Below are 144,179 nucleotides of genomic sequence, written 5' to 3'. Positions count from 1 at the left end.
AAGGAAGGAAGGATGGAAGGAAGGAAGGAAGGAAGGAATGGAAGAAAATAAAGTTATTAAAATAAAAAAATATTATTAAAAATAAAAAAATTAAAAAGTAATTAAAAAAAAGAAAGACGGAAAGAAGAGAACAACCAAACCAAAAAAGAAATCCAGCAATGATAACAAGTGCTAAAAACTATACTAAAAAAAATACAGAAACAAAAAACGGACAGACAGAACCCTAGGACAAATGGTAAAAGCAAAGCTTTTGGGAAGTCTGAGGTCTTCTGCCAGCATTCAGTAGGTGTCCTGTAGGAGCTGTTCCTCATGTAGATGTATTTTTGATGTATTTGTGGGGAGGAAGGTGATCTCCATGTCTTACTCCTCCACCATCTTGAAGCTATCTGTGTCCTTCGTTTTTAAGGCTGAATAATATTTCATTGTCTGTATACACCACCTTTTGTTTATCCATTAATCTACTGGATTTATCCTGTATGGGACTCTCTGTGCTTCCTGGACTCGATTGAGTATTGACTGTCAATCTAGAGCATCTATTGATGGACACCTGGGTGGCTTCCACCTCTTGGCTATTGTGAATAGTGCTGCTGTGAACACTGGTGTGCAAATATCTCTTTGAGACCCTGTTTTCAATTCTTCTGGCTATATATGCACAAGTGGGGATTGCTGGATCACATGGTAGTTCTATTTTTAATTTTTTGAGAACCTCCATATTGTTTTCCATAGAAGCGGCACCATTTTACATTCCCACAAACAGTGCATAAACTTTCCAATTTTTCCACATCCATGCCAACTCTTGTTATTTTCTGGAGTGTGTGTGTGTGTGTGAGTGTGTGTGTTACCATCCTGTTGGGTGTGAGGTGTGGAGCCTTAACTCTTGAGCATGGAGTCCTGCACACCTGACTGAGGCTTGGGTCTCCCAGTGACAGGACTGAGACTCACACGTGAGAACAAGAGCTCCTTTTACATTTTCCTCATGACCAAAGAAGTCAAGTGATTCTTGCAGACTTGCTGAAAAGCCTTTTTTGGGCATTACAGCTTCATCTTAGAGAATCCCTGAGGAACTGCTATGGTTCAGTAAACTTTCCTGGGTGAGCAGTGTTTTCAGTGGGTGTTGGGTAGACATTAATGATCATAGAATGTAAGCTCCATGCAGCCAGAGACATGCGTCTTGGTCATCTCTGCATCCCCAGCACTTGGCACATAGTATGCGCTCAAAAATATTTGTTGAATAAACAAAGAAATGGGTAGCTTTTGAAGACTGTGGAAAGCAGTCCCTCTGAGCTAACGTGGTCCACAATGGGGGCCTTTTGCAGCCTACCTTTGGCCGGCTTGCAGACCGTTTTTCATGATAGCCCTGGATGTCCCTCCCTCATTGCTCTAAAGCATTATGCACCTGGCTTCCAGCTACCAGCTCGTTCCCGTCACCCGCTTCTCCTGAGAATGACTCTGGACTGTGTTGTTCTGACGAGGCCGACAGGGAGAGAGTTTTTAAAGTTTGAGAAGGGATGCCTTAGAGAGAGCTTTTGGCAGGCAGTGATAAATTGTCAGCTTTGCTTCTAGAAAAACAAAGTATATCTGTCCTCACTCCTTGCAGGGAATGTTTTTAAGGATCTCAGCACTTTTTTGTGCAAACAGTGAGATCTAGCAGTCCACCAACCCCACTGCCAGACACAAAGACACTTTAGTGGGGAATGAGAATGAGGGGGTTTCAAGCTAATACAGACACAACAAAATTTGTTTCCTCCAGGGTAGTATGAGGAAAGGGCAACAACTGTGAGGAGAATTTATGCCAGGCCCGATGTCACAGTCTAAGGAATTCAGTGAGAGAATCCTTATTGTGGGCTTGGCATTGTTCTCAGTGCTTTACACGTACTAACTCATTTAATCCTCCCATCAGTCTTGAGGGATGTATATTAATGTCATGCCCATCGTACAGATGGGAAAACCAAGCCACTGAGAAATTAGGCCACCTGCCCATGGTCACACAGCTGGCTTGATTTGGATCCACATGTGTACTTCCAGAGTCTGGGCTCTTAACTGAACTATGCTGGTTCTCTTTAGTCTGTTACCAATTCATTTGTTAATTCAACAACCACTTAGAGAGAGCCTACTACCTGGCAGGGACCACGCCCAGCAGTGAACAAAACACAAGCCTCAGCCTCCAACGTTTTCTGTGTAACAAGGAGGTCTGCTCCAAAGGCGTCTGGTATGAGAAAGGAGACCAGGGTTAGTGGGAATCCAGACCCCCAATTGCCAAACCAAATTCAAATTCATTGAGCGATCAAGAGAGTCCTGACAAACTACTTCTTAGGAGCCAAAATGTAATCTTCTTTGAAGAAAACAGCAGTAAGTATAGGTGTGTTTTAAATGGTGACTCTGGCCTCGGGAACAGACTTTGGAACATACCAACCGATACGGGGCGCTGTTGACACCACTGCCACACCCTTCACACCAGCCCCACCTGCCCACCCAAGAACCAAGGAATGCCAAGGCTTCCTCATAAATATGCCCAACGAAGCCATGAGAACTATCACCTGAGAGTAACTTCCGCCGAATCCCTGCACTGGAGTAGGATGAAAGGAGCTTCTGGGGCTGCCCTTCGCTTCTCTGGGGAGACCAGCCAAGTAGCACTTTCTCTCAACTCAAATAAACCATGGGTTGTGTGTGTGTGCAAACTTAAAAACCAGAAAGGCAAATACCCTGCATTCCACAGACATGCTGGGGAGAGAGGAACATTTGTGTCTCTGCTTGCGGGGCAGCGGGCAGTTTGGAGCGCACACCTGGGTTTCATCCCCGCCCCACGGCTCACTCAGGCAAATCCCCGTCTCTCCTTCAGTCTCCACATCCGTAAAATTGGACGAATTTCTAATCCTATACCTTCTGCATGGGGTGGATGTAAGGAGGAAAGGAGAGAATCTTATTGAGTACTTAGTACAGTGCATGGCCACAGAAAGGCACCAGAAGTGTTAGCTATTGTTATTATATTATCTGCAAATAATTTCACCGGCTTTGAAATTCACTACATTTAAATAAATATGCTGCGAACACCTTATGAGAGCATTTGTTCTATGTTGTTCGAAGTTAAAGCATCATCCCCATCAGAAACATGGTAAAGCTGAGGCCCATTTCTTTCCATTTTCAATCAGGTGGCCATAGGAGCAGGACCCTCAACTTCCTGTTCAAGCTTCTATCCAGTACCTTTCAACCTGGCTTCAGTCCATTTCATATATTCAAAATCAGAGCGCTTTGCCCACCCCACTCATCCTGACTTCCAGGTCCCTCTTAGGTTGGCTTCCCCAGAAAGCAGGCTTTTTTGGGTGCAAGTAATTTATCAAGGAGATTCTCCTAGAGGAAACCAGTAAGGGGAGCAGAGCAGGGGAGGAGAGAAGGCCCAACCATGGTGAGGTCTCAACAGAGCCCCACAGAGGGCGGCTTTAGACTGACCCTGCAGGGGACCTGGGCATGCACCTGAGTCTTCCCTGCCCGAGAGGACAGAGCCTGAAATGCACACAAGGAAGGGCAGGTGGTGGAAGTGGGAGTGGCCCTGTTCACCATCTTTCCCAGTGACCTATTTGGAGGAAGTTGTGTTTCCCATTGTCACAACTTTAGGTTCTGTGGGTCCAGAGAGCCTAATTTCCAGAAAGGAGACACAGAAAGGGTCTACTCAACCTAAATCTATGGCAACCACTTGGTCGTTTGGGGGCTTCTCATACTGTAGAGCATCAGGCAAAGAAAGAAGGTGCTGTCCTGGCTGGGATAATTAACCCTGATTGTTAAGAGGAGGCTATGTCCCTGCTACCACGGGCCAGGCGGGAGTATGTGCAGAACTCAGGGCAACTGGAGGTTAGTCCTATGCCCAGTGTTAACTGTGACCCAGCAGTTACAGCCAGCGTGGCCATGGTCACCGGGCTCAGCCTCCTCACAGATGAAGGGCTGAGACACCCCGTCAAGGGAGCAACCAGCAGAAGCGCCAGCCGGCCGAGGCTGAAGGTTCGAGGAGGGTTATGTAAATTTCATCAGCCTCCGGTCCAGCTGTAGCAGGTGAGGACTGTGAGTTGTCCAACTAACTCACCTCTTGTAAGTTTTCCTATAAATTGTGGCCTGTCTCCATCGTGAGGGCTCCGTGGGAAGGTGGAGCGGAACTGAATGCGGGATGCAAGTGAGCAATGTCTGTGCTCCACCAGGTACTCTCAGATCCCTTTTTGTGGCTTATGCCCACCTGGACTCAGTGCGCTTAGCTCCCCAGCCCCACTTTGAAGCCAACTGTCATAGGTTGGGCTCCCCAAAGCAGGCCCCAGGTGAGGATTTGTGTGCCTGTGACGTGAGGACACTGGGAAGGAGTGGAGGGCGAAGGACAGGACTGGGGAGGAGCGCAGGCCAGAGCTCACAGAGGGCCGCTGGGCCTGACCCTGTCAGTCGTGCTCCAGGCTCTCTGTCTGTGTAGCCAAGGCAGCTCCAGAGCCCCCAGGGGCCATCTGCCAAACTCATCACAGAGCTGGCTTTGGAACCAAGGCCTGGGGTGCGCAAGAAATGGTAGAACGGGACTGAGGGGAGTATGGGCGGAGCACCGGTGTTTTCTGTTACCAGCTTTACTACATAAATGCTTTTCAAGTTGCTTTACTACGGGTAAGAATGAAGTCGGGTCAAAGAAAAACAAACGGAACCAAGGGAACAGTCAGCCTGTTCCAACAGGACGGGAAGACCACGTGTACCCAGCCTTGCCTCTAAGGTCCAGGGGTACAAGGCAAGGCGGATACACAGTCCTGCCCTCCGGAAAGTCCCCTCCGGCTGCAGAGAGGAGAAGCCACCTGTGGACTTCTTAAACCACAGCCCAGCAAGCCCCCCAGGCAGCCTATTATTACAGGGCAGAAGGGAAGTGCGTGCCCCAGGAGATTAGAGACTGGTGAGGTCGCTCTGAACCCAAGAGGTGAAAAAACAAGTCAAAATAGACAGAGAATTGGCATTGACAAATTCAAGACACAATTTGTTTCTTCAAATTACACTTCCTTAAGTTTTGCTTGGACTTGGAGTTATTTTCAAGCCAGGCAGGTTTCCAAGAGTCAAAAGCTGTTTTGCGAGCAAGCATATTCATTGGTTCATTCACTGCGCCTTTCTTTCAGTACACATTTACGGAACACCTGCTCTGTAAACAAGCACAGGGACGGGCACGCAGCTGGTGAAGAAGGAGACACTGGCCCTGCCCTCATGGAGTTTATGGTTTACTAGGGAGACATTTGCTACATAAATAAATAACTCATAGGTATGGAAGTACAAGTTGTGATGGGCATCTTAGAGGAAAAGTGTAGAATATCACGAGAAACAATAGCAGGGTGAACTCAATCAACTTAATCTGTCAGGAAAGATCCCTCTGAAGAAGTGGCCTGCTGTAGATTGAGGCCTGAGGATGAGTAGGAGTTAAATTATGGAGGGGAAGGAGGTTGGGCTTTGGTGGACTGGCCTTCCTGGGCAGAAAGAACAGCCTGGAGTTGGGTAAGATAGGGGTTGAGCTGAGGATCAAACAAACCAGAGCAAGCAAGCAAGCAGAGCAGTGCATCCAAGTCCCCCGAAAGATCCAGGCAAAAGCTTGAGCATCTTTCTGTGCATGTGCAGTGGGAGTGGGGTTTCGGGAGCAGTAGGGGGCCTGGAGTAGTGATAAACATTAGCCCAGAAACCTGCCCTGGGTCAGATGCTTACATCAGACCAAAACAATAAACCTTTTGATAAAAGACAAGGCAGTGTGTTCTCAGCTTATAGTACCGCACAACTCCAGGGGGCGCCATACACGCTGTAATCTGTGAAGACGGCCTCCAGGTGTGAGCAGTGTGCAGCCTGTACAGCTGTCATGTGAGTTTAAAACCAGAGCTAGTGGGAAAGAAGGTCTCTGGAGAAGTCAGTAAAATGGTTTCATCACTGGGGAGAAAAGAAGAGGTTAGCTTAAGTGATGAGATTTTTATTTTGTGCAGAAGCTGCAGAAACAGTGAGGCGAAACAACAGAAATGGAAGTGTAATTTGTATTGAGAAGAAGAGATTTTTTTTCCTACAACAAAAAAAGATTTGTGGAGCTTTCGGCTAGACAGATAAGACTGAGGAAAATAGACAAGTTCCTACCCTCATAAAGCTTACAATCCAGTGGGGAAGGAAAGGCATTAATATAAATAATATAAAAACAGATTGGTCCTTGTACGTTGAGAAGATGCATGCAGGGGAGGCCTGCAGGAGTGTGGTGGTCAGGGGTGTGTGCGGGGGTCCTAAGTCTGGAGTGTGTCAGGACACCTTCCTTGAGGAAGCAGTATTTTAGCTGTGATCAAAAGGATGAATGAAGGTTAATCCAGCAAAGGAGGTGCAGATTCAGAGATTCCTAAACTTTTTTGACAACAGAATCGTTCTATCTCAGGGCATCTTACTGCACCAGAAAAATCTTTCTGGCAGTAAACTAAGGTAACCAGGGCACTATGTTTTTTTTTTCCTTTGAGGACAAAACCAATAGCCTTACCTTACGTTAGAACAGTGCCTCACACTTGACTGAGTGCTTTTGTATCACTTCTTTTTTTTGGCGGTACACGGGCCTCTCACTGTTGTGGCCTCTCCCGTTGCGGAGCACAGGCTCCGGACGCGCAGGCTCAGCGGCCATGGCTCACGGACCCAGCCGCTCTGTGGCATGTGGGATCTTCCCAGACCGGGGCACAAACCCGTGTCCCCTGCATCGGCAGGCGGACTCTCAACCACTGCGCCACCAGGGAATCCCTGTATCACTTCTTATTCAGCTTCCCAGACAACCCTGTGTGGGTGGTAGCAGTATCCCCATGCACAGACAAAGCTCAGATGCGTTGAGTGGCACGCCCAACGCCCGTTGTCTCGCCGCTGGTGAGGGGCAGACCTGCAACTAAAGTTAGGGACTACCAGGTCACCAGCTCCCAGATCATGTTAAGTTTTATGACCTTGACTGCTCCCACATGCAAACACAGTGTTATTAATTGAATAGTTATGAGGCTGATGCTTGGATCCTCAGAGCCTTCAACTGGTAGCTGAAAAGCCTATGCTTCTGAACCAGACCTGCTGCCTTTTAATAACCTAAAAATGGCGACACTGAGTCAGACCCAAGGTCCACCGCAGTGGAAGCACATGGCTGTCCTCACAGAGGTCAGCTTTAAAGGCCAGAGCCATACTCCAAGCGTCCTGCTTCTCTTTAATAGCCAATTATGGATCTAACACCTTCAAATTTATCTAAAACTTAAAAAGAAAATGATTTATTGGGCTTCCCTGGTGGCGCAGTGGTTGAGAGTCCACCTGCCGATGCAGGGGACACGGGTTCGTGCCCCAGTCCGGGAAGATCCCACATGCCGCGGAGCGGCTGGGCCCGTGAGCCATGGCCGCTGAGCCTGCGCGTCCGGAGCCTGTGCTTCGCAACGGGAGAGGCCACAACAGTGAGGGGCCCACCGTACTGCAAAAAAACCAAACAAACAAAAAACAAGGTAGTAACCATTCCTTCTTTATTCTCTAGGAGAGTTTATGGTTTATGTAAGATTGCTACTATTTCTTCCCAAAATACTTGAAGAATTCACTGATGAAGCCATCTGGGCCTGGAGTTTTCCCTGAGGGCAGGTTTTAAATTATAGATTCAATATACATAGGACTATTTAGATTTCTGTTTTTCCTTGTCTCAGCTTTAGTACAGTGTCTTTCTGAAGAATTTATCCATTTCACATTTTCTAATTTTTTGGCAGAAACTTATTTATCACCTCCTCATATTCTCTTTTAAATATCTGTAGGATCTGTGCTGAGGTGCTCTTTTTTATTCCTGATATTAATACTTTGTTTGCTCTCTTTTTTCTAGATTATTCTTGCCAGAGGTTTATCAACATTATTGATCTTTTTGTATTATAGAACAAACCTTTGGCTTTGTTGACTCTCTCACTATACATTTGTTTACTATTTTATTAATTTTTGGCTTTTATCTTTATTATGTTCTTCTACCTTCTTGGGTTTAATCTGCTGAGTTTTTCCCCCCTAATTTCTTGGGATAGATTCCTACATAACTGATCTTCAGCCTTTCTTCTTTTTTAACATATCTTTTCATGATATAAATTGCTGCCCCCAACTCCCAAGCACAGCTTCAATGGAATCCCTTATGTTTTGATTATATACATGTTTTGATTATATATAATACATGTTATATTGTATTATCATTTAGTTAAAATACTTTCTTTTTTTCTTTGATCCACAGATTATTTACAAGTGTATCACTTAATGGTGCTGGGAAAACTGGACAGCTACATGTAAAAGAATGAAATCAGAACATTCTCTAACACCATATACAAAAATAAACTCAAAATGGATTAAGACCTAAATGTAAGATTGGATACTAAAAAACTCCTAGAGGAAAACATAGGCAGGACACTCTTTGACATAAATTGCTGCAATATTTTTTTGGACCCATATCCTAGAGTAATGGAAACAAAAACAAAAGTAAACAAATGGTACCTAATTAAACTTAAAAGCTTTTGTGCAGCAAAGGAGACCATAAACAAAACAAAAAGACAACCTATGGAATGGGAGAAAATATTTGCAAACAGTGCACTGACAAGGGATTAATTTCCAAAATATACAAACAGTTCATACAGCTCAATATAAAAAAAAAAAAACCAAATAACCCAACCAAAAAATGGGCAGAAGACTTAAATAGACATTTCTCCAAAGAAGACATACAGATGGCCAACAGGTTCATGAAAAGATGTTCAACATCGTTAACTTAGAAAAAGGCAAATCAAAACCACATTGATGTATCACCTCACACCAGTAAGAATGGCCATTATTAAAAAGTCAACAAATAGTAAGTGCTGAATAGGGTGTGGAGAAAAGGGAACCCTCCTGCATTGTTGGTAGAAATGTAAATTGGTGCAGCCATTAGGAGAACAGTATGGAGGTTTCTTAAAAAACTACTGAAAAAAACAGAGTTACCATATGACCCAGCAATCCCACTCCTGGGCATATATCCAGAGAAAACTCTAATTCGCACCTCAATATTCATAGCAGCACTATATACAATGCCAAGACATGGAAATAACCTAAATGTCCACTAACAGATAAATGTATAAAGAAGATGTGGTATATATATATATATACACACACATATAAAATGCAATATTCCTTTTTGCATTTTCTTGATTCCTTCTGGGATTCTTTTCCTTCTACCTAAAAAACTCTGCTTAGTTTTTCCTTTGGTGTCTGTCAGCTAGCTAGAAACCATCTCAGTTTTTGTTTGGCTGAAAATGTCTTTATTTCACTTTGTTTTTGAATGATACTTTCTCTGGTTATAGAATTCTGGGTTAGCAGGGGTTTTTATAGCCTTTTAAAAATGTCATTTTATTATTTTTTTAGCTTCCATTGTTTTTGTTGAAAATTGGCTATCTTCTTATTGTGTCTCTAAGCAAAGTGTAGCTTTCTTGTTGTTTGTTTGTTTTTTAACATAGGCTGCTTTTACAGTTTTTTCTTTGGTTGTTTTCAGTTACTATAACGTGCCTAGTTATCACTTTCTTTGTATTTGCCTGCTTGGGGTTTGTAGCACCTTTTGAATCTGTGGCGTTATGTTTTTTGTCAGTTTTTAAATTCTCAGATAATTTTCTCTTAAAATCTTATTTATGCTACATTATCTCTCTCCTTTCCTTCCAGGACTCTAATTATACAAAGTTTACGCTGGGTTCCATATATATCGTAGGCTCTTGTCTATATTTCATAAACTTTTTATCTTGTAATTAGAGAGAGGTCTGCATATTTTCTTCTGGCTTATATTCAAGTTCATGAATTATCTCTTCAGTTGTGTGTAATCTGCTTTTAAACCCTTCCATAAGTTTTAATTTCAGTCCTAGAATTCTTATTTGATTCTTTTTAAAAGAAATTCAACATATATGTTTAAATTATATCATTTTTTTCTCTTAGTTTTCAGTTATTTGGTCCTATCTTCTTGTATGCCTGGTATTTTTTAAAGCACATACTGTGCATGAAAAATTGTAGTGATAATTTGAGGCTCTGGATGATGTTAGCTTCCTCCAAAGAGGACTTACTTGGTTTCTGGCAGGCAGTTAGCTAGGAGAATATCTCCTTAATCTATTCTGAGATTGAATTGATTCAGATCTGAGTTTTAGTCTCTGTGAGTGCTAGTCTATTTTCAGGCTAGCTTTACTACCAGGATATATAGCCTTCAAGGTTTCCAGCTAAAAGACTGGGATGTTTACTAGAACCCCTCCTTTTGGAAAGACTTAAATCCCAATCTTTGTTTCCTTAGCCCTGTGAAATTGCCAACAACCCTGTTCAGCTGCTCAGCATCTCTGTACTCACTCAGAACTGCAAATGCTTTGTGGAGAAAGCAGCAGTATGTTGAGCCACTCACCTCTCTGTTTCCTTTTTCGCTACCATCTTAGACCCTGTCTTTGTAGCTCTCCAATGCTTCCAAATAGATATTTTACAGTTTTTTTTAAATCTAGGTCTTTCTAATTGTTCTCGTAGGGAGGATTGGTCTGCTACAAGCTAGTCCATCATGTCTAGAAGCAGAAGTCACCCCCTAAGGAGTTTATAACTAGTACTGCTCTATTTCATCATCCTTGGTTCCTGCCCTTGAGGAACCTTTGCTTTAAAACTCAATCTCAAAAACAAAATAATGATAATAAAACTCAATCTCAGTTGCTATAGTAAAAATCTTAGGATAACAAAAATAATTGATGCCTTGGATGTTGAGTATTATTTTTCAAACAATATGTTATAATGTCAACGATAATTATAACCAACAATTATTGAGGGTTTACTCTGGGTGAGGAAATGTCCTAGGACCTTACATGCATTCATTCATTAAATGAGAGGCAGTGAAAACCTAGTGCTGTCCATATTCCTCAATCACAGAATTTGACCAAGGGTGGGTCATGGGTGAAAGATGACAGATAATTCAAGAAACACAGCCAAGGCCCAACTAAGAAAAAAGTTTAGACATTAACTAGGCTATCAGATTACAGGGAATGCACAGGCAAAAGTGTAAGCTACAAGCCTCAGACTTCTTCCCCACTAGTCTTTTTCTAGTGGTAACTACTAACTAAGAGTTAGTTGACAACAAAAGACTAACAATGAGCATGCTTTCCTTCCACTTGTGTGCTTCCTGGTGGAGGTGATAAAATTTCTAAAGTAAGTAGCAGAAAAGAAGTAACAGAAGGAGAAGAGGGAATAACTAAGAGCCTAAATCAACTGCCACTGGGTATCAAGAATCAGCTTCATTTGCATTCAGCAGACACCAAATAATTGCAGGTTTAGGCCATGGAAATGAGCTGGGTGACAGATATGAGACAAAAATGGAGTGGAGGTGATATGGTACTGATGGCTCAAGACTCCACCAAAGAGAAGTGAAGGAGTTATTTAGGCTCTTTGCCCAGAAAAGCAGAAATGTACACCAAACACCAGGCATAGGGCGTAGAACATGGCAATCCCAGCCTAACTTCTGCTCTCAGCCAGATGCTCTCCAGGGCCTGACACTCCTCACCATTTGGTATCCTCTAGCCTGGGTAATAAACAGTGTGGGCCTCATTCTTGTTATTGGATAAAATTCTACTTACCTCCCTCTATATGCCAAAAAATTTTGTTTCTACCAGTGGAAGCAGTCTGGGGTAGTTGAAACATAGGCTGCAGAATAAGTCTGCCTTGGATCAAGTCTTGGCCCTACCTGGGTTACTTTGGGCAAATTACTTAACTTCTCTGAGCTTCAATATCCTCATCGTGAAATGGGGATGATGACAATAGTAGTTAGCAAGATGACATGAGGTAATGCTAGTGAAGCACTTGGCCAAAACATAAATAAATGTTGGCTATGGCTATTATTTAACTTAATTTAGGGTCCTGTAGTGCGTAGCAAGAGCTTATACTATTCTCATCTGTTGGATTCCTCATTTGAGAGGCAGTCTCAGGAGTGTTGTGGGCGGGGAAGGAACAGGTGGAAAACATAGGCGTTTCTGTGAGTTCATGGGTGAGCATAAGTTTAATCCAACAGTAATTGTACTTCTAAGGCTGGTATCTAGATCTTTTTAGAGAAATGTTGCCAAATTTATGAATATGGGTGGTCATTAGCTAGATTTCCTGTTATCATTCCTCCCTGGGAGGAAACTGATTCTATTTCAGAGACATCACAGGTCCCAGCTTCCTCCCACCTATGCACTCCAGAAACACAAAGTCTGGAATGGCCTTAAATTGATCACGAACAGATCGAGACAGGCTGGGACCTGGGATCTGGGACCCTTTGCTGCAGCACTTGCACCTGGACACACGTCTCCTCAAGCAACAAAATACAAAGAAACTATATGGGACTAAAAACAGCTGGAGCAAATTATGGACAAGATAATACAAAAAGACCAAGAACCCAACTGCCACTTTGAAAAGCGGGGAGCAAAAGCAGGGTACCATGCCTGCCCCATGCACACACCACCACCAAACGGGTAGGCAAGTCACCTAAGCCACCCCTCTGGTCCAACCCCTGGAACCCCCGTATAAGGAACCAGCTGGTCCCCCCTCAGGGAGCTAGCAAGGGAACCTGTTACCTGTTTTCGCTCCCTCCTGCTACAGCAGGAACCCCGAGGAATCCTTGCCTGAATATCTTGTCTGGTCTCTTATCAATTTCTATTGATTTGGGAAGGCCAAGAACCCTGGTCAGCAGCAAGACGATGCCTCCCCACCGTGATGGTCAGAAGTGCTCCACCATGGAGCTCGGGGGCCTCCTCATCAAAATCTCTCCTCAGTAAAGTATTAAACATCAATTATTTACCTCTTAATGTGAATTGAATTAATGTGTCATTTCACCCAAATGCATTTGTACATTCTGCCTTACCTTCACTCTGCTGTGTCTCCGCAAAAGCCAAGGAACAGCACCAAGAAGGGGAGCTAGTGGACAGCCAACTTAGGAGTCAGAAGACCCCTGGCACCACTTCCAGGTCTCATTAGCTGTGTGGCTTCAGGTAATTTATTTCTCCTCTGTTGCCCTCAACATCCGCCTTAAAGGGTCTCTAAAACCCCTTCCAGCTCTAAACCTCTACAAAAGCAGGTTTAGGTGGAGGACCTGAAGGGCCCCCAGAAACCCTCGGGCACAAACAGCCCTCCCCCTCCGACCTGACCCAGGAAGCTTTCCACGCCCCCGCGGCGCCCTCGTGCCGGCCCCTCCCCTCCCCCAGCGTCCTCCTCCGCGTGCGTCTGCTCCCCCGCGGGCGGGGCCCCTCCTGAGCCAGGCGCCCAGGGCGCTGGTAACGTGGCCCCGCTCCGGCCTCGCTGGCTACCCCCACGTCGCCCCTCCCCTCCAGATCCCCGTTTCCTGTCTGGCAGATTTACTATGCGGTTCAAAGAAGGAAGGATGATATAACGCTTTCCTGCTCCCTCCCTCTCCCAACCGACTTAGGCTAACTGGCTGGGGGCCAAGCGGTTTTGTTCTCCGCAGCCTCGCATTTGTAAAAATACTCCAGGTCCCAACCTCCCGCCTGTGACATGGCGTCAGCTCCCAAACCCACTGGTCAGGCCTTCGCTCGTGGGCGGGAACGAGGCAGCCTTGCGCCGCGCTGGAGTCTAATTAAGTGCTGAGCAAATAAACCATGGGCTTCAATTTTAGCCCTGAAAATAGCTGGGGCCCAGGATTCCTCTCTCTGGCCTGAGCTGTGAGACTGCCCACCCCGCTTCCCTGCAGCGACCTCCGGGCCAGGACTGTGGGGTTTGTGGGAGGGCGAGCACAGGGGTACCAGGAGCCGGGAGCGCACGGAGGCGCAGGGGTGCAGAAGCCAGTGGGCGAAGCAGGAGAGGGAGACTGGAGCCTGGGGGACAGGCTATCCTGGACCCTCCATCTCAACTTGGCATCCTGGCCACTGCCTCTAGACTGTGCTGACTGCCGGCCTGCAGGACATCCAGGAGTTCTGGGTCCCACTGAACGCATCTCTGAGCCCTGTGTGGCTAAGAATGCTGAGCTCTGGCCAACGCTGAGGTGATTCTCTAGGCAGATCGTAGTACGCACATCACGGTTTCATGCATAATCAGTCCTCTTGGGCAATGAGGAAAAACATCAACAAGTGAACACATGGAAATAAAAACTTATACGAGTCAACCGAATGTATTACTGGCTCAGTTAGACTGGGTCCTGAGCATCTACCTGCCCACGCCTGCCTGGAAGTCTCAAGAGAGACCAGCCTGCTGAGGGAGACAGGCAGGGGACAACTAACCACACCAGTCAAGGTGAACAAGAGGGGCGGGCTGTGTGAACTAGGGCATGTCCAGAGGGTCATCAGCGTCACCATCTGGGCAACTCCTCCGTACTTCATCCCGTCCCAGCTCTTCTCACACTGTACCCTTGTCGGCTGTCTCCTGATTACACCACGGACATGGACGGAAGCTCTGTATTATTTCCTCCCCTCCCCCACTACCCAACGCATACGAGGCTCCTGGCTTAAGTGCTTTTGTTCCTTTTCAACCTCCCCTCTGTAACAGCCAGGACTGAATTTGATTTGTATGGTCATCAGCACTCTTACCTCAGCATCAGAGAGGCAGGGCGTGAAGCCATGACCAAGGACAAGCTAAATGAGTTCAGGGAACAAGCTTATTTGGTGCCATCTGCACACCTGGACGACCCAGAGGGACAGGAGACCTGGGGCGAGGCCTCTTGTGCCAATGGTGGCCGTGAAGACAAACATTACATGTGCCTAAAACTAAGCCAGTACTGCTGCTCCTGGCTTAGCTTTGGAATGCTCCTGTGGAATGGTTGGAATAAAATGGAAGGCGCAACTAAAAGGAAATCAGACTCAAAGGGCAGGAGTGAGGGCTCTTACCTGCCACTCCTTGGCGAGAGCTTTTCCAGCAGGACAAAAATGCCGAGCGGGCGAATCCCTGGACACAAGCCCCTTCAGCTCACTCCTGGAGATGTCTTCAGAGTTCCTTCTTCTCTTCAAGTGCATTGGGTCACTCCATGAGGGTGTTCAGAGCAGCTACCACAGCTGCACGTGGCCCGTACAGTGAGGACACAGCCAGTCACACGAGTAATTACAACACACTGTGACAATTACAATGTAGCGTGATGAGGAGGGGATGGGGGCTGAGGGGGGACACGGCAAAGGCGCCTACGGCTGCCTAGCAGTCCTGGAAGGCTTCCCGGAGAGGGTGAGGGTCCCTGGGCCTTCTCCAGGCCGCTGCCCCTCCGCTGCTCTCTCCCCACTTCTCCAACGCCGCAGCACCAAGGGTCTAGGAAGGGAGTCCTGCGCCATGGGAGACAGATGGGCAGTCAGAGGACACATTTCATCCTCCAGAGACCCGCTGGTGCCCCCGTCTCCTACTTTCCTGCTCTCAGGGGGCTCTTCTGGGGCCCGCTTGTTCCTAACGCAGCCCCTCCTCTTGGTGGCGCCTGAGGCCACAATATGGGCAACGCTGGGGCAACAACAATAATAATAATGCCGAGAGAAGCGGGCAGAGACTGGAGTGGCGGAGGAGAAACGCCACTTCACCCTCAGACCCCACCCTGCGGGTAACTGTCTCAACCCCCAACTGCGCTTGTGGAGAAGGCAGCTCCGTGTGGCCAAACCACAAAGTCCCCATTTGGAAGATCCCGTTTCCTAACCACCTTGGCCCAACATCAATAGCAATATTGCCCCACAAGGAGCGGCAAGCCATTTACTGCAAAAACCACCAGCGCCAGGGCTCAAAACCCAAGTTCAGACACGAAGAACTCCCCTCTGGAGTGTAAAACCGAGTTCAGAATGAAGAAAAACAATTTTCAGCCCAAGTTGCCTCCACGGAGGCACCCTCAGCGCCCCTTTTCACCGCTGCGAGGCCTCCTTCCCCAGGCTGGGCCCTCATTAGGAGCTAATGGGCCCCAGCTGTGCCAGCTTCCAGGCCTCCTCCTTAACCCCTTGGTTTCCTCCATCGTTTCCAGAAAAAATTGAGGCCTCAGAAATCCCGTGCAGGGCTCAGGGCAGAGGGTACCCACTGCACGGAGTCCATGGTGTGCATGAGCTATGGTTTCTCCTGATAAACCAAATAATTAATCATTGCTACCAGTTGTGGGGTGCCTGTATGCCTTACCCACTTGCATTATTAGCCCCTCTGAGACCTCTCATCTTTGCAAACACAGTAGGAGGTAGGAATTGTTTCACCCATCTTATGGATGAGAACATCAAGGCCAGCAAGGAGACGTGATATAAACTTGCTCTGTTCTCTTGCTGCTTGCTACCCACCCTATCACTTACTCTGAGCAAGAGTTGATTCTTCACTGTGTGGATTAAAGAGATAATCACCACTCTTACATTGTCCATCTGTAGAGGTTGTAAAACTTTAAAACCAGAAAACACCGGGTTGAGAATCAGAACAACTGGGTTTTCTCCCCAACCAAGGGCCCTTGTTGACTTTGGACAAACACCATCTTCCTTTAGTTCTCACAACCTTACCTTCAAAATAATGCAAGTAGGGCTTCCCTGGTGGCGCAGTGGTTGAGAGTCCGCCTGCCGATGCAGGGAACATGGGTTCATGCCCCGGTCTGGGAAGATCCCACATGCCGCGGAGCGGCTAGGCCCGTGAACCATGGCCGCTGAGCCTGCGCGTCTGGAACCTGTGCTCCACGATGGGAGAGGCCACAACAGTGAGAGGCCTGCGTACCGCAAAAAAACAAATAATAATGCAAGTAAAAACACCTGCCTTTCTTCCTCTTGGGCTTGTTGGAAGATCAAATAGATTCAGTTGGGCAAAAGCATCATAAACTGTAGGGAAGAAGGACTATGACACTCGAGGACTCCTCCCCACCTCCCCACGTGACATAACACATTCTAAGAGAAGAGAGGTTCACCCCAATGGTTTCAGAGTGAATTTGGGGGCCTGATGTTCCAAGGCTTTTTCATTTCATTTGTGAGAAACAGACTCTGAGGCACTCTGTCAGACCCTGTTATTTTTATGATTTTGGAGGACCAGAGGTTTATTATGATGACAAACTTTAAGTCCTCCCTGGCTGAACCTAGCCTGTTAAAAAGGTGACCCACTGGCAGGAACCACGTGTAAACCACTGTCTTTAATTCACCACCTACCCCCTCTTACCACACTGGCGCTATGTCAGATTTTTCCTCCTCCATGGAAAATAATTTACATCATTAACATCATTAGGTTTATCACCAAAACCCAGAAACCACCCAAATGTCCTTCAGTTGACCCTGAATGACTCTGGTACCTTCATAAAAACAACAAAAGGAGTGAAATACCGTTACCTGTCACAAATGCTTTATGCCAAGTGAAAGAGGCCAGACTCCAAAGGGTGTGTATTATATGACTGTATGGTTAAGTGACATTCTGGGAGAGGCAGAACTACAGGGATGGGACCAGATCAGTGGTCACCAGGGGTAAGTGTTCAGGAAGGGTTTGACTAGAAGGGGGTTGGTAGCACAGAGGAGTTCCTGCCAGATGGTGGAACTGTTCTGTATCTTGATTATAGTGGTGGTTACAGGACTCAAAACATTTGTTAAAACTGTATAAAAGGGCTTCCCTGGTGGCACAGTGGTTGGGAGTCCGCCTGCCGATGCAGAGGACACGGGTTCGTGCCCCGGTCTGGGAGGATCCCGCATACTGCGGAGCAGTTGGGCCCATGGGTCATGGCCGCTGGGCCTGCGCGTCCGGAGCCTGTGCTCCGCGGCGGGAGAGGCCACAACGGTGAGAGGCCTGTGTACCACAAAAAAAAAAAAAGCAGTGAGTTTTACTGTAGGTAAATTCAGACAAATTCTTAAAGATTAAAAAATAAACTACTCCGAGATTTTTTTACAAAAGGATCATTGAGAAAGTAGAGCAATTTAACAGGGAGTCCAGCGGTAGCGTGTAGTGTAGCACAATGTCACGTAGTGTACAGCGAGGGGTAGGGTAGTGTCTAGGAATCTGGCCACTGGTTCTCTACCTTGAGTTGGCAGTGATGGCCTGGGGAAGGGGTTAAGAGTCCAGGACCCCCACCCCTCGATGATCCGATTCCCTGGATCCAGGGTAAACTTGGGAGTTTGCATTCTAAACAAGCTTCCCAGGTTGTTTTGGTTCAGGTGGTTTACAGCCCATACTTGGAGGCCCACTATTAGACCTTTCTTCATTATTTGGGAATTCAATTCTTTTGTGAGCAGGTCCCTTTTATGCCTTGGTGTTTCCACCAGTAAAATGGGGACAATTCACCAGTCTCCTGCTTTATAGCGATCTGAGATGGCAGGTCACTGAGGTACGTGCTGGGGGTGCTCCAACACTGTTACCTGCATTCAGTGGCAGTAGGCTTGGCCTCTGGGGCCTGTACCTCGAACATCTTTTCCTGTAACCTGGTGTCTTGGAATTTACCTCTTGGGAAGTGGTAGCTTTGACCTTAAGGGGATACTGTTAAGATGAAATTTTGTTTCTCTGAAATGCTTTGAGTTTTCTCACAGAAAGAAATCCAAAGTCAGAGGCACGTCCTCCTGGGATGACTATAATTCTGAGCTCTAGAACCATTCAAATAGAAGACAGGATGTGAACCTGAGGTCAAGTCCCTGTTCCACCACTGACCATCTGTGTGATTCTGGGCAAGTAATTTCATTCTTTGAATCTCAAATTCTTACATTCGAATCTTTCAGGTGTAAAGTGGGGCTGATAACTGTACTTTGCAGGGATCCTAATGGGGTTTGGAAGATGCATGCTGAGGTATTTCGAGGGGACGAGCTGTGATGGCTGAACTTTCAAAAGATTTGGCAAAACAAAAACATATATATGTATACACACACGCACACACACATATACACCTACTATAGAAATATATAAAGCAAGTATGGCAAATGTTAGGAATTGTTGAATCTAAGTGACAGGCATGTGGGTAATCATTTTTTCAACTTTTCTATATGTTTCTAAATTTTCAGAATGAAATCAGGAAGAAGAGATGGTATGTGTCAGACCAGCACAGTGCCTATTACTCAGCAGGTCTCAGTAGGTTGGAGAGCAGGGGAGGCGAGGATGGCAGGGCAGGGAATGGGCGAGAGAAAGGCCTAAGGTTCGTCCAGTGCAGGAAGAACTCAGGGAGAGAATGAAGCCAGGCAATGCCCACCCTCGGGGAAGGTGTGGGTGTGAGAACTGCCCTTGTGTTTCCATCTCCAGAGAATCTGGGTATGGGGGAGGGGCACCCCACTCCAGTCGGGAGGCTCTGCCATGTTTCCTCCCCTTTCCCTGGGGATCTGAGAAGAACCAACTGCACTGTTTCCAGGTGCTTCCAGCCCTCTTGGCTGGGGTGGGAAACACGATAGATTCTTTGGGCCTCTGGATTGTTTGCAATTTATAGACTCTCTGAGCCCCCGTGATGTACAAGCATCTTGCTCAACAGCTGTTCTGAGCACCAGAGTGGAAATGAACAAGGTACAAATGGCAGAGGAGGGTCAGCAAAGCCGTGAGGACAGCCTGTGAATGCGGCAGCTGGTCCCCTTCCCTTGTAGCTCCCCGCAGCCAAGGGCTCCCACCCTAGCCCATGGCTGCCCCTCTCGGGTCTTCCAGATCCAGTGGCATGAATCCAACCCGGTTGAAAAGGACATATTTGTTTCCTGTTGCTGCTGTGACACGTCACCATAAACTTAGTGGCTGAAAATAACACCATTTTATTATCTTGATGATTCTGGAGGTTAGAGGTCCAGGTTGGGTTTCATGGGCTAAAATCAAGCAGGGATGCGTTCCTTCTAGAGGCTCTTGCCTTTTTCAGCTTCTAGAGGCTGCCCTCATTCCTTGACTGGTGGCCCTTCCTCCATCTCCAGGGCCAGTCGAGTATTCCTCACAATGCCATCTTTCTGGTTCCGACTCTTCTGTCTCCCTCTACTCCATGTAAGGACCATTGTGATTACATTGGGCAGATAATCTTCTTCTTTTGAAATTCTTAATTAGCAACGTAGATTCCCCCTTGCCATATAACCTAAGGCATTCACAGGCTCCAGAGAGTGGGACATGGACACCTATGGGGGCCATTATTCTGCCTACTACAGAGGATGCCCCAAATGGATGAGCATTCTTACCTTCTACCCTCAGGAATTTTCAAACTTTAGTGTACTTTAGAATCGTGGAAAATACTTGAAAAGCCAGAATTTTAGGCCCCGCTGGATTCTGATTTGGCACTTTGGGAATGGGTCCAAGGAATCTGAATTTTTCGTAAGCTCCCTAATGCCTTCCTGATAGACATGATCCAAGGAGCACATTCTGAAGATTTGCTGTCTTTTGTCTTTGGACAGAGTATAGTGGCTACATTTTAGCAACTGAATGACAAAATCTATGATCTGTGATTTATTGAGCAATTCCAATGTACCAATAAACATAGCTAAGTGTAGCAAGCACTTAGTATGTGCCAGGTCCATTCTAAGAGGTGTCCATGCACGATCTCCTTTAATCCTCACAATAACATGACAAGCTATGATTATTATTATCATCTCTATTTTGCAGAGGAGAACATGAAGACACAGGGGTTTAAGTTCCTCACCTAAGGCAAATCACTTACAAAGGCAAAACCAGATGCCTATCCATCCCGCTCCTTTCTTTTCTAAAGCCTGAGGGGCAGCTCCACCTCCAGGGGTGGAGTGACCCCTGTGTATAGCCAAGGGGTGGGAGTCGGGGGGCCTGAACTTTTACACTCAGGGACGTACAAACACAGCAGGTAGAAGCCTCAAACTACCTGGTTAGCTTCTCTTTAATCCTCCAAACACCCAACAGAGCCACAGCAATGCCGGTGGGCAGGAAGGGGTCTGTTGAGGAAAGGCCATCCTGGCCCATCCTGGAGACAGCAACATCAGAGGGCCTCTCTCTCTCTCTCTCACACACACACACACACACACACACACACTTGCCAGGAGACAGTTTCCCTTTATTACAAGGGCAGGTTCCAGCCTGCTGCCATTCCCTGCACTGTTCAAATTAGCAGCGGGTCACCCTGGCCTCCTGTCTGTGTCTGAGAGACCTTCCAGCTGGGCCCTTGTGGGCCCCTGTATCATCTCACTTCTTTAGGACAGAAACTGGAGAGACTCATGTAACACCAGATGGGTTACAGGGCTGACATCTCCATAGGGTGCACCACCTCCTCTGAAATAGACACCACAGGGCAAGCCACCCTCCCCCCACACCCTACCTCCCCCTTCCACCTCCTCCATCTCCAGTTCCCATTTCCTCTTCCATCCTTTCCTCTTTCTCCATCTCTTTCCCTATTTCTTTAGGATGCACTCTCTCCCCTCTCTCCCCAGGGTCTCACTGCCTTAAGCATGTGACTTTGGAGACAGAGGAACAGAGGGGTTGGTTACAACCAGAAACCATGAACCTTTAAGCCCACTTTGGACTCTGCCTCAGTTTCCCTTCTGGAAAATGAATGTATGAACATTTGCCAATTTCCTAACTCAAAACAGTGTCTGTGGTTCTGATACCTGCTTTGTGGTTTGTAAAGCACGTGCTCCATTTCCAGGCTGGTCCTGATGCCTTATGAAGTCCGGTGGGTTCGTGAAGTGGATGTTGCAGATGGGGAAACTGATGCCTAGAGAGGGAAATGATTCACTCAAGGCCACACAGCGTTTAGTGGCCGAGCCAGGGCCAGAAACAAGTCTTGCAATCCTGTCTTGCCATGACATTTGAGTTCTTCGTGATGATGATGATTCTATGGTACACAGCACAGAGGACATGGACCACGAGCGTGGCTGCTGCCAACAGGTCCTGAAGAAGATGAGAGCAGAAAAATCTTACAGGTCGGTTACCTTACTTGCTGTGCAATCTAATTATACTGACAGGGTTCATTACCATGTCGAATTTTGTTTTATGTCATGAGAAGCCATCAAAGAATAGAGACGCAGACATAGAGAATGGACCTGAGGACACGGGGAGGGGGAAGGGTAAGCTGGGATGAAGTGAGAGAGTGGCATGGACATATACACTACCAAGTGTAAAACAGATAGCTAGTGGGAAGCAGCCGCATAGCACAGGGAGATCAGCTCGGTGCTTTGTGACCACGTAGAGGGGTGGGATAGGGAGGGGGGGAGGGAGACGCAAGAGGGAGGGGATATGGGGATATATGTATATGTATAACTGATTCACTTTGTTATAAGGCAGAAACTAACACACCATTGTAAAGCAATTATACTCCAATAAAGATGTTAAAAAAGAAAAGCAGACAGCACCCCACGGGGTGTGGAGCCAGTGGGCTGTGTGTAAAGAGAGGACTTCTGACGAAGGGCTTGCTGCTGACTTGCTGAAAGCGCTGCAGTACTTCCCACGTGCCCTCTCAGGTCATCCTCACGACCCGAGACACAGGCAGCCTTGTCCCATTTGACAAACGAGAAAACAGAAGCCCAGAGAAATGAAGGGACTCGCCTATCACCATTCAGCTAGTGAAGGGCAGGGCTGGCTCCAGTCAAGGCCTGTCCCTTCCAAAGTTGTTTCCCTCCTCTACTCCGTGACACCGTCTCCCCACAGAGACGGAAAGGGCTTCTTCGTAAAATGACTCCGCTTCCTCTTTGTAAAATCCTGCCTCCCGGCTTCTGCGTTCCCTAAGCAGAGCCCCCTCTCACCCCACGTGCCAACCTGCACAGCAGGGCAGGAGGAGGGCTGGCGGGGCACCAGCCCGCGGGACAGTGTCAGCGCTTCTCCTTTGGAGGAGCGTGTTCCCCCCACTTGTGAGGAGGAGCCGCTGAGACCCTTGAGGTCCCCAGCCCCACCCCCCCACCGCCCCTCCTGGGGACAGCCCTGCTCTGAGAGCTGGAAGCCTTGCCCAGGGGCACCAGTGGGCCAGGGCCCGGCTAAGGAGTAGCACCGTTCTCCCTGTGCCCTGCCAGGCTGTTCTCCAGCCGGTTGTGCAATCTTGCTATGAATAGGTCTAGGTGTGTGGTTTGGTGCCAAGGAGACCAGACTTGATTCCTTCGGGTGACAGCTCCCCTGTGGAATTCTGGGAGGTGAGGGAGCACAGCTGCGAGGTCAGGCTGATGACCCTGAGCTGGGCGGCTCCGAGCTGGTGGCGTGAGGGGAGGGGCCCGTGGCCAGACTGGATGGGCAGGCTGGCAGCACGACACCGGGAGCTCTTCTTCCTCCCTGGAAGTCACCAGGCCACCCTGGGTCTGCCTCCCAAGCCCCTCCCATCTTCCACCCCTCACTCTCACCAGGCCCTCATGGCCTTAGGTACAGACTTAAAACAAAGAAGCTAAGAGGGGCAAAGGCAAAGACAGACCTGCAAGTTAATTTTTTAAACTTTAAAAACACGAGGCTGTGGGAAACCAGGGATTCGCATATATTTTGGTGTTGTGAATTGGTACGTTCGAGGGCAGTTTGATCCACCTTTCAAAATTGCAAATGTATATGTACCTCTTGCCCCAGTAATTCCACGTTTGGGCATTAATCCTACAAAGATTCTGACCTGTGTACGTAATACATGTATAAGGTTATTCGCTGCAGTGTTGCTGATAATAACAAATGTTCAGTAACAATGTCCAATGTCTATCAATAGGGGACTCCTGGTTAAATGAACTGGGATACAATGAACAGTGGAATACTATGCAACTCTAAAAATGAGGAGGCTTTCTACGTCCTGATATTTCCTCCATGTGTGAGAAAATCATTAACAAAGCAAGATATCTGACAGTCTGTATAATGTACTTTTTGTGTAATAAAAAGGGGAAAGTAATAATTTGTGCTTTTATTCCTTGTAGGTGCACCAGAGATTCTGGAAGGATACCCAAGAAACTTTAGGGTGAGAGGAACTAGTCAAGAGAACTAGACAGCGGTGGGAGGAAAACTCTCCCTTTGTGTGTATCGCGATATGCTTTCTAGCATTTTAATCATGGGAATGCATTACCTTTCAAAAATACAGTGCAACTAATGAAGATAATTTTGACAGAAAATTCCATAACCAGTTGCCAGCTACAATGGACATTTGTCTTTTGGGGACAAGTCCTGGGATGAGGACACCCTTCTACCTGGGGATTTACCCAATGGTCGCATCTTGGTGGGAAGAAGAACCCCTTCTCCCCCACTGGAGCGGGACTCGGAGTGGCCAAGGAACAGCGTTAGCTTATTCACAGTAGCAACAGTTGAGGTCCTGAGTCCAGTTTTAGGCCAGAAGTGTCCAGGACACAAGAATTATTTCAATTTTAGCATTTTACCTTTTAGGACCTCTCCTCAGCCACAGTTTACACTGGCATATACTATTTCTATTCTGCTTTTTATTTTTCTTATATTAATATAAAAGTTACAAGAGCAATAGATAATTACGTTTCTAAGAGTGCATCCAATATAAGCATATAGTTTTTATAATTAACAGGTGCATAAAATTCCTTTGTTCTGATTAGGTGACTCCTATACTGATATTCAAGGTGTTAATAGGAGGAAATTATGGAAACCCAAAGTTATGAAGACACAACTTTGCAATGATATCATTCATTTATCAGTCAGATTCCTTTCAAACAGTATAGTTATCTCACTATCTCCACTTTTATTCCCTAACCCCCTTCTCCCACCTTATTCCTTCCAGTCTCAGAAGCGGAGTCAATGCCAGCCTCTCCACCATGGCTCTTCAGAAGCCATATTTATCTTTATACTAGTAACACTCTCCCATTTTGATAACTTAAAATAGTACATAAGGAGAAGAGTTGAAAGCCAAAGTCCCTTGCATCCGTCCCTGGACTGAACCATTACCAAGTTTTCTGTGATTTCTTCTAGATCAGGGCTTTCAGTTCGGTTGGGAAGTTACAGGGGTGCTGAGCTATTGACCCCCTCAGCCTTTGGGGCAGCCTCTCTGGCCAGCGGCTATGAGAAGCCTGAGATGGGAGCAGTTTTCTCTGCCATCCCGGTGCCTGGCACATCCTGGTGCTGGTGGGATGGATGAATGTAGGACTCACGGAGGTGGGCCTGTGCTAAGACAAGAAGAGCATCGAGACTTTTCTTCCCCGCGTGGGAGTGGAGATGTTTGTAGTGTGTCTAGTAAGTCCTCTGAGAAAGAAGGCAAAAACGAAGTTTTGAGCCATTACTATGTGATGGACACTAGGCAGAACTACAGACACACACACACACACAATCTAATTTTCTTCAGGTCTTAAATATTGCTGAGACTCCTCCTCTTTTAATGTTCAAATAAAGAAAATTCAAGGGGAAGGACCCCTCTTCCTTCAGCTCCAAAGGTGTCCTCAGGGCCCAGAACCAAAGCTTCTCCCTGACGGCAATGGAGCAGAGGGAGGGTGGGTCCCCTTCTAGATGCTCCTCTCTTCACCTCCACCCTCCAAACACACTCCCCTGCACATGCCCACCATGGGCTGAGCTGAGGGCACCACAGCCATCACCCTTTTTCCCCATGTCCCAGGGAAGTGGTCATGGGGACGGGGGTGGAGTGTCTGCCAGATCGACTAGAGTGGCTGTGAACTCTACCTTCCTCCACCTTTGACCTCTGTATTCCAGCTGTGATGTGCGTGGCTAGGCTGATACACGTCACGTGTGCTGTATTAAAGCTTTGCCCTCACTACTCAAACATTTGCGAAATCAATTCCCTAAAGTGTTAGCAAGATTAACCAGTTCAGATTCTTCCTCTTTTAAACAAGAAGCTGAAGCAGGGAGAGCCGGCAACAATGAACTCTTTACTCCTCAAGGTGGAGCAGACAGATGATATCTTGAGTATAAACTCATGGAGGGCAGGGTCTAGCTCGACTGGTGCCCATCACAGCCTCTGGCCCACTGCCACACTTGAAATTGACTTAGTAATTGTTGTTCATTAACTTCAATTAATTTTAGTTGAATTTTTACCTGGTTTGGGAAAACTCTCAGTTACTGAGAATCTTGTGAAGCTGGTTTTGGATTTCCATCTTTAACCTTTTGGGAGACAGAATCAAAACTTGAAAGCAATCGCAAACGAAATACCTTCTCCTAGTTGGCTCTGGTATTAGAAGATGAAGTTTTACCTGTACAGGAAATTAAAACAATGATAAGGACAGACTTATGAAAGCATGACCCTTCACCAATGTAGAATTTATCCCAAAGGGCAAACTTTAAAATCTTTTTTACCTACCTGATCTGAAGTAAGAGTCCATCGTGCTGCTTAGGACTTTGAACCCAAAAGCTGAATGATTTTTATAATGTCTATTAATAGGAAAACCACAACCCAGGCTACTAAGTATAGTTTTACAGTAGGGCGGAGTTCCCCCTAACTTAGCTAAGAGGAAATATTTATGCTATTGCCACCAGCAGCCTTAGGCGTTATGTTTGACTTTGATGTGAAGGAGGGCACCGTGATGACCGACATTCATCTGCTGGACTCCCGTGAGCAGGACTTCCTTAGGGCCAAAACTGTGACAGGTCAAAACCTCTGACACCCAAGGAAGACAGAGTTTAAATTCCGCCTCCCTATGTAGAAGCTCCTCCGGGGCAACCTGACGCAGGGCAGGCCGAAAGAGGCTATCAGCCACCATGAACAATGCCATAAATCTGCTTTATTAAATTGTACGGGTGCCTGTGAAGGTCAAAAGTGGGTCAGAGGAAAAGTCTGCAGGATTCATTGAGTTTAGAGATCTCAGGATAGAGTCTTCCAGCTTTGTGCCTCTTCCACAGGAAGACCTTGAGATAAACTCAGCTATTTCACTCCTCGGGTTAAAGAAAGGGGGAAGGAGAACAAAAAACTGCTCGGAGTAAGATAGTGTCATTGATGCTTTATTTACATGCGTCACCATCTCTTTTACAAACTAGATTACGGTTTTAAATGGAATACACAAGGCAATATCTACAAACACCAAGGAAAGTTAAGTACTGCATCTCTATTTCATTTGGAAAGGAGAAGATTCCCAAATCAAACTGGTTTTGATTCTTGAGAGGAAAGGTGGTAGAGATAATTCATGGCAACATATGGATAGACAAAATCCTCAGTAAGAATGCAATATGATAGTGTTCGCTTTGAAAGAAAGGATGAGGTGCTTCAAACCAAAGTATCAACTGCGTGACTCTTAGGTGTTTGAATATGGCCAGGCACCACAATGAGTTCTAGTTTGCATGGGTTATGAGCAAGAAATTGAAACAGATAAGACAGTTTTACAGATACTGTATACAGATTTTTTTTCCATTCATGCAGCTTTTTTTCTTAAAAAAAAAAGTTAAACATGTGAAGCCAAAATGTACATTTTTTTAATATTAACTAATTTTTCTGGTCCTCCTTCACATCTGTTTACATTTTGCATGTACATAATGTACTAGGACAAGTGTATTGAGAGAAGATTGATTGCCAGGCAATGAGATAATTTTAGAGAAATAAGTGACCAGACATGTAGTTGTTTTTTTTTTTTTAAAGCAGCCGCACAAATATTTCTGGAGTGTGGCAGAGGCCTCGGAACCAATCATTCAACAAAGAAAAATACATACAAATAAAACTAAACAAGAGGAAAATATTTCATTCATTCGAACTGCATAAAATGTTACCTACTAAAGATCTAGATCAAATATAATACACAGTCACCCCTTGGTATCCGTGGGGGTTTGGTTGCAGGACCTCCACAGACACCAAAATCTGTGGATGCCCAAGTCCCTTATATAAAATGGTGTAGTACAGTCGGCCCTACGGATCCGTGGTTGGTTGAATCCGAGGATGCTGAGCCCGTGTGTGCGGAGGGCCGACTGTACTCTTCAGTTACTTGAGCATCTGCGTTAAGATCTTGTCTGACAGACATGATTTCACAAGGACTTCACTCTCCCCTCGCTGTGCCCTGCCGCCCCTGGTCTCCAGGAGAGGCTGGCTTTTTCATACCTCTTTGCCAGTGATTGTATTTCTACAAAATTTTTTGCTTTTCTTAATTAAAAAAGAATACATTATACCTAATCGTACAGTGTTCCCCAAATACACCGAGAAAGAAGAAATCAGAGTTTGGAGCTGTCAGTATTTTATTTCTGCTTTCAGAGAGAAAGGGTAACTTTTTAATTTCCCCTCACCAGCCCTTGGAATCAGCATGAAAAATGGGCCTGGGTGTTTGACTGCTTTCCTCTTGACGGCCTTTCCAAGAGATTCAAATATTCCTTATTCTTTAAGTGGGGTTCATTAGATAGACTCCCTACCATCTTTAACAATTTCAGAAGCCGCCTGAAATGACACCCTGAGACTGGGCATACCTGTCCTGACCAGTGAGCCAAGAGGTCTTCTCCTCAGGGTGGGGGAGCAACACACACAGGGCAAAACTCACCACCACACACACACACACACACACACACACACACACACAGTCCACCATTACTACACGTGTGTGCACGCTCTTCCCGTTAACAGGAGAGACAAACTTCTGAAATTTAAAAAAATATGTTTCGGCAGTCATTACATTGCAGGGGATGCAATAAAGGATAAAGGAAATCGACCTCAGATTCATTCACAGTTAACGGGATACTCTGAACCTGGCGGTCAGGCCTCACTCACGCCAGGACAGTGAAGGCTTGTGATAAAGCTCTTTTCTAACTTTGGTAAAATGTATCTGGTTCTGGAGCCCTGAAGAGAACAACAGAACCCCGGAGTTCGGGTCATGTTTTCAACATTGTTACTCTTCTTTCTAAATTTCCCATCAAAAAGTGGAAGGCTCCCTAGCTTATTTAGAGGCTGAGTGTAGACTCCGAAAGTTCTTATCAGGACGCAAACATTACAACCGCCAGACTCCCGGAGACTACCAAGTATTCCACTGAGATACTCCAGGTCAGAAGACTTCCTGTGAGGGCCCCTGGCACTCAGAACTCCACATGGTGGCCATCGGTAGGCCCCTCCTGAAAGCAGGGTCTTCAAATACAAGAGGGAGAGGGCTTAGGTGGCACCTCTGCCCTGTCTGACTGCCTTCGGACTCAGTTAGCCTAAGGGATCCTGGCCTCTGGGTGGGCGGCCAAGGGTGAGAGTGGGCCTGCTGTGATCCTGGACAGGCTTAACTATCCCATTCTTGCCTGACGCTGGCGCTACACTTTGCCCTGATCTCAGCTGTCCGCGACACTCTACATGTAGATGCTGACTTACTTCAAAAAAAAAAAAAAAAAAAAAAGGAAAAGAAAAAAATTCCAAGCACCCCTCCCTCTCCGTTTTCCTGATCTGCTCTGTGGCTATCCTGCTCTCATACCTCTCTGTCCCTCCCTCAGCTGTTTTAGATTAAATTAGAATCTGGTTCTAGGACATTTTGTAAAACATTCTGCCTGAAATCTAACAAACATTGGGGGGAAGAAAAAAGAATAAATGAGATGCCACATGTCTGAAAGGAATTCAACACTTTAAAAGTCAAAACACATTTGAGGGTTGTCTTTCTTACTCCCAAAGTATTTCCCACGGTGTATAAAACTGCAAAGGCAAGTAGCTATTTTGTTAGTTTTCTTGTTTCTTTGAGCTCAGGAGAGAAGTTCTCAGGGCCCTCGTGTTGGAAGCACTCGGATTCTCCCCTATATCCAACACCCCTCTGCCACTCCCCGCCGTCCCTGAGCTGCTGCCACTGTCTCTGAACTATGTCTCCACCCAGGGGGCTGCACCACTTAGGGACCCAGAGAGGCAGTCCTCTCTTGCTGACACTTGACAGTTCTTGTGTACAGCAGACTACCAAAGAAATCAAGGAAGTGGCTAGCTTTATTACAAAAGAACACAGTAAGCAAAAGTCTGTCTCACTGACAAGCAGACCACGTGAATAGAATACATATTTTTAAAAATTATACGTACTTTCAAAATGAAGATTATAAACTTGTAGCAGTTTAGAAAAGGTGATATGCTACAGGTCTACTATAACCACAAATTGCACAACAATTTACAGATTCAGTAGGGGGCAGGGTGAAATCAACAGGGCCATCGCTCAAACATGACAGCCCAAGCGAGGCGGGAGAGACAAGTGGCAACACCAAATGGAACGTTCATTATGCTAGGAGCTGTTATCACCACCAATATCACCCCCAGAGGAATCAGGAAGCAAAGGTGCACAGAGGGGCCCCTGGTGGCTGGTGATGGGTGCAGGGGGTCGGGTGGCACGTCTGTGTTGGTGGAAGGGAATCAGTGCCCACTGCACGGTGCAAGCATCAGCGAGAACTCATGCAGGGAGGTCTGTGCTGAAATACTAGCCTGTATCCCTAACATCCATGCAGACTGTTCCATTTTTGTACTGTACATGATAAAATATATTTATACATTTCTATGCCTAATGCTTTTTATGCAACGAAAAGAGTCTTCATATATCACTTTGGAGAAGTATGCATATGCTGTGCTAATCAGAGCATCATTACACCAGTTTCATATGTACCAAAGGTGTTCTCAACTATTCTGCCTACCAAAGAGGGTAACTAATATACTCACACTTCTCAGGTTAAACAGAAAGCACCTATACAGCACCATAACTTTTTGAAAAGAAAAAAATGAAATCCATAGAAGCAGGAAAAGTGTGTGGGGGGAGGTCAAAACTGCCCTATCTTGTACTTCCATTGTGACACTTGTACAATTACAATCTAAGCTTATTTATATTAAAAAGAAATCAGTTTGTATGCTATTGCTTGTCACTCATACGCGTCTACTAGATCAGATTATACAGAGCAAGACTGAGAATCATCAAGGGTGCACACTTAGAAAAACAGTGACTCGGGTTTGTACTTTCCACACATTTCTCACTGTGGGCTTAATGTTCACCTGTAAGTTCACTTCTTCTGCAAAGAAAAACACGACTACTTTTTTTTTTTTTTCTTTTCTTTTCTCCTTAAAACTAAACCTGTTAGTGGCATTTGGCAATGAGCGGACAGCTGAGCTGATTTCTTCCTTGAAAAATTCTAACTTCTAACCAACATACCATCACTGTGGACTGTGTTAGCTGAGGATACTGACAGGAGACCACAGGCCCTACTGATCTGGTAACTGCAGACCAGGTGCCGGGGTCTCATCCCCCGACCACCCTGACTCAGAGCCAAGCACGTGGTTTGGTTCTGAGTCAGGTTTGCCGATGCGGGGCTCTGTCCTGGACCGGTGCACACAGAAAACACTTGTGCCACTGTTCAGTTTTTAGAAAAGGATAGTCTTCTACCAAACGAAAGAAGAAAGAAACCCCCCCTCTAGTTTACGTAATGTGTTAGTTTGGGGAGTTCTATGGGCTCGAATGCTTGTGACACCCAAAGCCAGCATAGCAGCTGGTACAACATTTTCCTTCTGTGTTTAAATTTGCCAGGGGAAGCATGATTAATATTTTAACATAAAAAGACTGCAAGTAAATGCATGTGAGAAACTCAAAGTCAAAGGAAAACAAACACAAAAACAACACTTAAAACATCCCATAAACCATCACGATATTAAAACACCACAGAATGGCCCGCGGGCTCACGGTGTGCTCTGAACAGGGTGGGTGGTGCTGGCAGGGTGCTGTCCTTCGCTGGCAGGTGGCTGTCACCCCGTACAAGGAAGGTTTTGCATACTTTATAGAGAGAGTTCTGTGCGAGGGTAAGTGCTTCACCCGGGGTAAGGGGCCGATAACAGTCTCTGCTGGGGTAGGAAACGGCAGGGGCTCACAAAGGTGTTAAGCTGTAAACGGTATCACTGTCCACTTGCTGAGAGCAGATTTGGCAAAGGGTTTCCTCTGTAGGTCTTGTGTCAGTTTGAGGGTCTAAAGGAGGAGAGAAGAAAACCAGAGACGGTTAAGGACATTCAAACAGCAGCAGTGGGTCCTCCAGGTCACGTCTCCTCAGCCTCCGGTCCCTCACCTGCCTCTGGGCCAGGGGTGCTGCAAGTCAAGCTGTTCTGCTGCACTAGCTTCAAAGGGCTGAAAACCTAAGGACAAAGCCCGGAGATCACTTACCTTATTTCCGTGCTTGATAACAAAACGCCCTCACGTTAAAAAGCCTCGAGGAAACGGGGCCATTCGCTTGTGGAGGTTAACAAAGCGAGGCAGATCGGGGTGCCTCAGCGGGCCCTTCCAAGTTAGGGAGGCCTGGGGTGCAGATGGGGTTTTACTCTAGATTTTTGGATTGAGGGGCTTCCTGGGACACGAGACTTACATGCTAAAACCAGGGGAGCTGGTCACCCCAAGCAGACCAGCTATGCTCTTCTGGTTCCCCCTCCCCCAGCTATGAGGACTAAGTGACCTTGCTTACCACCCTTCCCATTGACATCCCAACATCAGGGGAGTGGAAATGGCCACTTTCCACAAAGGCTTCATCTGTCTGCACTGCTGGGTTGGGGTCATCTTGACTTCCCTCACTATAAAAGGAGAAGTAATCTCTAAGTGGGGTGTCCTAGGAATTTGCTTTTTATATTAAAAATCTGCAGAGGAAAAACAATTATATCACGCATACATATGGCCCAAAAAACCTCCCACAAAACATCCCTTTAAAAATTAACAACACTATTATTGTAGGTATTATTATTATGCACTCAGCCACCTTCAAACGGTAAATCCTCTCAAAGCATCTGAATTTACACAAATCTTATCAGATTTCTTGTGACCACTGAGCCCAGAAAAGTTAGAGAATTATATATATACACACACATAGTCATAGAGATGTAGCTAAAGGAACTGACATGACAGGCCTCAAGACCTTTTGTTTATGGAGACAGTGTCAGCTGTCATGGTAGGAAAAAAATGGCTCTAGGCCAATAAATGGAAAAGTGGTAGGGAAGCAACCTCAGGATCTTCTCACCAGATAAGGTGAACAAGTAATGAAAAATGCATCAATAAGCTCTCTCTCTCTCACACTCACACACACACACACGTTACGTACATCTGCTTCTCTCTCCTTTAAAAAAGATAGTATCTTAAATTCACCTGGAGGTTTCACAAGTGTACAATTCTGTTCTGTGGCTGGACTGTTTGGCAATCTTACCTCTCACCACCAATATTCAGAAAGACAGCAGGACTTGGTACTCGTAATATTATATACCTACGGTCATAATTACTCTTTTTTTTTTTTTTTTTTTTTTTTTTTGCGATACGTGGGCCTCCCACTGTTGTGGCCTCTCCCGTTGCGGAGCACAGGCTCCGGATGCGCAGGCTCAGCGGCCATGGCTCACGGGCCCAGCCGCTCCGCGGCATGTGGGATCTTCCCAGACCAGGGCACGAACCCGCGTCCCCTGCATCGGCAGGCGGACTCTCAACCACTGCGCCACCAGGGAAGCCCCCATAATTACTCTTGCTATAGCTCCAAACAGAAGAACTTAGGTTGTTTTATTAGAGGTAGAGACAGTAAAACAGGAAAAGGCCCCTTCTTCCCACCCCTTCCCCAAGTATTTCATTTCCCTGGCTGATGGCGTTTTTTGAAGGTATTCTTTGCTTTGTAATGATACTAGACAATATTGGCCTAGACTATAAAATAATGGCTTGTTGATTTCAGATGGAGAAAAGGTAATAAAACGATATCAGATCTCAGTACCTGTGAGGTATTTAACCTGCCAGAGCCAGTGCTATTCTAGCTACTCTACCTGGGACCCCTGAGGCATGAAGAAACAGGGGTGTAGACATGGTTCTTTGGGAGGGGATTTGGTTCTTTCCTTCACAGTAACACTTAATAAACCACAACCTAAGATCACCAGGCAATTAGTCATCAGGTGACTATGGTCCCCAAGTCCCGATCCTGACTTAACTGTAAGTGCCAAGAGAGAAGGTGTAAAGTATTACCTAATCCAGACCCCATCCCCCGGTTCCCTCTGGTGTTAATTATTCAGCCACAGAAAGCAGTGCATGCTGGGAAGGTGACACACTTCATTCTCCAAGTACAAAGGCAGGGCACGCAGCTTGCTCTAATGCTGGCGCCGGGTCAGCACAGGAGGGAAGAAGGCAGAGGGCACTTACAACCCCCAACGTGGCATCGTTCTAAGCAGAATAGGGCATCGGCCCTGAAACCAGGGGCAGGAGGCCAGAGTGGGCAGTCTAGAGCAACAACCATCACAGTCTCACCCAAAGGTCCAGAACCTTCAGGGAACTTCATCATTAAGAAGGGAATGCACTGATCGTCACTCTTTCCTTCTTTGCAGAATGGGCTTGGGGCCCCTTGTGGCACTACATCCTGGAGCTCCCCCGAGGCCTCACAGGAAACGGCCTGTGCCTGGCGGTTCAACTGGGAGACACCTGGCCCAGGTTTAGAAGTTTAAATTTGTCACAGAGGACAAACTGTTATTAACAGAGAAACCCCCGCTCCACAGGACAGAAAGGCAACTTGTTTCTCTGTGATAGAAGGCAAACAGTTTGTTTGTAAAATATCGTGAAAACAGAAAGGAAGTGCAATCACTCTTCTAAGAGGAACACCAGATTCACCATTCACTAGGAAGACCTTACGATCAAAAATCGTCACAAGGACAGCGGCCCCTCACCTGCCTTAGATTTTTAACCTCTCTTTGATGGCTCAGTGTTTGCACATGTTTATCTGACTCCATCAAGGACTGAAAAAATGGAGGGAGCACATTAATGGGATTTGTTTGGATACAAGTTCCCTGCTTCTGATTGGTGCTCTCACCACTCTGACATTCTTTCAAGTAAGAAGCTTAACTGTGAAGTTTACGTGTGTATGTTGATGCCCTTATGGGTCTAAAAACACATCAGATTAAGCAAAATTTTTGGAAGGAAAAAGAAGCCTACAGCTGATGGGAATTACAGCTATCACGTCACAGTTACTAGGCAATGGGCCAACTAACAATAAATAGGCGAACACCGTCCCGTCCCATCAGCGACTTTCACTAACACGGAGAAAAATCTCTTCCCTCTCTCTCCCTGCCTAACACTTAAGTTTGAAATCAGGCTGTTGATGCAGGGAAAATGAAATGGGGAAACCAAATTATCACCACTAACTCACATGAGTTCTAAGAAAGGGCAGCACCTCCAAGAAACTACACAAAACGTAACAACCCCCATCAACTTTAAACTGGGAATAAAACATAAATGTTCCTGCTGCTGTCCTCCCACAGCTCAACTCCACTGTGACAAATCTGGATTTCTCAGCAGTGTTTTCATCTTCCTGGCAGAGAGGAAAGGAATAAGACCCCCAATACCAAATATGACAAGGAAGGAAACAGAGCCACAGGGATGAAACTCTCCTATCTGCAAATCCATACAGGTTATCCACGGCTTTCCTAGCTAAAACGGAAAGATCTTTGGAGGAAAGTCTGCTTGAAACTCAACATTAAAGTGAAATATCACTTTCCTCACTCTTTAAACGTAATTTAAGCCGAACTTGCAACCCCTGGGGCAAACTGGGAACTAAATATGGAACGTTTAGGAGAGAAAAGGAAATGAATTGATATTCACTTGATCTGACAGGGAAACTTCATGTGTTCAGAGAACAGGTGTGGGTTTCAGAGTATGAATGTTTCTACCCGAGTAGAGGGAAAAGAAATGCCTGCCTGCCACCATCTTAATTTGGTTAATTTTTCAAAATCTTCTGGGTTGGAACGGGCGGTAACAAGGACTTAGGGAAGTGCATGAAAACCAACCTGGGGTTCAGGGACTGCAGGGGCCTTGCTGATTAAAATGCAGCCTTCTGCCTGCAAGGCTGGCCCAACAGAGCCATCCTCCAAGACAGCCCAAGAAGGGGAATTAGGAGGTGCAGCTCTATAAAAATCCATTTTAGCAAATGCTGTCAACTTGCCATTTTAGAAGCTGAATAGTTTACGAGGGGAAAGAAAACAGGTATGGAAATTCTGGCCAAATTTGTACACAGCTGAGGAGCCTCCCTGAAGGAAAATCACGTTTCTAGGAAGGGCAGCTCACAGGCTTTCTAAGGGGCAAGTAAGTACTTATGGAGAACGTGGGATGTTACAGGGAAGCTTTAAATAAACTTTTCATGGCAAAGGTGACACTCAGGAAGATACTGGAAAGACACTCAGCTAGACTTTTTTTTTTTTTTTAAAGCTTAGTTTGTGTAAAAGCGTGACCTGTGTAAGCACTGCTTGCAGCTGCCTCCTCCTGTAATTCCTGGGCTTCTCAAGGTGGCAGCTGAAGCCTGTCCGCGAAGGCTGGCGACAGGCCACTGAAGAGCTGTCGCCTCCAGGACGCTTCAGGACCTGGATCTGGTGTGGACTGCCCTTCCAGCCAGCCTGTGTGCTGTGCTGATAAACACAGGAAGAGGAGAGAAGCTGCCACCCTACCACTTCACAGCTGAGGGACACAGAGCAGGAGTGACCTGCACAGAGACGCAGACCTTCTGCTGCTCAGACTGTAGGGATTAATGATGATTAATACAAATTTAAGAAAGTCCTGTCTCTGTCTTTACTTTGGGGCAGAGATTATGGTGACCAATATTCTTTGTGCATCCGGGGTCAAATATGGTGACTGCAATAGCAGAAACATGATACTTGTTAATTTACTGTCAAGAGCAAAGTCGCAGAGATTTCCGACTTTCTTAAGATTCTTAGATTTTCAAACCACACAGCACAACTTGCAAAGTTCTGGATTACAATCTTTTAAAGAACTGTTTTTAAGGCCAAAGACCTTAAGGGGCTTTTGGATCCTTTCTGGATGCATGGTTACTTAGCCTTAATTATAATACTCCAAAACCCTGGCTGGCAGAGTCCTGGGGGTCTGGCTCCGCTGTCCTTAACACGCTTTAACACCCACTCCTGCTTATCCGATGGGTCAGGTTCAGTGCCTTTGCCTGGTTTGCTCTCCCCATCCAAACATCCAGATGGCTCTTCCAGCCCCACCGGCCCCAGGCCGTCCTCTGCTAAACTCCTAAGCCACTTACCTGGCACCTCATCACATAGTGCCCAGAATGGTTACTTTCTCATACACATTGAAGTCCCAATATATTGAGGGCAGAGCAAAGCCTTCAAATCAAACCAAACACTTACGGAGCATCTACAATTTCAAGAGCGCTGTCTTAGACATGGTATTTACCCACAAGAAGTGCACATTCCAGCAGGGACACATTTTCTTGATGTCCCAAGTAGCCTGGAAAGTTGAAACAGAGGAGAGGCACACAATAAATGTTGGCTGAGTAAATGAACGAGCCAACTCCTGGAACAGCCCTCTCTTCCTCTCTGCCAATTCAAATGCTTAACACCCTTTTAAGCCTTACAGCTTCCACAAAGCATTTTAAACAGACTCGCATTTGCTAAGAGTTAATCTCATTTGAATCCAAGCAGTACCTACTGCTTATGGGACAAGACCTAGAATTTTAATGATCCCCTTTCGGGAGGAGGATGGCTTCTGATGAAGTTTCTAGTCAGAAGAATATGAGAAAAAACTCATACTTCTTATAAGATGAAACCTCCTAAGGACCAATACAAGGCACAGTTTTAACATCCATATTATTTTATTTTTAAAATAAAATTTTAAATAGGATTTAATAAAGAATTTACCTTCTGCCATCCTACCAAACCCATTCTTTATTACCAGCCCCCCGAATTAAGAGTCACGCTACTCTCTCAAATTGCTGTCACTGCTAAAGTGATTCACCATTTAGAAACACAAGGGAAATACTTAGAGGAAATAAGTATTTCCAGGAGGAAATACTTAGAGCCATAAACCATGACCTGAATATCACAATGTTTATGTTTACTGGGTGTGGCCCCATCCTGCGTGACTCCTCACTGCATTTACTGGCTAGAGGAGGTATGGGGACAATTGGGAGTGTGCAGCTACCCCTTTGGGCTGGGATGCCCTACCTCCCTTGGGACTGAGTGCAAGTGTGGCCGTAATGCTCCAGCCCGTCTAAGGGTCCAGCTACCAAGCACAAAAGAGGGAGGTCTCCAAAGTCTTCTTTTTCCTGCTTTAGATATGCAGGGTTTTGAAGACAATCTAAATTTTCCAAAAGTGATTCTGAAATCGAAAACACAAAATCAGCTATTTTAGTTCCACAAAGTCCAAACCACTCATCCACCTGTGAGGTATGACCAGGACATGCAGGTAACACAGATGGCAGCCAAGAGGCAGCAACCACACCAGTGCAACAGAGGAAGGAAACCAAGAAGGAACAGAAAGGAGGGTCTCAGGGTAGCTCCAAGATCGACAGAGACAGAGGCCCGTCTGTCCTGAGGGCGGCAGGCCGGTGGGAGTGCAGACCCAGGAGTGAGGTGGACCCACACGGTCGGTGGCCCTCCTCTCCCTGCTCAGCCTGACCAGCACCTGGCGGTACGTGCTGGGAGCTCCCCACTTCGGCTCTCCACCCCCCACCCCGACCTCAGCCAGCAGGACAACCTGAGTTGACCGGGCCTGGGCAGCGAGTGCATTCAGGCGGTAGGGACACTACCAACTAAGGGATACCTTCTAACAGCTCTATCAGTCAACACGTATTTTCTGATTACTTATGTTGGGCTGTATTGCTTTCCAATCATTTCTGAAGACACAAGTGATCAATGGAAGTTCCAATTAATTACAGTGGCATGTACACCAATAGAAGCCCAGTGGAAATTAATTTATAAATTCAACCTCAGAACTTCCGGCCTCTTCTTGGCCATTAATTTCCACTAAGGAGTCAAACTGAACACTCCACACAGACATGAATACTTAAAACAAAAAAATCTTATGGTCCGGATGTCTTTCAACAGAGAGAAAGACAGAGGAGAGAGGAAAGGGGAGGGGAAGGGGGAGAAGGAGGGAGGGAGACAGAGAGAGAGAACATACTGATATGCAAACCGTCAATCAAACCAGGACTGGCAGTTAAAGTTTTATCCTTAGAAACACTGGAATTATGCTCTGAGGGCTTCATGACTAAGTAATTCTCATCCTTTAATAAATGAATGTCATAGACTTTAGCAAAAAAAGAGGTTATTAAAAAACAGGAAAGTCTAGAATTACAGAGTAAGGTTCACATCTGTTATCGGGAACAGAAACAAAACAAAACACCTGCAACCAAGTGGGCAGTAGCTCTTCTGGGTGGTATGTTTCACCTCCAGGCTTGGTCTCGCTTCTCTGGGAGGAAAGCTCCTGGAGAAGAACAGCCCAGTTTCTCTGGGTTTTCACTGAACTTAGTTGGCAGATCTTAAAGATACAGTGACCATATTTTCTGAACCCCAAATTGTGTCACGTTAGCCAGTGACGGCGGGGGTGGGGGCAGTAAACCACCAGCTCTTGGGGAGGTGGGGTCCATGGCCAGACCACTGCCAGCATCCTGCCATTCGCTGTGTGGCAAACTTTCTGCTCCCAAGAAGTCCTAGGAGAACTGGAGCAGCTTTTTATTTCTCTGTGTGGCCACGGTGGCCTGGCAGTGGAGAGGGAAGATCAGATTTCCAGGCTCCCTCCCAACAGGAAGAGGCTCCACGCTGAGGAAGCAGAAACGGGGCAGGGCGAGGCTCCCCCCTCAGCACAGAGTGGATATGACAGCCTCCCTAAGGAAAGAAAGCGGAGGCCAGACAGCTAGGATTTCTCAGGCAATCCTTTAAAGATATTAATGGAACACCCTGGGTACCATATATGAACCTCCCCAATCCGTCTGTGGCAGAAGGTCCTTTTTATTAGTGAAAATATAGCCCCTGTCCTGGGTATCCCTAAATTGGCAGGCAGGACTTCTAGGGGACATCAAAGGTTTCACACAACAGGCAATTGCTATACCTTTGTAATGAAAAGAAACCTAATTGATTCTAGTTTATTGAGGAAAGTAATTGCTCTTTGTGCCAACAATGTTAAGACTGGCTTGGTGCTTTCCTTAATTCTGCATTAACCTCTGGAACCATTTTAAGTAACAATAAACATTAAGTAACTTTTTAAAAAGTTGACAAAGGACATTAGGTCATATCAGAGATAGTCCTTACAAGAGCTCTGTGGGGTAGGTTTTCATTTTAGCCCCATTTTACAGACAAGCAAACTGAGACTCGGAGAAATGGAGTGGCTTGACTCAATGACACACAGCCATAAAAATGGCAGCCTTCTGCTACAGATTCATAGGTCCTCTGCTGTACCACAAAGACATTACTTAACTTGGGGTGGGCTGCAGGGGAGGCTTTTTAAATCCACATCTCCCCTCGGAGCAGAGCCCCAGGGACAGTGATCTTGGAGTGGGTGGCTGGCTCACATTCAACTGTGATGATGAACCAGTTCTAGAAATCAAACATAAAAGCAAGTCTCCTGCAGGGCTTTTAACATGAACCAGCATCTGGATTTAGTCTGAACTCTGCCCTATCAGCATGGAGCCTATGTTTTTATCCCCCAAAGACAGGTGGAACAGACCACGTGATAACGCATCTGAAAAAGCAGGGTTGTCCCAGAAAACCAAGCATGCAAGGTTGCCACTGCCCCATGGGTCCTTTGCTCCACCCCTGCATGGAAAGCAGTCTTTTCCCCTGGGACAATGGTCACCACCACCACCACCACCACCACCACCACCACCACCACCACCACTGCACCACATCCCCAGCCAGGCCATGCACACCTTGAGGGTGAGACCCTATTTTATCTTCCTCTATCCCCTGTGCCCAGCACACTGCAGGTACTCAATAAACAAATTTTGTTTAATAAATTCACACTTTTCCTGAGCACTTCTACCAACGTGGGACCTACCATTTTGCCAGGCAGCTAGCTCATCCAAGAGTAGAACCCACCCTGTGGCTGAGAAAGGCTTGATGTATGACAAGGTCGTACAAAAAGCTCCAGTAAGAATCAAGAGGAAAAAGGGCAAAGAATCCCTAGTTCTTAAGAGGTTGCTGACCTCTTTCAGGATTTCTTTAGGGAGTTCCTTAGGACACTGGTCCTATGGTTTCCGGGAGAAGAAGGATTTGATTCGAGATGTCAGATAAACTTAGGAGACACTGCAATCCGATCCTAGAAGGTTCATAACATACGTTAACTTCTAAGGCTCTGAGAAGTCCTGCAGGAAACAACCCTATTTAACTTTATTTAACATGGCGTTCCTCAGACATTTGACCACAGAATCTATTTTCCACTTAATACCCATGAATATCCTGAGGATTGAGTATTCTGTGAAATACTTTGAGAAACACCGACCCACGGGACCGCTAAATATCTGAAGTGCCTGTCACTATTTCACAATACAAAATTTTACTTCATTTTAGATTTTAAAATTTTAAACTTCAAAATAATTTGGAGGATGGGGGAAAGCAGTATTTTCAAATTAAATGAACATACCAACAAAACCAGGGTGAAGTCTCTTGCAAGGTGGGGAATCTCCATCTTGGAATGAAAATCCAGCATTAAGACACGTGTCTCCAAGTTGGGAAGAGAAAGCAGTGAACAAACATCCTTCTACGTGCCCCAGGGCCATGGGGGACCTCTGACAGGCCAACCTCTCTGGCCATGGCACAGAGGCAGGTCCCAACAAGCCCCCTTCTCCCATCTCTATACAGAAAGGTATGCCTATGAGAAGCAGGCCCCTGGGGGAAGACTCTACTTACAGAAAACATTATTTATAAGATGAATATTGAGCATTATGAACACTCTGAAAAGAAGCATTTAACGGGAGCTTAAAGTGTACATGAAGTTCCAGTAGTAATTCTGGTGATTTTTCATTCCACTTATTTATGTTCCACACAAGCTCTGTGGCCAAAAGAGACCTGCCAGAAAGCCATCTATAAATGCTACTGCATGAAGAGCAGCAGTCACTCAGGCTCTGTCCCCATGCTTAGCAGGCTGGCCAGTGGTGAGCAAAGGCACATTAAAAACCCGACAGACCCAGGAAGAGCAGCCTTAGTGCTGGACGTCACTGCTTTCCAGGGAAACGGGTGTACGTAAGGAGTGTACCAGCCTCTGCACAGAAAACGTCTTTTCAGGGCTCTTGTCAATTTTCTTTCACTGTTGTCAACACTAGGAACATCCAGACAGCCATTCTCTCCATGAATGACAGTTCAGACTTTGGGTTTTTTAAAAAGTAAGAATAAAGATCCCTGCAGGTACAGAATTCTTGAGGCTAGCACACTATAACCAAAGACTAGACAACAGTTCACAAGTGCAAGTAACAGAGTACGTTCTCCACGCAGTACGTACTGCACGTTATATTCCCTAATGGAAATATCTATCAGTACATCAAGAAAAAACATCACATGAGTAGCCTATGATATTGTCTGTATTTGGTTAGAATCAGTCCTATCCCCCAACATGAATATTTAAAGACATAATGGAATCACAGCATTTAAACATCAGTCCAACAAGTATCAAAGATTTGTTACTTTTGGGAAGTAGCCTAAATTTAAATTCTCAACGGCTTCCAACACCAGGACCTGCTGTTGCCACACTAGTACACCACTGTTCCTTTACAGTTCCATATCATCGCATATCCCTTACGGTGGCAATTTCACAGACAGAATGTTAGGTTTCAGGTTTAAAAGTATACATACTATGCACCCTTAAAATTCTATGACTTTGCTAAAAAATACAACAACTAGTGAATATAATAAAAAAGAAGCAGACTCACAGCTAGTGGTTACCAGTGGGGAGAAGGAAGAGGGGAAGGGCCAGATGGAGGTAGGGCATTGAGAGTTACAAACTATTAGGTATAAAATAAGCTACAAGGATATGTTGAACAACACAGGGAATAAAGCCAGTATTTTATAATAACTATAAGTGGAGTATAACCTTTAAAAACTGTGAATCACTATATTGTATGGCAACTACAATTCAATTTAAAAAACTAAATAAATCTTATTGGTTAAACAAACAAAAAAACCCAAAAACAAACAAAAAAAACAACTCTACGATTCTGTCCTCTTTTGACAGATGAGAAACCTACTATTCTAAGAGATTCATCAGTGACATGGCCAGTGGCACAGACAGGAAGAGAACTACCTCTCTCCTCTCCACCTGGAGTTTTCCTAGTTAGTATTTTCCAATCCTTATCATAAAGTTGTTTAAAACGCAACTAAGTATGGGGCTGCTCCCTAATGGGGTCTCCAAATGCCAAAAGATGAAGATGAACGAAAAAGCATGTGAACTTAGGCACCTTCTGACATCAAAACTACAGTGAAACTGACGTTGCTTTCCTGCAAGAACAGACACATGTCAATCTCAGGAGGGCTTACCGGAGGCACAGCCCTGAAACCACCACACTTGCTCACAGCCATGCCTGCTGCCAATCTGTACACATGCACACCAAGCTTCCCCAGTGCCTGAGAGAAGCAAGTGCCCGTCATACCCCAGTAGCTGGCACTCACAAAGAGGTACAATTATTCTTTCCTTTTCCAGATAGACCTGTAGGTCAAAGGATTTCACACGTGATCTATAAAATGAATGACATGTGTGAAACACCCACCCCTCCAGAGAAGCATCTCACCACAGCTCTCCAGCAAGACTGTCTGTCAACTGGACAGAACTGCTCCGGCGCCCACTCGGGGTCACATGACCTTCAGTTAGCAAGGCAGGAAGTGAGTCTAGAGAATACCACAACTACTGGCTTGAAAAAAAAAAAGTCAAACCAAGAAAGTCATTATAGAACAAATCTTGGGAAGCTGAGGTGCTTAATTTGGGAGAAGTGAATTCTGAGACTGTGACCCAAGTCCTGTTTTGTGAATTCAGGAGAATCTTCAATAAAGCGATAGCCACAAGTTTACTGTAAAAGTAAGAATATACATTAGGCCACACATGCTCCTGGCTATATAGTGGAGCAATTTATTCCAAAGCAAAATGGAAATCCTAGAGCCAGAAACCAGACTCCCTCAAAGCCCTTCACAGTCTTCAGGATGTTTCTTTCTCTTGCTCTGGTCATACTGAGCTGGTTTACTTTCAGGAAAATTTGGTGACTTTTCATATTTTTTACTCAAGAAATATCTCCTCAAAAACACTTCACCCAAAATATTTTGAGAAAAAGGTGACTAAATGACCCTAATATTCCAAAAGGGTATAATAATAAAATGCATACTCTTAAAAGTAGTTACTTATTATCAAAATAGTAATTCACTAAATATATTTTTTTAAACATAAGTATTTAAATCTCCCTTAAAAATATATATATATATTTTTTGCGGTACGCGGGCCTCTCACTGTTGCGGCCTCTCCCATTGCGGAGCGCAGGTTCCGGACGCGCAGGCTCAGCGGCCATGGCTCGCGGGCCCAGCCACTCCGCGGCATGTGGGATCTTCCTGGACCGGGGCACGAACCCGTGTCCCCTGCATCGGACTCTCAACCACTGCGCCACCAGGGAAGCCCTCCCTTAAAATATTTTTATACCACCTTTTAGAATTACACACACACACACAAGAAAAGTCTGCTACTGAATTAAAAGGAAAACCTACACTTGAAAAATAAGACAAAAATTGATGGCACATTTTCTTCTCAATGAACTAGAAAGTGGATTCCTTACAACCAAACCAAAATTAAAACCTACTGTGTCTTCAGAAGCCACAATCATATTCCTCTTCTTAAAGGAAGACAAACTGTTCTTCTAAAAGCCAAATATCTAAATTTCTCAAGGCAAGTCTCCACCAGTCCGAGTTCTGGCAGTACGGAAGTGTGTCACCCTTCTTAGCTTCTGCTGCAGTCTTTTTACCGTCTCAAGGGCTATTAAATGACTCGAAACAGATGTCTGAGTGCCATTAGGGACCTGCTTCTGCCTGGGAAAGCGGAGAAGCTGAGCATCACAACACTCTCGACATTCCACTTTCGACAACTACCCATGAACGGGATGAGCTCATCACAGGAGACCCTTATAATTCCTTCACCAGGGCAGAGGGTTAAACAAGGCTCAGCTTTTTATGGCTTTGAATCCCATTTCTCTTTCACACCACTTAATAAAGAAGAGTGTAAGTAGCTTGCTGATATTAAAAAAAAAAAAAAAAAGGAACTGGGGCATAAAAAGAGCCCCTGAACATGGGAGGGTCTGGGGGTACAAATGTGTTATAGCAGAAGACCCCAGTGCTCATCTTACTACTTGAAAATTGAGAGTTCTGGGGCAAGCTTGTATGTTACCTACTGATTCTGGCTCCGGTTCAGAGCACTTCTCATTTTTACCATCTAGAGATAATTAGGAAGAACGATTATGGTTCAAGCCATTCCAGAAATAGGGATTCTGGGTCCAGCTGTGTGACCCTGGGCAGACCACTTAACCTCTCTGGGCTCCGTGCTTACTCATGTGTCAGTCGGTATGTGTACCTAATAACACCGCACATACTTCAGCCCACTGCAGTTTTACAAAGCACGTTCACACACTTCAGTGCATTTGATTCTTGCAATAACCCTGTGGAGTAACAGGGGCTATTATCCTCATTTTATAAAACTGGAAATTGAGGTTCAAAGGCTAAGTGACACACTCCCAATAGCAACCAGAAAGCAGTAGAAGTGGAACGGAACTTCCAATTCCTCAACTTCCGATTCCAGTCAAATGCTTCTCTTTTCTTGCCACATCATGTTGCATGATCTCTCTGGTTCCAACAGAATTAAAATGCCACAATTTAAAAAATCTCTGTCGCCATTCACAACTCTTGTCACCGTTTGGAACCGGACACCATTTATACACTGGGAAAAAGAAGCACATGAGTAAGTGCTCTCTCACATTAAAAACTTCTGTTTTCTATTTAATTCTTTTTGCTCTTTTAAATGTTTAGATGCTGAGTGCTAATAAAGATTGCTTAGTACTAATGGTGAAGAATCTAACAGATCTTGCTTCTTGGAAATACTCCTGTATGAAAGAGTCCAGAAAGCATAGTCTACTGTCAAATTAGAAGCACCTAAAAATTGTTACTTTGCTGGATAAAAAAGATATAGAAACCGTAGCATCGAAGATGGACAATGGCAGTGCTGGACCTGAGAGCCTAAGAAAGCCCTTTGGCTGCGTCCTTAACCTTGATGTTTGTGTGGCCTAAGGTCCCCTTCCTCCCATCCCTTCTCTCCTCATCCATCCATCCAGTAGGGGGACCTGTGTCATAGGTCAGCGAGGGTGACTGGATACAAAGAAAAATGAAACCTCTGAATGTGTATTCTTTTTACTGGCAGTAAAACTCCTGAGCTGTCAGCAAACTGTGGGGAGGGGCACCTGACAGCCCTATTTGTTTTGCTGGTACCACTCAGAATGAACTGGCTAGGAGCCAGGTTACTGTGCACCACGTAAATGAAAGCCATTGTCCCCCACCGCCCCTGTTATTACTATGCCGTAGCCCTGGGCACTGACCTGCTCTGCCCACTTCCCCTTTCCTCAGTGAGCCTTCAGCCTGGCACCCAGCTCTGAGATGAGGCCTGCTTAGCACCAGTGAAGCTCCCCACATTCAAACCAACAACGTTCTGTGTGGAGATGAGTGAATCAAAGTTAAAATCCAACCCATCAGCATCCATGAGTTCGCTACGGATAATGGACTCCATGTCACATTCCAAGCTCCCATTGAACATGTCCAGGTCCAAGTCGCTGGGGAACTTCTCGTGGCCCATGACGGGAAGGTGTGCACTAGCTGAGTACAAGGAGGAGCCTGAGAGAGAGTCCGAGAGGGTTTGCATAGACTGGCTGACAGGAGACTGCTGCTGGTGTTTGGCTGACCCGAGGCTGCTGGAATCGCTCAAGCCCATGTTGCTGACGGAACTTGACAAGGCACGGCTGCCACCGAGAGCGCCCTGGGTTTGGTGCTGGTGGTGGAGCAAGTTCTGATTGACCAAACTCCCCTGGTTAGGCTGGGCGGCAAAGGACATCATTGGATCGCTGCGAAGCATCACGCTCCGGCGGGAGTTCTGGGCGGACACAGCGGTGCTGGCCTGAGACATCAAGGGGTCCGACTGGGTCATCATGACATCGCTGTGGCTGAGTGAGTCCGACGTGAGCAGGTCCTGGAGTGTCTGGTTGCCGTAGTGCGACATGGAAGAGAAGGTGGCTGGCTTGTTCTCTTGGATGGTCTGCATGGGAGACTGACGCAGGGAGTTCAGAGACGAGGGGCCAAACACCGTGCTGCTGAAGGAGCTGGTGGGGGAGCCCAGGCCGGAGCCCTTGGTGGTGTATGGGAAGCTGGAGCTGCGCTGCATGAGCCCTCCGGGGGGCGACGGCTGGGACGCAGGGAGCGCGATGTTGTCCAGCAGGTCGTCCATGAGGTTGTCGGCCAGCCCGTCGTTCAGATTCATGGTGCCCGCCATGTCGGTCAGCCGGGGCAGCTCCACGGTGCACGGCTTGCTGACGGAGGGGGACAGGCTGGCCGAGCTGCTGTAGAGCATGGGGGAGAGTGGCGCGTCATCATCCTGAACGTCGTCCAACTCCGTGCTAGCCAGGATAGGGGACAGGCGGCCACTGACCGTGCTGGCATTGGAATTGGTGCGTGAGCGGAAGTCGGTCCACGCATCCAGCTCATCACTGCTGCGAGACGTGGGGCTGCCAGGCCACTTGGAGAGCTGGGAGGGACTGTCGTCGGCTGACTCGGTGGCGGTCTGCAGGGCTGCCTTCTTCTTGGCTGCACGGCCCCGGCTCTTGGTGTACTTGTTGCTGTTGTCCATGGAGACGGCCCGCCGCCGGGGCGCCTTCCCGCTCTTCCCCCCGTCGGGGTTGATGATCCACCATGAGCTCTTGCCGGTCCCCTCATTCTGAACCCGCATGAACCGGCTGTGCAGCGACAGGTTGTGCCGGATGGAGTTCTGCAGAGAGAGAAGGGACAGTGCAGATGAGCCAGAATGGTCCAAACTGAGCACTCAGAAGAAACAGTTGCTAATCAGACTCATTTTTTAAAGCAACCTCAGAGGCTAAGGGAAAAAAAAAAAAGGCTTTGCATGACCCTCCTTGGCTTGGTATTAAATGACAGTATTGAAAATGGCAAGCTCCGTATTTAGAGGGTGGGAGACGGTTTCATATCCAGGAAATGCGGGGATGTAGGAGCTCACTGGCATTGTTCTTCTTAAATTCCCAAGTTTTATTGTCCTTTCTGTAACTGTACTTCCTATACTGAAGTTCACACTTATAATGTATTACCACACCATTTCTCCCTGCGCTTTGCAATAAACCTCCCTGGCTCTCTAAGGATAATTAATCACTTAGGGGGCTATTTTATTCTATTTTGGTCCCCTCCTCCTCTAGTACAGAGGCAGCATCTACCTTTTCTTAACCACTTCTATGAACCCAGAACTGGTGTGAATTGTTACCGATCCTTTCTACGACTCCATCTCCTCCTGCCACAATTTCACACCTGTCTCACAAGCATAAGAAAAAAATGGTAAAGTAGGATTTGCTGAGTCGACAGAAGTAGGCAAGTTTCCCATTCAAAAAAATTCCAAATAATTTATACAGACACTCCCTCCTCAAGGCAATGTGGTCTGAGCACACTTCCTTCCTTCCGAAGAGTACAGTATAGAAAGAGGCGGTGGGGGAGAGTAACTTTACTGTGAAGAAACCTGACATCTCAGCCAGGTGATCAACATCAACATCAACAGGGCAAAGTCAGGTTGATAACAGGCACTCGCTATAATGTGATGAAAACAGCACCTTCCTCAGTGGTCTTCCTTCCAAAACCCATCATGCCAGTCTAATCATGAGAAAAACTGCAGACAAATCCCAGATAAGGAACATTTTAAAATGCCTGTCCAGTAGGTCCACAGGGAGCCTAAGGAAGCATGATGACTACATATAATGTGGTATCCTGGATGGGAAGCTGGAACAGAAAACGGATATTAGGCAAAAGCTAAGGAAATCTGAATAAAGCACAGATCTTAGTTAATAATAATAACGTATCGACATTGGTTTATTAGTTGTGACAAATGTACCAAACTAAGATTGGATGTTATCAACAGGGGAGACTTGACGTAGATACCCAACATCAAGAACTCTCTGTACTAGGTTTGTAGCTTTTCTGTACATCTAAAACGATTCTATACTGAAAGGTTTATTTAAAAAAAGAAAAGAAAAAGGGCAAAATACCCTCGAAAACCTCACAACTGCACCCATCTTGCAAGAATCCTCCTGGCTTGGTAGACAAGCCCAGTTAACAGGGATGACCCAGATCCAGTCCTATCTCTGCCACCGATCAACCATGTGACCTGAGCAAATCGTTTAATCTGTCTGCAACAACTTCAGTTCTTCTTCACTACAGCCATAACATCCAGACCGTCCCTCCCTGACAGGGATGACGTAAGGATGATATATGATAACATACTTCCGGAGCCAGTCACGCTACCAAGTCAGGGTACTCTTACTGCTATTATAAAGCACAGGGTCATCGCCTGGGGAGGGCTCATTCTAATCTGAAAATGCCTCATGTGCAGTAAAAGAGAGGAGTTGATGGTATGTGCCACACCTGGAATAGCACCTGCAGGCCAGATGAGTTTTTATTTGCAAGTTAAAAAGACAGAAGATATTGCCTGCTGCTGTCTATTAAATACAAACCATTCTAAAAGCTACCGTAGTTTAAAAAAAAAATTGGCAATCACCAACTGTATTTATGTAGAAGATACAAATACATGTGTTCTACCAGAATGTTTTTAAAACATAGAAAGTGAGCAGGATTTCACCATACGTAAATAACCCAAAATACTCAGAGTGTTTCCCGTGTACATGTTCCCATGCAAGGATGCCCAGCAGCTCTGGCTGGGCAATGAGCATCAGCAACCATGGGTCATAATTCGGCATTTCTACGACAGCCACAAAGACGCGTTTGAGAGTAGAAAACAGGCAACGTGCTGAGTATCTGGTGAGACAAATGTTGCCCATGCGACTATATATCCTGCTTCCCTTTTACTCTTATGGTTTTTAAAAGAATAATGGCATCTCTATGAATGGTTCAGAAATCACATTTCTTTAAAAAGTAAAACACCTTCTCAATAAAGATATGAAGCATGCTCTTAAAACTCACTCTGCAGGGTTCAACAAGCAGGCAAGTGCGAGGTGGTTCTATTACTGAGTACTCAGACAACTAGCTATATTAACTAAAAACTTAAACTCAAGCTTCTCATTGAAAAAACAGGGTGGTCCTGAAGCTCTGTGGGGGCAATGTAGACGCTAGCCGAATTACCCCTCCCCTGGCCAGCCCCCTTTGCTCTAGATTTTGGAAAGAGTTCATACCAACACCCAGAATTAACAATGACCAATCGTAAGTACCCAGTTATCCACCCCTCCTTTAAAAAGCATTTGGAGATTTTTTTTAAATGCATTTTTAGTCTCACAATTCCAAACCAAGTAAGAAAGAAAATGAAACACTTTAGAGACCTCCAAAATGTTCTCTATGGATTTTCTAATGGTCATCTATTTCTACGACTCTAAACCCCAACAATGTATGTGTGTAATTTTATAAAATTACAAGCTACCGTTGGTTAGGAATTTGGAGAGAGAAATTAAGCTTCTGTAGGGGTTTGTGGTAAAGGGGCTGGAATACCCACAAGGGGACCAGAACCACAGCCTGTCAGGGCCCAGGTCCCTAATTGCAAGAGGGAAGGGTGAGAGCCTGCCTGACTACAGCACCATCAGTTACCGGGCCAGAGGTTTTAGATTCCTCGACTCTAATCCTCCTAGTAAACCTGCAAAGTTGGTGCCCTCATCATATATATGAAGGCTCAGACTGAGAGAAATTAAATAACTTACAGAAGGTCACACAGCTAGTGTCTATAAGAACCAAAACAAACTTGTTTTCCCAACTCCACTCCAATGCTTCCTCTGCAACCTTTCCCAGGTCTGTCACCAAATTAGACAGAAGTCATCGTGCTATCTGTGCTGACATCTAAAAAAAGAAACTTTTAAGAAAGAAGAAGGATACAAAGGCACTATGACTATAATTTTGTTTGTGAAATAGTTAAGGGTAATAATTTGGTAGGTCTTTCCTAAAAATGTTTTTAAAAGAAAGTCTTTAGAAGAGCAAGCCTGAAAGTAAAGGCTCATCCTATAGCCCGCATTTGTGTTTCTTTACTAAGGTGGCCATCGTAGCATTCATCCTAAAGAGAGGACAGTGGTTACCATACAAACCAATATAAACTACCCTTAGATTCTGAAACAAAACCCAACTTATTAAATGGGTGATTAGCTTCAGTGTCCAATCTTCGCTCAATTCTTGTTTTAGAGGTTACTCGTGGCAGAATACATCTCCCTAAGGCATATTACCTACAACCCAACACTCCGACAGGTTTTTCCAGTTCCATTACTAAGACCACGCAAACAAAAACCTGTGTCACCACCATCCTCACAGTCCCCAGCCTTCCGTTTATAAAATCCATAATCTGAAGGGGACGGGGGGCATTGACAAAGGGCATTCAGTGTGGCCTCTCTGTCTATTTCTAGCTCAAATGCCCCTCACCCTAATATGGTCAGATACCAGAAATGTATTCTGCCTTTTTGCCTCATAGGTCACGATTCTAATTACCAGGTTCTCTAACTAAATTTCGGTGAAACAGGAGAAGGTGAATAAATGCCAGAGAAAATATCAGAACTACAACGTTTCCCCAGCACCTTCCCTGATAACGGAGGTTAATGGTGATATGATTTCTGTTAAGATTTCAAACCGCCCCTCCCTCACCTCAATCCCAGGAATGAAGACATGGAATTTATAAAACGAGACAAGCCAATTATAAAATCTTATGATCTGTAGTTTAAGTTCTCTAAAGACCTCTCCACTGGAGGCTCTAAATTAGTTTCCAATGTACTGTGTGCATTTTAAACTATAAAACTACCATCAAAAATATTCTATGGTTTTCCACTAATTCATCTGTCATACCAAATAGTCTAAGTTTGTAAGATGTAACATTAGTTTGGGGGTTGAGAGCTGACAGTAAAGGAGGAATGGTTTGATAGGACTAGAGTGATTTTTCTAATCACATCTAAATACACATTTTGAAATACATTGTGAGGCAGACCATTGTTAATTGGCCGGGTGTGCTTTCCTTAAGGCTAAGGTGATAAGGTAAATATAACCAACCAAGACTCCCATTGCTAGAGCTCAGGCCATTCTGTCATCACATTTGGTTACCAAAGGAGTCAATAAATTACCCTAACCCCAACCCAAAACCCTGTAAATAGTTCTGGTTATTTAAATCCACTACTAAGAAATCCAGAGATTGATGAATTACAGCAAACCAAACATCTCTAGGAAGAAACTTTTGTCAGAGACAAATATGCCAGTTTTTTTCCAACTTGGGCCCAAAGATGTAGAAAACCCCGCAAGCAACTGTAACACAATGTCTCTGAAGAGAGAGCAGAGATAAAAATGAGACGAAGAGTATTCTTACGTCAATCTTCTCTTTAACAAAAAGATTTACACTGAAGCAAGGCCTGCACTGGGGCAGTAAACACTTTAGGTGTAATTAGTAACAGAGCTGTCAAACCTGTCCTGTGTGACTGCAGCTGCCATCAGTGGCCTAATCCTTCGAGGAGGGATGTGCAGGTACGTGAAGGAGGCCGCCTGATGGAACTCACATTTCACAGCTGGGCTGACTGCGGCCGTGTGGGTCAGAGCCTGGAGATCCCTTTGCTTGGCTCTCCTTGAAGAAATCAGCATAAAAGATGACTGTCTTCATCAGAATCCGGTAATTCTTTTTCTTGCTATAATGAAGACAGTCTCCTAATGCAAGATACCTTTATCCCTAATGCTAAAGTGCACAGTCACTACAGTTATGCCAACTGGTTGTGAAGACAGATGGACCCCAAACAGATTAGATTAGATTAAGTGTCAGAGGGAAGCTGCCTGAAATGAATAAGTATTCCACCAATATTTACAAAGTGGCTAATTCACACATGCAATTTAATGTGGCCAGTGGAGGGAGGCAGCCTTCAATGTCAGCCAGGTCGGAGCTGGAGTCGTGGCCCTGGCATGTGTCCTGTGACCCTGGGCAATTGACTTAACCTCAGTTGCCCCTTTCATAAAACGGGGATAAAACACCCTCTCTGTCTAACTCTAGGATCTTTGGGAAGATTAAATGAAAGTACGCATGCAAATTACTCATCGAGTGCCAAGCACAAAAGAGGCTCTCAACTGTCAGATCCCACGTACGGAAGCAGTGACATCACAAATGTTCACTTACTGTTTTCCGTACATCATATACTTGAAGCCAGAAGGGGAGAGGGTGGGCTCCTTCCAGGAAGAGATTTCAAACTCTTAAAAGTATTTCAAAGGTGCTGTGCCACTCAAGAGTAGCTGGTAATTTCCCAACTGTTGCTACCCTATGTCCGCTCCAGCCCCTTCCAACCCATGTTTACCTTGTAAAGACTGCCCACTAACCCAGACACCAGCTGCATGTGCTTCCCCTGGAACACAGAGAGGGTTTTGTCTGGAAGCAACATGTGGTATCTATTTATCTTTCTCAGCAACAGGCAACAAGGAATCCACTGACTTTAAGAATAAAAAGGGAGTTGTGTAATTTAACTCTTAAAGGCCTCCACCTTTCCCTCTCTCTCGCTCTTTTTGCTGTCTCAAAATGAATTATGGTTGTCAACTCCCAAGCCAGACCCACTGCTTCCCACCAAGCAGATTGCAGGCATTGCCCTGGTCCTCACGAGGGATTTCAGTGGGGACGGTCTATCAGGCACTGCTTTCAAATCCAGAACTCATCTACCTTGCACACAGGACCAGCATTTCAAGTAGGTCTCCTTGCTTTGACTTGTTGGCACCGACAGTTCAAAATGAGGCTGCCAAAGGCCTGAATCCTAATATATGCAACTGCTGAACAGGAGATGATAAAGGTCACGTGAAGAGCCCAGTGGAATCCGTGAGTCCTGGGGAGACCCAGGGGACCGTGTGCCACAGCAGAACAACACAGAGACACAGCTTCAGGAGAGGGCCTGGGAAGATGCCTCTGATTTATAACGACAGGCTCTTTCAAAGGCAGTTCTCTGGATGATGCCCTGATTTCTCTTACGCATCAGTTTTCCGTCCTGGCTGCCTCTTCGAATCACCTGGGGAGACTTTAAGTACTCACTCATAGAGACTGGTGTGGGTAAGGCCCGGGGAGGTACATCTTTAAAGCTCCCCAGATTATTCTAATGTGCAATTAGAGCTGAGAATCACTGGAATTTCCCCCTTACATTTCTACCGGCTGAGACTCTAAGATAATGATTCCCAGTCTTCCCAGGTCTGGTGCACAGCAGATGTTCTTTAAGTCCAAGTTTCCACCATTCAGAAGATAAGGATGAGAATCGGGCTCACAGATTTAAGCTGTGTTTATAGGTACAGAGTAAAATGGAGAGTTGGAGTAATTTATCAAATAACTGGGGTCCAGATACCTTTTTTCTTTAAAAAAAAAAAAGGTAAGGGGAAGGGTCCTTGACCTTGCACTGCCTTGTAGATGGTCACCTATTCTGCTCTGTGCCACTTCTCTACCCAGCATGGATAGACATGGACAGAAAAGAGGGTAAGTGGACTTTCCAAAAGTAGGAACTGATGATATAGGCTGAAGAAGGAATGGGCTGGGACCATAATTGATCCCTGTAATTTTCAGAATCTTCCCCAAATTAGCATGAAACCTCACATAATCTCTTTTATAACAGACTGTCCTTCAAACAAAATGCCAAAAAGATAGACTGCATAAAAATAACCACTGAAAAAGCCATACCCCAATCCTGAGGTACTTATTAGCTTCCATTGTTAAGAATACTTAATTAAGTATTACTTAATGAACTTCCCTGAGAAGCAAAGTACACATGCAGATCGCCTCAGTAACAATCACACAGTTTCTCCTTCCTCGACTGTACAAAACACTACATCACCGCACTCACTGCAAAGACCCTGGGTGGGGTAGGGGGAGGGAATACTGCAAAGGGCCAGGTAGTGCCACCATCCGAGGGAGGAGTGTGCAGGGCTGGTCCTTCTTACTAGACATTAGACATTTAGCTGGCTTATCCTCTTCCTCTACACTTTATCTACTCCGGGACTAACTTGTTCGAAAGCAAGTATGCAAAGTATGATAGCATAAAACAGACTTGTGAGTTACTATTTCCGACTATATGGAATCCCAGCTTCCCTGTCTTCAGACAGAGAAGAAAACTTACACATTCACATACAGGATTGCATAATCAACCCTGATGTGTAAGACAAGGTCCAGGCTAGCTCCAGTCTTACTTTTGTCTAAAACACTAAAAGTTCAAACCATTAAGGGACTTATTTAAAAATACGACGTCCTAAAATAAATAGTGTCGGGAATTTGCCTGAAGGATTAAATTTCCAGCTGGAAACAAGATTTCTGTTACATTTGCTGACAACTATCCTCTACCCGCAGAGGTCTCCTTGGAAAACTCACATTTGTTTCACGTTTTCATGCAGTAAGCAGCAGGTACTGGCCCCTCCTTTGGAGGAATAAAATAATAATAACCTGGTGATCAACAAAATGAACCCATTTCCTACCCAAGCCAAGATACGTGAAGCTTTCTTAGGGGAGGAAGGACTAGGCAGACAATTTTTTCTGTCCCCAATTGAAAAAGAAATCCTAGATGGGAAGAAAGTTCTCTTAAAGAGCTACCACACTATTACAGAGAGTTTTGTTGGGTTTTCCAGGGTGGGTTTCATTTTCATATTAACTTTTAAATTTTTTTCATTTAGCGATCTTTTCAAGCCCTTCCACAGCTGTTTCTGCTCTTGGAGGGCAAGAGGGAACATTCCATTCCTCCCAGCCAAACCTGCACTTCCGGCACACAGAGAACCCTGGCAGCCTTGCGCCCTCTGCCCACACCCACTCCCCGCAGCACCCTCCCCACCACCCGAACCCCCTGCTTCCAGACCCGTGTCCTCCTCCCCACCACCCGAGGAAGCAGCAACTAAGGTCATGTGCAATCAACAGAAAGACAGTCTCCAGAAAGCAGGTCAAAGCTGCAGCATTGGGCCACCCCTGCCCTCTTGCTCCAGGCTTGAACCCTGGTGTGACTGAATCCTTTCCCCTTCCCACAAGGAGCTCAGCAAACACACACCTTAAACTCCCCTTTAAGACCATGCAGGACTAGCCACACCAAATGGATGTGTCAAAGGGTTAAAACCATGAAGTTTCAGCACCTTCCTGAAACTGACTCTGCAAAGTAGAGCAAAGTGGAACAGAAATAGTTTTATTATTAACATACTTTTCACTTAGATTAAAAAAAAAATAAAGCTGCAAGTTTTTCCAGTTTGAAACTGTATTGTGGGTGGAAATGGAGAGAATAAAAGGGCACTGGGAATACACATCCAGAATTCAGGAATACATTAGAGTCTAATCACTTTCATGGCATTATATAAGTGATCGTCAGGGCAGGAAGTTCAGTAAAAAGTTAATACTGTGGAAAATGGAGAGGGCTGTGAAACCCATCTAGTAACAAGCAGCCTTAACTTTACAGTGAAAGAAACGGAAGACCAAAGAGATACAAGGCATACCTAAATTCAATCAGCTAGGAGGTGACAGCCAAGCTGAGACAACTCAGATCTCCTGGCCTTGACATGTTATAGTAATACCATCCAGAAACACCATTAGTCCCAGTGTCTGGATTACCATGACAACTGAAGTGGTGAAGTGCAGGGAGCACGGAGGATGGTAAGATCTACCATCCACTCACCCATCCATCCACCCATCCATCCACCCATCCACCCACCCATCCACCCATCCATCCAACTTCAGTCTGCCTTGCTTTACAACTTGAGGAATAGAAGTCTGTCTCCTCTAACACATACTGAACTCTTTACAACCAGACGCCATGTCTTATTATAGCTTTATCACCTAGCATGGGGCTGGCACAGAGTAGGTGCTCAAAAATATTTCTCTAATCAATGAATTAATGGGAAGGGGGCAGCAGCCACTAAACAGGCCTGAATTATACTTTAAAATGAAATATTATAAAACATGACACCAGTGAATGATCCTCAACATGAAAAGATGGAAGCAAGCTTCCACTGTAAAATGTGAAAGAGCATCTAGGTTGTTCTAAAGTTGACAAGTCTCAGCCTTAGGTATTAACTTCAATTATACAACTGAATTTCCAAAACCAAGATGATGCAGTCTAGTAAGTAGGCTTAAGGTTCTCTGTAATAATATTATACAGATGGGCAGAAGGATGGGAAGTGGGCTACTCGGGGGAGCAAGGGCTCGACAGAATGGTCTCAGGTCTGTCCAGGGTGTAGAGATGACTCTCCACCTGTCTCAGGATGTTACGGAGGCCCCATTACTTGGTAATGCGGTGGGCCCAGAGCGCTCAGAGGCATCCTTGAAACCACAGATAACACATCTGGTTCTAAGTCTCCTCCAAGCAGGCACAGGGGCAACAAGAGAAATCCAAAACAGAGTCTACTTCACCTGCGATCTGAAGGAACTTACTGTGTTCGGTGCCAACCAGAGCCAAAACTCTGTGCTTGACAAATCTAATCTCATTTTACTTTCATGGCACGCCTGTCAGGAGGAAACTGAGGGGCAAAACAGTAACTGTCTATAGGCGGTCGTGCCGGAAATCCAGCCCAAGGCTAACTCCTACAGCAAAGCTCTCACCACTGCACTGTGTGTCCCTCTAAAGTCACTGAAGTGCCCAAGGAGAGAGGCACCATTCACAAGTGACCAAGGAACATGAAGCTTTCAAGACTACCCAAACCAGCCACTGAATTAAGTGTTCCCAGCTCTAAGTTTCTGTACGTGGTCCCTAGGACTGTGAAAGGCGGGTAGGGGGGAAGGTGGAAAAAGCACTAGCTGTGAAACAAGCCTTGTTGGAACTGGATCATTTTTAGAAATGAGCCTTTTCTTCTCAGACACTCCCCAAAAGGGACACTATGGACATGTCCTACCTTGACCTGGGATCACTATTTTAGGGAACGACCGAACAAGATCACTGCCCGAAACTTTTGAGTGTCCAGGCCTTCCTCAGAGGCACATCTGGTGGCCTCTGTACTCAGGGACCATCACCCCATAACTGAGTCAAGCCAGTTTACCTGGTTGTCCCTGGCAGGCCTATTCAAGCCCCCAATAGCTGGTACCCTGCTACAGGTCCTGAAGCCAGAGACATCAGGCAAACGTCTGCTTTGCCCTGGACCTTGCTATTTCAAGGCTTAATGTGAAACAGGGACTCGGCTCTATACTATTTAAAACATGTAATTAGTTTATTATTGAGCCAGAAAAGATTAGCTTGCTTTCAAACTATGTGAATTTAAAAATACGATGCCTTTTGCCTGCCAACTGACAGCACAATCAGGTTACTTCTGTTTAGCCTCAATCAAAAACTCTGGTAGAAAACTGCTCTAAGGCTTCATATGCATGCTATTTTATTATTTGTCTTCTGGCATCAAATCCTGCAGAAACAGAAATCATTGAAAATGCAAGCACATTAAAAGGGTGGATGTGGAAGTGCTGAGTGGGTGAGTTAAACAGCTTGAGAGTTTGACATCTGAAATCCAGGAAAACTGCCTTTCTGTTCTTAGTTTACAATCCCTCTCTTCACATGGAATTCACTGGCTTTAGCGTCACACATACAAACACTGACTGTTTCCAGCTCTTCAGATGTTATGGTTCAGAAAAAATGGTTCTTTTTTGTCTTGTTATTTCAAGAGCAACGAATCTCTTTTTGGTAGCTCTGAAATATATGCCAGTGTGTGGGCACAGTCACACAGTTACACATGGGCCCACACCCTGGAAAGACTGGTAGGGGTGGAGGCATATTTTTCAGCTAGGGCAGGAAAAAGTAGGGGCTAGTATTTACAAAACAGACACGTGTATATGCATCTGGAAGCAGGCTGCCTTCCAAGTGTCAGTGTTCATTATTCTAATAGTCATCAAAAATCAAGGTGTTACTGGTGAAATAAGCAGAAAAAGAAAATAAATGCCACATAACAGAGTATTTCATGTTGGCTACTGCAAACACACCACTGACGGACTTTTTCTTTATGGGAATAAAGAGTACAACAGTCAATTCTGCAAAATGACTCCGGCCTACAGTACCCTCTTTCCGCTCCACACCCCAGGGAAATTCAGTTAACAAGGAGTCTAAGGAACTGCTCCCTCTACCTGAAAACCTCACCTGCATGTGCAGCATTTCACTGTACTGGTTTTGCAAGATTTCTTCTTGTTTAAAACACATGATGCAAAAGTGACTGATGACCAATATAATGATGTTGCTAAATGCTGAGTGAATCAACCATTTATTCCAGGACACTCCTGGGTGCCAATTACATGCACAGATGAGCACCAGCCAGCTTGAAATTCCACATGAAATGATCAAAGAAAGGAGAGGACATTTCCACTCACCAAAGAGCCAGGAATTCATTCCAGTTTTCTGAAGTAAACATTGATTGAGCCATTCGTATTTTAATTTATCATCTAGGATGCATTTTAATTTATAATCTAGGATGTTCTCAAATGTGCAAGTTAATATTAGCACTGTTCCCCAAATTATGATGAAGTGGGTTCAGTATGCATGGGATAAATCTCAGTGTTTCTAAAAACCACGACAAGAATGCAGTATTTTAATACTACTATGTACCAGGCTATAATCTTCTTCACGTACACTGCTAGGTAAGCTTGAAAGCACTTAAGAAACTGGAAGCACCAGCATCAGTGGTGATATTAATCTATCACCCAAAGGGCAGGAGGGATAATATTCATTGGCAAGGACAGTCACACAGGAGACTAAGATTCTGTAAGACACGAGACTCTAAGTGTGTGGTGGAGAGTCGGGGGGTGAGCCCATGCCTCACCCAGCAGGTGTCAGAGTGCTCCAGGGCTCCTGGTTCCCCTAAACTCACTGTCAGTGATTCCAAAGCCACTTCTGAGGATGCAGGACCCCTGGGCTCTACAACTGCCTCCCTGGTGGAGTCTGACTTGGCAGATTCTCTCCCCCAACTTCCTGGGGCTCATCATCTGGACTTCCTGAAGTTTCTAACTCTTCCCCCTTAGGTTGTTCATTTGCTAATAGGAAATGTGTGTGAGCTCATAGCACAACCAGGTGCTAGGTCTTTCCCTAAGACTTGACAAATCGTCGTACGTACGGGGCCCACTGAAACTAATCCCCTCACATCAAGACAAGGGAGGAAAAACACCCCAGGACAGATGTTGCTGAGCCATTCTTAGGTGCAAAGGTAGCTTCAAGTAACGCACTTCAGACTCTCCGCGGCATTACGTGGAATAATATCACCCAATATACCTGTTTCTCCAGGAACAAGTTCATTGGGTTCTTTCAAACAGCCATGACCTCAGCAGTCTTCCCAAGTGAAAGAGATAGCCAAGTCCTGACGTTAATTTGTGGATAGAACAGGAAATCACATTAAGCTTCTTATAAGGTTAACAAATTCAAGTTGGGAGACAATTCTACACCGGTCTCTGATGTATCTGCACATCTTGCAAGCAAAATACTAACAGCCTTTAGTGCTGGGTTATCTTTCAAGGATGTCTGCATTTGCATAGTAAACAGCCTTGAAAGACAGCGACAGCATCACCCTCCAGAGCAAAGGGGAGATATGCTGACTGCTCATTACAAGAGACTTAGGATCCCCAAACTCAGGGTTCCTCTCCCATTAACAGAACCCACGGCACGTGCAGGCATCAACCTAGGCTCATCTGTGTCAGTCATTCCCATGGGACACTCGGGAGCAAGGACGGACCTGATGGAAAATATGCTGCTCATGCTGCTTGCTGGGTCACCAGTGAGTAATAAATTCCTTTGCCTCCGACCCAAGAATCTCATGGCTAGTAGGGTCAAATCTCAGATCCTTCCAGTTCTTGACAGTCTACTGCTTTAGTTTATGAACTGCTGACACTTCCTTAACTGCACCAGATAAAACTGGGCGATTCATCTCTAGCTAACCTTCTTCTCTACCCCTACGTGAATAAGAAAGAACACAAGGCAATGGGATGGAGGAAAATGAGGTCACAAGTACGAGGCAGAGGCACATGGCTCCAGCATTTTGAATGTTCTGACCTGGCTCTGCTGAGGACCCACAGCCTTTATGAAAGCAAACCACTAATAAAGGGAGAGGGACAGGGGGAACGGAGACGCTCCTGATACAGTCACTCTGCAGTGTTTTGTCTGCATCCGTCACCATCTTTTTCAGTGGTTGCTCAACGCTGCGGTTTGCTTGTAAGAGCAGAGCGGAGCGAGCCGCAGGTCTGGGTTTGTCGCTTCTGCCTTCCTCCTCTACCAAACACAAGAGCAAACCACATTTATGTCCTCCAGGGAACATTTGCTGAGTTTCTGCAGGGGCCCGATCTCCATCAGGGAGCCCTAGGCCATTCTCAGAGGGAAGAATTTCTCCCTCGTCCCCTTGACTTGCCTAGGGGCTGCCCCAAATCTAATCCTGATGGAAATGCTTTCAAGGTCTTTCTCCTTGCCCCAGTGACTGTTGTTGCCACCTGTCACGTAGGCAGAAGCCCAGGGTTCCCTCCTCCTTCCATGCTAGCTCTCCCACATGCATTTTCTTCATTCTTCAGACAGTATTTAGCAGCTTCAGACCTGTGGAAAGGAAGACGGACTAGGCAGTTCCCATGAACCAAGAGCAAGCACACGCACACACGTTTATACACTCCAAGTTTTCAAAAGAGAGTTACTTTTCTAGCTTATTAACTACGAACCAGGAGCCTCTACAATGAAATATAAAAACCTTACAAGATTTCATGCTCTACAGTTTTCAACTACTGATTTAAGCCAGACGTGTTCTGGACATACGAAATTGGTATTTTCTTTTCCCTTCCCTTTCCTCTTGGATAACCTACTTCCACTCTTGGCAAAAGGAGGCATATATTTACTATAGTGTCCACATGCACCTACACGTCCAGTGCCGGGCGGATTGTTGCCACCCGGCCAAATAATGTGCCCTTTGAGAAATACTTATCAGTTAGAGTGCTATAAAGTGGGCCGGCAGTTCTACTCTGCTCACACTGTGTAGTAGTTTGGCTACCAAACACAACAAGCTTTCTTTGGTTCTCTTTACATCAATCAGAAAATTATGTTAATTTGCTCTGACGCTATCTGTGGACCTATGTGGAAAGAATGTGACATCCAGGAGTAAATTAGAGTCAACTCACTCCACTTGGGCAGCAGGTTCCCACACAGACACTCCAGATACTAACAGTATACCGGGCCCCCAACCTGGGCTCCGGCAAGGGCTACACACATAAGGAACTATTAGCAACAACTTGCAAGTAATCAATTTTTAGTGCTTTTCAGTCTAGAGTAGCTGCCCAAAGAATACGGCAAAAACCCCATTTTAAAAACACCAATTTAAGCTACAGTAAGGTATTCTTACCATAGGAAATAGGTTTTATTTTGTCTCTCTAAATCCATATAGGAGGTCTAAAAATATAAAAAAAACAACGGTTTAAGATTTAGACACCACTTGGACATTTAAAAAGTCCTATAGCTTTTCTGTCCTTCCTCCTGACAGCTCTCTCTTATGTGGCACTATGTTTGGTGATAATTATTAAAATATTTCTTGGGGGGAAAAGGTGCATAAAAATATGAAGACGTTACATAAGCTTTTAATAGAAGAAAAATTGGGAAGCGTTAAATAGCAAAAGAAAGCACAACTACGTCCCTTTTTCTATCCTGACACGTGGAAGACTGTCAATACATCTTCTTGAAAGGAAAAATGAACTCCCCCTTTATTTTCTCTTTTGAAGTAAACCATGCTGAGTAAGGTTAGCATCTGTAAAACAATCCAGGAAGCCCAGCATTACAGAGGTAGAGACTCTTTTCCCAGGTTCTCCATCTCCAAGGAAGTCTACCCTTAGCATTGAAAATCACAGTAAATAAAGTATCAGATTTAAATAAAGTTAAGACATCTGCCGTAAACTTCGGAAGCACTTAGAAATTCAAAACGTGGATATTACTCATTTTATTAGAAATCATACTCATGCTTCAAGTGAACTACACAATTCAAATATAGTAGGAGAGAACATTTTGCTTTTAGTTAAGATTCATGGAATGTTTTTTTTTTTTTTGTAACTGGGAAAATAAACCTTTGGACTGATTGGCAAAAGTATTAAGTGGGTACAAACTTAAAAAATCAGTATCTATTGATATTAAAAATGTAAATAACCTTTGACTTAGTAGAACAGACCACTCCGTTCTCCTCTTCTTCCTTACCACAGAACACTGATTTTTAGCTAAGCACATGGCTGCCCAGAACAAAAAGAGACAAAATACTCCAGCCTTCCTTGAAGTTGGATGTGGTCGTGTGACTTAGTTCTGGGTGACGATATGGAAGTGGGAGTTCCGTGGAACTTCCAGCAAGATTAAAAGCAGCTGACTCAGATGAGAGACCTTTTTGTTCTGCCTTTCTTCTTCCTGTTGGCCTACATCTAGATGGACCGACCATAGGGGGAACCTTGAGGATGAAAACCACCTGCTAAGGTGGGACAGGATATAAGAGGAGACTGATCGTCAGTCAGTTCTTAGAGTGACCATATCACCCCTAGACTTCTTTTACATGAAAATAGTTCACTATTAATTTTGGGTTTCCTGTTATACATAGGCAAACCTAATCCTAACTGATAGACCCAGAAACTCTATTTTTAAGAATTAATCTTACTGATACACCCTTCTACACACACACTCTCTCTCTCCCTCAACTTTTGCATATATTAGATTGATAACAAAAAATAGTTGATTACAAAATTACAATTATTAATAATGGTAATGAGAAGTTTCTAATCACATCAGGTAAACAATGCAATAGAAATACCTAGCAAGAAAGGCCATTCTGTGCCTGTCTCCCATCCACCTTGATGTACGTGTCATCAGGCACTTTGAAAGTGCTTTTCAATGAATGATTGTGTACATGCTGGACACTGTCATCCTTCAGTGGTACAAGGCTGGCAGAGGAAACAGTAAACCTCACGGCCTCTTCTGAAGTTTTAGAAGTTCTGATACGGAGGCCACTAAGGAGAGGAAGTCAGCACATTCGCAAGTGAGGAGGCTGTATTATGGTGAGGCTCTTAACACTGCTTGTTTTGGGTACACCTGTATTTCAAGAGAAAGAGCACTTTTGCAGTTTCAAGACATAAAAATGAATTGTGGGAATTATGGCTCAGAGAGACATATGGTCTTAGCTTCTAGGAATTACTTTCACAGTGATATATAAAGCTATTTCTACCAAACGTGGGAATTATGCAGGGCCACACCTTAGCAATGATTTTTACAAACCTATCAGAAATAACATCAACAGCCAGTAAGCAAAGAATATCTACAACACGCCAAAATGTTCTAACTTGGACAAAGGCTTGCTCTCCTGACTTTGGAGCAACGTGAAATGAGTGGAAAGTAAGGCAGACATAGTGATATACCAATCTCCACTTAAGCCCAGAGCATTAAATCCAAAAAGTAAAAATGCTATCTAATAAAAAACCAGCAGTCTCACATCTGGACAGTGTGGGATAGCATCCAGTACCAGTATTAAAAAACAACAACAACAACTCTCTATTCCCACTGAACCAAATTGTGGTCAGTTATCCCTAAAATGAATTTTCAAAAATCAGGGAATGAGTAAATGAAGAAATCTGTCACAAAGCTATTCCAATATTCTGAATAATGAATGCTACACAAGAATAGAAACTTTACTGCATTAAGATACCACATGACTGTCTCAATTTTTCATGTCTAAAGGCTGGATATTAAAAATTGCATCTATGAAGGCCTAATAGACAGGACAGCATTACAAATGTTTAATTATGCTGCCTAATTTCACCAATATGTGAGAAAAAACATGCTGGGGAAAGAGTCTTGAATATTCCCAGTTAGGTATGCACTACGGTTGGTAGTCTTTGACTGTTGGTGAAAACGGAGCCATCCCCAGGAGAAGAAAAGATGGGTGATTTACTCAGAGGAAAGGAGCTTGCTTAGTAACCGACATCTTACATACATCTCACTGATAAATACTACACAGCTACTCTCCAAGCCTGTGTGGGATGCAAAGGGTTATTTCAGAGTTTAAACTGTCCCGTTCAACATCTTTTAACCTCTTCGTGATATGCTATTGAGTTCACTCCTGGCACTTCATAAACAAACTCATGAAGTCTTGGCTCTGGAAGGGCGGTTTGTGGCATCAATATCCTACTAGAGGGCAATGCCATTGGGCCAGGACCACCAACTTCTCTGGTGTCTCCCTTGAAACTCCTAGCACAGGGCTGGGCACTCTTTGTCATTAAACTGCAACCACCGTGATTTTAAAAGGGAAGAAAACCCCTCCTAATCACAGTAAGTGTTTAATGGACTAACAGCTGTTTTGGAAAGTGATCTTAGTTTACTAACATTTTGTCCTTAGGTATGAACGTCCTACACCGTCCCAATTTCCTCTGGCTTAGGGATTTGCGCAACCCCCCAGGACGTCCCATCCTGATGGCTTCCCCAGCACTAGCCACTGGTGCTGATGTTAGTCTTCTGATGGTTAACTTTGAGGATGCTATCACTTGAAGATGACCGTGGCTAGAGGTAAAAGGGAAATGGCACAATCCCATAAGACTCCCCCTGACACAGAGGGTGGATCTAGGATGGCAGAGAGTGGAAGGAATAACAACAAAGGGGCAGCCTCTCCCACCAGCCTCATCTGAATTGTCAGGGCTGGAGCAGTGGAGGAAGAAATAGAGGGGCCTCACATAACACACAGTCATTCAAACAGGTATTTACCGAGGTCCTTCCATGTACCAGGTGAACAAGACAGTCCCTGGTCTCATTCACGGATTTTACAATTTTGTGGGGTGAGGGGGAGACAAGGGATAGACAGTAATTAAAACAAATACATACATAATTACAAACTGTGAAAAGTGCTCTGAAGGAAAGCAACAGGGTACCATGAGAGAAAATAATGGGGTGGGTTGGATGAACCTAAGATTTAGACTGAAAAGTCAAGAAAGACCTATGAACTGGAGGATGAGCAACCAAGCAGTGCAAGTCATCCGGGTGGACGCATTTACCTAGAGAGAAAAAGGAAGAAAGAATCTGAGATGTTCTCCTTGAAGTCATGCAACATGAGGTCAGGTAGAGAATGAGGACCCAAATGAACAGGAGCCACCAGACAGGAGGGAGTGTGGTGGTCATGACTGTGAGAATCTTCCAGAAGGAGACAGCAGGCACCGCTGAAAGGTGCAGAAAGAGGAGGTGGTGAAGACTGTCCATGAGTGTTGGCAAGAAAGAGGTATCCCTGGTGGCCTTGGTAACAGCTGTACTGGGAGTGCTTGGGGAAGAAGCTAGGGAAGATGCCAGCAAGGGATAATAGATAATAAATCACAATCACAAGTCATAATCATAATTAAAGAGGTAACATTTACTGAGCGCTCATTATGTACTAAGCACTGTTCTAACAACGGCAGCCATATTATCCCCCATCTTGCACATGAGAAGACTGAAGCCTGAGGAAATCTGCTCGAGACCGCATGCTGTGCATGGAGGGTCCAAGATCAGATCTCAAGGCGTCTGGCTCGAGTCCAAACACTATGCATCAAAGGGGTGAAAGGGAACAAGACCCAGAGCCTGTGGGAAGAGGCTGGCAATGTCCTGGCCCTTGAGTCTAATGCAGGCCTTTCCCAGCAGAGGACATGGCTGGGCAGGCTCTACTGGGTACAATGGCCACAGGACCATCCTTCTAACCTTGGGAAAATAATGACTATCTGAGGAAGGGTATATCCCAGAGTAAGCACTTTGCAATTTCCCACTTGCTTTTCCACTATTCATCCGTGAGACCCCTGGCAAGTATTTCCACTTAGAGACGCCCTGAGGGGCAAACAGAGCTGGAGTCCATGCTGATGTCAGGCCTTACTGCCCCTGCTCCACACCATAACTCAGCACCTCAGCTCTGGACCACACGCTTTCCAGTAACAGGCCCCACCGCCACAGGCTGGGCAGGGGCAAAGCAAAGCAGAGCACACTGGATGTATCCTCTCCCCTACAGTTTAGCCAGAAGGAAAGTTGAGCAACGAGGAGAAACTGCTAGACTGCTGTCGAGCGGCCCTTTCAATCCATAACCAGGAAAATAAACATACGGACGTAAGCAAAATAGAGCAGCCGTGGATTTCTTCTGAGGTCTGCTCATCTTGTTTTCAGGACCTGGCATTCCCACCGCCTTTACCTCCACCTAGCACCGTTTTTAGGTACTTGGGAGGGTGCATGCTAGTTCTGAGGCGACCTAAATGGTCAAAAACAGTAATTTAAGTAAGTTAGGGTCCTTGGGTGGCCTCCCCAAGCCTTCCTGTCCCCTGGCCCCTTCCTGGTCCCTTCTGCCCTAGACAGTTTAATGTAGACTAAGTCTGAAAACATCAAGCTGGCCCTGGATAAAGAAGGTACCTGTTCTTTCCACAGTAAAATGACAAGAAAGAAATAAAAACGAAGTCATCCTCTGTGGAATAGCACTACGCAAGAACCGAGGTGAAATAAAATTCCTCCTACAGTAAAGTTTTCATAGAGATTACCAAAGGGTAGGGGGAAACTAGAGTCTAGAAGCCTGTTTAACATTGTATGAGTTCGTCTCTAGATCAGGACGTGAAGAACATGTAGAAATTCTTTAGTTAGGAAGTTTAAATGCACTTATTGGATCATGTGAAACATGCATTATGTTCTGGAGTCTTACAAATGAGCTCCACCTGTATGCAAAGGACTAAAAACAGCCTGCAACAATAACGAAGACTGAAGCTGCATTAGCAGGGGATGAATGAGCCGTGGGACCAGTAACTGGACGTCCTGCTACTCAGACAGGGATCAGATCATCCTACCTGTGACTCTTGCAGCAACTGTCTAAAACGAGGCAAGTTAGGAGTTAAAATTCTAGTCTCAGCGAAAGGACTAACGTAACTTAGACTGCAACTCCTGCCATATGCAAATTATTCTCATTTTCCAAGATCTTGGTTATTTGCTAGCCTTGAACTGGGTAAAAGCTGTTGAGCCGTTTTGTTTTCAACTTTTCTCTGATTACCAAAGTCATATGTGCTTATTCTAAAAAACTAAGAAGATTAGGAAAGTGTGAAGCAGAGAAAAAATCTCATAATCGGCCCTCCAGACACAACCTTTGTAGATTTTGCTATTATTTTCTATATTTGTTTACATGAATGTGAACATCCTGCACGCTATCCTGACGTTTTCCCCAAATTGATGTTATATTTATAATAAGCAGGGCCTCTTGTCAATAAGCCCTCTTAAATGTATTTCTTAAAACTTCAATGACCTGTATCATTCATTATTGAGTTTGGGTACTGCTCTCAAGGTCTGAATCAAGGCTTTTTATTTCAAGTTTCATATACTCTTGCATTCTTCTCCCCAAATTCCATGCAGAATGCAGAACGTAAGCATGCAGAATGCTCTTCCAGTTGGCCCGCTTGTATAGACAGGTCTTTTTTTTTAGGCTGCATTGGGTCTTCGTTGCTGCACGCAGGCTTTCTCTAGTTGGGGCGAGCGGGGGCTACTCTTCGTTGCGGTGCGTGGGCTTCTCATTGCGGTGGCTTCTCTTGTTGCGGAGCACGGGCTCTAGGCCCGCAGGCTCAGTGGTTGTGGCTCCCGGGCTCTAGAGTACAGGCTCAGTAGTTGTGGCTCCCGGGCTCTAGAGTACAGGCTCAGTAGTTGTGGTGTGTGGGCTTAGTTGCTCCGTGGCATGTGGGATCTTCCTGGACCAGGGATCGAACCCGTGTCCCCTGCATTGGCAGGCGGATTCTTATCCACTGCATCACCAGGGAAGCCCTAGACAGGTCTTAATACAAGGAATGGCATCTGTATTCAAGGTATAATGAAAAGTTTACCCTTTACAAGCAAAGCACATGAGGGATTTTGGTTGTAGGGTACTACTTGTTCTGTCTTTTGGGGGACTGCTCGAGACCCACCGCACACAGCACACCTGAGCATCTCCTCCACCCCACATCCTCGTGTTTCCATGGCTGCTTCTGCACTCCCCAGTCCTCAGGTCCCATCCTGCTGCTATGGGGGCAACCAAGCCACTATACGGAGGAAAAGACCCAAAAATGGATTAGGGGGAATGACACCTTACATCTGTATCAAGTAGTCATCACAACTCTGTCTACTTGGTAAGTTAAATGTTATTCCTATCCTATTAAATACAGGAGAAAAATGGCACAAAGAAGTTAAGATGGAATTTTAGAATGGGAAGGGACTTCAGAGATCAGCTAACCCAGTTGTGTCCAAACTGCTTAGTGGATTCGTGGAGGTTCTGGTTCTTTAGGGCCTTAGGTGGGAGAAGCAGACCAACCCACCAACACTCAATGTGGCGAATTTACCAAAATTGATTACTTTCTAAAGCATTTTCAGAAATGTTTTAACAGCATTAGTAAGACTGCTTGTTTTTTGCTATTGATGAAATATTTCAAAATAAATCAATGGCTTAAATTCAAGGGCATCATAAGGAAACCAACATGAGCTAAAACAATCCTATCACACTGAAATACTGAGTTTTGTTTCTAATCAGTAACAACTGGGAGCTCAATACCTAGAGCAGTGCTCAGCACATAGTAGGGACTAATAGATATTTGTTGGATGAACTTTTATGAATGAATGGGATCCATCAACTCTGTAGAAAAACCAAACACATAAGAGTAAAATCATTCAAGGCAGTAAGTAGGAAGGAAGTCTGGAAGGTATTCATGAGCTGTATGATTAATAACTAATTTCATATCTACTAATTGTACATATGAAATTGTGAAGGACCAAAAAACTCAAATTGATTAAGTATCTTAAACAGGCTACACAGTGGATGCTAAGAAGTTCACACAGCTGAAAATGATAGAAAAAAATTAAACATCAGGATAAACGGAACTACATCCACATGAAATTCTGTCCTTTTTTGTTACTGATGAAGCATATCTTTGTGAATTTATTTAATATGTGCTCAAGGTGCATAAAAGTACAGTGTGTCACTGTTAAAGCACTTGGTGATCTAACATAAGAGGCCTACATGGGGAAGCACATGGCCAACCTGAGGGCCAAGGGGTATCTCCATTTCAGTTCAGCCTATATGTATTGCTGCCCAAATTACGGCACCTGAAAAATTCTCCTGCCAAAGGTGACCATAATGTCTACTGTGGTGCAGCTAAGCTTTTCAGCTGTTGTGCACATGCTTTCAAACCCTCAACCTTTTTTATTAACACACAACCTCACCTCTACTTTCCTCCTCCAATGAAAGCAATCTGCTTGCTTCCCTCCACAAATCTCTCCAGGAGCACTGCCTCGCCGCCCCCTCACACTCATCCTTCCTTCAAATTCCAGCTCAGAGCTCACTGCCCGCAGCAAGGCTGGCTCCACCCCATTCAGATCACTGCTGTGGGCCTGCAAGGACAGATACTCCATATTTAAAAGTACAACTATCTTATACTCAGTGCTTTGCAGTTTTGAACTATGGTTTGCTGTTTGCTGCTGCCTCTTCGAGTAGATTGTAAACTCCGAGAGCCAAGAAGTGAGTTTTCTACTCTTCCTGTACCTCAGAGTGACTGACAATGGTTTGATGAATGCGGTGTGGTGTTCGAGCAATATTTAGAAAGTAAAATCTACAGTAAAATTCTGTGCTATAGGATGGAGACCACAATGTATTGATGATCCTAGTTTCGTCCTCTTAAAATTCATTGTACTTTTAGGGGAGAGTTAGTCCCTACTTAATTTATTCAAATTAAATTTTTTAAAACGGTGCCTAGGTAATTGCAGTAGCTGGATTTCTGGGGGGACGGGATAGGGATAGGAGGGAGTGTTAATTAACCTGGGAGCAAACCCAAACGTGCATGAAACAGGGTCCAGGTTCACTTGCTCCTTTCTGAAGGGCCCCTGTCATTGCTGTCACCGGGGGTCGCTGCACCCACGCTTAAGCAGGGTTTTCTGTCCCAGGGAATGCTTTCTGAGCACAGTACAGTAAGAAACAAGGCAGCCTCACCTGGCTTTCTCACATTTCAGTCCAATGCACTTCTGACCAACAAGCTGAACTTTAGAATTTACAACACCATGGAGATGAAAGCTTTTCCAAAAGTCAAAAAGCTAATGCATAAGTAGCGTAGCCACCAATGGAGGTCCTTCTTCCTTCCCCAGAGGGCTCCTGGTGAAGAGATTATGCCTTGCCTGCGAAAGGAAGCAGGGTCTGGGCCTCACCTGAGGTGGCTGTGAGAGGTGGTCTGAAGGAGGGTGCCCTACCTTCAGGTCAGAGGAGCAAACTGGTGCCCGGGCTCCAGGCCTCTCCAGCAAGAAAGGACAGATCCTGAGGTGACCTTTCCTCTCGGTCCATTAATGTGAAAGGTCTCCTGTCACAGCCCACATGTCAGAGGGACTGCAGCTTCCTCACACCCATCTGAGACCATCTAGATAGTATGGACATAGCAGCAGGAAGGAATTCTGAAAATGAACACCCCAGACCAGTCAGCCAGGACAAGGTGCATGTTCCTGGCCTTTTTCCTACTGTCAATTTGGAATAACTTTAAGCTGAGAGTAATCACCATCCACTTTCTCTGAAGAGCCCAGACCTCTAATCTAAACACAGCAACGCACATCACTGTGCTGGCTCCTCTTGTCCCTCGTCTTAGCCACACACTCCTATTAGAAAACAAATCACAAGCTAAAACCCAAACGCCCAAACGTGGCGCTTGCTAAAGGGGTCTCTGGTCCTCCAGGTGTGGGCAGCAGGAGGAGGCTGGGAATCACGGCTCTCTTTCCCTTTTCCTTTTTTTTTGCCGTACGCGGGCCTCTCACTGTTGTAGCCTCTCCCGTTACAGAGCACAGGCTCCGGACGCGCAGGCTCAGCGGCCATGGCTCACGGGCCCAGCCGCTCCGCAGCATGTGGGATCTTCCCTGACCGGGGCACGAACCCGTGTCCCCTGCATCGGTAGGCGGACTCTCAACCACTGCGCCACCAGGGAAGCCCTCCCTTTTCCTTTTTTACATTACCTGCGTGGAACGTTCCGAGGTGCCAGAGCTGTAGGGACTTCCAGACACCACCTCACCCTAACGCCTCAACTCAGAGATGGGAACACCAGAGTGAAGAGAACTGAAGGGACACAGAAGGCCACCCGCTGCTGGTTAGAGCTGGCCAGGGCCCACACCCAGGGTTCCTGGCTCCGATGCCAGGGTTTGCTCTTCTCTCTACAGCAGTGGTTTTCAAACCTTATGCTCAGCAACAGAATCCTTTCCCCAAATGAAACCTTAGGCAAACATTGATTCACAGAGCAAATCGAAGTGGCAACCCTCTGGATAAAGTGGGGCTAGAAGATCCGGAGGCCCTACCCACAGCCCTGACCTTCTCTCCGGGCCTGCAGCCCCTTTGAGGAGCCCTGGGGTCTCCTGGGACTGCATTTGAAAAAGACTGCTCTTACACTCCACTGTCCCACACACGGGAAAATGCCAGATGGACTGGTGGCAAATATAAGCACACAAACGACGAGATTCCTGAACATGCAGAAAACAGGGGAAGTAGGTTACTCATAGTCCAACCACGCTAACTTATAACCATTGCTGACAGTTTGACGTATTTTATTTTCATTGTTTTCTTCTAAGTATATTTGTTTAACAAATTTGAAAACATAATTTTCTGTCCTGTTTTACTGACTTGGCATTGGACATATATTTGCTTAACAAATTAAATTTTTATGAACACACGAGAATTTCAGAATGTTTTTGATTAAGTGCCTACCTTTGGAAATACGTCAGAAAACTTGGACATTATAATCATTCAACTGAAGTGAGGAAAAGATATTTTTTAACAGAGATAATATTAGCTAAGGAGCAGACGACCAAAAAGTTACTGAAGAGGAGGCGGAAAAGACCAGGACTAGAGGACAGGACACACTGTCGACTTTCACAGAAAAACTCAGCGGGAAAGAAAGAGCGGCGCTAGGAAAGTCTTGGTGGAAAGGCAGCCTTAGAGAACCTCCCGCACCTCCAGGAAAATGAACTATTTCCAACTTTATCGAGAGTCTGATATGTATAGTAAACCCTACAGGCTTAACTCATCTAATACCACTTTTATACATCCCTGAAAACACTCAGAGGTGAATTACACCGTTCTGTTACGGCCCCCACTATTCTGGAAGAGAACCAACAGCTGGATTTAGACACTTTAAAATCCATAACAAGGTACAAGAGGAGCAGGACTCTAAGACAAAGCCCGTTGCCTCGTGCTAGGCGGCTTCTGGCTTTCTAACTGTGTTCTAGATGTTGCCGCTGGACCCAGCAGCACCTCAGGAAGCTACTGATTCGCATGCTCACACGGACTCATCAAACTTAAATATACTTTTTTCCCAAGTGGTGCTAAACTACTGGCCAAACAGTTACAGAAGACAAAAATAGGTAACACAAAATAACCTCTCAATTATATGTATGTTCTTTTAATACTGCAATTTATTTTATTTTATTTTTTGCCAGCTTTGAGGAAAACTTTATTAAAGGACAACAAAGTTGGAAACTAAAATAAAGGACAAAGGCAGTGTAGCAGAACACTGCCCAGCACTAAGGGACCCCTCACTCTGCAGAAGTCTACCCCATCCATTTCTGCTCATCAGATCTTCAGATCCATCCACAGGGCTGTTCGTTTGGAACAGCTGGGATTTAAACAGAGGCAGGTCGTTGGGTCTGACTGGGAGGAAGTTGCAGAGCTGCCCATGTCACCTGGGTCTCATAACCTCTCAAATTCTTCCAGGGAATGCAAATAAGCCTGCACAGGTACGGCACATAAAGTGAGTCCTCTCTGGGAACACAGATCTCATCGGTGGCTGACAGTCTGGTGGTCTTTGCTTCCTGTGCTTTCTCACCAGGAATACACCAAAGGGAGGTCCCTTCACATCTATGTTCATCGTCACAAACTTCCAGAACATACACTAGAGACCTCCATCTCTATTTAGAGGAGGCTATTCCCCGAGACGGGTGGTGAAGGGCTGTTCTGGTCTTCTCGTCACCTCCTTCCTCAGACTCCAGGATACCAGCCCACGGGGCTCAAAGCAGGGTCTCTGAGATGCTTGGTCCCCTGACTACGCACCCCTTCCCCACCTCCATGCAGCCTCAACACAGCGTTTGCTCTATTAGCAGAAAGTTTAACCTGTAGGGCATGTTGGGTTTATCCTTTCCTCTCTTGATACCACAGCAATTAACATCTTACATCTGTATTCCCCTCGAGACCAAGTTAACATTTTACGTGCGTACACTGCACAGTCACTACCCCCAACATCTACAAATACATTAAGTCACACACAGAATGAGACCTGGGCACAGGGATCGCTCCCATCTCCGAGCCTTCCTTCCCAGAAGCAGGTGGGGAGGCATGGAGGTGCGGGTCACATTTTGGAAGTAGGCCATGAACCCAGGCCTCAGAACAATCGATCTTACTCTCCAAACTGAGGGCTTGCCTGCCAGGCCAAGGGAGTGACACAGCTTGATCCTGCCTTGTGTGGAAAGGCTGACAGGATTACCACTCAGACAACCAATCAGTAGTAGAAGCAGCTTTCTTTTTTACTAAGAAGTCTTACCAAGGGAACCAGTTATTAAATTATACACAAAAGATATGCTTTTTAAAAAAATCTCCCTTTTCTTTGTTGCTTCTAAACACTCAAGTCATTGTAACTAACTCATCCCCCATGACTTGGCCCAAACTTTCTGATGAAGGCAGCAAGTCAGCATGTTCCAGAAAACAGTGCCATAGCGGACGGCCTTTCACTCCGATCCCCTACCTCTGTCTCTCCTGACTCATGAGGGCTTCTCCCCTGTGCAGCCATATGAGGGGCCATGTCCGCCACAACGTGAAATGCTGTGTCAGGCCGTGTGTCTCTAATAGAAAGGAAAGCGCCGCTCAGCCCCGTTGAAGCTTGGTTCCTGACATGTCTAAGAACACTTCTTGATACAGAATCATAGCATTATTATTCTTTTTATTGTGATATATTTTCAACAGGAAAAAAAAGCTACACAGAATATAACAAACACCCATGTGCCCACTGCTCAACTTTAACAAATCTTAATATTTTGCCATACTTGCTTCAAATAACTTTTTTTTTTAAATAAATAAAACATTACAGATACAGGTGAAACACCATGTATCCCCTACTCATTTCACTTCTCTTCCACCTCCCTTGGAGCTAACCACTATCCTAAAGTTAGTATTTACTATTTTTTATAAAAGTTTAAATTTTTACTATATAAGTATATATGTATAAATATTACATAATATTCTTTGCATATTTTAAAACTTCATATAAATGGTATCTCACTGTCTGTATTGTTATGCAACTTGCACTTTTTGCTCAAGTTTTTAAAAAACTCTTATGGAAAGTTTCAAACATATGCAAAAGTAGAAAGAATGTTATGATAAACCCCTACCTACTCATCATCCAGCCTCATGAGCAATCTTATTATACTGTATACATATATTATATCTATCCCCTACCCCCAATTACTCTGAAACAAATCCCATACATGCAAAACTTTTAACGGTCTAGTTTCTATTGGAGCTGGCTTTTGTTCCAAAGAGAAGCCAAAGCAGAAGGGGAAAAAAATCGAAATACACAACCTGGTTTCAACCACTCTAGGAATTATAGTCAACCCTCCCTACCTGTGCAATGCTGCATCTACAGATTCAACTAACCTTGAATCAAAAATATTTGGAGTAAAAAATTCCAGAAAGTTCCAAAAAGCAAAACTTGTATTTGCTGCACACCAGCATCTATTTATACAAGGTTTATATGGTATTTACAACTATTTATATAGCGTTTACATGGTATTAGGTATTATAAGTAATCCAGAGATGATTTAAAGTTTACAGGAGGATGTGCCACGGTTACGTGCAAACAGCACGCCATTTTATATGAGGAACTTGAGCATCCACAGACTTTGGGAACTATGGATTTTGGAAACTGCGGGGGTCCTGGAACCTATCCCCCATGGATTCCGAGGGACAACTGTATAGCTTAAATCATTAGCAAATGCTTCTGACAGGGCAAAAAAGAATGCCCAGCAGTCAAAGCATAAGCTTCTCCCTTCCCATTGGCTGTGAGGTTGGGAGGAGGTCATCCCTGAACCCTTCCAGTGCTACTGCCTTCAACCCCAGCTCAGTCTTATCTCTGAATACTTGAACTGCTCAAGATAGTATCCTCTTGTCACCTAGAGAGAAACCCCATCCTCACCCTCCTTCTCATTCTCAATGTCTGAACTGCATCTCTAAATAAATTTACACATACACATGTAACAATAGCTGTTAGCGTTTACCAAGTGCTTTCTTTGTGCCAGGCATTTTTTTCATGCCTGAGGTTGCACTAAACCCATTTTACAGATGAGAAAACTGAGCAGAGGAGTTAAATAATCTCCCCGTGGCCAAATAGCTAACAAGTGGAGCCATGTACTGAACCGAGGTGGAATGGCTCCAGGGCCCACATAACAACCCCCATGGCCTCCTTAGCAGAAGGACCAGTTCCCAGTGCAATATAAAGAAGCCACATGCTTGAACATTTGGAGGCAATCAAAACTCCACTAGCAAGTATGTGATAAAAATTGGAGTAACTGAGCCAGACTGAAGGCTATCTGTGGACTTCTCAGCTCCACGACACTCAACTTTTTCTTTTAAGAGGTTGCAATCAAATTGACTTCCGTGAAAGAAAACTAAAAAACAGTACATAGGTAGACAAAAGCCATTCATGAGGCCAGCCTCCCCCTTCAACTCTACCCTCAACAGCCACTTATAACAGGGAACTGAAAAAAGAGTAGATCACGCTCTTAATGCCTGAAAACACGTGACCTTCTTCATCTTGAGAATGGGGCATCGCCATATCAAAGAGCTCACTGTATTGCAGGCACAAAAGGGGGCAGAATTATAATGATCTAAGTACTTGACCTTCATGCAGTAAATGCATCAAGTTTGGTCCCTAACAATTTTTGGTCATTCATAACAGAAATTGGTTTGTAAGGGAAAAATGCCATTTTTCTTTTAAGAACAAAATACAGAATTTCACTCAGCAGCTTTTTAGGAACATAAAATTTGTGACAATATTGCTTCTGCTTTTATATATATATAATGCTGCGTTGTTTATAAACATACAATCTTTTTTAAAAAATCAGTTAGCAGATAAATCCTTCTATTTGCCAATGCAAAACACACACACACACTCCTCCCTATCCACCCCCTAGTGTCCAAGCCAAAGTCCCTTATCCAAAATGGACTACGATTTTTCACTGTGGTCATATTGTTTACTTGAGATTTCTAAACAAGAGTACACAGCACTGTCCCAATGTCTCATTTTATTTATTCAATGAACATTTATTGACCACTATGTTAAATGCTGAAACACAGCAGTGAACAAGATACTCCTTGAGAGCTTTTAATTTGAATATATAGAGAAATTTGCTCTTTTGCTTAAGTTCTTGACTTGACAAAGCTCAGCTGAGAGGACATCTTCCAGTTGAAATTTTACTTTCTCATGGGAAAGAAAAATTTACAAGAGGTGGAGATTGGGTAGAGACAGGTAAAAAGATCATAATATGGTAACAGATACTTTTTCATAGGGTTTAAAAGAACAGTTCTATAAAGGCCACATAAACAGTTTCAAAGCTCTAGCTTCATTCCTTTTTTTTTTAAGGTTTTTTTAAGTTTTTTTTGATGTGGACCATTTTTTAAAGTCTTTATTGAATTTGTTACAATATTGCTTCTGTTTTATGTTTTTGGTTTTTTGGCCACGAGGCATATGGGACAGCTCCCCGACCAGGGGTCAAACCCGCACCCCCTGCGTTGGAAGGTTAACTCTCAACCACTGGACCGCCAGGGAAGTCCCCTCCAGCTTCATTCTTGATAAAGTGTAAGCCTCTCCATAATATCCCTCCAAAAAAAGAGAAAGAAGGAAAAGAAATAGGACGGTGTTCACTAGAAAGCTGGAAGTTTTTTATGCTGTACTGCTTCTGTGCTCTGAATTTACATGGGTCGGGCAGGACAAGGTGGAGAAACAGAGGCAGTTGACACCGGTGGATCTCCAGTTCAAACATGGCGCCACGGGCTTCCCTGGTGGCTCAGTGGTTGAGAGTCCTCCTGCCGATGCAGGGGACACGGGTTCATGCCCCGGTCTGGGAGGATCCCACATGCCGCGGAGCGGGTGGTCCCGTGAGCCATGGCCGCTGAGCCTGCGCGTCCGGAGCCTGTGTCTCCGCAACGGGAGAGGCCACAACAATGAGAGGCCCGCGTACCGCAAAAAAAAAAAAAAAAAAAAAAACATGGCACCAGCTTTCTCTTTTACTGTGAACTTCACTTGCCTTTTGTGTGTCTCACTGACCAGATACACAGAGTTATAGGGATGCCTGTCCCAGATGCACTAAAAGGCAGCGACAGCAAAGTTACAGTACCTTGAATAATGCAATACACAGCGGGTTAGGGAGAGATAAAAGTTACTTCAGAAAGACTTACAGGGAATAAAACTAGCAGTAGAAAAGAGTGTAGGTGCTATTGTATGGGAGAAAGTATTACGTTTCTGTATTAACTGTTTCAGAGTGCTAAAATTTCAAAGGCTTCTAAGGCTTCTCTTGATACAAGGTTTCACCGTCTAACTCTTGACTTCCTGGTCCCTGGCTACACTTTATTTATCCTGTGTCATGCTGCTGGTCAGGGTCTGCTTCCAAAAAAAAAATGTGAGGCATCTCTGCAGTCCCCAGAGTGCCTAGTACTGTGTCTAAACCAAACTCAGGGCTCACTAATAAAAATTTATCTTTAATTAAATTAAGAAGGTTTTCCCTGCTGTGAAGCAACATGAAGGACACAGCACTACTAAGAAGGTTGAACCTGAATCCAGCCTCTAGAGCAAGAGCTAATTTCCAATTTCAGGAAATTCAGGCGATAGAGGAACAAGATAATGACACCACAAGAAAACTGATATATCCAAAATGTGGGACACTGTGCAAGACAACTGACCCAGTTTCTGCAACGAGTCAACAGCCTGAAAAAAGAAAGGGGGCGGGGAGGTGGAGGCTGTCTTGATTATGAGACATAACATCCAAATGCCATGTGCGGACCTTGTGTGAATTCTGAGTCTAACAAAATAACTTTGAGAAAAAAGAAAGAAAAAGAAAGGAAAAAAACCAAAAAAACGTTTTGTTAACACACACAAAAAATTTTTTTATAAACTGGGTATTAGATGATACCAAAGAATACAATAAATATAATTGTGATAATGGCACTGTGGCTATGTAAGAATGTCTGTGTCTTTCCAAGAGGCACCCTGAAGTATGCAGACGTGAAATAACTGGCCTAGGAGCTGCTTTAAAATTCTCAAGAAAGGAAAAAAGAAAAAGGGTAGATTAAGCAAATGAGGCAAAATCTTGATAACTGCTGAATATATATTCCATATTTTTTAATGTTTGAACTTTTTCCTGATTTTTTAAATTAAGGAGGCTCAAAAGCAGTAACTTAAAATTTTATGCCTAAATGAAGCAAATATTTCCAAACCTCTCTGATCGCATCTTCATGCCTATCAGGGAAGTAGCTTAAACTGGCATACTGTTCATAGATCCTCACCCCTAAGACTTCAGGGAAGGAGAAAGTGGGAGTACAGGTATGTGAAAGTCAGCTAGGCTAGATGTTTGCAGAAGAGAGGTGGAAATGACCACATGTGTAAGTCAGGTCCCGAAAAAGAGAAATACCGCATTTATCTGGAGACAGCCTAACAAGTAAAACCGATAGTTTCCATCCTTACTGGTCTGCATCATCATTCAGAATTTACAGACTCACCAACATATCCCCAGGTGCTCAGCAGATAACACACTCAAAGGAATGTGAGTAAATATAGCTACAGTCCAAACTACCTCAGTCTTCTGTCCTCTCAAAACCAGAAGACTTAGAAAATATTGATGTCCATGATGATAAACTAAGTTCCACAGATTTAGTTTAAGAAAGCTGTACAATTTAATATATTTTAGAAAGACTGTGAAAATGTATAAAATAAATGGGCTTAGGCACTTATACATACTTTTTACACACATACAAAAACCTCTATCCAATGAAAAGCAATAAAAGACCCTAACGCTCATGATTCTTTTATGCATTCTTATCAATTAATTAACAAATGCAGTCTATTTCTAATGCCTCCCTGAGAAGGAATATGAGGAATAGTTCCTTGATAGTAACAGGTGAGAAAGAAGGAAGAATAGCAGAGTTTGAGAAAGTCTAATAAAGCTTTTTCTTCTTTTTAAAGTGAAACAAGTCAGCAAGAGTTAGAGAGAAAAGTGGCAAGACCTATGCACAAATCGATCTAACTTAGGAGGTGGAAATGTAGAGCTAGCTGACCCAACAAGATAGGCCTGAGTCACAAGATCACAAGAAAATTAACATAAAAGGATAGGCAGAGCTGCCTTCTTCTGTTTCCTCCCCACTCCAAAGCGCAGTGCAGGTGATACCATCAGGCACAGAGGCCCCACCACTTCCTAGTTCAACCAGGTTCTGAATGTCACCCTGGCCCCCACCAAAATGTTCAAATTCTCTTGAAGCTCTCACAGCCACAAAGGCATCCCTCAGGCTCCATCTCCCTCAAATCTAACGCATTCTCCTCCCCCTGCCCTCCCCGCATTTATCTACCTCTACCCCTTTCGTCTCAACCTCATCTCTGGCCATCCTCTCGGGGTTGTTCAGTATTCCCTATTTTCACCATTTTGCCCTCTTTCTCCCTTTCCCTTCCAACCTGCTCTCCTCTCCTCCCCTCTTCTCTGTCCCCTCCTCTTCAGACCTTTCTCATGCTTTGTGTTACAACGGTTCCCACTCCTGTTTCCCACCTGAACTTTCTGTCCCTGCCACTTCCTCCTCTTCTCCATTCTATACCTAGAAGCCAGTTCTGAAGCCACTTGTCATCTGACTAAACCAGAGGAAACAATCTTCTCCTAGAAAGGGCCAACGTGAGGTTTAAACCAATATAATATTTAAAAATTGGTCACGTTAAAGATTGTTTTAAACATCTTCAAGGATGACCTGGATGTAGTAAGAAGGCCCCCAAAGCTTCAGGTGGGCTTTTCCAATTTTAGGGCCTGAAGTGGAGAATTTATATAACCAGGCAAATGTATCCAAATTAATATCCTGGTCTGCATTTCTAACCTATTTATCACGGGTTCACCATCAAGGCCACAGGGATTTATAGACGAAAAGATCTCTCTTCACTGGTTTATTGATAAATTCCGTTCAAAGGTGCTTAAAGACAAGTGCTACTTTATTCATAAGGAAGCCTGAGAAAAGCACAGAAAGAGCAGTTACCTCACTTACTTAACGTCTCCTGTTAGAAAAAAAAAGGTGTTTTTTTTTTTTTTTTTTTGCGGTACGCGGGCCTCTCACTGCTGTGGCCTCTCCCGTTGCGGAGCACAGGCTCCGGATGCGCAGGCTCAGCGGCCATGGCTCACGGGCCCAGCCGCTCCGCGGCATGTGGGATCCTCCAGGACCGGGGCACAAATCCGTGTCCCCTGCATCGGCAGGCGGACTCTCAACCACTGCGCCACCAGGGAAGCCCAAAATAGGTGTTTTTTAAGATCATAGAATAATACCGCTGAAAGAGAGGTTTTACTATGAAGCAAATGTTCTATCTCCTCCTAATCCCTTCTGAAAAGATAGAATATTGGTTTGTAACATTATCATCCTTTGACTTCACAATGCCATCAAAGTACAATACGCCGGTAAGGCGGTAAAAGGAGAGAAAAAAATAAAAAACCTCCCTGTAAACTGATACCGCAAACCTCCACCTATGGGCAGTCCTCCCCTGCGAGCCCCCCACCCCGTCACCACTTTACCACATGACTCCACTGTGTCTCGGCTCTTAAGACACCACAGTAAGATGGCGCCAGAAAATTACACAACCCTCATCCTCAGCCTTACTTAGCCTTTCCTACAGAACTGAACTGGGAGAAGGTCTTAGGGGCCCTTCACAATCTAGATAGAAGGTAACTCTGGTCCCTCGTCCTTGAAAATGCTGCTTGATTCTTCTGATCTATCTGCCCTCCTTGGCACCTCTGACTGCTGTTGGTGATTACTATTATTCACCACCAAGAGTAAAGAATTACTTTTTGCTAGGAACTGTGCTAAGCACTTAACATGCATAGCCTGAATGTAATCCTCAATTGGGATTTTAGCTATAAGAAATGGGGCCACAGAGAGGTTATAGAACTTGCTCAAGGTCTTACCAGCAAGTCAAGGAGTTCAGACTGGAACCCAGGTATGTCCTAAAGGCCAAAATCTTAACCATGACACAACCTTAGGCAAAAAGGATCCTCCAAGACCCCATCCCAACTGCAGAAGTTCAAAGCCCCCTAAAGATCAGAAGACTCATTGTGTGAAAACTTTTTCACCCACCCATGGGTCCTCCCACCTTCTGCCTCTGCCTGCCATGCCCAGTGTGGGAGGAAGGAGGCGTCTTCCCCACCCCATCTCAGGACAGAGGACTGTCCCACCTCTTCCTAGTTACAGCTGGCGGAGAGTGTGGGTTTAAATGCTTTCAACGCCACGGCACCTACTTCGAACTTTGATAGAGCCTCCTTCCTCCTCCCTGTCCCACCTCATGTCCTGGATGAAGCAAATGGACCAGAGAAGAGTCATGTACCAAGTGACAAAACTCCATGGTGAAACGCCACACTTCCTCCCACCCAAGCCCTTTGAGTGACATTCCTTTCAAAGGACCACACAAATGTCCTCTCCCCCGCTAGCGCTTCTCTTGTGTAGGAGAAAAAGATTGAGGAAATGAGTTACTGTGGATTAGCCATTAGAAAGCTCCTGCTGAGCTCATGCTTTATCTTAGTTAATGCTTAAATATGCAAGTCAGAGACTTCAAGTTCATACAGGGCTTTTGGAGGAGGGGAGAAGACTACACAGAGGTAATCTTGTCGTTTTTCTTAGCACGAAGACACATATTTTGTACTGAAAAGCAGATTCTGAAACTGAAAGCAAAAACAGAGAACTAAAATGCATGGCATCTTCCCATATCTCTGTGGAGGAAGAACCAAACAAACTTGGACCAAGGGGCAAGTATCAAAGACTGATAATGGTTACTGGTGACTGAGCACTCGGTCTCTTCCAAGCTCTGTGCTAGATGCTTTATAGACAATTTTTCACTCAACCTTCATAACCCTGTGAAGTTCTTATTATAAAAAGGAAACTGAGGCTTAGGGACTCTACCGCCAACATAATTATACAGCACTTACTGTGTGCCAGGCACTTTAAATATGCATATACTGACTCCTTTAATCCTGCTGTAAGGATTAAAGGAGTAGGTGATACCATTAAGAGATGAGCAAACTTAGGGAGTCACTTGACCAAGGTTACACAGCTGATAAATAAAAGGATTTAAACCTAGGCACTCATGGCTCCACCATCTGTGCTCTCGTTGCTGAACTATACTGCAAAACATACTACCTGGGTTTTTGTTTTACCTTTCTTTTTTCTTTTTTTGCTGTTATTTCTCCAATGAGACTGCAAACTCTTGGAGAACAGGGACCACTCTACACATCCTACTCAGCAATCAGTATTATGAACCGGTTAAGGCAGAGTCATCAGTAAATACAGTTAACCCTTGAACAACGTGCGGGGTGGGTGGTTTAATCCATGTATAATTTACAGTTGGCTCTCTGAATCCATGGTTCCTCCAAATTCTCGGATTCAACCAACCACAGACCACACAGTACTGCAATATTTACTGTCGAAAAATATCTGCATATAAGTGGACCCACGCAGTGCAAGCCCGCCTTGTTCAAGGGTCAACTGTAATCGACTCTGGTGCAACAGAGGGATGGATCTGACTGCTGAGAGTGCCTCACTCAGCTCCACTGCCTGGGTCCAGGCCTCTAGCTCCTCCCACCTCAGCAGTCCCCAAAGCCTCCTGACCTGTCTGGGCCCATTCTGGGGATAGGCGAAGGATGACTGGTACAGACTGCAAATGGCCTAACATAAAGGTCAGATTCCTTTACTCCCAGTTTCTAATCCACTGGGAAGCAATGCACAGCAACTGGACATCTGCTCCATCCCGCTCCATCCCCCACCCAAGGTCCACAAGAGTCTGAAGCCCTCCCTCCCGCCAGGTCCAGGAGTGACCTCAGAAGCCACCATTAATAAGCAGGTCAACATGCAAGAGGGCATCTACTGACCATTCCTGCCCTATTGCATAAAGAACACACCCTTTGTCCTGACCTTTGGGCGGACCTGCTCCCTTCCTTCCCACTTGTCTGTGGTTGTTACTCCTTGACAACTGTTTCTGGAGCACCCACCATACACTAGGCTGTCTGTAAGGGGCTGGAAATACAGGATGAACTAGAGACGCAAAGTCTTTGCCCTCACGGAGCTTATCCATCCTCTTCACCTAAAGAAACTCAAGGCTCGGGACTTCCCTGGTGGCGCAGTGGTTGAGAATCTGCCTGCTAGTGCAGGGGACACGGGTCGAGCTCTGGTCTGGGAAGATCCCACAGGCCGCGGAGCAACAAAGCCCGTGAGCCACAACTACTGAGCCTGCACTCCGCAACGGGAGAGGCCACGACAGTGAGAGGCCCGCGCACCGTGATGAAGAGTGGCCCCCACTCGCCGCAACTGGAGAAAGCTCTCGCACAGAAACGAAGACTCAACACAGCCAAAAATAAATTAATTAATTAATTAGGGGAAAAAAATCAATGGCCTGCCTGTGCATCTCTGATATATGTGCTCAGGTCATTAAGTAACCTAGGAACATGGATTAAAATAATGGGGCTTGTGCCTTAAGGTAGTGACAGATATTCCAGAAAACAGCGACCACTTGCTAGGAGGACAAGGTGCCACGGGTATCTGAGCTGGCAACGCGACCAATGAGTTCTGACACCCCAGGAAAGAAAGCTAGCATCCTCGGAGATCACCTCCTTGGAGTTAACAGTGATTTAAACTCTACCCAGGCCAACTGATATACCTTACCTATCTCATACCACAGGAAAATACAGGGATCACGCATAAGTGAAATTTTCATAAACTAACGTTTACTTCTCAATGCCAAAACATTAAAATGTTAGCCAATTTAAGAGAGTGTACTGGACATAAATTAACACTTTCTGGATGTCCAGGGTCATACTGAAGCGTGCACCTACACTGAACAGCCTCATACTATGTCCCCTCCTCAGAGCCTGCTTCAAGCGGCTTCCTCCCCCCACCGCCAACCTCCCCCGCACCAGCTGTCTACCTAGGAAGAACTGAAAGGAAAAGCAGATAACTAAGCTTATGCAACACACCGGCTGAATCTGGACACAGTTCTAAGTCAACCTGCTCTGATCTCCCTTACAAGGAGGCAAGAGGCAGGGAAAGAAGCCATCATGTACGAAGCGCCCGTGCAGGGGAGGCACCATCTCAGCGTTGCATAACCCCATTTAAACAACCCAGCACATAGCAATACTATTCTACTTTAGAGAGAAGATGAATGAGTCCTGGCAAAGTGGGTAGCTCACCCCAGCTCTCACAGCTGGTAGGTGGCAGGGTGGGGCTGGGTCCCAGCTCTGACTCCAAGTCACATCACCCCTCTATTACGCCAAAGGTGAGTCACGGGGGAGTGATGATCTCGCCGGAAGATCCTGACAAAGGCTGTAGAGCTTCAAAGTCTTCTCACCACAACCTCCCAGAGTAAGGATTTCTTTAGTTTTAGAGAAAGAATTCCTTTTATCGTTGTATCTTTTAGAAGTTAAAAGTTATTGGCTAGTACCAATGATTAATACAGTGAAGACAAGTATCTCAGACCAGACACAAGAAGGCACCTTTAACTGGGGTGCTGTGAACAACCTAGGATCTTCACTGTAGTTTTCATCAATAAACCTAAAAGAAGAAACTAATTGCTATGACTATACAAAAGGGGAGACCACTCACCTAACAACCTAACAAAATTATTACTTCAATCATTATTTTAAGATTGAGCAAACTCACCAAGAAGCATGAAAATATTTAGAAATTAAATTTTTCGCAGGAAACTAAATAAGAATTAAGAAAAGCATAACTGCACATACATGCCAGTTCATTATAGATAGTTTTATCAATACTCTTGCTTAAATTGTAACAAATACCAGATAAAATATTTAATCCTCTACACACGGCATGTGTGTAGTTCAGTTAATACTCTTTAGTCGGGGTCTTATAAAAATGTTAAGTAACTGCAAAAAATATAATAAACATGAGAAACACCAGCACCCACTTCCACTCAGTTGGGGACGCACTTGTGATTTCTTTGATCCTCACTTTTACACAAAGAAAAACAGTTTTTTACGAAATCAAAACACATCTAAAGCTTTACCAAAATGCAACACCAACTTTAACGTTTTACATTTTGATTATTTCCTGCCAAAATAAAGCGGCGATGTAAATCTTCTTTCCAAGTCCACATACAGTATTTACCCTGCAACTACAAATCTTTCCTAAAAAGTGCACTCATCCTAGACCCATAGCTCCATTCTTGCCACTATTTATTAAGCAAGCAACCTACTGGTCTGGTAAACTTGATAATTTCCCCCTTCACATCTTGAAATATAATTATAAAACCTAACCCTTTTACTTGAACTTCCTTGGATTTGTGCCCAAAGAGCTGTAAATCTTTCTAGAGTAAACCAAGAGATTTTTTTTTTACCACTAGTCCACCCTAAAAAAATGTCTCTTCAAAACAAGGAAAGGAGGTACACACCCTAAATTCCATCAGCCATGGGCTTCCAAGCTCAGACACAAGTGCCTGGGAAGCACGGGTACGATCTGATCCGGATCTTGCTCTCCAAGCAAGTGAGAGAACTTTTCCCCAGAACATTCCCAAAATACCAAACAGGTTCTCACTAGAAGAAGGAAATTTCCCTGCTCCAACACTAACTAGCCTCTGATGTCTTTGTCATTTGTATGCAATCCAGACGTCAAAACCTCGGTGGCATGATGACTCCTACCTACCCATTAACTTGGTACCTATCTTCACTGAGGAATACAGATTTCTCCATTACTTCAAAATTCATTTCACAAACGAACCAATGCAACTTGCAGGTCGTTCTCTCTCTCTCTTTTTTTTTTTTTTGGTGAAAGGGGGAAACTCTTGTATCAACTGATCCCCAAAGAGGAAACATTAAGAATAGTCAATATCATGAAAGGAGGAAGATTTTTCTTGTTTAGACCAGTATAGGAACCCACAGCCTAAGATCTGAATTTTATTAGCCAATATTCTTTACTCCTTAATGAATCAGCACGACCTCGTATAAATACCTGATTTGTTACAACTGTGTTTTCTACAAAGGTCAGAAGATTGACAGGGGTATATTCCTTTGCCTTCCTGGAAAAAGGTTTTGTGATTTCTTATTGTTAATGACATCAAAAAAGCAAATACCCAGGAGTAAGAAGTCTAACAAGGCCTACCCAGGGTGAAAACAGGCTTTTCCACAACTGAAGGGCCAGGCCCGGCGGCCACAATGGGGCTGAGCCAGTGTCTGTCAGTTCGGTGCCTGAGACAGGGCTGAGTTGTCCTTAGGGAGGGGCCTGGAGGTAGCAAGCGTCTCCACCCAAAGTGAGAAGGAGAGACATTAAAGAAAGCTTTGCATGTGCAGGTGGGTTCACGAAAACCTACTTACCACAAGTATCTTCTACTCACCCACAGAATGTCCTACAACTCCTATCCACACTCACCAATGACCCAGAAACCATGACAAGAAACAGCTTGTAAGCTCGTCAGGAAGACTCCAGAGACATCTAGGGCTCAGGATGTCTGCCCTGACCCCTCCTGAGGGCTAGCCCAGAAGCACACAGATTCCTCCCCAGACTGGACAGTGGAAAGCATCCACAGATTCTGGTAGGCTTCTGAGGCATGCTTCGGTCCTATGATGGGCCCACAATGAGAAAGGGAACCACGCCACAGAGCAGAGATGGGCACGTGTCACCTGCCCGTCTCAGACTCCTTCTGTGGCCTCTCAGACCTGGGAAGCGGCCGATGATCCTGCTGCCTCCACTGCCGCTCCGGAAGGGGAAACACTTCCAGTTTAAGGCCCGCATGATTCTAGGACTCCAGAGAAGCACGTTTCTGAAAGAATGCCTGAATGGGAGACATAGCACACGGGAGGCCCCAGCTCTCCCACAGACCTCTGCAAAGTGAGTCACTTCATCTACGTCTGCTGCTGACACCCCTGCTCTGAGTGAACGAGTAAGGCAAATGGACCCACACAGCATCCGTGGAAACTGGATGTGTGATCACCACAGCAACGGGGAAGGAGTGGTTCAGGAAGAATGCCTGCTGCTGCTTCCACACATGCTGGTTCCTTCCCCAGAGGGGCAGAAAGGCTCCCCTCAACGCCTGTGTAGCTGTGGGGAGAAGGGGGAACAGGGGAAACACCAGGAAAGCGAAGGAGAGAGAGATATTGAAAAATAAAAAACACCCCAAAAAAATATATTAGTGGGGAAAATAATCTCAACTCAACCATATTCTCATAACTCTCCAAGGGGCAGGGACTCTTTCCTCTGATTTGATCCCAAGCAGGAATTACACTGGACAGAGATCCATCTTCCTTCTTCTCTCCTCTGCCTTCTCCTGGCTGCTTCAAGTGGACTCTCAGGAACAGAGCAAACCTCAAGACAGAAAGTTTCCACTCCCCCCAGCTCTCCTGCCCTCCAAGAGGAAATTAAGGAGAGCTGCCCCGACCGCTCCTCAAAGCTTCAGATGCCTCTGCTTCCTTCTTCCCAACTCTGCAGACAGAACTTGCGATTGACTCCTCAGTGACATCAGGCCCACGACCATCCCTAATGTCATATAAACCTGACTGCATGAGCCTGAAGCCAAATTCAGGAGAAGCCCTCCTCGCACGCCCTGCCATTAGGCATCGCCTGGCCGGCAAGCACTGAGTGGCCTGACCGTGGGGAGCTAAGGCCCTCTCGCCTCCAATTTTCTCCCCCACAAGTTGTGCAAGAGCCTGGACCCCTGTCAGGTGTAAGGCAAGGCTTCTCAGCCTTGGCACTACTGACTATTTTTTTTTTTTTTTGCAGTACGCGGGCCTCTCACTGTTGTGGCCTCTCCCGCTGCGGAGCACAGGCTCCGGACGCGCAGGCTCAGCGGCCATGGCTCACGGGCCCAGCCGCTCCGCGGCATGTGGGATCCTCCTGGACCGGGGCACGAACCCGTGTCCCCTGCATCGGCAGGCGGACTCTCAACCACTGCGCCACCAGGGAAGCCCTCTACTGATACTTTGAGCTAGAGGATTCTCTGTTGTGAGGGTGTGGTCCTGTGCACTGGAGTATGTTTAGCCCCCCCCCACCCCCCCACCCCCCGCCTCTACCCACAGACTCCAGGAGCAGTCCCTCAGTTGTGACAATCAAAGGTGTCTAAATGTCCCCTGGGGGTAAACCTCTTCCCCTGACAAACACACACAGGTCCCCTGCTCATGCTGAGAACTACCGGCTTAAGATATCACTTCTGCGTATTCTCTTTGTAAATTCCTGTTTTCTTAGGGGGAGAAGTAAGACATGAACTGCTACAAGTGACTAAGACTTCAGTGTGAATTAATCTTTGTTGAGAGGAGTACAGCCTGACAAAGACATAATTACACTGAGGGCTCGGCCTTTGTGGCAGGGCTGAGGGGGGGAGGTGGGAATGGAGATGCCACCAGTAGGAAACACGGTATAAAAAGAAACAGCTGACTCCCCATTAGCAGCAGGGACTTGACGCTGCTTTCCATTCATTCATTCATTTATTTATTGTAAGTAATCCCAGGTTGCCTTTCTCAGTTTTTTGTTATGTGAGTTTATCAACTTTTAATTGGGCTTTCTGATATTTTTTATTTAAAAAAATTTTTTTAACATCTTCATTGAAGTATAATTGCTTTACAATGGTGTGTTAGTTTCTGCTTTATAACAAAGTGTATCAGCTATACATATACATATATCTCCATATCTCTTCCCCCTCATGTCTCCCTCCCTCCCACTCTCCCTATCTATAAGGGAACAGAATGGAATCCACCTCTCTGTCTTACCCAAGGAATACAGGCTTGGCACTGTAAGAAGCTCCAGGACTACAGAAAGTCTGAACCTCACCAAACACCCATGACCAAAGGGTGAAACTGGACCTGGCCACTGAAACGAAGCCAACAATTCCAACATTCTGCCTGAGGACTGTCTCTAGGAGCCCTGGACAAGCGTCCTGGTGCCCACAGAGAAAACTGGAACAGGTGAGACGGAAGCCTACGATGTGGAATGACTGATGGTGGACTCACAGGGATGCAAAATCACACTGAATAAGCAACAAGCAACTTATTCTAGGAGTTCTACATGATATCCAAAAGGATAAAACATGGTTCCTGCCCTCAAGTTGCTGACAATCAAGTTGAGAAAAGAAAAGGGTAATTACACATTCATCGTCATCACCATCTAACAGCAACAGCTAAGGTTTATTGGAAGCTTATAATCCCAAGCTCTGTGCAAGTCACTTTATGTCCATTATCTCTTTCAATCCTTACAACATCACTATAATATAGGGAGTATTACTATCTCCATTCTATAGCTGAAAACTTGAGGTTCAAAGTGACTACCTGCCCAAAGTCACAGAGCTGATAAGTGATGGAGCTGAGTCTCGAATATGGATCCCTTTAATTCCAGACTTCTATGTAACCAATGTACAATGAATGCTGTGCTAAAGGCCACAGCACCGCAGGAGTGCAAAAGGGCCAGAGTGCTGAGGACTGGCAGACTGCCAGGATTCTCAAGGAAAGCCAAGAACTGGGGTTGGCAAAGGAGAAGAAAAAGTGCTTCCAAAGCAAAAAGTTCTTTAAAAATTAGCTCCCTGTCTCACAGCAGCCTGATCAGCTATTGGAAACGTTACTGCCCAAAAGGGAAATCATAGTCTTTCCTTCAAAGGATTTAGAGGCTGGAATGAGGGGCTTCTGCAGGCAGGCACAGCTGAAGGCCAATAAATGCTGGGTTTTCTTCCAGGGATAAATGGAAGAAATCAAAATTTTTCTGATGGACTCAAAGCTTTAACTTTCTTCTCACAACCACACCATTGCTCTAGGTCAGTGGATCCTCATCCTGCAGAGTTATGGACTCTTCTGAGAGTCTGGTGAAGGCTACACCGCCACTTCCCAGAAAAATGTCCATGTACACAGTCTTCTGCATACCATTTAAGAACACTTAAAAGGCTTTACACTTTACAAGGGCAGGAGGACATGAATCCCTAATTTGGCCCTAGGTTTGGATTTCACTTTTTTCAGGCATTTTCTTCCTAATGATCCATCTACTCCTTCCAAAGCGGGTCTGTACTGGACTAAATTTGGCCAATGAGGTGAGAGATCCATTCTAGTGATTTTTTTCCCCTGTAGTAGCTGAGGTGTATCATGCACTACACATATACGTAATTCTTTCTTCTGGGTGTTGCCTTGCAAATTGTATTTTGAATGTGACTCCTGACAGGGCCTTAAAAATGACCAAGGAAGGGCCCCGATTTGGTTGTGATGGCATCTGATGTCTCTGGGACTCACACAAGCAGTTAGTGGGTAAGGCAGCCACTTGCTTACATGAACAGAAGCTCCACTCCGTCACCCTGATAACTACATCCTGGATGAACTGCTGCTCCTCATGGGTAACTTCCTAGCTATTCAGGCAGAGCAAGGACATACAAGCTTGGCTTCCAAAATGCTTAATGGCAATTACACCAGTCTGCTGATTCACTAAGCAGTACAGGATGTGCCCAGCTATACACTCTATTTCTTCCCAATCTTATTTCATAAATTCCAATTTCATAAGAACATAGATTCTCCATCCAAACAAAATTATCCTAAGTGAACAACTGAAATACTAGTTATCCCCAAAATTTTCTTTGGAAGTGGAGATATAAATAAGACATGATTTTAATAAGCATTTTAATCGTTTTGGTTGTATCATTCATTCAAACATTTAAGAAATGCCTACATCTGGGATACTGGGGCAGGTCACAGGCACAGATAGAATCATTTGCTGAGTGTCAGTAATAAAACACTATGTGACAAAGACACCAGCCAGGCCCTGTATCAAATAAAACAACTTTTATCAAGTAAAGACATTAATAATTTTAATTTTGTTCTCTCCTACTCCAACCCCAAATTAAAGACTACAACTTGAAATCTTTAGTAATAAGCTGCCAACGACAGCTGCTATTGAAAAATAAAAGACTCTTACTATAAACAAATTACTAGTTCTGTCCAAGATAAATAACTTGGTGTCCTCATCCTCAGACTCAGAAACATGGCTTCATAATACAAATGATTCCAGTTCCACCAGAAAAGCGGCATGCCTTCAAACACACACAGCCCCTTCCGCCTATAAAACACTATAAAGTACTTCCATCTGTAAAGAAATACAGGGGCCCTGTCTGCTAAAAGCAGGTAACTTTAGTTTCTACGGGAAACATCTAGATTCCAGATGGAATAAACTGAGGCTACTTACCATCAAATATTTTCCTCCTACTTAAGGAAAAGGACAGGCAAAATAACTAAGTACTGCTAAATGTGTTAAGGAAAATGTTTCACACACAAAAACAAATAAAAAAGGCAACATGAAACCATGCAAGACTTCTAAGACAGGAATCAGTCAATGATGCTGTGTATCTCTGGGCTCCTGAATACAAGCACGGTCTGTTTTCTAACTCAAAAATATAATGAAAGGATTTAATTAACTTAAAGATCTAACAGAGGACACTGTTAGAATTGGTTTGGGAAATAAACCGTGCTCTCGTGCAAAGAATGTTATTTAACTGTTCTGCTCTAAGAATGATCTGTGGAGATTCCCTATGACTCCGTGCAAGTTTGGTCCTAAAATTTAACCTGTGAGAAACCCAGGGGGGTTTAGGAAATGGGATCCCAAGAAGGCAGTGACATGTCTTAGCTTGGCATGTATGGAAGACTCATCTGTCAGGCTTTGCAACCAAGCCTAAGTGAGATTTAAGAGTAAGACATGTCAAAGTAAAACTCTTAAGTCACTTTGTTATAAAGCAGAAACTAACACACCATTGTAAAGCAATTATACTCCAATAAAGATGTTAAAAAAATTTTTTAAAAAAGGAACTGAAGAGAAAAAACAAAAAAGAACCCTCTTAAGGACCATTAATCACACCGTCATGACTTCAGATACAGTCATACAACATATGCTTATGTAGGTCTGGTCTTTATTCTTCATCAGAGGTATTAGCATCCTACTTCAACAGTCTATAGGAGGAATTGTTTCAAAAGTGGGGCAATCATGGTCCAGCCCATTCATCGTTCTAAGTAATTAAATAGTACAGATGTGGCTATGAAATTTTTGCTATTCTTGAACACAAATAAACAGATGGCCAGTGAAGAAATAAGATCAGTTTTACAGCTGAGAATATACTATATTCCACTTCCAGTTTCTGAATGTCAAAGCTTGAGAGATAAATCTAAGAATACAATTGGTAACCAGAATAGGAAAATTATTTTTATTTCATTTGTTTGCTATACTCTAACTGTTAAGAAGTAGGAATAATGAGAAGTAATGCCTAGCAGAGCACCAAGTACTCAGTGGGTATTTAATAAATTAAATATTAGTTGGATGACTAAAAGGGGCCATTACTCAAACAATGACTAGCACACTGAAGATCCAGGTATCTCTTCTTTAAATCACAAATGCCCTAAGTTGGAAAGCGACGGTACCACTTCTGTATATAGGTGGAATGCTTTCTGCCTTGGGCCCACAGTGATACTGACTCCTTTTTTTATTCCCTATAACAGGCTCCGCTCTGAACAGTTAATGTAGTAAAAGATTTTGGCACAGACATCACATTTATCATGGATTCCAGCCATGAGGGAGTAACCTAGAAAACCAGACAGAATATATGAAACAACTGTTTTCAGACACTGGACAACAGGCAGCACAGTACTTAATTCCTGAGAAGACTGAAACAAGTGAGGCAAGCCCTATGATTGCCTGAACTTATTGCTAGGAGGCAGTTTCCAAGCCACAGCACAGAGAAGGGGGAACTCAGAAGATGGTAGTCACATTGAGTCAAAGGGTAGAGATCAGTATTCAGGGAGGCCAAGATGGCTAGATTTGGTGGGGCAGCACACCTGGGAGGAAGGGGCAGCACACCTGGGAGGAAGGGGCAGCACAGAGGTCCCCTAGAGCCAGGTTGAGTTCTGATCTGTGTGACAGCAGACTACCTGAAGTTGGGAAGAGAAGCACCAGAAAGCAGTTGGTCTAAGAAGCCCCAGAGCTCTACAGGGCTAGGGACAGTTCATGTTTCCACCAACAAAAATGGCAGTAATTCATTAATAATACACATGGCATCAGAAAAAAATCCTCATTAGAGTATCACCTTAGTACTGGCGCTAAATCATCCCTAACCTAACAACTGCTCCAGACCCACCCTAACGAAGCCTAAAAGATGGCTTCAAAATGATACAACTAAGTCCCAGTAACTTAACTGCATGCCAGAACAAAGTCCAGCACTACTTCAAGAAGTACAACAAAATCTATCACCCAAACAATATATGTCTGATATCCAAGCAAAAACCATCAGGCAGGCAAAGGAAGAAGAAATTATGACCCATAACCAGCACAAAAATCAATCAGTAGAAACAGACCCAGAAATGACAGGAGATGATGGAATTAGCAGATAAGAGCATTAAACAAGTTATTATACTGGCAGAGCTTCTCTAGAAAATAGTTCGGCAGTTTCTTAAAAGGTTAAACATAGAGTTACAATATGACCCAGCAATTCCACTCCTAGGCATATACTCAAGAGAAATAAAAATGTATGTCCACACAAAAACTTGTACACAAGTGCTCATAGCAGCATTATAAATAATAGTTAAAAAGTAGAAACAATCCGAATGTCCATCAACTGATGAATGAGTAAAATGTGGAATTAGCCATACAATGGAATATTATTCAGCAATAAAAAGAATGAAGTACTGACACATGCTACAACATGGATGAACCTTGAAACCATTATGCTAAGTGAAAGAAAACAGTCATAAAAGACCATATATTATACGACTCCATTTATATGAAGTGTCCTGAATAACCAAATGTACAGAGGCAGAATGTAGATTAGTGGTTGACCAGAGAGGAGTAGGACAACATGGGGAGGGACTGCTAATGGGTACAGAATTTCTTTGCGGGGTGAGGAAAATTTTGTAAAACTTGATTGTGGCAATGGTTGCACAACTCTGTTTATCTACTAAAATCCATTGATTTCTACACTTTAAGTGGATAAATTATATACCAGTGTGCATTATGCCTCAACAAAGCTGTTAAAAAGTTATTATAAACATACTCCATGTAGTAGGAAGGCAGAGCAAAAGGAAGTGGAGAAATGATAGATACAAAGCAAACAAATCCAGTGGCACATCCAGTGAAGAAAAATATAAGATCTCAAATAAAAAATATACTGGTTGGGATTAATAGCAGATTAGACATTGCAGAAGATCAGTAAACTTTAAGACATAACAAAAGAAACTATCCAAAATGAAGCGGAGAGAGAGAAAAAGACTGAAAAACAAATTAACAGAGTATCAGTGAACAGAGTATCAGTAACCTGTGGGACAATATTAAGCTGTCGATACATGAAATCGGGGTCGAAGAGAGGAGAGAGGGAAAGGGCAGGAAAAATAATTTTAAAATAATGGCTATATTTTTAAAAATTTTGATTAAAAACTATAATCCCACAGATCCAAGAAAATTTAACAAACCCTAAATAGAATAAATATAAGGGAAACCACACAAAAGTACACCATATCAGAACTAGCAATAAAGAAAAAAATTAAAACCAGTCAGAAAAAAAGACACATTAAAAAGAATAAAGAAAGAACAAGAGCAAACTGCTTTTCAGAAACTATTTTAAGACAGGAGACAATGAATGAACATCCTTAACAAAGGAGGGAGAAAAGCTGTCATCCTAGAATTCTATACCTAGTAAAAATGAAGATAATATAAGACTTATTCAGACAAACAGAAGCTGGGAGAGTTCACTGCCAGCAGAGCTGCACTGTGAGAAATGTTAAAAGAAAGTTCACCAAGCAAAAAGAAAATGACACCATATAGATGGACATTTGAATTTAAACAAAGGAATGAATAGGCAAAAATTATCAATACTTGGGTAAATACGAAGGATTTTTTTCTCATTTTCAATCTTTTTAAAAGGTAATGACTATTTAAAGCAAAATAACAATAATATATTATGGGGTTTACAACATACATAGAAGTAAAGTAGGACTAAACAGGAAGGGAGAAAGGCACTTTATTGTTTCAAGGATCTTACACTCTATGTAAAGTGGTATATTTGAAGATTGACTGTAATCAGTTAAAGATGTACAAACCCTACAGCAACCGTTATAAAATAACAATGAGGTACAGCTAAAAAGCCAAGAGTAGAGATAATAGGGATTCATTTAAACAAGAACAACAACTTAACTCTAAAGAAGGCAGGCAAGAGGGGAAAGGACACAAAGAACATATAGGAAAATAGAAAACTAATTACAGCATGGTAGCTTTAAACCCAGACAAGTCAATAATTACATTATATGAAATGGTCTTTTTAAAAAACTCTCTAAATAAAAGGCAAAGATTGTCAGATTGGATCAAACAACAGCAATAACAAAAACAAGACCCAACTACATGCTATCTACATACATATAGAAAGATTAAATACAAAGACACAGATAGGCTAAAAGTATAAGGAGTGAAAAAAGCTATATCACACAAACACTAATCAAAAGAAAGCTGAAGTAACTGTATTAATACCAGCTCAAAACATATTGCGGTGGGATGAACTGGGAGATTGGGATTGACATATATACACTATTGATACTATGTATAAAACAGATAACTAATGAGAACCTACTGTATATAGCATAGGGAACTCTAATCACTGCTCTGTGGTGACCTAAATGGGAAGGAAATCCAACAAAGGGGATATACGTATATGTATAGCCGACTCACTTTGCCGTACAGCAGAAACTAACACAACATTGTAAAGGAACTATACTCCAATAAAAATTTTTAAAAAATATATATTGTGGGGCTTCCCAGGTGGTGCAGTGGTTGAGAGTCTGCCTGCCAATGCAGGGGACATGGGTTCGTGCCCCGGTCCGGGAAGATCCCACATGCCGCGGAGCGGCTGGGCCCGTGAGCCATGGCCGCTGAGCCTGCACGTCCGGAGCCTGTGCTCCGCAACGGGAGAGGCTACAACAGTGAGAGGCCCGCGTACTGCCAAAAAAAAAAAAATATATATATATATATATATATAGAGAGAGAGAGAGAGAGAGAGAGAGAGAGAGAGAGGATGAAGAGGGACATTCCATAATAACAAAGGAGTCAACGTTTCAAGAGGATATAATAATAACCTTAAATGTTTATTTGCCAGTAATAGAATTTCAAAACACTTGAAGCAAAAACAGATAGACCTGAAAAGAGGAGACAAGCCCACAACTACAGCTGGATATTTCAAAATTTTTTCACAGCAATTGACAGAACAAGAGGTCCAAAATGAAGCTGATCATCTTGATCTAATTGGCAATTATAGAACACACCAGCCAAAATAGCATATAACATTCTTTTCAAGCACACATTAAACATTCACCAAGAGAGATCGTATTCTAGGCCATGAAACAACTCGCAATAAATTTTAAAAGGACTGAAATCATACCAAGTAGTTTCTCTGACCACAAAAGGATTAAGAAAACAATAATAGAACGATTCCTGGAAAATCCTCCAAACACTTGGAAATTTAAAAATTCACTTCTAAATAAACTATATAGGTCAAAGAAGAAATCACAAGGTAAATTAGAATATAGTTTGAACCAAGTGTAAAAACAGACATTGTTAGATACAGCTAAAGCAGGTGTTAGCAGGAAATTTATTATCTTTTAATGTTTATATTAGGAAAGAAGAAAAGTCTCAAATAAATGATCTAAGCTTCCATCTTAAGTTATCAGAAAAAGAGCAAATTAAACCTACAAGCAAAAGGAAACAAATAATAAAGAGCAGAAAGTATGGAACTAAAAACATAAAAGCAAGAGAGAAAAATCAGTGATACCAAATGCTGATTCTTTGAGAAGAGCAATAATATCATATGACTCTGCCCAGACTAATAAAAAGAGAAAGATGAGACAAATTGTCAACACCAGGAATGAAAACAAAAACACTACAGATCATACATGTATTAAAAGGATAATAATGGAATAATATAAACACCTTTATGCTCAAAAATTTGACAAGTCAGATGAAATGGACAAATTTATGAAAAGACACAAACTATCAAAACTCACTCAAGAAAAAAGAGAAAAGCCAATAATAGCAACTCTGTCTATTAGATAAATTAAATTAGTAGTTAAAAACCTCACAAAGAAAACTCCAGGCTCTGAAGGATTCACTGGTGAATTCCACCAAACATTTTAGGAAAAGATAATACAAATTCTACCAGAAAGCAGAAGAGGGAACAATTTCCAACTCATTTTACAAGATTACCATTACCCTGATACCAAAATCAGACAAAGATAGTATAAGAAACTTACAGATCAATATCTCTCATCATAACAGAGACAAAAATTCTTAACAAAACTTTAGCAATTTGTGTTGCTAGAGACTCTAGCAACAAAGATAACATATCATGACCAAGTGGGATTTACCTCAGGAATGCAAGGTTGGTTTAACATTGAAAATCAATGTATTGCATCATATTAAAAGACTAAAAAAGAAAAACCATAAAATCATCTCAATAAATGTGGGAAAAGCATCAGATAAAATTCAATATCCAATCATGATTTTAAAAAAGAAAAAAAAACTCAAAAAAATAGTAAAAAGCCAAACAATTCTGAAAAAGAACTAATTTGGAAGGCTTATACTGTCTGATTTCAAGACTTATTATAAAGCCACAGTAATAAAGACAGTATGGTATTGGTATAAGATATGTACATCAATAAAACAGAAAAACAGAGTCCAGAAATACACTAAGGTGGTAGCTCAATGGATAAATTAACAATACATTAAAACTAACTCCAAATGGATCAGAGACTTAAAATTAACAGCTAAAACTATGTAGCTTTTTGAAAAAAACAGAGAGAAAAACCATCATGATTAGACAAAAATTTCTTACAACAGAAAATGCACAAACTGGAATTGCCCAAAATTAAAAACTTGTTCTTCAAAAGACACTGTTAAGAAAATGAGCAAGCAATCAGAGACAGGAAAAAAACTGCAAATTTTATTTCTGAAAAAAAAAAATTGTATTAAAAAATATAAGGAACTCTTGTAACTGAATAGTATGACCACAAATATTCCTAGTTCTAAAAACGGCCAAAGATCTCAACAGACACTTGAGCAAAGAAGAAATACAAATAAACACATGAAAAGATGCTTAACATTATTAATTATGCAAATTAAAACTATGGGATATCTACCATTACACACTTAGTACATTCTACATGGATAAAAGTAAAATAACTGACAATTACAAATGATGGAAAGGATGGGGAATAACTAGAATTCTCAAACTTGGCTGGTTTGGTGGTCTGGCAGTTTGGCAGTTTCTCATAAAGGTGCATACGCTATACATAATCCTATCCCCTAGCTATTTACCCCAAATAAATGAAAACATGTACCTCAAAAAGACTTGAACATGAATATTCCTAGCAGCTTTATTCATAATAGTAAAAAAAAAAAAAGCACTGGAAACAACTCAAATGTCCAATGTCCATCTACAGGTAAATGGATAAAATATTATGCTGTATTTATATAATGGAATATTCACACAATGGAATACTTCTTAGCAATTAAAAGGAATGAACCACTGATAAAAGAAAGACAGGAATGAATCTCAAATGCACTATGCTAAGTGAAAGGAGCTAACACAAAAGGCTATATACAGTATGACTGGTTATATAAAATTCTAGAAAAAGCAAAAAGCAGGCTCAGATGTTGCTAGGGGCCAGGAGTAGGGGCAGGGGACTCAATGAAAAGGAGGAGCATGAGGGGACTTTTGGGGGTTGATAAAAATGTTTGAAATGTTTTACATCACGATTGTGATGTTAGTTACACAACTGTACACATTTATTAAAACTCAAATTTTACACTTAAATTGTTAAAGTTTTAATGTATTCAAATTATACAATTCAATACATTTGATGAATTTTTTCCATGGGTGAATTTCAAAATAAATCACCATAGGTTTTTGTTTTTGTTTTTTAAGAGAGAATTTTATTTCAGTGTAAAATTATACAAATACTTCAAACAGCAGGATGGTAGGGAAAAAAATCTTTATCCTCCTTGGGTCACAAATTGGTGTAGGTGCGGGTGGGGAGTGGCGTTAGGGAACAGGAACAAAAAACACGAATGCGAGAAAAATGTGGGGCTTGTTCTCTGAATTGTTTGAACTGCTCTTATATGCCCACACCCTACCCCCATCCCTTATATCTACTTGTAAAGGACACAGAACGGGAAGGTATTTCTGTCTTTCAAAAATCAACCCCCGCCCCCTGCCCCCGCACCCCAGTCCTTTATCTATTCTCTTTTCCTCTTTGACTCGGAGCACAAAGGTGAAGAGACCCAGCCTGTTAGGCTGAGAGGTCCAGTCTCATGACTCTCATCCGTACAGACTTAACACTGAATTCTCGTCTCTTAATTCTACTGCGTTTCTTGTGGGGCAAATTGCCCTGCAGCTAATTTCCTGATCAGGAGTCCCCAATTAGAAACTTAGCAATTTACAAGACTTTTAGATGCAGTCCTTTTAGTTTAAAATTACAAAAAACAATAACTATAATATTAACGAATACTAAAATAAAGGGGAAAAAAACAAGGGCTCTCCAACAGGGGAACAGTTAAAAAACATTACAAATCCATTCAATCCTTGCCCTCTTAAAGTAATAATTTTAAAATAGTCAACGGCTTCCCTGGTGGCGCAGTGGTTGAGAGTCTGCCTGCCGATGCAGGGGACACGGGTTTGTGCCCCGGTCCAGGAAGATCCCACATGCCGCGGAGCGGCTGGGCCCGTGAGCCATGGCCGCTGAGCCTGCGCATCCGGAGCCTGTGCTCCGCAACAGGAGAGGCCACAATGGTGAGAGGCCCGCTTACCGCAAAAAAAAAAAAAAAAAAGTCATTATGATGCCCACGTACGGATAAAAACAAAACACATAAATCAAAGAACAAACTCTCTTAATGTAGCTAAGTAAATATTTAATATGCATATCATCTGCAAGGAACTCACATAAAATAGGAGGGTTATAAAAGGTTCCCCACCCCAACATCTTTCTTCTCAAAAGTGTACAGTACATATGTGTGTATGTATATATATATATTTTTTATACATAGTAGTTTGTACCTCTTAATCCCCTCCCCCCATCAGGTCCCCATCCCTCTCTCCACTGGTGACCACTAGTTTGTTCTCTATATCTGTGAATCTGTTTCCTTTTTGTTATATTCACTAGTTTGTTTTATTTTTTAGATTCCATATATTACATCATACAGTATTTGTCTTTGTCTGACTGTGCGTATATTTTTTAAATCCAAGGTGCACGTTTCCTGAGCTTAACGAAAGGACTCTAGCCTAGGCAACAAGCATCCCTGTGGTCAACAGTCAAGTCCCCTAGGCATGTTACCGGCACATATGTATGTTGTCAGCCCTAAGCTACAACTGAAGGACCTGCGATGATGTGTACTGCTAAAGGGGTTTGACATGAAGAAACAGGTGAGAACAACACTGCTTCCAAATTAAGAGGTCACTTTGTTGGTCCATGTGGCTGACCCAGAAACACAAATACCTCCACCCTAAAAGTGATCCATAAAGTTATTTAGAGAGAGATACAGTGAGAACAAATTCACTTGCCTATCTGGTACCTCTGCTTCCCTTCTTAACAAAACCACCTTCAATCTCAATACTCTATGCTCATCACCACCTTGAAAGAAGTAGACAGGACAGTGTTTGGGCTAATGTTAAAACTAAAGACGGACTTCCCTGGTGGCACAGTGGTTAAGAATCCGCCTGCCAGTGCAGGGGACATGGGTTTGATCCCTGGTCCAGGAAGATCCCACATGCCATGGAGCAACTAAGCCTGTGCGCCACAACTACTGAGCCTGCGCTCTAGAGCCTGTGAGCCACAACTACTGAGCCTGCGTGCTGCAACTACTGAAGCCCGTGTGCCTAGAGCCCATGCTCCGCAACAAGAGAAGGCACTGCAATGAGAAGCCCACGCACTGCAACCAAGAGCAGCCCCCGCTCGGTGCAACTAGAGAGAAAGCCGCGTGCAGCAACAAAGGCCCAATGCAACCAATAAATAAATAAATAAATAAAATTACCCCCAAAAAAACCCTAAAAAAACCCTAAAGAGATCAAGACCCAGCGCTTTACAACTCTGCCCGAGATCATTCAGCTACCAAGCAGCTGTGCCTGGCCTAGAACCCAGCCCTGTGGACACCGGGGTACTCTCCATGAATGGTGGACACTACCCCCAGTCAGCACAACCAATCCTACCCATCGCCTTCTTCCAGAACAACTCCAGGAACCTGTCTTGTCTCTAAGCCCTCACTGAAACAAAACCTTTTGGAAGTGACATGATGATTCACAATTCATTTTGGGGGAAAAGCTAAAAATAATAAGGCTCAGAGATAATCCATTTACTCAGCTTACCAGTTATAAACCATCACTTTACTGAATATGAATTACAGTAGGCTGATCTTAAAGACATTTAAGAACAAACCTGCAATAAGCTCTTCTGCATCATGTCCTCTGGTAACTGTCCATTTGGATTAAGGCAAAATCCTGAGGTCCAGCGAACAGACACTCACAGCTGGAGGAAGCACTCTGGCTACTTCAGTGTTAACAAAAGGAAACACACTATACTGCTGAGCATTAACTGCGGAAGCTACTATCCTGAGGTTGAAACAAATCTGTCCAGGGAATTCAGGGCCAGTTTTCTGACCCTGGGAGGATAGAAGTAAAGGAAAAGTTAAGCTTCTTATTTTTTTTGCTCTGAGAATAGCATGCTTCTCTTCAAACGTTGAAGAACTGACGATTAGCAATGCTAAACCCTATAAAAGTATCAAGGCCAAAAGAAGAGCTTTTAAATTGTTTTCCTCTTATAAACACACACTGGAGTGGTTTTCAAATAAACCCAAAGACAGCTAAAAGGGATCCTCAATGGTACACTCTGTTCAGAACCCCTAGAGTTGGCTAGCAGGTAGGATATTTGGTTTCCTGATTTCTGTCAGGGTATTTTTGTTTCTGGATTGTGTTTTTGATGGAGAACTGCAGGAGCATCAGAAAATGGCTGGCTTTTCTTTTCTTTACGCAAGTTCTGAAAAGTTCTTTGAGTAGCCTCCTACTTTGTTCAGACTGTGTTCCTAATCCAGTCCATGTTCCATTTCCCTCTGGAGGAAAAAAGATAATTCCCAGTTAGAATAAGCCTCTTTGGTAGAACTGCTTGTAATACTAGAAAATAGGTCTGTGATAGCCAATTCTAAATCATGTTTAAGTAGGAGTGCCCATTTATCCACGCATCAAGTTTTCCAAGAGGCTGAACTAGAGATTTCACTCAACTGAAGCATTTTAAGGATGATTCTGAGTATAAAAGAGACATGCTGAAAACAGTGAAACTTAAGGTGATCTTGAGGCCAACTGGGACCACGCATATGAAATTCTACATTACCCCTGATGAATAAAATGAGGGAACTAGATTAGAATTTCTACATATCTTTCAACTCTGACATTCTATGATACTAAGGTCCTTGGAAAATGGCAGCAAATAGGATAAACAGTACTGAAGGCCAGACCTGCCATCAACTCTCAAACTGCTGTTGTCATGAACCAAGACACTGGCAATGATCAAGATTAGTTCTTCCAGGATAACCCACTGTCAGAGAATACACATTTCAGTGCCTGCCACATAGTAGGCATCAATAAACATTTATTGAGTGAATGAATATGTTTCTCCCTTAACATCTGAAGTAAAGCATCCAGAGAACTTAAAGTCTGTGAGCCGTTAAAGGATGCTTATATATTACTACATGTCAGGATGGCAGACAAACAAGAATATGGAGCCTCCCTTAGGCTTTGGAGACTGAGCAGAATTCATCCACAGTCACCTGGGCATCTGAATAGAGCAAGACAAACAGGGTTTGAAACAAAAGCATCTTACAATCCAATCTTCAAGACATAAAACCTTACCAGGATCAGAAAACACGGTATTAGCGAAACAAGTTTCTGATAAAGGAATGTAGGAAATATCATTCTTCTACAGTATTTCAACTAGTGATTTAAAAAAAAAAACAAACAACAATCCTTTCATCTCCTAAGTATGTCCTTTTCGGTAGGAAAGACAAAATATACTATAAATTAAAGTCCAGTTCTAGGGCTTCCCTGGTGGCGCAGCGGTTGAGAATCTACCTGCTAATGCAGGGGACATGGGTTCGAGCCCTGGTCTGGGAGGATCCCACATGCCGTGGAGCAACTGGGCCCGTGAGCCACAGCTGCTGAGCCTGCGCGTCTGGAGCCTGTGCTCCGCAACGGGAGAGGCCGCGATAGTGAGAGGCCCGCGCACCGCGATGAAGAGTGGCCCCCGCTTGCCACACCTAGAGGAAGCCCTCGCACAGAAACAAAGACCCAACACAGCAAAAATAAATTAATTAATTAATTAACTCCTACCCCCAACATCTTCTTTAAAAAAAAAAAACACATATTAAAAAAAAAAGTCCAGTTCTAAATTCCATGAGTCTGAAAACCGATGACAATACCTTGCCCCTCAATATTCTAGTAACTTGGGGGGGTTCATTTGTTTTTTAAACATAGCAAAACAAAAAACAAAGCCCAACATGAACACTTGCTGGTTGAATTACCATTGCCTCTTCAATATACTCCTGTTGAGCTATCTTTATGGGACCCTCATCCTGACCCCCTGGTGTCACAGAGGGTAACAAAAATGAAAATCACACACAACAGTGGCCAAGTAGCCAGCTGTGCAAATCAGCAGGTGCTAATGGTGATCAAAATACACATTTTAACTACTTAAAACATGCAGAACGATCACTAAACCCTTGGTAGAAGTAGGACTGGCTGGTAAAAGCACTGGAAAAAGTTGTGGCTCCCTGGCTTTCTGAACCTGCCTGTTCACAAGGCTGCTTCCTGGCAAGAAGAAGAAGAAAGTTTTTAATGGGGTTTCCTTAATCACAGCATGGCAGAACTATGCAGACACATCAAATTTGAGAAAACTTTTTTTCTCCTGTTCTCCTTTTGATTTTTGTTCTACCCGTGGCAAGAACAGAAGAGTTTATAAGGTGTGTGTCAAGAACCCAAAGAGTTTAAGGCGAGGGGGAGGAAGGTCACAATTGCAGAAGCCTGATTACTATGCAGAAAACACCACCCTCCCAGACAGACGTGCCAACAACAAACTGCCCTTGGGAAGAGAAGCCAGGGTACAGTCCGTGGCAGTGAACAAAAGGGGTGATGTACTGTGGAATTAGTTTCAGAAAGAATTCCTCATCTCCAGAGTTTCTGGATTTCTAGGCAAGAGCAGCAATTAGTCATTAACTGAGAAGAACATCATTGACAACCAAGAAAGAGGCTTTGATCACAGAATTCTGGTCCTCAAATCCTTAATACCAAATTAGCTGTGTTCCCATCCTGCCCCACCTCTCTTAAATTTATATTGTTCCGTTTCAGACCAAACTTGCCTGGACCAAAGTTTGTTAAGACACAAACTGTCTTAATTTACTTGTAATTCTTATATTTAAAAAATCCAAAACATTTTACCAAAGACAATCTGCAAAGCAAATTAATTGTCAAGCATCACATGTTCACATTATAAGATTTAAAAAAACTTTTTTTCTGGTCTTTTTTTTGGACTGCATTGGGTCTTTGTTGCTGCGCACGGACTTGTCTCTAGTTGCGGAGAGCGGGGGCTACTCTGTTGCGGTGCGTGGGCTTCTCATTGCGGTGGCTTCTCTTGTTACAGAGCACGGGCTCTAGGCGTGCGGGCTTCAGTAGTTGTGGCACGTGGGCTCAGTAGTTGTGGCTCGCGGGCTCTAGAGCGCAGGCTCAGTAGTTGTGGCGCACGGGCTTAGCTGCTCCGTGGCACGTGGGATCTTCCCGGACCAGGGCTCGAACCCATGTCCCCTGCATTGGCAGGTGGATTCTTAGCCACTGCGCCACCAGGGAAGTCCTCCGGTCTTTTGAGTGATACGAAAGTACCACATTTTACAAAATAATTGCATCTTGTGACTTCTCCTTTGAACATAATTTTCTGTCCTACCTCAACCTCATACTACATACTGTTTTCTCTGGCTGAAGTCGCAGGCTGTCGTTCAACTTCAGTTCAAGCACAGACCCTAAAACTGTAACATTTATTTGTTGTTCGAACACAATAATGAACAATGAATGTGAACTGAATATTCCTTGTTCACAAATAGGTCAATGTCAAACATGATGTACTAATAAATCATGGAAACCTCCACACTCCAATACAGTTTAAAACAGGACTATTCATTCACTCACTTCAGGCAAAGGCACGATGCTGTTAAATGCTACCTAAATTCAAGAACAAAAAAATATGTCAGGAAGTCTTCCACATAGTCATCCAAAGGTACAAAAATCCACAACAATTTAACCTCTCACTGAAGAGGTCAAAGGAAACCAAAAATTTTCACCTCATTTAGTCACCAAGATATGTACTGCTGTCTTTCCATTCCTCTTTATTACTTATTACATCCACCATAATTCTAGATTTTCATAAGCAAAACTTTCCTGAAATATCTATATAATACATCTCCTCTAGCACCTTCTGACCTCCTCAATAAACTAATTCTGCATGACGCTGAATCATCTCCTAATAACCACTCAGATTAGAATCAAACATCATCATTTTAGTCAAAATGGTCTGAGAGTCTGATACTGCTGTTTGCATTTGATCAAAAGCAAATCATACTCTTTCAGGGTAGCTTAAGTCACCATTCCTAGTCAATTTCATAGTCAAAGATTCTTCTAGGAGTTCTCAGACCTGTAGATATTTTCATGATCATTACAAAACATTCTGTTAAAATTTTTAAACTGCCTATAATGTACCATGTAGAGAAAAATTTTAATTTCAAAAATAGAACTAAGCTCTGAGCTTCAATTAAGTTGATAGATTCCAGATTCCTCCTACTGCCGTGAAGGAAAATGACGATACACACTCAATTTGGGAAAGGCTGTACTTTACCCAAAACTCCCCAAGGGATCACCCCTCTCTCCCCCATTAAGCAGAGCCCCCTTCCTGCATTCTCAGGTTATATATACCTAGAGATAAGAACAAACCACGTGATGTTCAATACTCTATTTTCTTTCCTAGGCCACAGTGCATGTGAATGTTCTAGGTACTTAATTTTAAGATCACCAATGCTGTTAAGAATCATGATAAATTGGAAAAATATGACAAGGAAAGAGAACGTTTTCTTTATCATCCCTGAAAAAGTGAATAGTTTTCATGGATGTCACTTTACTTGATCTACTCATTTTGTTACACTCGTTACTAGTCTTCAGCTATGAATCTGTATAAGGTATTTAAATGGCAAAATGAATAACTTCTTATAACTTTAAAAAGAGAAATGGCAGATTCTGCCAGCCTCCTTTATTCATTTGTAAGAATGGGGTCTGTCTTCGTCACATTAATTTAGCACCAAATGAGTTAGTGGGCACAATCTCTTCTGAAATCACCCAACCTTCTGTAAGAGTGATCTGCCATTCTAAGAGTAAAACAATTTTTACTGAAATCAGTCTGATTCATCTTATATATGGTACCACCAGTAAAGAAGAAAACAAATAACTATAGAGCTTGAAACACAAAAAGGAAAAAAGTCTTACACTGGAAGGAACGTCAGTTTGCCACATTCCAACCAGAAAGTAATCTTCAAACCAAAGATGTCATTTATCTCAGAAGACACAAATACATTTCCTGGGTTTTAGTAGAAATATATCCTTAACCTTATCTTATTCCCTGAAAATCACTGCCTAGTCACACTGAGAGAAACACAAAAATACTTTAGTGTAAGAAGGAGAAAGAAAAGCATCTCACCTCTCTATATACTTAACAGCTCCCTTAAGTCTATACTTAAATCTCATCTCATCTCTAAGAGCTTCAAATGGGCATAACACACATAGACACACACACATACTCCTATATTGTTTATCAGCTTTTATAAACAGTGCTTCACATCTCAAAGGTTTTTCTTTTCTTAAGGTCCTGTCTAGTTCTTCTAGGTGAATATGAGGTACAACAGAAGACAACATATAGCAACAGGTGGACTCAGAGTGATTTCTTATAATTCTTTGTACCTATCTTAGACCAAGTCTTCTGAGGCTCTCCAAAACCACTTTAGCCAATTCCCAAACCTCACACAGAACAAGGTCTTGCGGGCGACTTGGTTATTCTAAAAAACTTTCTTAGGCAAGTGGGACTGGAAAGCCAACAGTCAAGCTGTGTTTACGCTGCTATCGGGGTAAGGTAGAAATTTACAAAGACTTCTTTAAAGTAATAATGCTCCGTGTTGGCAAGGGCATGAGAAATGGGCATTGCTGGTAACAGTCTAGCAGGTTTTTATGAAAGAAAAAAAGAGAGATACTAGGAAGAAAAGCAAAGCTTTAAAATTATGCATAGTCTGATGCATCAATCCCACTTTTAGAAATAAAAGGAGATGTGCATAAAGACTTAACTGTAACTCTAAAAGATACCTGCACCCCAATGTTAACAGCAGCATTATTTACAATTTCCAAGATATGGAAATAACCTAAGTGTCCATCACAGATGAGTGGATAAAGAAGATGTGGTATATATACACAATGGAATACTACTCAGCCATTAAAAAAAAGAACGAAATTTTGCCATTTGCAGCAACATGGATAGATTTGGAGGGCATTATGCTAAGTGAAAACATAACAATGAAAAACAATGTGAGATAATGAAATATTATGCCATCATTAAAATGAAGTCATTGGACAGTTAGCCCAGTAAAATGAAAATTTATGTTCACACATATGTTCTTATATACACTAATATAACATTCTTGAAATGACTAAATTATAAAAAGGGAGAACAAATGAGTGGTTGCCAGGGGTCAGGGTGGAGACGATAAAAGTAGGTGGGTATGGCTATAAAAGAAAGAGTAACAGGAGGAATCCTTGTGATAGAAATGTTCTATAGCTTGACTTATCACTGTCACTAACTTGGCTGTGTGCACTACAGTTTTGCAAGACACTGCCATTGGGGAATCCAGGAATGGCACATGGGATCTCTCTGTATTATTTCTTACAACTGCATGTGACTCTACAATTATCTCAAAATAAGATGTTTAATTTTTTAAATGAAGTCATTAACCATTGTTAATGACACGGAAAAGTATCAATAATTCCACCCCTTTTATGAAAATTAACCAAGACATCAAACCACGAAGTCCCTGAGGCTTCCAGGAAAAACCAGGTTTCAAGGCCATAGGTATAATACGTAATACTAGCCAACCAAACAACCAGAAAATAAGTACACTAAAATGCTAACAATAAACTGCAGTATTACAGGTGATTTTTATTTTCTTCATTTTTGCAATCTATGGCTTTCACATTTTCTTCAACGAACACATATATTTTAATAATGAAAGAGAATAAACTTTTAAAAGGCTTACATCTTTGCAGTACCAATTTGTGTTAAGCTAATCCTCCCAGGTAATAAGGTTTTGTCAGTAGTCTCTTAAATAAGTGAATGGCTTTAAAAAACAAGTGCAACTATGTATGGTGATGGAAGTTAACTAAACTTATTGTGGTAGTACTTCAAAATGATATACATATATCAGATCAGTATGTTGTACACCTAAAACTACAATGTTATATGTCCATTATATCTCAATAAGAAAGAAAGAAAGAAAAAAATTAAGTAAATAAGTAAATGGCTTACCCCTCAGAAGCCTGGAAAGACAGCTATATCTAGGGGCAAGTGGTGCTAGGCAGCAACTCAATCTTTTGCCCAAACAGAGGGCTGGTATAGCCAGGTGGGTCTTTTAGGAAAGAACCAGCTACCCAACATCTTGCTGGAATGTGGCTACACTCTGAAAGGAAACTTGAAATGGGACAATCCACAACCACAGTCAAGAATAAATGGGATGAAAGAAGAGGATGGAATCTGTCTGAAGAAATGGGACAGCCCTTAACAGAAACAATTCATATGGTGGATGTGGAGCGAGCTTGCTTCCCAGATACTTATTTTTCGAGGGTGGGAGAAGGGTTTTACAAAACTAAACCCACTGAAATACAGTCAAAAATGTATTAAACTTGGGAAAGGCTTCTGTTCCAGATCACCAAGAGAAAAGACCAGAAGCATCTTTGTAGAAACACAAAATTCCCATCGAGTTCCAGGGCAAGGCACATACTGCATAAAAGATCATTATGAGAAGCATTATGAAAAGCCTATAATCTTAAAATATTTATGCTACTTCCTAAACAAAATAGTAAACACCATTCAAAAAAGGAAAAATAACTGAATTCAAAACTTAAATCCACAAACTCTAGTTGTGATATCTACACACACACACAAATTCTAGAACACACACACACACACAATTCTAGACATAGCTGAGAGCATACAGATATATACAAATTAAATATTTGGGGGTCCTAAAATAAGCAATAAAGTTAGTACCTAGCAGGATTATACTTTTTATATAAAACTGCCCTGTTTAAAAGAAAATCCCCATTTAAAAAGGTTATGCTTTTAAAGAACATTCCCAAACCTGTTGCAATTCAGAAGGGTCATTTACTTATTAACTGGAATAATATCGGGGTAAAAGGAAGATGGTGGACAGGAAATAAAAAACAACCTACTCTTGCAAAGTTATTCTGATCTAGGAATATGCAAACAGGTCTCATTCAATTTTTCTAATAAACTCAAATTTATTAGAGTTTATTACATCTCGAGTTTACATCTCAAGTTTCTTATATAATAACTGTTACTAATCTTTCTATTAATTGCATCTAAAAAGAAAAGGGAGAGAAAAAGAATGTGCACAGATGAGACTCTGAGAAATCTCTCCCTGGCCATAGTGAAAAGCCAAGAATAAAGAAGTGGAGGTTCATGGATGGAGAGAGAGGGCCCTTGTCCTAGGCTGGAGGTTTCCAGCCACCACCAGGTTGCAATAAAAGGAAAAGATACTATCAACCATCTTCATCTTGCTATATAAATCTGGTTGGCATTCCTGGAAGCCATTTGCCTGCCAAACCAATTCCATGAATGGGAGCCTTCCCAGAAAATATTCAGAATTCCTTCCCTAAATTTCTGTTTCCATGATGGTGAATTTCCAGTAAGTCAGTCGCCAGAAAATGTGTAACACTCCTCCCCCACCCCACCCCCAAATCCGGATGGCCCCAAACCTTTTGGAATTACGCTTCTGACTCATGTTGTACTTAACAACTTTGCTCAAGAGAAAGCTCTAGATTTTTCCTCCTGTTTCCCAGCAGGCCCAGCACAGAGAGCTGGTTCAGAGCAATGGATCAGTGTGTCTCAGGGGCTCTTTTTTGCACATCCTGCTTGTGGTTGCCTCAGTTTCAGTTTATCACTCAGCAACTGCTTGGTAATCCCCTGTCATCCCCACCCTACGAGTGTCCGTATCAACAGAGTTGGGGAGCAAAGAGTCAGCAGAATTCAGCCAATCCCTTCCTCCTCTGGACTAAGATTAGAGTCACATCAAGTGAAGATGAAGAATCCACTGAAGAACACAATTCTGGGGCGAAAAGACTGCTTCAAACTGAGAGAAGCAAGGTGGTGGTGGGGTCCCTCACTAAACTGGGGGAGATAGAAGAAAGGAGGATCCAGAGGAAGGCAAGAATTAAAGCAGAGAGAACCCACAATACTGAATTATTATCAACTGCTTGGGAACCAGATCCTTAAAGGAAAATACAAGCCTCACCAAATAATTGGGAACCTCAAAACTCTATGAGAGGAATTATGTTTCTATTGTTTATATTAAGTTTTTTCTTTCTTGCTTTAGGTTGAAGGTTCACAAACTCTAGCTCGGAATTTATGGGTTTAGAAGAGGTTATTTAACAAATATTGCTGACCAGGAGTAGTTTCAGCAAAGGACGAAGAATCACTAACTTTAAAAAAAAAAAAAAAAGCATGAATTCTAATTTTAGTACCTCTTTAGAACTGTAGTAGGTGGCATGTGATGGACTCTGTGACACATCTCAAGAGCCAGGCAGACCTATGTGCTTATTAAAAATTAGAGGAAACATGAGGTTTGTTCCCAAAAAAGCTCTCCAGCTACCACCCATGGTATGGCTGAACTCAGCCACATACAGGTGTACAGTATGAGCCACCAAAGCCTATTAATACTGCAGAATATCTGTGTTAAAAAAAAAATCCTTGAAACATATTAAAACGTGGGTTACCTAACCAGGAGACTGATAACAAGGCATAGTAGAATCAAAGCACCCCTTTGTCCTGTACTGCTTGGCTCAAATTTAGCCCACGGAATCCATAATTTCACATAATCATTATCCAGAATAGTATGAACACCACAAGGCAGCACGGAGATGTCTGATCCCATTAAACACAGCACAATCATTCTGTTTAATAAGAAAGCAGTTTCTCTTACGTGAGCATCCACACAGCTGAAAAGAAAAATGCCTTTTACACTCAGAGTCACAAGCAATTTTCTTCTACCTAAGTGTGTTACCTAGTCTCAGCCTGGTGGACTCTGGATTTAATGGGTGACATCGTTTCTAAAGGAACTGGACACTCTCAGGTCTGCTCTCCCTTTCTCAGGGAGCTATGGTGGGAACTCGCACAACCTCTGGGCTGTGTGCCTCTCAACACAGTCCGACGGCATCACCCACATTCTAGCACGTCCCCTTTGGGCCAACGTGAAGAGACAACTGCATGGCCTAGTTATGTTCTCACTTAGCTGCTGCCACCTCCACAGTGACACTTTCTCTCTAATCTTTTGGGATTTTCTCTGCTTATTGTGGTTCGGGATACCGTCCACACCTCAGACTCTAAAACTTAGAAAGGACACGTTTATCTAGTCTGGTATTTCACTTTCCAACATGTGTTCTGCTGATAACTGTTTTCTGCAGAAAGCATCCCGTGGACCTAAGACTGTCTGGGAGATGGTGGATTAAACCATGTAGAACAGAGTTCTTTACTGCAGGAGTCCTCCGGGACTTCAACCTGCTGATATGTATGCATCTTGAAGATCCTGAAGGGTGATAGTGTATTATATTCCAAACTCACCTAACCACAAATCTTTTAAAAAATAAAATGTGTGATTAGGCTAGGGTTCTAGATTCTCCCAAACACCCTATAATTTTGCCTCTAGATAGGTGCACAGTGACCTCCTCTCTCCCCTGAATGGCCCTGCTCAGTGCTCCTATCTGAGATTTCCATTTCCTGCTTAAATTTTCCCACCCCTTCACAAACAAACATTTTGCTTCCCTGCTTACAAAACGTACTTGAGATGTTCATCGTTCATCAACCCATAACTCTCAAGTAATCTGGACATGGTTTTCTTCCCCTATATCTCCAAGTCCACATTCCTACTTTTACTTTGAGCAATGTATTTTTTTAAATTAGGGTATTAACCAGAAGTCCACGGATGGGACTTAGAGCATTCATAAACCCCTGAAATTATATGCAAATTGCATGCAAAATGTCTTATGTAACCACATTTTTCTGGAGTAGGCAGTACAACTTTCTCAAAGGGTTCTGTTAATAATACATAAAAAATAGCAAAAATGGTATTATAAAAATGTTTTCAATGCTATGGGATAATGGAATGGAGAGGAGACATGTAGAAAATAAAGCATTTGACCTTTACGGTAAAATAATACATACTGACAGATTATAAGTTTGGGGAGCATTCTAAAAAAAGAGAACATTGCAGGGGAAAAAACCCAAAAAGGTTAGCTTAAACAAAAAGGACAGGAGGAAGGAACCAGAGTCTCGGCAGAGTCTGACAGAATGACAGAGAACCAGGCTGCCACCATTAAAATTTTTATTTTAGGGAGTGTCCTGGCGGTCCAGTGGTTAGGACTTGGCGCTTCCACTGCTGTGTCCCAGGTTCAAGCCCTGGTTGGGGAACGAAGATCCCGCAAGCCACGCAGCACAGGCAAAAAATAAATAAAAATTTAAAAAGTAAAATAAAATATTTATTTTACTGGAATCTTGAAATATCCTATACTTGACCCTATATTTTGCCTTAACACAAAATCTATTTCCAGCAGAACTATGAAGCTTATCACTAACAAGATAAAATGGCAGCTTGGCATGGTAACACCAGCAAGGCACTCATAACATGTGGTCTTACAGAGGTCATTATGATTTCACATGTGTACAAAAACTCCCTTAGACAGCAGTTACTGTAAACATAAAAGCAGGTTTTATCCTGAAGTCCTAGGAATGGAGAACATAAGAAGGCTGATTTCTATGACGTTTCTGCTCTCACTATGCCTTTCTGTCCTAGAGTAAATAGCCAATCTTTGGGAATTGCATTAACAAACTTGCCCTCCCCTCTAGAAAGACATGTTTCTGAGACGGAGAAAACATCAAATAATGAAAGGGCAAAAGCGTCCCCCGTACCCAACAGCATTTGTTGAGTTTTTTAATAACGAAACTTACGCTGTATTTCATATAAAACAATAACAGTGCTTAGGAAATGAATTCAATATAATAAGGATCAAAGTTTTTCTATATTGTTAAATTCAGCTCAAGTTGAAGAGTTAGAGAGGTGACGGTTATAATGAAAAGTATTTTCACCCTATCTCCTTCTTCAGAAATACTTCCAGTATTCTTGACAACTCAATTTGCATTCCACAGCACTACCTAAAAACACTACATGCTCACACCTCTCATAAATTCAGCAAAAATAAGCAGCAGGCTTTTGACCTCAACAATGTGTGGCTTAACAAAGGTTTGCAAAACCCAGCTGCTTGGGGCAGAGGGGAGGGGGAGGGATGGAAGTCACGCCTCAAAAAAAAAAAAAAAAAAATTCTCCTTGAGAACAACATTAAATTACCAAGAGGATAAACTGAACTCTTAGTTCTTGCTAGTGTTGTTTGGGAAACCACCATGAAAATACTCTGGATCACAAACGTCTCCACCAAAATCACACACTTTCCCTGACAGTGCAGACCACTAACCCACGTTCCGAAATGGTTTCTACAAGCACAAAACCGCTCAGGTGAAGCCCGTTCTTAGTTCTTATCTCGCAGCACAAGGGAGGCAGGAGGCGGTTGGGAAAGAGCTGGGTCTCTGCCAGCGCCAACAAAGCCAGATTTGGGACAGGGCCTGGCTGTGCTGAACTACCCCCACCCGGTCACTGCGACAGGACAGCCAGGCCCTGAGGCTCCCGGGGCCACCACCAGGGACGCAGAGCCCCGGTCTGCCATGCACATTCTTAGAGTCTGGGGCAGGAGTACAAAATCAGCCGGGCCAAGCCCAGGGAAGAAGGGCCGTGAGAGGGAGGCGAGCCCACGGAGGGAAATGGGGCTGAGGCCGCTCACCTTACAGGAGCCCCAGGAACCTGCACGGCGCTGCCGGGGGTCAGGAGGCCGGTTCACATCTTGATTCTATTAATAAGAAGCCAAAACTCCACTCATTCGCCTGCAGTTTTCTCTATTTGGCTTCTAAACCACAGGGGCATAAAATAAGCTTTCGATTTTCTAACAACTCTCCTGAGAAGGGGAAGGAGGAGAAAGGGGACTCTCCTTTCTTCTCTAAAGTTGCACAAACTTCACCTGCTTTCATTTCGTAAACAAATACACAGCTCACACCAATCTAAAAAGCTCAAGTGGCCCATTTCCCTCCCCGCTCCCTTGAAATTAATTTGCCAACAACTTTTTGGGGAGGGAAAAACCAGAAAGAGGGAAGAACATCTGCATACAGCTCTGCACCACCTCTCCACGCTGCCCTCGCAGTCTTAAGAAAGCCAGTTAACAAAAACACAACACAAGCACACAACCAATAGATGTCCAAGAGAAAGACACAACAAGGGAAAAGAATATTTACTTTTCCCTCCCCCAACCCCAATTATTTAGTTCTCCTCTGGCACAGTTCACCTTCTGACACAACATTTTCTCGCTCTTTTGAACTCATCTATTTAAAAACAGTAAGATCTAAAATATCTGCACACCCTATTTCACAATCAACACCTTTTGATAAACTAGGAAATAAAAGAACATCTTGTTACTATAATGCGTAATCCTCCCTTCTAAGAAAAAACACTTGAACCAAATCCAGCTAACATGATCCATTAAGAACAAGTTCATTCTTTCTTAGAGCCCGGTTTGATGATACATGGAGGACTTGAACTTTAAAAACACTCAACAGTATTCCTGATACCTAGATGTTCAAATTACCCACTAAATCATACATTCCTAGGCATGCATCCACTCCTCTGTGAACACACTAGGAAAACGCGCTCATTTCTAATGGGATTGAGATTCAAGACTGGAGAATGGGGAAAGCGCTGAGAACCATCCTTCGCCCCTCACCCGCTGAATTACCAGCCGCATGACCATTCTCAACAAATGGCTTCTCAGAGACTCAGAAACCACAACAAATGTGCAACCCTAGGCCCCAGCTGTGGCAGACAAATGCCAGAAGCAAAGTTCATGACACCTTCTTTTACTATTCACACAGAAGCTTAGACAGGTGTGTGGAACCGTGGCACAATTATCTAAGGACACATACCCTCTTCCCACACGCAAACACTCATGCTTCCACCACACCTCCATTCCAGAAAACCACTAATGCTTACACGACCTCCTAGGTGAAAAATAATTTCAGGTGAATTTAAAACGCATTTTTGCTGACTACTAACAAGGACTGTAAGTTCCTGAAAGGAAAGAATTTCTAAAGCTCAAATCACAAAAAGAGTGGGAAAGCAGAAGAGATGGGCAGCCTCGTGAACACAGGAATAACTGAAGACATGTGAAAGCAAAGGGCCAGGCTTACATTACAGTGCTGAAAAACTGGCTGAAATGCACGATTTGTTCTTCGAGCTACACAAATTCCAATCATAGTCTTTCTAAACTTTCTCTTCTTTTTAAATCAACTTTACTGACATATAATTTGCACACCAAAAGATGCACCCATTTTCAGCACACAGCTAGATAGATGAATTGTGGCAAATGTATATACCAATGTGACCACCACCGTAACTATACAGAACGTTTTCATGTCCCTAGAAAGTTCCCTTATGCCCTTTTTGCAGTCAGTCCTCTACCCCCATGGCCCCTGGTAATCACTGATCTGCTTTTTGTCGCCATGGGCTAGTTTTGCCTTTTCTAGAACTTCATATAAATGAAATCAAACAGCATGTCCTTCTGCATGTTTGACAGTCATCCATGTTTTGTATCAGCGGCTGTTCCTTTTTATTGCTGAGCAGTATTTCCTTTGAATCAAGATACCACAATTTTCCAAACTTTTTTCTAAATAAAAAGGCAGCAATGGTGAACTTTAAAACATGTACATAAAACTCTTTAAGAATACCACTATTTCTTTCTTCCAAAGTAACTGGAACGTACAAGTAACTGAAATGCAGATCTCGGCTTCAGGAACACAAAGTTTTGTTTTGTTTCACCTCCCTACGACAATAACTTGTTCAATCAGATGGAAAGAAAAATGATAACCTGAGATTTTTGTTTACTGCCACCTCGAGATGTTATTTCAAGCTGCTGAAGAACTATGAGGAAAGAACTATGAGGAAACTGTATCCAAGCAAATTTTTATGTGCTGCTTCCTGAATGCCTGACCCAAAAGTGAACTTCAGGGCTACGTTATATTTGGTTCTCATCCTTCTGATTACTCAGAATTTGGGGTTTCAAGCTGACTCCCGAGTGACTTTACCACCAAAAGGGTGTGATGAGACTGCCTCAAGAAGTCCTATGAGGAAAAGAAAAGAAAATATATCACTTAAATTTTGTTCAACCTAACTGCCCAAATCATGAAGCCTACTACTATTTGCAGGGGAATACAGTTTGGGAAACACTGTTCTAACAGATATAAAGAACATCCCTCACGTGGTACTTAGCTTCAGGAGGGCTGCCCAGCTGTAATGGGTATGGTTATCCTGAATGTAAATGGACCACCCTTCGCCCCTCACTACTGGGTGCAAAGTTAAATAGAAAAATAGAGGTTCTGAAAGAGCTCCCAGTGAGTCCCAGCTACACCTGGGCTGTGAATGAGAAACTCTAAATGCTCCAGAGGCAAAAGGAACTCTCCTGCCCCCAGGCCCCAGTCCCCACCCATGCCCCAGGCAGGTCTTTATAACAGTCACAAAGGCAAGCAGCAACTTATTCTAAAGGAAAGGCCTGGAGTGAGAATTCAGTTTCCCGCCAGCTCTGCCTAATCCACTAGCTGGGTGCTCTGTGCCCACCCCAAGTCGCAGGCCTCCGTTTATTCTATCGAATGAGGAGGCCGGCCTAGAATGAGCGCTAATACTCTCTCCAGTCTGAAAGCAGTAATGTGAGTCTCATAAAAGAGCCAAAATAACGCCAAGAGCAAAATGAGAAAAGGCTGCACATTTTTTGAACCACGATAGAATTTGTGAACATGGCATCCAAAATTTTGACAGAAACATCAGCCTCAATTCTCTATCCATAATCCTTGGCCAATATAGTCTGTAAATAAGTACTTTTATTTTGTCTATCCATTACCTCTTTCCTTTCCTCTAATTAAAGTATTTTTTTTTAATCTTTATTGGAGTATAGCTGCTTTACAATGTTGTGTTAGTTTCTACTGTACAGCAAAGTGACTCAGCTATACGTATACGTGTATCCCCTCTTTTTTGGATTTCCTTCCCATTTAGGTCACCACAGAGCACCGAGAAAGTTATTACCCTGTCCTCCTCCTGCTCTGCAAGTTCACAGCCGCTGACGCTGAGGAGCCTGCGCGGGGGCTAGACTGCAGGGGAGTGGGCGTGGGGTCTGCTCTGGAATCTGGAAAAGGGTATGTAGCTGGGGACAAAAGCCTGCACTCGAAGAACAAAAGCCTGCCTCGAGGATGGAGCGCTTTCCAAGACAGTCAGGAATGGCAGGGCTGAGCGTGCTGGCAGGAGCTTTTGTGCAGGCGTGCGGTCCTTCTTAGTACTCCATGTCCCAGCACCAAGAGGAAGTAAACAAGGACCCGGCTCAGGCATGCGTCTGTGTGGCCCAGGGCGGCCAAGGCCTGACTGGTCAAGACTCCCGACCCTCAGGCAGGGGCGCTGACGTCATGGAGCTCCAAAATATGGGCTGTGTGTGCCCAGGAAAAATTACAAAGGCCAGCTTAAATACAGCCTATATTTCTCTCCACCACTCAGATTTTCTTTCTTCAAAAACAGTAATTTTCTGAAGAAGTTCAGCAAAGCGGGAACATGGCAAGCGGCTACATGTGGAGTGGCCCACAGGAATGGTGCCAGGCGCTGCGCACGGTGCCACCCCCTCCTTCTCCTCAAAACGCGCCCCGATCAAACCACCCCACCCCACGGGACCAAAAACATTGTTGGCTCTTTTGTCTTAGGAATGATCCTCAGGGATTTCAAGTTTTAACTATTCTACTGCGGAACCTACAACACTATGTTTACCTAAAAAATGTTAAGGAACTAAGATACTGTCATGACTTCCCATCAAAAACTGTCAGCATCCCTTCAAGCTTTTTCATTTTCCAGTCACACCAGAGCAAACTCCCTTTCTTTCTTCCACCTAGGCGCAGAAAATCACCCCAGCCGGGCAGAAAGCACCCCGCGGAGGCTTCGAGCGCAAGCATAAGGCGCCATGGAGCTGGCTTGTTTCCCCAGCCCAGACCGCTGCCTCCCCGCCAGCAGGACGCTTCATCTCCACCCACCACAAGGACAGTCTCCGTGTGCCCTGACGTTCTAGTCTCTTCTTCGCCTCTGCCTCTTAGGGCGGGGGAAAGCGGGAGGCCGGGGGGTATAAAGCAGCAGCAGTGCTGACCACAGGCAAGAAGGGAAAACTGGGTCTGGGTCTGTGCATGCACATCTCATTTTGTATAACAAATGCATTCTTGTAAAGTTGACTCTAACTGCATTTCTGAAATCTGATTTTTTTTAATGTAACAGCTGATTAAATAAATGTAACTGTACAACAACCTCAGTTATGTGGGGTTTTAATTTTTTTGTTTGTAAATCTTAAGTTTTCATACAGTCCAGCTTAAAAAAATACTATGATATCCAGTCCATGGTCCATGCCGATGAATCAGCACACTTGCAAAAAGAGTAAGCCCAAACGAGGGGAAAAAGTGAATGGAATTTTTTTTAAATGTACAGTTCAAAAGCAATTTAACTACTTAACTCACACCTATCATCTCTACCTTTGTTGAATTTATCAAAAGATGATGACACAAAACGTTCTTAAATGAGGTCACAGGCAATGCAGCTGGTTAGCAGATTGTCACAAGAACTTAAAAGCTTTTAACTCTGTTAAAGTAGCCTTAAAAAGTATCTTCACTTTTAAATGGAACCTTACACTTAGGAGACAGGTCCCTTTGGCCCTACTGCAAACAGGGTAACAGGACAGACAGCTAGACCGGTGAAAAGCTAGAGCAGGGAAGAGAAGGCGAAGCCCTTCTCCAGCCTGTATCCCAGTTAGTATTACTAGTTTGGAAACATTGGTCTGAGTCATCTCCTAGTGCAGGAATCCTTAAGTTTTCTATAAAAATATCTCTGTGTTCTATGACTGAACGAAACAGGGGTGGGCAAAAAGAAAGTTCCAGGTTCCAGAACCCAATGTACCATCAGGCAAGTCGACTAAGTTCAGATAACCTCAGAGAGAAATTAAACGTTTCATCAAGGGTTTCTGATGACAATGCAAAAGCAGGACAGCACACTGTACTTTCAACAATGCCTTGTCTGTTCGCAGGAACATGGATTGGCCCAAAATGGAGGGGAGGAAAAACAAGGACAGCACCGAGCCCCAGCTTTCACTTCAAAGGCAAGCTGCGGAACTTGTGTGTGTGTGTGTCTGTGTGTACACACGTATACATTTTTGTCAGAATCAGCATGATACGCGCACCGCCAGTGGGCACACAGAGCCCCGGGTGCCGCCTGGCGCCCCACCCCCCTCAACCCCTGTATCTGCCGCCTTTCCCTGGAACTAACTCACTCCCTTGAGCAGTTCTGGGACCAACTTTGCCCAGAGAGAAGCAGTCTCAGGATCCCTTCATCTGTCACCCGGAGGCTTATTCCAGCCCTGAGCAACTGTTCTAAATAACAGGGACCTCTGACAGAGAAGGGAGAGCCAGGAGGCGGAGGGGGCAGACTGGGCCTGCACTCACTGCCGCGCAGGAGCCAGACTGGGTGCACCAAACGCACACTGAACAAATCTGGGGCCAGACCCAGCTCTGAGCTTCAGTTTCTTCAGCAACTAAAAAAGGAATCATCTTCTCTTCAGGTTCATCACGAGGACAGTCCTCAATGAACTTGAACATGCTTTCCTTGCCGATTCCCTGGTCCCTTCCCTGAGGCCTGCGTCCTGACAACCAGTCTGGTCTCACAGCCCAGGTCCTGCCAGAGGCTAGACTCCACCAACTGTTCCCCGGCATTCCCCTTCTGCTAAGTCCCTGGACTTCTTCTCGGTCGATGCAATCCCCTATACTGAGACATCTGCCTTCAGCCCGCCTCTTCTCACTCCTCAGTCTTCCCACCAGCCTCAGTTTCCCGTCCTGGGCTACTCCAAGGACTTTCCCAAAGAACCTGAACCATACGGCTTCGTCTGTAAGTCCTAGTCACTCCCGAAGTCTGGATCCACACACACCCAACCAAACTCCTGGTATGTCAGAAACGGATTTACCAGGCTAGACAGACAGACACACAAATACACCAGTGAGGAGAGAACACTCAAAACAAATGGACTGGCTCATTACCTTTGAGAACTAAGTTTCAAATAGGAGAATGTCACCTATTAGATCAGTGTTCTCTTTATGACGTCCTTAGGGAAAAAAGTTCCTCAGTAACAGAAAAAGCCATGCTTCTTCTGTGAAACGGATCTGTTTTTATTTAAAGGCAATTACAAATTTGGAAGCTGATCTTAAGTCCCTTTTCTTTTCAGCTGCTGTGAAACTCAAGAGCCACATGTGTGGCCTAACCGGCACCTGTCAACTACTATCTCATCCTTTGCCCTCAGGTTTCAGCCTTTCACACTGCATATGTCTTTCTAAGTTGCCACTGTGGTATAAGAGGAGCATAAACAAACTTAAATTTGAAATTAACACCTTTAGGGAAACGTGGTCTTTGCTCTTCCGTAGGCTTGAGTCCACCCGGGAAACGGCAGATCTATGTTGGTTTTTAGACCGACAATAATAAGGCAAGGAGCCTGCTGAGAATGTGGGATGGGAATGAGGTGGAAGCAAACTTAGGCCTGTGCCCCTCAGTTCTCTCCCATGTACCCCTAAAGGATGCATGAGGGCAGCGGCCAGAATAAGGGACATGGATGCCTGGGGCAGCACACTCCATCGCTCTGTGCAAGCCTACTCGGGATGATACCAAATCAAACGCGTATTTAAAGCAGTTTAGATTTTCATGTGGCTAAAACCAAGGAGACTGTAGACTAACAGAATAATAAACAATAACGATAGCTTTTCCTAAGTCGCCCTTAAAAGCACTCTAATGGGAGGTGAAAGGCATCTCTAAATCGGGGGAGAACAGGTGGCACACCTTGCAGAGGCTCTCAGCTGACTTGGGAAAAAGAGCGCAGCCATACCCTGCTGAAGTGCTGAGAAGTGCAGAGGGCCCTCCCGGAGAGTGAGGGAGTCATGGATGCACTGCCAGCTGGGCTCCAAACTCAACAGTCAGCAGCCGGTCCCCAGGTCAAGTGACCCGTGAACCCCGACCCACTGTGAGATCTATCGGGCTTGCATGTAGGCACCTTCAGCAGAATTCAAACTCCAGGTGGGAAACCTTCACTCCAGAGGACTGGGAAAATAAAACGGCAAAGATTCTTCATGGTCTGGAAACTCTGGAGACAGCAATGCTTGGGGGCAAAGCCAAGAGTCAAAGCCATCGGGATCGTGAATTCAACTTCTCATTTCAAAAGGGACAGCTCTATGACCCTGTGCAGGCTACCAAGTTTCTATTTCATTGCTATGAAACAGAGTAAGATTCCTGCCTTTTACCTCCCATTAGAGTGCTTCTGAGGCTATTCAGGGCTTCTTAGGAAAAGCTATCATTATTATTATTCTATTAGTCTACAGCCTCCTAGGTTTTAGCCAAATGAAAATCTAAACCACTTTTAAGTACACATTGGACTCAGTATCAGCCAAAATTGGCTCTGCGTCCTAGTAAATGCAAGTTTCCAGATGGCAAGATTCTAGGTGAAATCATCAAAAGACTACATAAGTGCCACATATTATTATGTGCCTTCCACTCATTAATTCACCCGACACTCTGCATGGTAGGGATGAGCCAAGCTATCTCCTTTACAAAAAGCAGACTCAGTGTTTTTTCACAGCTACACAAACAGCCAAGCCAAAATGAAAGGAAGGACAACTCCCTCCTCCCCGTACCCTGCAATCTATCAAGCGGGGTCTGTGTTTTATCACTTCTCCTTGAGGGTTGCAAAAGTTCTGCAAGGAATTCTTTGATTACTGTAATACTTTCATCAACAAAAGAAAGTGAACTCCAGCAACACACTGTACTGTCAGAAGTGTCATTATCAGAGGTGAAAATAATGAAGGATGGGCAGAAATACATGCCAGGATGCACAGCTCAGCAAGACTTCCCTTCTTTCCAGGCAAGATAGACGCTGGGCCCACAGCGGGCTTCCTCAGTGCAGCCTCCAAAGAAAAGGGGCAACATTCTGTGCACATCCCTATCATTCAGTACACTGTATACTCATAAAGGCAATGCCCACTTCTTGGTCTTCCACGCATCACCACGTTGGCTGAGTGAAAGCAGATGAATAATCGTGGCTGTGACCCAGGCAGCACATTCCCATTGTCCTGTCCCTAAATGACCATGTCACGTGAGCCCTGGGGTAAGACCCAGACCCTGGCCCAAGCTATAGAAGCTAGCACCACTGCCAGCAACCTGCTGGGGAGGGACCAGAGCTTCCAACAATTTGTGTGACTAAAAAAAATTATGTTCACGTAAGTTTTATTCAGATAATTTGCTGTATTTTTAGTTCACCTTTAAGGCACATGTAGATTAATTCACCACCACATTAGAAATCCCATTTGCTACAAACCTGTCAATAATCAGTACTGAGTCTGAAAGTTCCTGGTAACATTAAAAGTGACTAGAAGTGGCACTTTTGCTCTCAAGGCCAAAGCCAAAGAAACTGCTTGTTCCAAAGACTACCAAATTTCTCCAATGCCTACAATAGAGCTTAGCATTATCCATCAGACTTTAATAGTTACAGAAAGCTGCTTTGGGGGCTTAATTCTCAATAAAAGATATCCAAGTCTACTCAGTAGCATGCAACGTATGGGCCGCTCAGCATTAGGACTGATGGAACCGTGAGCTTCCCTTGCAGCAAACCGCTGCCAGTTAAAGCCACTGTTCCAGCTAACTGTGCCCACTCCTCTGGCACAAAGTAACGAATTCTTGGAAACACTGCATGCAGTGGAACTCTCTCCCAAAGTCACAGGCCTCCAAGTTACAACCGCTTAAGAAAACTCAGGCCCCGTAACTCCTGATTATAGGGCTGCCACCAGGCAGTCATTCTTCAAGGTCCGGAGGTTTATAAGGCAGCATTTGGGCTGCCTGCAGGTCTCCCACAGGTGCCTTTCCACAGAATGCCTTCACACTGGCCACAGTGAAATAAAACACCTTGTTCCTCCCTAGAGAGTAATGCAGGGCTGTCTGAACTGAGGAACCTGTCCAGGCAGGTACCGGCAGGTGCACAGACCCTCGTGAGACGGTGCAGAGGGCTGTCCTCTGGAAAAGTGACTGTGGTGACTACTGAGGCAGCGCACGACTAAGGGTAGCCTCCCTGTGTGCTTCACATCTCTCATCCTCAATTTCCTCACCCAGAAAATAAAGGGATAAGTCAGACGACATCCAAGGCATTCAGTTCCGGAACTCAGAGGTTCCGTCATCAATTCAGCATTAATTTGCTTCTCGGATTAGTCCTCCCCTAGAAAATCCCTAAGGAAACAGGGCCCGGGTGAGATGAACGGGGGAATGTTAGGTACCTACAGTGGGGCTGCCAAGAAGGGTGGGCTCGCTACTAAGAGTCAGGAGTACTGGGCTGGCAGATACACCTCACACAGGTGGTGAATAACAGTTCGAGGGGTGGTTTGATCTACTGCACTGCTTTTTGGGGATCAGACGTGGCTTTCCTATCTTAACATCCAGGAAGAAGGGAAAAAGAGAATATCAAAAGTCTGCCCTGAAAACTGTCTCTTCAGAAAAGAAATAACCCCACTCCTTAACATCTTCTGAAGGAGTCACTCATCATCTGCACAACAAAAACCTAACTGGAAGGTATGAAGTTAAATAGGATAAATGCATTATCTCACGAACACCTCATGTATTTTCTTTTAGGTCTCTTAGGACATCTCTGTTTACATGCAGAATGCAAAATTTTCATTTTTAAAAATTCCAACCTCTTTCAAAAATATTACTAGTCAAACGACTAAGAAAAGAGATGTTTCTGAGTTCTTCCAACTAGATACAAAGACTTCCACATGACTTCTGGGATGAAAAAGCATCTCCCACCAGCACACGGGGCTGGGTGCTGTGGCCTTCTTAGCACATGCTTCCCCATCACTTCCACTCACCAGGACACGTCACAGCCTGCTGGGCCTGCCCCTCACATCTGGAAAACAAGGTGTTTAGGATGAGCCCTATATTTAACCTAAATGAAGCTGGTAGGCACTCGCTTCCGTGGCTAGGGAATAAACGGCGTACGCCAAACCAACAAAGAAAGAAAGAAAGGCGGTATCTCCTTTTTCCTCCGGGAGTGAAGAGTGCAAGGAACATCACTTACGTCTGCTTTGCAGCCTGGAGAGAACAGGCAGTTCAGAGAGTCCCATCCCGAAGAATAATTACACTTCACAGGAGTGCAAGTCTTAAAAGGCTTCTGCATTCACTGTGGGTGCTTGTCTACAACCACACACTCAAGTCTGTTCTTCCTGGGTTCCGAAAGAGCGACCAGCCAGGTATAACGCAACTGCCTCATCTTTATCAGAGATCATGCAAACTCCCCTCCTTCCTCTCTTAAACCAAAATAAGAGATATATGGTAGGAAAGAAGAGCCCGGTGAGGTCTCAGGCAGTTTTATGAAATCAAAATCCCTAAAGCTGGGATTAATTATTGATTTTGGAGTTTATTTAGTCAAAGTAGAGGCATGCTGATAGAGGTATCCCACCTCTATCACTTTCCAAGTGTATGGCCTTGGCTAAGTTACAAAGCCACCCCGTACCTCAGTCTCCCCATCTGTAAAGAAGAGCTGATTAAGCATAAAGCCCACAGCAGTGCGTGGCCCATAATAACTGTTCAATTAACAGTAGCTTTTAGTTACAGCCATGAAAATGATAGGTCAACCTAAGGTTGTGACTGCACACAGCACACCCATTCGCACCAATGCAGCTTTAACATACAACTGTTTTTGCCCTTTTTGTGGGGAGGGGATAAAAGCTTTCTAACTTCAACTACAACCTTCCCCGTAGAAGTCAGGGCTCGGGGACCTTATCCTCAAAACCAAAGGCCTCCTCTACAGCCTCCCAGAGGGGATTTCTGAAGAGAGGTCGAGCAGATTGATGTCCCTGATTTCCATCTTCAGTTCTGGGCCATAGGAGCTGAGGACTCAGATCCCTCTGATCCTTGGGCTGGGAGCCAAGCCTTCTACACGGCTGCCAGGCAAGCTTTTTCTTATGAGCCAGATTGTTCCTTAAGGCCCTTTACTCCTCTGTAAATGCATCCTTAATGGCAGAATTTTTTCCAACATACACCACCACCACCCCATCCCCCAAACATGCAAGCAGCAGCCCATCCTTTAGGAAAACCAAAATGGAAGTGAACTAACATGTGTGCATTTCCTCTGTGAGCAGTGGCTGCTTTGGGAAGCATCCCACCGTCGCAAGCGCTGAAGTTCCCACCAGCTGACTGACCTCTGACTTCTTTGAAAGGCCTGCGCCCTCCCGGAGCCCAGTTTCGAATTCTGCTCACAGCGTTAAGGTCACCGTATTTCGGACTCTCCTCCAAACTCTGGCTCCAGACGTGAAGTCTCCCAATGCAGCTTTCCCCACCACTGCGCGAACCTTCTGATGTTCCAGCACCTGGGCCTGCCTTCTTGCTCCTTCCCAAGACTCTTGGTGAATCTGAGGAGACTAACTTGCCTGCCCTCCCCATTCCCAAGAAGAAAACCCAGATTCCTGTCCCTCTGAAGTTCAGCACCCAAGCTACGTCATCTCGGATAGAGCTTCATGGAGGAAAAGGTATTGCTAACAGCAGAAGAATTCGTAATCCAAACTTAAGTGTCAGATATAAGAGCATTTATGAATCTCAGGCAACATTCTGAAGCAGCTGCTAGGAGGTCCTGAAATGAACTTCCAAGACCCGGCCAACCGACTGTTCGCACTATTTATATTCCTAAAGCCATCAGCTGTGTTTGATATGGGTGATCATGAGGCCCTGTTTAATGGACTCCAGAATCCGGGGATACTGACAAGCTACAGTAAGTTGTTTTTTGCTCTTTACCTGGCTTCACCTCGTGGTGGGAGAGGCCGTGTGTCCTGCAGGACTCTGGGCCAAGACTCTGGCACCTCCTCACCAGTGCCTCGCCTCGACCTCGGCACGAAAGCAGCATCACCTTTCCCTTCACTTCACTCGCCCTCTCACACTGATTACACCCAGCACATTTTAATCTTATCTCTCTCCCACATGTCCCACGCCTGTCTGTGGGTGAGTCAGGCGACTGACTACTCCCCCTGTCCGACGCTGGTCTTAAACTAGGAACATTCCCCAAAGACCAAAACAAACAAGTACGGGGAAAAGATCACAAAACAATAAGAATCCAACCTAAACACGAGTCCTGTGAACACAGTACACACACCAGGATGAACACGTGGCTTCCTCTGTGCACCTGAGTGCATCGTCTATTATTGTTGTCTGGGGGAGGGGGGAGGTCGGTGCCCCTGACTGCACAGAAAGCTACACAGCAACAAGGATCTGTGCAAAGTCTATTCTAGGGCTGAGAACTCTGTTACATCTCCACAGATACCACTGCAAGCTCTCTGTTCATCTCTTCCTACTCTTATCAGGCCTCTGAAATCAAGATGGCACAAAAAATTTGATTTTTGACTCCTAATCTGCACCCAGCAGAATTCTGGACTTAGCAAATGACTAAAAGCAGTGGTTCTCAAACTTCAGCTTGCGGCAGAATTACCCGGAGACCTTGTGACAGTACAGATTGCTGGGTCCAGACTTTCTGATTCAATATGTTTGGGGTGAGCCCAAGGATCTGAATTTCCAACAGGTTCCTAGGTGATGCTGCTGGTGTGGAGACCATGCTTTGAGAAGCACTAGCTTAATGGATCAGAACATGGTAGAACCCTCTATTATATCAGATTAGGTTGCACAAAAGAGTGAGTTTCTGTGTCTCAGATTTCAAGAAACATACAATGACTCGAAATAGCACTGTCTCTTCTTAGGAATGCCTGAAAACTTCAAAATTAGTTAACTAAGGTCCAGTGGAGACTAGAAAAATGAGTGGGGGCTGGAAAATTTTAAAGACACCACATTCATTTACACAAAAGAAAGTAGAGAGGAAATCCTAGTTAAACACAGTTTATTAAATAACGATGCCCGTGTCTTAGAAGCCAACTGTTCTCTTAGATCCCAATTTCATAGTGCTCCTTCCTTTTTATATGGAGCTTCCAGGGAGCAAAGTCTACCTTGTAATCTCCCTATGGAGAATAGGGTGGAAATAGGCCTAAAAGTCATTACTAAATTGGTTGATAACTTCCACAGCCAAAATCTCTCGCTTTTCTAAGACAGCGTTCTCAACCCTAACTACATTGTAACTACGTGGCAGCTTTAAAAAATATAGAAGCCCAGGCTCCATACCTAGAGGTTCTGACCTAATTGGTTTTGGATGGGACCTCGACACTGATGTTTTCCAAAGCTTCCCCGTGATTCTCAAATACGGCCAAGATTGAAAACCACTGATGCAGGAGGAAGTTCACAGAGAAATAATGGGTGATGGGAAAGAGAGAAGAAGGGCAGTAAGACCTCTTTAGATAATGTCTAATGAGACAAAACAAGAAAGAATGGGAAAGTAGCTGGGAACGACTAGGACAAGTAAAACTGAGGCTCTTAGATTCTGAGACTATCTAAGGATCAACCCAACACTGGCAGTCTTAGGTTCAAAAATCAGAAACAGCTAGATAATCAAGGAAGTACCCTCAACTGCCAAAGACATGGCAACAGTCCAAAGGACATATCAGGAAACCTTTTTTAAAACGGTACTATTTTTTTCAGAAGAGTTAATAACTAGGAACTTGAGGCAAAGAGCTTTTAATGTCTCACAAACAAATCCTCTAAACGTTCAACTTTGAAATCATGCTCCGGAAAAACAATAAAATGTATCCTTGAGCAAAGTTAAATGTTTTTCTTTTCCAAAGGGGAGGCAAGAGGGAAGAGACTGCAGCAGTAACTCTCAGAGCCCTTGGTAATTGAACTTATCTCCCCAGTAACCACACTGACAAGTGCGTTTTCAAAGTTGTAAAATCATGTGATGCAGATGATAAAACCAAGATAGAGTTATTTTCTTCTCTTCCTTCTTGACTAAGCACAGATGCATGAGGTAACAAGCCGGAAAAGATATCTGAAAGCTTTATGATCCTTTTTAGGGCAGAATGATGAACACAAAACAGACAGTAGAGGAATGCAGTGTTGGTGGTCAGTGGACAGAGCAGGGAACCTCAGCGCAGGTAACGCAGACAGACGTCAGGTGAAAATTATCTTTGCTCACAACAGGACAAACACTGGGAGCCCAGAGAGAAAAACCAGATGTTGTCCCACTGCGCTAGCAGTTAAAACTATCCATCAATTTAAAGACTTTGATGTGATTAGAAAACCAAGATGTGGGAAAATCTGCATCTTAAAAATGAGAATAGTAATTTTTGATAAAAACATTCACTTGTTAAAATCAATTTGGAAGATGGTAGCTTTCACTAACACCTTAAGTTAACTTTCCTAATTTGACACATGGTACTTCACTTAATTCAGTACTGACTGCCCACAAATTAACTTGAAGCTTTCCCTGATTTTATGAGACTATCAGAATAAACCTCACCCTTCTCCCAAAGAACGCCTACTAAAAGATGCCTACAATCGGATGCCAGGGAATTCCCCTGGCAGTCCAATGGTTAGGACTCCACACTTCCACTGCCGAGGGCCCGGGTTCAATCCCTGGTTGGGGAACTAAGACCCAGCAAGCCATGCAGCGCAGCCAAAATGTATCGGATGCTAAATTTCACCTTGGCAACTAACATGAAGGTTGAATGTGGTAAAGCCTAACATATGGCCCAGATCACCTAGACTCTCAGCCTGAAAAAAAAAGGATCTTTCTTGGAAAGGAAGGGCACTAAATAGGACTGATTTAGATAATTCAGTTCAGCGGAGGACATGCATCTATTCAAACAGAAGGCTGTAAGCTTATCTGTATTGGACAGGGTTGTAGATAGAAGGCCTGATCGAGGTCACTAATTTCAAGAAACAGTATACTAGCTCACCTAGGAAGCTATCTATCAGGAGCTAAAGAGCCCGAGTGTGCTAAAGCAAGCACGCTCACACCCATGTCAGCTGGAAGACAACTTTAAAAGAATCAGGCCCACAACATTTCCAAGGCACACTCCGGGTTTCTCAGGGTTACACAAATGATGCACCCCAAGTAACTGATCATTGTTCTTTTTTTTTAATTAATTAATTTCTATTGGAGTATAGTTGCTTTACAGTGTTGTGTTAGTTTCTGCTGCACAGCAAAGTGAATCAGCTATACGTGTACATATATCACCTCTTTTTTGGATTTCCTTCCCATTTAGGTCACCACAGAGCATTGAGTACAATTCTCTGTGCTATACAGCAGGTTCTCATTAGTTAGCTATTTTATACATAGTAGTGTATATATATGATCACTGTTCTTTTAAAGAAATTCAGGAGAATGCTTGGACTCAGAGTTTCAATTTTTTACTTTTTAAAAAAAATTACCTTGCTTAAAATGTACTCTATAGGCCACTGTTCATTTACAATGATAGGTATATTCATAAATGGCAAACTGATGCTGTTAATGGGACTATTCTGACAAATAACTAGTGAATAATGGTATGTCCCTTCTCATCCTACCGCCTGGGGAAAGAAGAAAAAAACAAAAAGTATGAAGGGTGTGATTAACAAGTCCTTGATTTGGAAATGAAGGCTGCCACGAAGCCCCAGAACAGCGATCATATAAGGTAAAAATTCTAGAAGAAATATGCAGCAAAACGGAGTTTTTAAATTAGGTAGAATTTTTTTAACATCTTTATTGGAGTATAATTGCTTTACAATGGTGTGTTAGTTTCTGCTTTATAACGAAGTGAAATACATATATCCCCATAAGTAGAATTTTTTTAAGGAATTTACCAACAAGAAGTTCTAATAGAGAGATCTAGAGAAAGTGTTTTTACTTTATGAAAACCTTACAGCATTAGAAAAAAAACTATACTGAGTTTTTAAAAAAAATATTAAGTAAACTAAAAATGAAAAGAGAAAGGACAGGAAGGTGAGCAGGAGGCCTTAAACATCACTCAGACAAGCTTAATGTGAAATATGGAACCAAGGCAATTATCTAGATAATTTATGATTAAAGAACTATCATTTTTGAAATTAATTATTAGGACACTTTAGGAAAAAAGGCAGTTTTGAGATTTGATTTATGCGAATCAATGGCTTAACTCTCCACTTGCTCTTTTTAATGTAGTACCAATTTTCAAGGAGACATCTAACAAGTTGTACTGGATATAATTTTATGCCCTGCTTCAACTTCAGGCCTATATCCAGAGTTGTGCCTTTAAAAGTCCACAGAGGCCAAGGCCGCCTTCTGCGCAGCTGCCTCTGGCCCCGTCACCCTCCCCCACACCCTGGCTGTGCTCAGCTATCAGGCAGAGCCATTCTGCCTGCTCCACGTTTATCACGGGTTTTCAGTCTATCTTCTGGACACTGTCCAGACACTACTCACCTATCTTTACTGTGAAACTGAGAGTTCTAAAATTTTTTCCAACACACACATGGGATTAGTGTTCTGCAAGCCATATTTTATCTCAGGGGGCATGGGTGCTACATTCCTACGGCCAATTAAAAGCATCATTTTAGGTCCTACTCATACATATTTTACCTTGAAGACAAAAGCAGTAAGCTCCTTAATAAGATAAACGCTTTAACCTGGCCAGCCACTTGCATTATGCAGCATTTTCTGTTTCTGTCTTAGTACCTGCCTTTAAACCCGTTAGTAACTGCATTGCAAAGGGTCGACCACCTCACAAAATATGCTTAATACCTTTAATTATGAGATCTGACTCAGCAACCATACTTCCGCCAGAAACTTCTTATAAATGTTTTCTTTTTTCCTCCTGAAATCCATTTTTCTTGGTGGTATTACCTCCATCCACCTACCTACCCAAAGCCTACAGAAACAGAGATATTCTGTTCTACCAAGGCAGAAATTTCTCAGAGACAAAAGCCCAACCCAAAGGATTTCCACACACCATGTATCACTCTGTTAGTTCTCAATACTAATACACTATTTATCTGACCCACAGTAAACCATGGTTACACAAGGCAGTGTCCCAACAGAAATGAGAATCCCCAAATCAAACTCCCCCACTAAAAGCCCAGGCACTGTCTGGATTCTTAAAATTATTAGCTCATGCAAAATCAGAGGCAGGAGCCTAAATCGTGGGTCTCCGTCCACTCCCCCAACAACACAGAGACGTGCTAGTTACCCTGAGTCAGCCACAGTTCGGAAGATAAACATTCAAGACAGTATTCTGAAAGATTAATAATGGGATTGATGGTAATATATATAAAGAATGTGGCACACAGTAGCAACTTACAAAATGGGAGCTATTTAATTTTACTGCTGTCTCACCCCTACCGAAAGTCCCACCCACACTCAGGAGGCAGCAGAACATACTAGAAAAGGCACAAGTTCAAAGAAACCTGGGTTTGAATCCCAAGCAATTTACTGAAACCTCTCTGAACCATTTTCTTGCCTTTAAATTGGGATTTATATTTAAATGACTATCACGTAGGATCAATATTCAATGTAAAAAACCTAGCTGACTGGCACATAGTAAGTGTTCAATAAATCACAGTTACTACTACTATTATTATTATAACTAGGCTTCAGAATATCTTGTGTCAACTCCTCTTTTTACTGTAAAAACAAAACTGTGCTTCCAGTTGACTTATAACCCTGGCTCCCTTTCCCAAAATTATCATTTTGAAATATGAGAAAAAAACAGATGCAATTCTGATTCTTAAATACTTCTGAATAATTCAGCCCAAACACCTACAAGGTACCTAGAAAATACCTGCTGCTACTTGGATGAGGACAACCACTCTATGTTCTATGCTCCACCAGAATTGTTGGGTTTTGTGGACATAAATGTATACAGAGGGGACGAGAGCCTTAAGGCTCAAGTGTGTTGAGACTCTGAAAGGCCTTGAACCAAGCATAGGAGGAGCTGAGGGGACTCCAGAGGGATTCTGGATTGGCCTTACTGCCACCATGGATGGCAGTGAAACTGATGGGGCTCCATCTTCTCAAGCCTGACTGGGACAGGGAAGAGAGAATTCTTCAAAACTCACTCTCCTTTCGCTGAGGACCCAGGCTGCTCCCTGCCCTTAAAGACTGACGGTCCTAGACCAAATGGCTCAGCCAGACCTCAGGGCCTTAGAGTAAACCTCAAGTCCATACTCCACAAGCACAGCCATTCCACCAGCTTCACGAAAGAGGCCAAAAAGTAGAAATTGAGTAAGGAGAGTGGGAGGGTTAGGGAGGGAGCCCAGAGTACAGGCTAAGCGGGAGGGAGGGAGGGACGAGTTGTAGCAGTTCTCACTGGGAAATCAGGGAAATTCATGCCTCCCTTCTGTGCCTCAAAGCAGGATGAAGAAAGAAGAAATTTAAATTACCAGAAAGTAGCCTATCAATGATTAACATTTTAATTTTAATCTCAATAAAACCTTTTTTTGAGGGGGGTGGGCAAAATATGTGAAGGGGGTCAAAAGATACAAATTTCCAGTTATAAAATAAGTAAGTCCTGGGGATTTAATATACAGCATGGTGATTGTAGTTAATATTTGTATACCTGAAAGTTGCTAAGATAGTAAATCTTAAAAGTTTTCATTACAAGAAAAAGAAATGTTAACTAGACTTACGGTGATGATCATTTTGCAACACACATAAATACCAAATCGTTATGTTGTACACCTGACCCTAATAATATTGTATGTCAGTTACATCTCAATTTAGAAAAATAAAATAAAACGTTTTTATTCTTCTCTTCTATCTACAACCCTTCCTGTCCCTCTCTTCCACCCCTGTGCTCCTATGTTTGTTTCCTAGAGCGAGCGGCTTCAAACAACAAAAACTTATTCTCTCACAGTGCTGGAGGTTAGAAGTCCAAAATCAAGGTATGGGCGGCACCGTGCTCCCTCTGAAGACTCCAGGCGAGGATCCTTCCTGGCCTCTGCCTAGCGTCTGGTATCTCCCAGCAGTCTGATGCTCCCTGGCTTGTAACTGCATTGCTCCAACCTTTGCCTCAGCCTTCGTGCAGCCTTCTCTGCATCTACCATGTCCTCTCTTCTCTTCATAAGGATACAAGTCATTGGATTTAGGGCCCACACTAATCCAATATGACCTCATCTTAATTTAACTAACTACCCCCGGAAAGACGCTATTTCCAAACAAGGTTACATTCTGAGGTTCCAGGTGGACATGAATTGCGGGGGGCGGATATTATTCAACCCAGTACAGCTGCCAAATGAAAATAAACCACCACCACCAAAATATGGGGCAAAGTGGAGGGAGATGACAAATTACAGCTTCACAGAACTACAGAACTTTAGATGATAAAAATGTCAAAGTTATCATCTCCAGTGGATCCATAACTACTAAATATGAACTGGGAATAATGTAGCTTTTGCCTTTCTCTCACCCACAGGAAAATGAAATCTCGGAAAATATCAAAAGTCTCAATCAAAAGAGCACTAAAACACAGAACCATCCACTGACCCAGACACTTGACATACTGGGAAGTTTGGTATCAGGTACAGATGAACATTCACATATATTATCAAGAGTGGAGCAGCAAAAAGATGTAAGCCAGGGGAAGACATTTTTCAGTTAAAAACGCTTTCATTTAACTATTTGGGGATGAGAATTGGACCATGGGTCTTAGAAGACCAAAGTTTCCTTTTAAAAAAGTTACCTTGGGTTTTTAAACACTCCCTCCTCCAAATTATCCTTTTCTAACAATGACATAAGCCTACACGGAAGCACTTTAGAGTTCTTTTTTTTGTTGTTTTTAACCAAGGTATTATTTTAGCTATGTGGGGGAAAAAACCTTGAGATCAGTTTGAAGACTTGGGTACTCCCTCTGCTGGCTCTAAATTTAAAGAAAATTCTCAATGGTTTCAGGAGCCAAGTTATTAATTTCACTAGACATCCAAACACAAGGAAAAATATGATGTGGATTCTCCCACACATACACACACAGAAGTCTTCAAAGAAATAAATAAGAAATTACAAAACACATACTGAAAACTGCCAAAGGCATCTGTTGGGTTTATTACGGGTTCAGTCCAGAGGAAAGCTAAGGCAGTCGCTTATCTGCGTGTGGCAGGGGCCACCTCCGACCTTGGCTTTGCCCCACAAGCACGCCACAGCTTGCCTTGCTCTAAGCTCACCTCTCCACTGCAGGCCAGGGGTGCATCTGGACACCCCGGCGTAGTGAGCCCCCAGAAGATAACCTGGCTTCTTCACCACAGACAATTATAGAAGTAGCAAATGAGTGCAGGTACCACAGGCCACCAGAGAACTTAGCCTACTTCACTTTGCAATGTTATCCCATAGTAGGGACTAACACACTCCAGAGAAAAAGCCTCAAGATTAAAACCACAAAAAAAAAGGTCCAAGTGAAAATGCACACTCTTGGGTGAAAAGAAAAAGGCCCAGCTTGAAACATGCTCTAATTATACATTTGTGTTTTACCAGGAAGGAGTGATACAACACAATATTCTACAGATGCTTGCTATTATACTTCTTTTTCCAACTGGGGAAACTGCAATACTGAGAAATGAAAGTTGTTCAGTCAAGAATAAAATGGTTAGATGCTGAGCCTGTCTGGGCAGTGATGCGATCAGAATTGGGATCTTCTATGATAATCACTATCTGAACCACCTATTCAGAAAACTACTTCGGAAGAGCTGCAGACTAGCCGTGGAAAGGTCCAGCTCAGACTGCTCGGTATCTCTTCTTCCTTCATATGTGACTTCTGTTTTCCAATCCATAAATAAAAAACTTCAAGTACATCTAGGATTTATACCCCCAAATGCAGAACATTATGGACAACTTAGTTTTACACCACAGCTCTGCTCCTGTAGTGGGCAAGTATGTACATTTTAGGCTGAACAATGCCATGGTGACTCTTTCTAGACAGTCATATTGATGCTGCATAAAGCGGGGTCCACACACAGAGGGAAGACTTGATTTCAACCTTCTCTTAAGGAAAAGTCATCCGAAGATCAGGTTTCCCTCAGTTTCTGTGATGGGTAGTGACTGCCACTGATGAAGTTTTCAAGGACCTCTACGCTAGAACTGCAGAAATAAGACACTACAAGAAATGCCTTAGATAGCAGAGCATTTCATAATTACACTACATCATATCGACACCAACGCTAGGAGGTCTGGGCCACCTTCATAGCTACAAGTATCCAAAAGATTCTACACATGACGTCACCCCACTCCTGAGTCACATCATCCCCTTTCAATGTTACTATCCCAGAACAAGGCTAGGCTCATGGGCTGAGGGCATAATGATCCCAAGAGCAGATCCCAGCATCAGAAATGCTTTTGTCTGTTAGACACCTTCCTTGCTTTCAAGGCTTTTACACTGTAGTTGAGAATACACAGGAGTCACAGAAAAATGGCAAAAGGAACAGACAGGAGTCAGAGGGTGGGCAGGGTAGGGTGGGGTTGAGAGAGTAGGTTTTTCCAGAAAGGTGAGCGGAGAGTGCTGATGCAGAATGCAAAAAGAGAAACACAGCTACTGTCCTGCCAGCCAGCCTAGAGGATGGGGGAGGGGAAGCAGACGAGAGAAAATGAAGTAAGAGTTTGCAGAAATGGAGATGACTAGAACAGCTGTGAAACCACAATGGTTAGTAACAGATATTACAGAACACTAGTGCCCTGGGTTCAGCTCACACAGACACTCTTAACTCCACCCCTGCTAGCTGTGGGTCCCTGAGGCAGTCCCTCACATGCTCCCGGCCTGTTTCCTCACCTGCAAAATGAAGTAGTTACATGATTTTTAAGACTTCGTTTAGTTCTGAATTGGAGGCAAGAAGCAATACAGATGATTCGACTACATCAAGGCTCCACATCCACTCCGAGAGGCCGGTCCTATACCACAGCCCCACGAGACAGAATTGGGGACCCCAGATTAGTCCAGGGCCACAGGCATGCTCTAATCCGGGTGGGCCTGGGAAGGCCCCAGCTTCTCCCAAACAGACCCAAACTGCAGGAGCCACATGACAGCGGTCTTGCACCTCCAAAGCAAGCTGAAGATGATCTGCAGAGAGCTAAAAGCCAGCTCCAAGCCAGATCTCAACTTCGACTTTTCTGTTTGCTGGTAACTTCTCTGCAGAGAGCCGAAGCACTAAGGAAAGTAGAAGTACAGAGGGGAAAAAAGGCAAAGAGAAGGGACAAGTCTACAGAGCACAGATTTGCATGTTTATTTTCTGTCTTCCCCCAAGAGAACACAAACTCCTATGAACTGGAACCTTATCTGCCTTGTGCTACCACTACATCCCTGGGCCGGGCAGAACGCCCTGCACACTGTATGCCTTTGATACATACTTGCTGAATGAATCAAACGGCATGAAATGCAAACGGGTAAAAAGGTTTTCTCTTTCCAATCTTTCACTCGCTTACTGTATGCCAGCTGTATCATCCACTGATACTAACCCACCTACATATGTGTCATCGCCAGCTCCTTCTATAGCAGCAAAAAGCCAAAGTGGTCTTCAGGGCTCCTCCATTTGTGATACAGGAAACGGTGAGGAGAAAAATGAGGAGTCAAAAATAGGAGCAAGTCTGTTCCTCACAGACAAGATGAATGAGCACGAAAACAAAACAAATTCCCATATTCTCTCCAGCCCAGGGAATCTGGAATCTGATCAGCAATGGGTAATTTGGGTACCTCCCCAGAAGGCACTGGCCTAGAAAGTCTTATCTTCGCATTTTTATAAAGATCCTTGGATGAATGGTATCTGCTAAACTTTTTGCAAACCAAGTAAATGACTTTTTAGTGGGACAAGGCTTCTTCATTAATTTTCCAAATAAAAGTACCTTGCAGGTTTTAAGTAAGCATCACGAGTATTAAAAAGTTTAACTACAAGATGTTCTTCTATGGTGTCATTCTCTTAAAATAGAACCCTCCTAAAAACTCCTAAAAATAAGTCTGCATAGTTTCATTTCATTTTCGAAGAAGGAGATAAACATATCAAAACAAACAGCTTCTTTTTAAAAGAGTCTCTCTGCTACACGGGGCTCACCGATCAAAGTCTAAAAGGGCCAATTTCTTCACCTCACAGGTCGATGACACAGCTTTGAAAAAGAAGAAAAACAGTCCCCCTGGTGTACTGCTGCTGTAGAAAGAGGAAGTATGTTAGTTGAGAATCACTGACGAAGACAGTACTGCCAAAGGAAATTACAAAACAGCATTTTAGCAACAGGGGCCAAGCTGAAGACAGATTCCTCATACATGGCATGATCATAACTGGCCCTTTACTCCAAAAGGTGACTGAGGTCAAAATTAGAGGCCAAAATGGAATTATTATGAGTCTGTCATTTTGAAATTGTTAAAAATATTTTTAAACGTCAAAGTTGCAGTTAAAATAACATTTTTTAAACACAGTATGTTGAAAAGGAACTGGGTGCGTTCATCTAAAAAGCTAGAACAGTGAGGACGTGAGCAAGCTTTATGCGGCAGGTCAGCCCTCATCTTTCAACCTTGGGAAGTATTGGTGAGAGGACACATTCTCACATGAAGGAAGACTCGGTCTCTTGAAGAACCATCCTCTGCAGCAGCAGCCGAAGTCCTCACACAGTATCTTACATTTATGAAATTGTAGGAACCACCACAGAAACTCATGGCTGCCTAACGTGACTGTGCCCTGACCCACGGGAACCACAGATGTGTGGACCTGTGTAGGAGAATCAGTAATAAATGGGCCTTACCTGGTAAACCCTGGAGTCCTAGAGGTCTGCCTGAGACAGGTGGAAACAGATAACTCACCAGCTCAATTACAGGTGCCATGCAAGTAAGCTGAATCTGAATTAAAGGAAAGGTAACCTTTTCCCCTCTTAACCACATCTGATTATTCATTTCTACTTTCATGCCCGAAGTAAGGGAACCTGCAAGATAGCCATCACCTTTCTCCCTGGCACAGTTTGCATCCGACAAACTTCAGTTAACCAAGAGCTTCCTCCTTTTGTTAAAATGCTCTCTTTTTTGCCTCCTTTGTCACTTCATAGTTCCTAAGTACCCATCCTGATAGGCACCAGGCAGCTTTCAAAACACTGTGCACTCACTCAGCCTCCATCAATAATCAGCCATCTTCCGATGTTGAAACAATAACCAAGATTTTTTAGATTGAGAGGCAAATATGCTTTTCAGGAAAACAACTTCTAATTACATAAGACTACTCAGTATTTAATAAATAACCTTTAAAAAGGATCAATTCAAAGAGAAAAACAGTGTGAAAAAGATCTCTAGAACCACGGCTACTAACTACCTCTGTACTAACTAGCTGTGTGACCTTAGAAAAGTCGTTAACTTGAAGAATCAAGTTCTTCACCTATAAAATAAGGGGGTTGAAGGAGATCTGCAAACCTCATCCTGGCTGTACATTAAAATCACCTGAGAAACTTCAAAATAAAACTAAAACAACCCCACCAACCAATGCCCACACATCAGTCCAGTTAAATCAGGTTCTCTGGGCACTGGTATTTTTTAAAAGCTCCCAGGTAATTCTAACATGCAACCAGGATTTTGAGCCACTGGTCTCAATTCTGATCGCTAAGGCCTCTTTTCTAATTCAGTCTACGATCTTAAGAGTGATAATTCTGGATAAAAGATCTCATAATACAATAGCCCAAAAAGCTACAAAAGAAGTAAGGCCTAGACCCTGCATATTATGCCTATGTGCACACATGACTAGGAGAGGTTAACCTGAATTCTAGACATTTTTAGAAGTTAGAAATCTGCATGCATAACTCAGAATGAAAGTAGTGTGGTTTAAATGCACATGCATGCTTCCAAAATGAATAATCATGATAGAAATCAACTCCTGAAACTCGGATGCATGGAAATGGGTCACAATTAGCTCCTGACTTCTCCCTTGTCCCTCTTCTTCCACCCCCCACTAAACCACAAGCACAAAAAAGCTTGGCTATTAGTCATAATCGGAATGTGAAACCAGCAGCCCCAGTTTCAAAGGGCATTCTCCATCATCAAAGATTTGGAAGTTCCTGCATGGCTGCATCTTTTGATAAAGGTCATCTTACAAAAATTCTTCAACTAAATTATATCCCTATAGTCTTCAAGGATTAGTTTTTGTGTGATACTCCGAAACAGAATTGGTGTAAAATTTTCAAGTAAAAATACTCATAGAATATGTACCCTGTATTAAACATATTAGGGCTGGGCAGTTTCAATTCACAATATTTAATAGAATTTTAGTTAAAGAAAGATGAGATAACAGAGAAGGAAAAAAGAAACCATGAGACCAAAAATAGGACAGAAAACCACAAAGTTTATGACTAGGCCCAAAATCTCTATTGCAAATCCTGCAAGCTACATGAAAACATAATTAATCCAGTCTCAACTCATGGCTACTTTTGGTAATACCACTTTCTCACATGAATCTTAAATTCAGATACTATAAAAAATTCAAATACTATAAACTGGTATTATCTTCAACTATAAACACAATGCAAGAAACATTATTTGTGGAGTTTAAATTACTTTCATAATCTTAAAAATAATAAGAAAGGTAAAAACCCTTCCTATGTTAACTTTTAAACTAACTTAAAGCTAACTTTTAACTAACAGATTTTCTGCCAAATTCAAAATATGCAGAACTAAATTTCAAGTGTGAGAAATTTGGAAAATATCCCACCACCCCCCAAAATCCATCTTCTTAGATCCCATAAATTCACCCTTTCCTAACACTGAACCTTGAGATTAACCCTCACCATCCACTTGGAAACTCAATTTTTAAAGGTATCACATTAGCACTGTTTTGAAACAGAACTCTCATCTGTTTCATAAATATCTCTCATATCACACAACTCACATCCCTTGGCGAAGCAATAAAATTAAATCAAATGTAAGATTCATAATATCAGCATTTGTTCAAGGATGACCTACATCTGTGGAATAATATCAAAGCACACATTTTGCTTTTAAAGTATCTAAACAAGCCCTTCCCAATACTAGCCATAAAAATAATTTTTAAAGGCACTTTGCAAGATTTTTTTAAAGCAAATTAAAAGTTAATAACACTAAATTCTTTAGCTTTTTCATACAATGAGTCTTCTTCAGTGTTTCAGTTCTCCGCCTAAGGTCAAGTTATTCTTATTTTACACACCCACTGGAACCCAGGAAGTACAGGGCTCCCCAAAGACAACGAAGGAAAGGACAGAAGGAGAAAGCAACTACCTCTTTAATTAAAATAAAATTTAAAAAAAGCTAACTTGTTAATAGAAGCAACTGACAAACGATATATGTATCTCCAACTGCACAAGGCACAGGGCTCTCTTTTGCCTGGTACACATTCATATCTTAGCAGACGGGACCAGGAGGATGAGGTGCAAGAGCAAAGCAGCTGGGTATCAGCAGCCCCGCAGGGGGACAGGAGTTAATCTCTTTGGATGCCCAACTGCAGGAAGTCATTACATCATAGGCCTTTCCACACCTCTCTCCCTACCACGTGTCCAGTGCCCCAAGAGGCAGAAAAGGAGCAGTAGAGAGCCTCTCTTCGGGTTCAGTTATAATAATAGGTAGAAGCCATTACAGTCCAGCCCTGCCAGCAAACCTCCCTCCCAAAGGCTTAAGTGAAGCGCCAGGCCCCGGTCCTCCACACCTGGATCCCCTGCCTCAGACAGGGCCAGAGTCCAGGCCTCAGAGGGGAAGCAGCAGGTGCAGCTAGTCCCTGTCGAGGTGGCAGGGCTGGCCCGTTCCAGGTCCCAAATCATCTCAGAGGCTACTCCGAGGCAGGTTTGCTGTTGAGACATCTCTGAGGAATAAAGGTGTCAACACAGGCAAGGAAAGAGAACCGGCCAAGAAAAGGTTTACAACCACTGCTTTTTGTCATGGGATCGATGTGCCTGTGGGAATTAATTAACACCCACAACCCCGAAACTTGGACACAAGGGTTCTCATCCAGCTAGTCACAACACACCATGCTCTTGCGACCTACTGGAAACCACACATCCAACCTCACCTCCGGGCACCGATTCCCAAACACGTCCCCTCACTCCACCCGCAGCGGCCTCGCGTGCACCCACTACCGGGAAATCGACTCCAAAGTTGGCCGAGGACCTACCTCCTCTGCGATGACCCAGGAATCCGGCAAATGCACTCCTGTTCGTCTGTCCTTCCCTCGCCAGCGTCCCTCGCGCCCTCTCCTCACCTGGCCATGCCCGAGGCTTCCCCAGGAGCCTCCTCTCCCCCTCCCGCCGCCTGCGCAGCCATCCCCAGGTTCCCCTCCTCCCGGGTCACACAGAACCCCCAAAGCCTCACAGCGGAGGCTCTCCCTGCCAACCCCTTTCCCCGGCGCCCGCAGGCGCGCTCCGACGAATCGAAGGCACATCTCGCAATGCGCAGGAGGCCCGGCGGGTCTGGCCGCCCGCCCCAGGTGAGTACGCACCTTCCAGCCGGCAGAGCTGTTGCTGTCGCCCTTATCCTTGAAGTAGGGCACGCAGCGCACCATCCACTCGTAGATCTGGGACAGAGTGAGACGTTTGTCCGGGGAGCTCTCGATGGCGCGAGTGATCAGGTCAGCGTATGACAGGTTCCCCCAGGCGTTCCGTCGCGACGAGCATTTCCTCGGCTGCCCGGAGCCCCCAGCCGCCCCCGGCTGCGGCGGTGGCAGTGTCTGCTGAGGCTGCAGCGGCGTCTGCGTCCCCCCGCTCAGCGCGCCCGCCGCGGGGGCTGGCCCGGACCCGGGGTCCTGCCCTCCCGGAGCTAGCAGCCGAGCCGAGTCCTCCAGGAGCAGCCCTGAGCCCAGCGGGCCGCCCGCGCCGCCGCCGATCGCCATGGCCGAGCCGGCCCTACCGCCGCCGTCCTCGTCGTCTTCATCGTCCTCCTCCTCGGGGATCATGGAGTCAGCGGCCGCCTCCCCCGAGGGCTTGGCCGGGCTCCCCTGGAGCTCCGGCCTCTGCAGGGGCCACGTACAGGAGCGCGGCCGGCTTTGGGGCTCGAACTCCGGGTCCAGCTCCACTTCGAGCGGAGAGAGCGGGGCCGGGGAGGCCGGCGCCTCTGCCATCTTCGCCGCCCGCCCGCCCGCGGCTCGGGCTCTCGCGCTCTCCTCTCGCGCCGGGGCGGGGTGCGGCGGGGGAGGGACGGGGGCGCCGCGAAGACTCGGGCTCCCGGGCGCCGCCGTCGCCGCTACTGCCGCCGCCTGGGGAAGCACGAGAGAAGAGAGAAGGAGAGTTGGTTATCCCGGGCTGCAGCCCAGTCCTCGCCCGCCGCCGCCGCGGCCACCGCTTCCCGATCGCACCGCGCCCGCCTCCCAGGAGCAGGCAGACCTGGAGACGTGCGTCCCGCGGACCTGGCGCAGCAGACGCGGCCCCCCTACCAGGCCGCTGGGGAGACTGGAGCGAATGGACGGGCTCTCACGGGGCACTCCCCACTCCCCACTCCCCCCGCCGCCGCCGCGGAAGCTGCAGGTCTCTCCTGGGCTAGGTGGCGGGGCGGGGAAGAAGGGGGAGGGGCGGGGAAGAAGGGGGAGGGGCGCGGGCCGCGCCTTTAAAGCGGGCAGCAGCCGGAGCTGGCGCAGCCCAGCCTTGGTCGGAGCCCGAGTCTGGGCGGGCGTGCGTTTGTTTATGTTTCGCTCCAGCCCGCTCAAGTGCTTCCCGCGGCAACGCCGCCAAAGTCTGTGGCGTCTTCGGCTCTTCTCCCAGTCCCTGGCCCTGCCGCCTCCGCGCCCCCCTGCCACCCCCCCTCCTAACGGAGGGCCCAAGCCCGGGGAAGGCGCGGGCAGCTCCCTTCTCCCCTCTTCGCCCGCGGGCTGAGAGGGTGAACGTGGGTCCGAGAGCAAACGGGCTCTTGTCACTTCCAGAAAAAAAGGAAAGAGGGAAGAAGGGGGGCAAGCAGCTCAGCGGGTATTTGCAAAGGGTCGAGCCGAGCAGCAACGGCCACTTTGGGGGTTTGTGTGGTTTATTTTCCCGCGGGCG

At 44.1% G+C, this 144,179-nt stretch overlaps 1 protein-coding gene across 4 annotated transcripts; it reads right to left on the bottom strand.

Moving 5' to 3' along the window:
* Nucleotides 1-30,593: 30,593 nt before the first annotated feature.
* FOXO3 (forkhead box O3) lies at nt 30,594-143,284 on the bottom strand (the record flags this gene model as incomplete). Of its 4 annotated transcripts, none has more annotated exons than XM_082668747.1 (3): nt 30,594-31,580; nt 45,949-47,384; nt 142,652-143,284. In XM_082668747.1, 2 exons carry the CDS (start codon nt 143,267-143,269, stop codon nt 45,984-45,986), a joined length of 2,019 nt encoding a protein of 672 aa, XP_082524873.1. In that variant the 3' UTR covers nt 30,594-31,580; nt 45,949-45,983. The 4 variants fall into 4 exon arrangements, with proteins under 4 accessions (XP_082524873.1, XP_082524874.1, XP_082524872.1 ...); XM_082668746.1 differs by lacking the exon at nt 30,594-31,580 and adding an exon at nt 31,678-31,744 and having other exon boundaries at nt 142,652-143,269; XM_082668745.1 differs by lacking the exon at nt 30,594-31,580 and adding an exon at nt 45,180-45,296 and having other exon boundaries at nt 142,652-143,269.
* Between the last annotated feature and the right edge of the window lie 895 nt (nt 143,285-144,179).

This window comes from Grampus griseus, assembly GCF_964374135.1.
Source record: "Grampus griseus genome assembly, chromosome: 13".
NCBI classification, from domain to species: domain Eukaryota; kingdom Metazoa; phylum Chordata; class Mammalia; order Artiodactyla; family Delphinidae; genus Grampus; species Grampus griseus.
Note: the sequence above shows the minus strand (reverse complement) of the source record. Positions and strands in the feature narration are given on the sequence as shown.